Below are 144,179 nucleotides of genomic sequence, written 5' to 3'. Positions count from 1 at the left end.
GCTGGTGGTGAATAAAGCACGAGTTGAGTTTTTTCTTTACATAAAGGGTAACATAAAGTAAACCCAGACATACCCAGTAAAATCTTCTAGAAGATATTGTTCTAGGGATTAGCTACGTGGAATTTCACAACAGGAAGGGTTTTGGAGGGAAATGGCAAATCATGATTTATTGACATACCCTAACTTTTCAGTGTGTCATAAAGGGAAACTTGACAAGAGGGAACCTCTGAAGTGTCTTAGATGACATTTGCTTGAAATTGGCTTGTGTTATGTTCATATCTCCTTTGCAGACCTAGCTCTGGATGACTATGTGAGTAATATTTTCCTTTTGAAAGCTTTTCATTCTTTATATCATTTTCTTAGTTCTTGGCAAGATTGCTTAGGGGGCTATATTCATTTCTAATCTGCAGAAAAGAAAGCATATCTCTCCCTGAGACTCCAACCACAGCAAAGTATGTAAGATAATGATAGTGTTAAGCAGTTATACAGACTTAAAATAGCTATCTATATAAATATAAAAATGCAAAGCACATGAATAAAAGCTCCTTGAATATTCCAGGAGGGAAGGTAAGCCTTGGTGAACTTTTGCAAGTACTCAAAAGATATAACCGGAATAAATGAATTATTGTAAAGCAGTATGGTGAGAGTGAAAGTGAAACTGAAGTTGCTCAGTCGTGTCCGACTCTTTGTGACCCCATGGACTGACTGTAGCCCACCAGGCTCCTCTGTCCATGGGATTTTTCAGGCAAGAATACTGGAATGGGTTGCCATGTCCTTCTCCAGGGGATCTTCCCAACCCAGGGATTGAACCCTGGTCTCCCGCATTGTAGGCAGACACTTTACCATCTGAGCCACCAGGTGAGAGCACTAGTCCCTAAATTAGTTTTCCTTCTTCTTCCCCTCACAGACTACATTTCCCAGCCTCACTTGCAGTACCTGCTGCCATGTGACTGAATTGTAATCAGTGAGATGTAAACAGAAATTTGTGCTCTACTTCCTATGAAAACCTCACACCCACAATCCTTCTTGTTCTTTCCCCACCCTGACCATTTTGGAAGCCAGTTTGATTTTGAAGCTGGAGATAGAAAGGTTCTGGGTCCTTGAGTTACTGTTTGCCAGAGCTGCCCTACCATTCAGGAACACTGCCCTGAAATATTAGATAAGTGAGAAACTGCTATGTTTTGAGTTATTATACTCTTAGGGGATTCTTTACCGTGTTGGCTGGAAGTCTGGACAGGGAGTTTGCACTGGGTGTGTGTTTATAATGCTTGCAGAGAAAGAATATTATGTGCTTGAAAGACCATGAGCTGCAGTGTGAGACATACATGAGTTAAACTCTCGCCTCTGCCATTCACTGCACTCCTAATCTTGGGCAGTTGACTTAATCTCCCTTAGCTTTAGTGTTTTTCCTTTAGAAAATGGAAATAACACCCTGCAGGCTTGTTTTGGAAGTTAAAGAAGACATATTTAACATATCTGGCACAATGATGGATGTATAGTAGATGCTCACTAAATGGTAGCTATTGTTATTGACTTTTCCAATCATTTTTTAAAGGATTCTGTTCATCTGTTTGGGTTCTGCAGGTTATAACAATGACCCCTTCCGTGTATTTCCATTCTCAAATTAACTTAAGAAAAATGCCAGAAAACTGAGAGAGGAAACATTTGCCCCTGTCTTCTTTTTAGTGGTAGCTCAGCTGGTAAAGAATCTGCCTGCAAAGTGGGAGACCCTGGTTTGATTTCTGGCTCCAGAAGATCCCCTGGAGACAGGATAGACCACCCACCCCAGTATTCTTGAGCTTCCCTGGTAGCTCAGACATAACGAATCTCCTGCAATGCGGGAGACCTAGGTTCTATCCCTGGGTTGGGAAGATCCCTTGGAGGAGGGCATGGCAACCCACTCCAGTATTCTTGCCTGGAAAATCCCCATGGACAGAGGAGCCTGGTGGGCTACAGTCCATGGAGTCACAAACAGTCAGACATGACTGATCGACTAAGCACAGCAGAGCATGATTAAATAATTATTTGAATAGTTTAATCTCTCTGTCCCTTTGCTCTTTGAGGGTAGGCAGTATGTCTGTTTTATTCTCATGGGTGTGCCCAGCCTAACAGATAGAGGCATGCAAAGTAGAGGCTCCATAAATACTTTTCAAATGCGTGAATTGACAAGGATGTGAATCTCTCACTTGTAAATCTAAGCAGGGCTACACAAACTGAACAAACAGGTCCACAGAGGAGAGACACTGCAAGGCCAGCCATCTCAGATGTCTTTATCACTGGCCTTCCAGTGTCACCATCAGAGGCCCTCCTTAGGTCTTAAAAGTGGTTATAAGCTGGTAGTCCACCATTAGTGTATTTGTTTATTCAATACTGTGTTTTCAAAGCTTAAGTTTATTGCTAACATTTAACCCTTAGAAGATTTCACATAAAAGTCACATTTTCTGCTTCTGTTGAAAAACTAGAAGGTCTGGCAATGATGGGCTTGATTCTGGCCTGGCAAGAGTTGGTTGGAGTTGAGTAGCAGTGCCCTCATTAAGGACAAGTGGCCTCAAGTTCATGCCATCAGGCCCCTCTTGCCCTTGTTTATATTACCAGCCTGGCCCTTCAGTTTTCCACCTCCTATTATTTTTCCTTCATCCATTCATGTAATCATTCATTCAGTTAACAGATATTTGCATGTGGTGACAATGAGAATCCAAGACAAGATTACCCATTCTTCCTGATCTCTGGGAGTTTACAGGGAGGTTGAATAATAAGAGATAGAAACATATAGTCAAACTTCTAAAAATATTGATTAATTGGAGCATAGTGTAATTATTGTGGATTAATATTTCCCCAAGTTTATATCTACTAGTCACCTCAAAATGTGGCTGTATTTAGAAATAGGGTCTTTGTAGGTGTAAATAGTAATTTTCACATTCTTTATCTCAGAGATTCATAGTATCTTTGTGAATGGGTAGGCTCAGCCTCATTTTACTAAGAAGGAAACTTCTGTTCTGAGGGGTTGACCCATCTGTCCAAAGTTGATATTTGGCCTCTAAATCCGTTCTTTCCAGTGTATGTCACTGATTAGATCTGTTTGGTTCATTGCTGTATATTCAACTGTCATGCCTGGCACAGAGTAGGTGCACAATTAATAGTCTCACCCAGTTTGAAACAAATGACCAGAAGGCAAGATCTTGACAGGATGGGGCAGAAGATGGAGAAAGTCTTCCCTGATAGAGGAGTTTGGGAATTAGACCCAGCATAGTGCCTTGAACATGGTTCAGTTCAGTTCAGTTCAGTTCAGTTCAGTTGCTCAGTCGTGTCCGACTCTTTGCGACCCCATGAATCGCAGCACGCCAGGCTTCCCTGTCCATCACCATCTCCCGGAGTTCACTCAGACGCACGTCCATCGAGTCCATGATGCCATCCAGCCATCTCATCCTCGGGATCTCCTTCTCCTCCTGCCCCCAATCCCTACCAGCATCAGAGTCTTTTCCAATGAGTCAACTCTTCGCATGAGGTGGCCAAAGTACTGGAGTTTCAGCTTTAGCATCATTCCTTCCAAACAAATCCCAGGGTTGATCTCAGAACGGACTGGTTGGATCTCCTCGCAGTCCAAGGGACTCTCAAGAGTCTTCTCCAACACCACAGTTCAAAACCATCAATTCTTCGGTGTTCAGCCTTCTTCACAGTCCAACTCTCACATCCATACGTGACTACAGGAAAAACCATCGCCTTGACTAGACAGACCTTTGTTGGCAAAGTAATGTCTCTGCTTTTGAATATACTATCTAGGTTGGTCATAACTTTTCTTCCAAGGAGTAAGCATCTTTTAATTTCATGGCTGCAGTCCCCATCTGCAGTGATTTTGGAGCTCCAAAAAATAAAGTCTGACACTGTTTCTACTGTTTCCCCATCTATTTCCCATGAAGTGGTGGGACCAGATGCCATGATCTTCGTTTTCTGAATGTTGAGCTTTAAGCCAACTTTTTCACTCTTCTCTTTCACTTTCATCAAGAAGCTTTTTAGCCCCTCTTCACTTTCTGCCATAAGGGTGGTGTCATCTGCATATCTGAGGTTATTGATATTTCTCCCGGCAGTCTTGATTCTAGCTTGTGTTTCTTCCAGTCCAGCGTTTCTCATGATGTACTCTGCATATAAGTTAAATAAGCAAGGTGACAATATACAGCCTTGACGTACTCCTTTTCCTATTTGGAACCAGTCTGTTTTTCCATGTCCAGTTCTAACTGTTGCTTCCTGACCTGCATACAGATTTCTCAAGAAGCAGGTCAGGTGGTCTGGTATTCCCATCTCTTACAGAATTTTCCACAGTTTATTGTGATCCACACAGTCAAAGGCTTTGGCATAGTCAATAAAGCAGAAATAGATGTCTTTCTGGAACTCTCTTGCTTTTTCCATGATCCAGCGGATGTTGGGAATTTGGTCTCTGGTTCCTCTGCCTTTTCTAAAAGCAGCTTGAAGATCAAGGAGTTCACGGTTCACGTATTGCTGAAGCCTGGCTTGGAGAATTTTGAGCATTACTTTACTAGCATGTGAGATGAGTGCAATCGTGCGGTAGTTTGAACATTATTTTGCAAGGCCTTTCTTTGGAATTGGAATGAAAACTGACCTTTTCTAGTCCTGTGGCCACTGCTGTGTTTTCCAAATTTGCTGGCATATTGAGTGCAGCACTTTCACAGCATCATCTTTCAGGATTTGAAACAGCTCCACTGGAATTCCGTCACCTCCACTAGCTTTGTTCGTAGTGATGCTTTCTAAGGCCCACTTGACTTCACACTCCAAGATATCTGGCTCTAGATGAGTGATCACATCATCATGATTATCTGGGTCGTGAAGATCTTTTTTGTACAGTTCTTCCATGTATTCTTGCCACCTCTTCTTAATATCTTCTGCTTCTGTTAGGTGCAGACCATTTCTGTCCTTTATCGAGCCCATCTTTGCATGAAATGTTCCCTTGGTATCTCTAATTTTCTTGAAGAGATCTCTAGTCTTTCCCATTCTGTTCTTTTCCTCTATTTCTTTACATTGATCGCTGAAGAAGGCTTTCTTATCTCTTCCGGCTCTTCTTTGGAACTCTGCATTCAGATGCTTATATCTTTCCTTTTCTCCTTTGCTTTTCGCCTCTCTTCTTTTCACAGCTATTTGTAAGGCCTCCCCAGACAGCCATTTTTCTTTTTTGCATTTCTTTTCCATGGGGATGGTCTTGATCCCTGTCTCCTGTACAATGTCACAAACCTCATTCCATAGGTCATCAGGCACTCTATCTATCAGATCTACGCCCTTAAGTCTATTTCTCACTTCCACTGTATAATCATAAGGGATTTGATTTAGGTCATACCTGAATGGTCTAGTGGTTTTCCCTACCTTCTTCAATTTGAGTCTGAATTTGGTACGAAGGAGTTCATGATCTGAGCCACAGTCATCTCCTGGTCTTGTTTTTGTTGACTGTATAGAGCTTCTCCATCTTTGGCTGCAAAGAATATGATCAATCTGATTTCGGTGTTGACCATCTGGTGATGTCCATGTGTAGAGTCTTCTCTTGTGTTGTTGGAAGAGGGTGTTTGCTATGGCCAGTGCATTTTCTTGGCAAAACTCTATTAGTCTTTGCCCTGCTTCATTCCACATTCCAAGGCCAAATTTGCCTGTTACTCCAAGTGTTTCTTGACTTCCTACTTTTGCATTCCAGTCCCTTATAATGAAAAGGACATCTTTTTTGGGTGTTAGTTCTAAAAGGTCTTGTTGGTCTTCATAAAACCATTCAACTTCAGCTTCTTCAGCGTTACTGGTTGGGGCATAGACTTGGATTACCGTGATGTTCAATGGTTTGCCTTGGAAATGAACGAGATCATTCTGTCGTTTTTGAGATTGCATCCAAGTACTGCATTTCGGACTCTTTTGTTGACCATGATGGCTACTCCATTTCTTCTGAGGGATTCCTGCCCACGGTAGTAGATATAATGGTCATCTGAGTTAAATTCACCCATTCCAGTCCATTTTAGTTCGCTGATTCCTAGAATGTCGACGTTCACCCTTGCCCTCTCTTGTTTGACCACTTCCAATTTGCCTTGATTCATGGACCTGACATTCCAGGTTCCTATGCAATATTGCTCTTTATAGCATCGGATCTTGCTTCTATCACCAGTCACGTGCACAACTGGGTATTGTTTTAGCTTTGGCTCCATCTCTTCATTCTTTCTGGAGTTATTTGTCCACTGATCTCCAGTAGCATATTGGGCACCTCATGACCTGGGAGTTCCTCTTTTGGTATCCTATCATTTTGCCTTTTCATACTGTTCATGGGGTTCTCAAGGCAAGAATACTGAAGTGGCTTGCCATTTTCTTCTCCAGTGGACCACATTCTGTCAGACCTCTCCACCATGACCCGCCCGTCTTGGGTTGCCCTGCAGGCATGGCTTGGTTTCATTGAGTTAGACAAGGCTGTGGTCCTAGTGTGATTAGATTGACTAGTTTTCTGTGAGTATGGTTTCAGTGTGTCTGCCCTCTGATGCCCTCTTGCAACACCTACCATCTTACTTGGGTTTCTCTTACCTTGGATGTGGGGTATCTCTTCATGGCTGCTCCAGCAAAGCACAGCCACTGCTCCTTACCTTGGACAAGGGGTATCTCCTTACTACCACTGTTCTCAGTAACTTCCTGTTAAACAGTGAATGAATAAGTCAGACTTGAGAGGTGGGCCCTCCTGGGGCACCACAGTGTGACCTGCAAGCTTTGGATGTTTGCTGTGGGAAGTCCTAGGAAATAAACTGCCAGACATGTACTCTGTCTGCTTTCCAGTTGGTCCAGACCACACCCTGCCTTTTCTCCTCCACTTCTCCTCAGATTAGGAAACCTGGCCAAATCAAATTGTGCTAACTTCATTTCTGCCTGGCTTTCTGCCCACTCCCTGACATCTGTGCCGTGTTAAAAATTGATCGTGGTTTGCGAATGTTAAACAGCTGGGTCTGTGTGAGGCCAGGAGATGGTGGCTAACAGGGCTGAGGTCTGCAGCATTTGAACTGCCCTCTGGGATCTGAATCCCTGTAAGGGAATCTCCACGTGTTCTGGTTTGTGAAGTTCAGAGTCAGGCAGTGCTCCATTAGCTGTGATTTCCCCAGAAACGTGGAAGAGTGATGGAGGAATAGACGTGGAATTCATCTCATTATTTATTTTTGCCATGAAATGGGCCTTCCCGAGGTAGCATACATCAGGGTACCTGCTCACAGTGCTGCTTGGGTGACACTTCATATTTTGTTGGGCAGGTCCTCCCCTGGTGCCAGCAGCCACTTTGCCTGATTAATGACATCCCTTCAGTCTGACTGTGCCTCTCCTGTCTCCCTGGATCCCCTGCTGAACCGGCTGGCTGGCTTCTCACTGTGATGACAACTGACACAGTAAATTCATTGCCAATTTGAAGGTCACTCCCATTTTGTTATACCCACCCCCACATATACATACACTATGGAGACTGGTTCATTTGAAGCACCCTCAAGGTATGGGCTGCTGGCTAAAAAACTCAAAGATCCCTCCAGAGAAAGCCCACACAGCAGCTTCTAAAGATACCCATGTCCTCCGAGAGAACTGGCACTGGCTCTAAGAGCATGGGCAGGGGAAGCTTGGATTGGATTCCCAGGCAGTGGAGTGAGCAGTTCAGAGTATGAAGTCACACCCGCTGGGTTTGCTCTTTTTTAAAGGCATCCCTTGGTCTCAGTGAGCCTCCGGCTCCTCATCTTCAAAGTAGGGACAATAGTGTCCAGTCACAAAGTTATACTGGAAGGTAAATGAGATGAAGCACATGAGATGTACTTTGCATATAGTAACTGCTCAGTAAATATTAGCTCTATTATTATTACTCATAAGATAACACTGAAGCCATTTCCTCAAACATTAGAGCAGAGAAAGTGAAAGTATTAGTTGCTCAGTCGTGTCCGACTATTTGTGACTCCACGGACTGTAGCCCACCAGGCTCCTCTGTCCATGGGATTCTCCAGGAAGAATGCTGGAGTGGGTTGCCATGCCCTTCTCCAGGGGAATCCTCTGACCCAGGGACTGAACCCAGCTCTCCCATGCTGCAGGCAGATTCTCTACTGTTTGAGCTACCTGGGAGACCTTAGACCAGAGAAGCAATTTCTAACTACAGTCTGAGTGGAAGTTGAGAGTTCAAATCAGGAAAACAGAAACATTCAGTGGTCTCAATGCAAAAAGAATTAAACGCAGGGAACTTAGAGACTGGCAACAGCCAAAGCTGCTCTATTCCTAGGCCAGAGGAACAGAGAGAAGAGGTGGTATGACCAGGAGTTGGGATCATCCTTTGGAAGCTGAAACCATGGAGAGTCTTCTAACAGGAGCTGGGCTTACAGGTGACCTGGTTGCTATAAGAGATGAAGCCTGAGGCAGAGAAGACAGGAAAGACAGACTGACTTCTCTCCTACTGTTAGCCACCACTCTCCCACCCGTGCTTCCCCTAGGCCAAACCCAGAAGCCAGCTAGCAAAGGTTTCTGGGAAATGAAGTCACAGAGGTCAGACCCCTGTGACAGAGGTGAGCAGAAGGCAGAGGATGGAACTGAGGGTACCTAGGTCAAAGTTTGAAGAAGCTGAATTATGGTTGTTGGATTAAATACTGAATTCCAAGTTAAATGTGAATTTCAGATAAACAATGATTTTTTTTTTTTTTTGGCTGTGCTTGATCTTAGTTGCGGCATGTGGGATCTTTAGTTGCGCATGTGAACTGTTAGTGGCAGTGTGTAGAATCTAGTTCTCTGACCAGGAATTGAACCCAGGCTCCCTGCATTGGGAGTATGGAGTCTTAGCCACTGGACCACCAGGGAAGTCCCCAACAATGATTTTTTTAAAGTATATCAAAGTGAAATTATTCCAAAATTATTATTCACTTTGAAATACTAAAAATTTCACTGCTCATTTGAAATTCACATTTAACTGGGTATCTTGTGTTTTCTTTGCTACATTTAGCCACTCATGTAGACAGTTTGAACCCTTGTAAGGTCCCAATTCTCAGACCAGTTTGGGTGGGTGACACTTTAGGGAGCGGAAGGAGAGAAGAATAGAGATATCAAATAGAACTGAGGTTCACCAAGTGAATTAATGCTGTCTCTGTTTGTCTTATGAATTCATTCATTCAGTTGTCCACCTATCCATCCACCCTACATCTATTCTTCTACTCCCTCATTCATTTCCTAATTATTGAACACCTGCTGTGTGCTGGCACTATGTTGAACATTGGGAGTATATCAGCAAGGAAAAAGACAGCTTCTTCCCTTGGGCAGCTTACATACCAGGCAAGAATACAGATATTAAACCATAAAGCACATGAAACATTTTAACATTTCTGGTTGTACAGAAATCTTGGACAATCAGGGAAAGCTTTCTGGAGGAAGTGTCATTCAAACGGAGATGTTGAAGGTTAATAGGAGTTATTTAAGTGAAAAGAGAATTAAGAGTGTGTCTAAAAAGACAGAATGGCATAGACAAAGTTGGAAAGGAGCTTGATGTGTTTGGGAGACTAAGACTAGGTCCAAGTGGGTCCACGATGGAGAACAAGAAGGAAGGTAGTGCAAATGAAGCTGAGAAGTTAGCAGGGGCAAGGCTGCTGTATATGGTCTGAAGGTGGTATAGGGGACAGCTCACAGCATAATAAAGTTATAGTCTAGAACATGGGGTGTCCTAGAGTTGTTCAGGATATACCAGTCTGGACATATGGGATATTTCTAAGCCAGAAAATGCTAGAACTTATGAAGCATGATAAGGGGTTTGGATATTATTTGTTAGAGCCATGGGGTGGCACGACTACATTTACAATTTAGGAAGATTCCTTGCTTGTTTGGTGGAAGATGGACAGTAGTGGGTCTAGAAAATATAAGAATAAGTTTGTAAGAATATGAAGAGGGTGTTTGCTATGGCCAGTGCATTCTCTTGGCAAAAGTCTATTAGCCTTTGCCCTGCTTCATTCCATACTCCATGGCCAAATTTGCCTGTTACTCCAGGTGTTTCTTGACTTCCTACTTTTGCATTCCAGTCCCCTATAATGAAAAGGACATCTTTTTTGGGTGTTAGTTCTAAAAGGTCTTGTAGGTCTTCATAGAACCGTTCAACTTCAGAGTTTTCAGTGTTACTGGTTGGGGCATAGACTTGGATTACCGTGATATTGAATGGTTTGCCTTGGAAATGAACAGAGATCATTCTATCGTTTTTGAGATTGCATCCAAGTACTGCATTTAGGACTCTTTTGTTGACCATGATGGCTACTCCATTTCTTCTGAGGGATTCCTGCCCGCAGTAGTAGATGTAATGGTCATCTGAGTTAAATTCACCCATTCCAGTCCATTTTAGTTCACTGATTCCTAGAATGTTGACGTTCACCCTTGCCCTCTCCTGTTTGACCACTTCCAATTTGCCTTGATTCATGGACCTAACATTCCAAGTCCCTATGCAATATTGCTCTTTACAGCATTGGACCTTGCTTCTATCACCAGTCACATCCACAACTGGGTATTGTTTTTGCTTTGGCTCCATCCCTTCATTCTTTCTGGAGTTATTTGTCCACTGATCTCCAGTAGCATATTGGGCACCTGCTGACCTGGGGAGTTCCTCTTTTGGTATCCTATCATTTTGCCTTTCATACTGTTCATGGGGTTCTCAAGGCAAGAATACTGAAGTGGCTTGCCATTCCCTTCTCCAGTGGACCACATTCTGTCAGACCTCTCCACCATGACTCGCCCATCTTGGGTGGCCCCACAGGGCATGGCTTAGTTTCATTGAGTTTGGCAAGGCTGTGGTCCTAGTGTGATTAGATTGACTAGTTTTCTGTGAGTATGGTTTCAGTGTGTCTGCCCTCTGATGCCCTCTTGCAACACCTACCATCTTACTTGGGTTTCTCTTACCTTGGATGTGGGGCATCTCTTCACGGCTGCTCCAGCAAAGCACAGCTGCTGCTCCTTACCTTGGATGAAGGGTATCTCCTCACCACCGCCCCTCCTGACCTTGAACGTGGAGTAGCTCCTCTAGGCTCTCCTGTGCCCCTGCAGCCACCACTCCTTGGACCTGGGGTTGCTCCTCCTGGCCGCCGCCCCTGGCCTCAGATGTGGGGTAGCTCCTCTTGGCCACCACCCCGACCTCGGACGTGGGGTAGCTCCTCTCGGCCATTCCTGCACCGTCGCAGTGTGGCATCCTCGGCTGCTGCCCTTGGCCTTGGACATGGGGTAGCTCCTCTTGGCCTCTGCCCCTCGGGCATGGGGTCCTCCCGGCTTCTGCCCCTGACCTCGGACGTGGGGTAGCTCCTCTCGCCCGCGCTTGTGTGCTGTCACAGCCGCCCGCCCTTTTCTTTCTTAGGGCTACATGTAATAGTGGTGAATCAAGGATGAATATCACAAATATAATGTTGAATGATAGAAATCGTAAACAAAAGAATATATAATATATGATGCTACTTACAGAAAATTCAAAAACCCAGGCAAAACCAAGGTATAGTGTTACATGTCAAGGCAGGTATTATCTTCTGAGAGGGTAGAGGGAGCATGATGGAATGGGACACTTCTGAAAGCCTGGCATCATTCTATTTCTTGACCAGGCTGGCAGTCACACAGATGTTTGCTTTGTGATTATTCATTGATCTATACATTTATGTTTCACACATTTCTCTGTGTGCTTTAGCTTCAGTACAATTTTAAAAATAGTGTCTTTCAATTAGTAGCTTTTTAGATTGATGAAATGCAGAAATGTTTCTGTGTGCATATGGGGGAGTGTTTTCTTTTCCTAGCAGGTATGCTTCCCTAATAAGTAAGAGGGACCTACGTGGCTTTCATGGTGGCTTAGACAGTAAAGAATCTGCCTACAATGCGGGAGACCTGGGTTCGATCTCTGGGTTGGGAAGATCCCCTGGAGGAGGGCATGGCAACCCACTCCAGTATTCTTGCCTGAAGTAGTTCATGGACAGAGGAGCCTGACGGGCCACAGCCCATGGGGTTGCAAAGAGTCAGACATGACAAAACAATTAAGCACACAAACACACATACACAATCTTCCTTGAGGAGCGCTAGGGTATATGTAGCAGGGACATGGTAACAAATTTTTAGTTTACAAAACAGGCTCTTCATAATCCAAAGGGAAGGGCTTGAGAGGAGCAGGGGATAGAGTTTATACATAACAGCTTGTGTGTCATAGAATGAAAAAAGAGCCGCAGACGATGCATATGGTCCACCAGGGGTGAGAGTCACTGTGGTTGGAGGAAAGTGGAGGTGGCAGTGGGCACTGAGGAGAGGAGCACAGCTGGCAGAAGCCATGTGGATCAGAGTTGAACTAACATGCAGATATAGCCAAGCACTCTCTGAGGTAAGTGCTAGGATTGATATATGAAAGTCTGAAAGGAATGACAGTGTTTATTTCTAGGTATTAGTACAATATGTATTTGAAAAAATGATTTGTGCTGCTTTGTATTTTCTAAATCTTCCACAATTAACAAATACTGTGTGCTTGCATGCTCAGTTGCTTCAGTCGTGTCCAATTCTTTACAAACCAAGGGACTGTAGCCCACCCAGCTCCTCAGTCCATGGGATTCTCCAGGCAAGAACACTGGACTGAGTTGTCATTTCCTCCTCTAGGGGATCTTCCCGACCCAGGGATCAAACCCAGGTCTCCTGCATTGCAGATTCTTTCCTTCTGAGTCACTGGGGAAGCTCCAACATATATTATGCTTGTATTAAGAAAAAACTATTTTTAATTAAAAATATTAGCTGGAAGTCCATCCCATGTTAGGCTGTGATTGGTACTGGTGCCTAGTGGTACCTGTGGATGCTCTTATAGTCTGGAGAGTGTGTTTATGGCATCCTAAATCTTCCATCCTGCCTGTGCTATTCTGAACAACAGAGTCAGGGTGGGCACCCAAGGCTTCCAGTTGAGAGAGCTATTATGTAGACCGATCCTTCTGAATGGTCCACGCTTTCAGTTGCCCAAACTCCCACTTGGTGCCTTTTGTCTTCTGTAGCATAAGTACAACCATACAGAACATTGGACAGATGCGATCTGTTGGAGACAAGCATGAATTTGTTTTAAAATGCTCCTTTTTCACCAGTGGCAGCAGCTTTTCTTTCAGCCACTACTCAACAGAGCACATCACCATATGGCACCCACCTCCACCCCTTTGTGAATGCCTCGAGGACACTTAGATGTATAGAAAAATAAAACATAGTCCATGCCCTTAGGGAGCCACAGTCTCCTAGCAGAAACAGATTATAAACAACAAATCAAAATCTAGTGTGATTATTATTATGATAGAAGAGTAGAAAGACATATTTTTCTCCCTCTACTCCCATGTTCTTATGGCATATACCAAGGCTAGTATAACAGTAGGAGACAGATATTCTTTTAAATAATAATGCATAGACAATGAGGTAGTGGGGGGTTAATCTTGGCAGTGTGACTTATCTGATTGCTCTTTTGATAATCAACCATGAGGGAGGCCAGGGTGGGTACCTCTCATCTCCTCCTCTAAGGATCTGCACCCCTTCCCTTCATCATGCCCTAACTTCTAATCCGACAGTGAACGAAGGAAGATCTACATGGCTGAAAGACTGTCCCGGAAATGAACCCAAGAAGAGGGAGTATTGGCTTTGATAAGCTAAGAGTCCACAGAGGAGAGGAAATAGAGAATGAGGGTCCAAATGGAAGAGGCTTCCACATTGGTGATGCCTCACAGCTCTACTTCTTTTGCATCTTCACCTTGGCTAGAGGGTCATTTCCATAGTGGAGAATAGAGAGACATAAAATGAGAAACTGACAGCAATGAAATGCTGCAAGATTTAAAGAAAGGGTGCTACAGCATTTAGTTATTTATCCTACCACTCTTTCAACAAATATTTGATGAAGATTTGTTACCCATATGTCACTGTGCTGAGATCTGGAGTTATATTGGTAAAGGAATGGACAGAATTCCTGTCCTCATGAAGTTTATAGTCTACTGGGAAAGAAAAGTATCCATTGTCAGAAAAAATGGCGGTGCCAGAGCTAAACTATTGTTTTCTGTTTTCCATTCCAACTCTGGCCTACAAACAGATTCATTTCAGACCCTGTCCAGTTTCTTGCGGGCTACAGTCTGCTGTGAAAATGTTAGCTTCTCAGTTATATCTGACTCTCTGCAACCCCACAGACTGTAGCCTGCCAGGCTCCTCTGTCCATGGGATTTTCCAGGCAAGAATACTGGAGTGGGTTGCCATTCCCTTCTCCAGGGGATCTTCCCAACCCAGGGATCGAACCCAGGTCTCCCAAATTACAGGCTGATTCTTTACTGTCTGAGCCACCAGGGCTGGGTCCCAGCTAATTCAACTGGGTCCCCTGGGGAGTATTGATTGCTTCAACATCAGGATGCATTTAGATTTTAAAACTCCACCGTCACTCCTGGAGGTCAATTAGTGTTTGGACTGAATCTCTGCAGCTTGGGAGTGATTCCAGATTTCTGATTTATCATCTCTGTTTCTCTTGCTGAAGGCAGCTGTAAAAGATGAGGTCTGTACCTTAGCTGCCGTGGAGTCCTCATTAAATCCACACTTTTCCCTGTTGATTGAACAAACTATTTTCTTTATTAGGAACTCCAATCCCTCTACACAACTCACTCCCAAGACTGGGAGTTGTAAAAGTCTTTTTTTTTTTTTTTTAACTTGAATCATTGAGTCCTTCCTCTTAAGATGCCAAATGTCAATTTTCTCACAATACCCAGGCATGAAAAATAGTGATTCCATTGAAATAAAGGTAAACTAGACAGCAAAGATTTTCTTTGTGGTCCACGGTGAAGAAGTTGCTGTATTGCTCCAGAGTGATTGTGGAACTGGAACCGGACCAAACTGGAAGGGGTTTAGGGCACTGTTTAATGTGGGTGTGGGGTGAACTTTGCTCTACATTTATTTTACCACAACTTAACCGAGTAACTACCTTGTGTCAGACATTTGTGCTAGGAACCAGCAATATACTGGTGAGCAAGTCATGTTCCCTGCCCTTGCAGAGCTCAGTATAGTGAGGGAGACAGATACATCAACCAAAAAACGAGGAGGAGAGCTCCTGGTAGATTAAAGGTTTTTTTTTTCAGATTTTATTTTATTTTACTTTACAATACTGTATTGATTTTGCCATACATCAACATGAATCCACCACGGGTGTACACGTGTTCCCAATCCTGAACCCCCCTCCCCACTCCCTCCCCATACCATCTCTCTGGGTCATCCCAGTGCAGCAGCCCCAAGCATCCTGTATCCTGCATCAAACCTAAGACTGGCGATTCATTTCTTATATGATATTATACATGTTTAATAGGTGGGTTTTTTTTTTTTTTTTTTTTTGGCCACGTTCCATGTAGGATCTTAGTTCCTGACCAGGGCTTGAACCCACAACTCCTGCAGTGAAATTGCAGACTCTTAACCACTGGACCACCAGAGAAGTCTGTGTAATAGTTCATTGGCTAAAGTATATTAGATTAGTAATAAAGTCATTTATTAGATTAGTAAAAGTCATTTATATAAGATTAGTAATAAAGTCATTTATGGAAAGGCAGAAAGGCAAAAAGATATGACACTGAAAGATGAACTCCTCAGGAAAGTAAGGTGCCCAATATGCTACTGGAGAAGAGTGGAGAAATAACTCCAGAAAGAATGAAGAGACAGACCCAAAGCAAATATAACATCCAGTTGTGGATGTTACCGGTGATGGGAGTAAAGTCCGATGCTGCAAAGAACAGTATTGCATAGGGACCTGGAATGTTAGGTCCATGAATCAAGGTAAATTGGAAGTGGTCAAACAGGAGATGGCAAGAGTGAACATCGACACTAAACATCGAACTAAAATCTACTGGAATGGGCGTATTTAACTCAGCTGACTGTTATATCTACTACTGTGAGGAAGAATCCCTCAGAAGAAATGGATTAGCCCTTATAGTCAACAAAAGAGTAAAAAATGCAGTACTTGGGTGCAATCTCAAAAATGACAGAATGATCTCTGTTCGTTTCCAAGGCAAACCATTCAATATCACAGTAATCCAAGTCTATCACCAGCCAGTAATACTGGAGAAGCTGAAGTTGAACGGTTCTGTGAAGACTTAAAAGGCAGTCTAGAACTAGCACACTAAAAGTCCTTTTCATCCTAGGGGACTGGAACGCAAAAGTAGGAGGTCAAGAGATACCATGAGTGACAGGCAAATTTGTCCTTGGAGTACAAAATGAAACAGGGCAAAGGCTAATAGAGTTTTGCCAAGAGAACGCACTGGCCATAGCAAACACCTTCTTCCAACAACACAAGAGAAGACTCTACACATGGACATCACCAGTTGGTCAATACTGAAATCAGATTGATTATATTCTTTGCAGCCAAAGATGGAGAAATTCTATACAGTCAGCAAAAACAAGACTGGGAGCTAACTGTGGCTCAGATCATGAACTCCTTATTGCCAAATTCAGACTTAAATTGAAGAAAGTAGGGAAAACCACTAGACCATTCAGGTATGACCTAAATCAAATCCTTTATGATTATACAGTGGAAGTGACAAATAGATTCAAGGGATTAGATCTGATAGACAGAGTGCCTGAAGAACTATGGACGGAGGTTCATGACATCGTACAGGAGGCAGTGATCAAGACCATCCCCAAGAAAAAGAAATGCAAAAAAGGCAAAATGGTTGTCTGAGGAGACCTTACAAATAGCTGAGAAAAGAAGAGAAGATAAAGGCAAAGAAGAAAAGGAAAGATATAAGCATCTGAATGCAGAGTTCCAAAGAATAGCAAGGAGAGATAAGAAAGCCTTCCTCAATGATCAATGCAAAGAAATAGAGGAAAAGAACAGAATGGGAAAGACTAGAGACCTCTTCAAGAAAATTAGAGATACCAAAGGGAACATTTCATGCAAAGATGGACACAATAAAGGACAGAAATGGTATGGACCTAACACAAGCAGAAGATACTAAAAAGAGGTGGCAAGAATACACAGAAGAACTGTACAGAAAAGATCTTAATGACCCAGATAACCACAATGGTGTGAACACTCACCTAGAGCCAGACATCCTGGAATGGAAAGTAGAGTGGGCCTTAGGAAGTATCACTACGAACAAAACTAGTGGATGTGATGGAATTCCAGTTGAACTATTTCAAGTCCTAAAAGATGATGCTGTTAAAGTGCTGCACTCAATATGCCAGCAAATTTGGAAAACTCAGCAGTGGTCACAGGACTGGAAAAGGTCAGTTTTCATTTCAATCCCAAAGAAAGGCAATGCCAAAGAATGTTCAAAGTACTGCACAATTGCACTCATCTCACATGCTAGTAAAGCAGTACTCAAAATCCTCCAAGCCAGGCTTTAACAGTACATGAACCATGAACTTCCAGATGTTCAAACCAGATTTAGAAAAGGCAGAGGAACCAGAGATCAATTTGCCCACATTCACTGGATCATCAAAAAAGCAAGAGAGTTCCAGAAAAGCATCTACTTCTGGTTTATTGACTACACCAAAGCCTTTGACTGTGTGGATCACAACAAATTGTGAAAAATTCTTCAAGAGATGGGAATACCAGATCACCTGACCTGCCTCCTGAGAAATCTGTATGCAGTCAAGAAGCAACAGTCAGAACTGGACATGAAACAACAGACTGGTTCCAAACTGGGAGAGGAGTACATCAAGGTTGTATATTGTCACCCTGCTTCTTTAACTTATATGCAGAGTACATCATGCAAAATGCCGCGCTGCATGAAGCACAAGCTGGAATCAAGATTACCAGGAGAAATGTCAATAACCTCAGGTATGCAGATGACACCATCCTTATGGCAGAAAGCAAAGAAGAACTTAATAGCTTCTTGATGAAAGTGAAAGAGGAGAGTGAAAAAGCTGGCTTAAACCTCTTCATTCAGAAAACTAAGATCATGGCATCCGGTCCCATTCAGTTCAGTTCAGTTCAGTCGCTCAGTCGTGTCCAATTCTTTGCGACCCCATGAATCGCAGCATGCCAGGCTTCCCTGTCCATCACCATCTCCCAGAGTTCACTCAGACTCACGTCCATCGAGTCTGTGATGCCATCCAGCCATCTCATCCTTGGGGTCCCCTTCTCCTCCTGCCCCCAATCCCTCCCAGCATCAGAGTCTTTTCCAATGAGTCAACTCTTCGCATGAGGTGGCCAAAGTACTGGAGTTTCAGCTTTAGCATCATTCCTTCCAAAGAAATCCCAGGGTTGATCTCCTTCAGAGTGGACTGGGTGGATCTCCTTGCAGTCCAAGGGACTCTCAAGAGTCTTCTCCAGCACCACACTTCAAAAGCATCAATTCTTTGGCGCTCAGCTTTCTTCACAGTCCAACTCTCACATCCATACATGACCACAGGAAAAACCATCGCCTTGACTAGATGGACCTTAGTCAGCAAAGTAATGTCTCTGGTTTTGAATATGCTATCTAGGTTGGTCATAACTTTTCTTCCAAGGAGTAAGCATCTTTTAATTTCATGGCTGCAGTCACCATCTGCAGTGATTTTGGAGCCCCCCAAGATAAAGTCTGACACTGTTTCTACTGTTTCCCCATTTATTTCCCCTGAAGTGATGGGACTGGATGCCATGATCCTGGCTTTCTGAATGTTGAGCTTTAAGCCAACTTTTTCACTCTTCTCTTTCACTTTCATCAAGAGGCTTTTTAGCTCCTCTTCACTTTCTGCCATAAGGGTGGTGTCATCTGCATATCTGAGGTTATTGATATTTCTCCCGGCAGTCTTGATTCTAGCTTGTGTTTCTTCCAGTCCAGCGTTTCTCATGATGTACTCTGCATATAAGTTAAATAAGCAAGGTGACAATATACAGCCTTGACGTACTCCTTTTCCTATTTGGAACCAGTCCATTGTTCCATGTCCAGTTCTAACTGTTGCTTCCTGACCTGCATACACATTTCTCAAGAGGCAGGTTAGGTGGTCTGGTATTCCCATCTCTTTCAGAATTTTCCAGTTTATTGTGATCCACAGTCAAAGGCTTTGGCATAGTCAATAAAGCAGAAATAGATGTCTTTCTGGAACTCTCTTGCTTTTTCCATGATCCAGCGGATGTTGGGAATTTGGTCTCTGGTTCCTCTGCCTTTTCTAAAAGCAGCTTGAAGATCAGGGAGTTCATGGTTCATGTATTGCTGAAGCCTGGCTTGGAGAATTTTGAGCATTACTTTACTAGCATGTGAGATGAGTGCAATCGTGCTGTACTTTGAGCATTATTTTGCATTGCCTTTCTTTGGAATTGGAATGAAAACTGACCTTTGCCAGTCCTGTGGCCACTGCTGAGTTTTCCAAATTTGCTGGCATATTGAGTGCAGCACTTTCACAGCATCATCTTTCAGGATTTGAAACAGCTCCACTGGAATCCCATCACCTCCACTAGCTTTGTTCGTAGTGATGCTTTCTAAGCCCCACTTGACTTCACACTCCAAGATATCTGGCTCTAGATTAGTGATGACATCATCATGATTATCTGGGTCGTGAATATCTTTTTTGTACAGTTCTTCCGTGTATTCTTGCCACTTCTTAATATCATCTGCTTCTGTTAGGTCCAGACCATTTCTGTCCTTTATTGAGCCCATCTTTGCATGAAATGTTCCCTTGGTATCTCTAATTTTCTTGAAGAGATCTCTAGTCTTTCCCATTTTGTTCTTTTCCTCTATTTCTTTGCATTGATCGCTGAAGAAGGCTTTCTTACTCTTCTTTCTATTCTTTGGAACTCTGCATTCAGATGCTTATATCTTTCCTTTTCTCCTTTGCTTTTTGCCTCTCTTCTTTTCACAGCTATTTGTAAGGCCTCCCCAGACAGCCATTTTGCTTTTTTGCATTTCTTTTCCATGGGGTTGGTCTTGATCCCTGTCTCCTGTACAGTGTCACGAACCTCATTCCATAGTTTATCAGGCACTCTATCTATCAGATCTACGCCCTTAAGTCTATTTCTCACTTCCACTGTATATTCATAAGGGATTTGATTTAGGTCATACCTGAATGGTCTAGCGGTTTTCCCTACTTTCTTCAGTTTGAGTCTGAATTTGGTACTAAGGAGTTCATGATCTGAGCCACAGTCACCTCCTGGTCTTGTTTTTGTTGACTGTATAGAGCTTCTCCATCTTTGGCTGCAAAGAATATAATCAATCTGATTTCGGTGTTGACCATCTGGTGATGTCCATCATTACTTCATGGGAAATAGATGGGGAAACAGTGTCAGACTTTATACTTTTGGGCTCCAAAATCACTGCAGATGGTGACTGCAGTCATGAAAATTAAATGACACTTACTCCTTGGAAGAAAATCTACCACCAACCTAGGCAGCATATTAAAAAGCAGAGACATTACTTTGCCGACAAAGGTCTGTCTAGTCAAGGCTATGGTTTTTCCTGTGGTCATGTATGGATGTGAGAGTTGGACTCTAAAGAAGGCTGAGCACCGAAGAACTGATGCTTTTGAAGTGTGATGTTGGAGAAGACTTGAGAGTCCCTTGGACTGGAAGCAGATCCAACCAGTCCATTCTAAAGGAGATCAGTCCTGAATATTCATTGGAAGGACTGATGCTGAAGCTGAAACTACAATACTTTGGCCACCTCATGTGAAGAACTGACTCATTTGAAAAGACCCTGATGCTGGGAAAGATTGAATGTGTAGGAGAAGGGGACGAAAGAGGATGAGGTGGTTGGGTGCCATCACCAAGTCGATGGACTTGAGTTTTAGCAGGCTTTGGGAGTTGGTGATAGACAGGGAAGCCTGGTGTGCTGCAGTTCTAGGGTTGCAAAGAGTCAGACACAACTGAGCGACTGAACTGAACTGAATAAAGTCATTATAAGTAATATTGATGCTGTGGCTTGTGTTACAAAAGAGTTCGTGGATGCTTCTATAGCTCGTGTGTTGAATTTTTTTATTATTAATAGAAAGAGAATAACAGCTACTATGTTTATTTCAAATCCAGCTCAGGTAAATAAACAGTGTGAGCTTGTTATTATACTTATGGTTCCTGAAATGATGGTCTGTAGAATGATAGAAAAGATGTGCTATGCTAAGTTGCTCAGTTGTGTCAGACTCTTTGAGAAGCCATGGACTGTAGCCCTCCAAGCTCCCAGTCCATGGGGATTCTCCAGGTGTGAGAATGAGTTGCCATGCCCTTCTCCAAGGGATAGTGAAGATAATAGGGTTTATTAGTACAGGAACATTTTGGGGATATAGGCTGGATAATTTATGTAGCTGACCTTTACTACAGAGTGTGGTGTAATGTGGTAGCACAAAGGACTTTGAATTCTTACGGCTAGGTTCAATTCCTATAATTCTAGAAGTAGAAGTTTTTTTTTTTTTTTTTAGGGGCGGGGGGGATCCCCTGTGGCTTGTGGAGTCTTAGTTCCCTGACCAGGGATTGAATTCTGGCCCTGGCAGTGAAAACACTGAGTCCTAGCCAGTGGACTGCCAGGGAATTCCCCAGAAGTAAGAGGATTTAAAGTTATTTACTCTTTCAAAATAACTCTTTTGTCAGGCAAATTTCTTATGTTTCTTGTGGGATGCCTTATATGATGACTGGCAGTGAGACATGTCAGAGAAGGCAATGGCACCCCACTCCAGTACTCTTGCCTGGAAAACCCCGTGGACGGAGGAGCCTGGTAGGATTCAGTCCATGGGGTTGCTAAGAGTCGGACACGACTGAGAGACTTCCCTTTCACTTTTCACTTTCATGCATTGAAGAAGGAAATGGCAACCCACTGCAGTGTTCTTGCCTGGAGAATCTCAGGGACGGGGGATCCTGATGGACTGCCGTCTATGGGATCGCACAGAGTCGGACACGACTGAAGCAGCTTAGCAGCAGCAGCAGCAGTGAGACATGTTGTGTACATAGGGCTAATGTTAATGGCAGAAAGTATTTTCATTAGATGTTTGAGTTGATCATATTGGAATCATGGATAGTATGTTTGAATTCATAGAAAGGCAATTGTTAGGAGCATTTTAATGATGAAATCAGCAGTATACAGTTATGGTAAGTCAGTTTAGGGGTTATGAAATACTCCTAGAAATAGGATTGTTATAAAAATATTTATTATGTTAATATTGGGGCTTCCCTGGTGGCTCCGATGGTAAAGAATCTGCCTGCAATACAGGAGACCCTGGTTCAGTCCCTTGTTTGGGAAGATCCCCTGGACAAGGAAATGGCAACCCATTCCAGTGTTCTTGCCTGGAGACTCCATGGACAGAGGAGCCTGGCTGGCTAAAGTCCATAGGGTCGCAAGGAGTCAGACACGAGTGAGCAACTAACACAGTACGATGACATTAGCATATTCTTTTGTTCTGTTTTTCTGGCTGTGAAGCATGTGGGATCTTAGTTCCTCGAACAGGGATCAAACCTGCTCCCCCAGCACTGGAAGTGTGAAGTCTTAACAACTGGACTGCCAGGGAAGTCCTGATATTGGCATATTCTGTTAGGAAGAATGGGCTTCCCAGGGGACACTAGTGATAAAGAACTTGCTTGCCTATGTAGGAGATGTAAGAGACCTGGATTAGATTCCTGGGTTGAGAGGATCCCCTGGAGAAGGGCTTGGCAACCCACTCCAGTATCCTGCCTGGTGAATCCCATGGACAGAGGAGACTGGCAGGCTATGGTCCATAGGGTTGCAAAGAGTCGGGCACAACTGAAGCAACTTAGCACGCATGCATGCGTGCTGGGAAGAACAGGATAAATCGGGCTGCTGCACGTTCTACACAGAAGCTGAATCCAAGTTCTGATTCTCCTGTTGAATCGAATGGGGCTCGGCTGTTTTCTGCTAGAGTTGAAATAACTCATATTATGCCTCAGGGTCAGGATAGGAAAATTAGTCATATGTGTTGTATGATAATTAGTGTTGAAAGTGTAAATGATCTGTTTATCAATAGGACTGATGAGAATAATTGCTACTGTTACTTCATATGAGACTGTCTATTGCTTGTGGGGCTCCAGTTAGTGTGTATTTTGAGTGTGAAGTCCATCTGAATCAGAGGACACAGCTAGTATAAATAGTACGTGTAGGCTTCTGTTACTCAGCGGGTAGGGTAAGGGAAGAGGAACTCATTGTGAGAGCTAGGGTTAAGGCCAGAATTAATGCAAAGATAAATATAGAAATTGATCCTGTTGGTGGTCATAGTGGATCTTTAATAATCTGACTGCATCAGCAAAATTATAATAATCCATAGGGGTTGACAATGTTTGACCCTTTCTTCAGAGTTACCTATAGCCTAGAACTTTTGGTTCAGTTGGACTTCCCTGGTAGCTCATATGGTAAAGAATCTGCCTGCAATGAGGGAGACCTGGGTTTAGTCCCTGGGTTGAGAAGATCCCCTGGAGGAGAGCATGGCAACCCACTCCAGTATTCTTGCCTGGAGAGTCCCCATGGACAGAGGAGCCTGGAGGGCTTCAGTCCCTGGGGTCGCTAAGAGTGGGACACAGCTGAGCACATTTGGTCCAGTTAATATGAAGAACAATACAGCCAGTAGGAGGGGTAATGAGTGAAAGAATATGTGTGTGTGTGTGTTTTTTAAATAAACCTTTTATTTTGGAATAATTTTAGACTCATGGAAAAGCTACAAAAATAATGTAGAGATTTCCTATACCCTTCACAATTTCTCCTATTGTTAACATCTTACATACCACTGTGTATTCAGCACAATGAAGACAGTAATGATGATAGATTACCATTAACTTAACTACAAAGTTCATCTGGAGTTTACCGGTCTTTCTACTAATATCCCTTTTCTCTTCCAAGATCCAACTCAGGATAGCGCAATGTCTTTTGGCCTACCCTCTTTTAAATAGTCTTTCTGTTTTTTAGGAAATACATGGGTCAGATAGAAGCCGCTTGAATGAATGTTAATTATGAACATTTTGTTAGGAAGAAGAACTGAACCTCTGGCAATAAAGGTTTAAATTTTACATAGTTAGTGGGTTCTACCTCCCTAACACATCTTGTTCTTAGGAAAAAGTGTAAAAGTGTTAGTTGCTCAGTCATGTCTGACTCTGCGAACCCATGAACTATAGCTTGCCAGACTCCTCTGTCCATGGACTTCTCCAGGCAAGAATACTGGAGTGGGTAACCATTTCCTTCTCCAGGGGATCTTCCTGACCCAGGGATTGAACCTGAGTCTCCCACATTTCAGGCAGATTCTTTACTTTCTGAGCCACTGGGGCTTGGGCAGGGTAAGAGTAAATTAATTGAATTTAGATGATGTTATTAATGAATTTGAAGGTGCTTTTGTAAAGTAGGTCTTATTTCCTTTGTCCTTTTGTGCTAGGAGAAATGTATAATAGATAGAAACCTATCTGGATTACTTGAATCTCAACTCAGATCACTTAAGACTAATTGTTGAACTAACGAACCATTAAAAGCAGTTACATCATTGGCTTGTCCTGATTCAACATTGAGGTCCTAAACCCTGTTGTCGATATGAACTCTAGAGTAGGATCCTTCTGCTATCCCTAGAGTAACTTGTTCTCTTGATCAGTATTTTGGATCAATAAGTGATTAGACATTTTGACTAGGTGGTCTAAATTTTAATCACTCAGAAGTTATTTTATTTTCTGAGATCACCCCATCAAAAATTCTGAATCCATTAAAATCTTTGTTATCCCCTCTAAGGTTTGGTTATTGTTTATTATATTTATTTTTTTGGATTAGTTAATTAAAGCTCCATAGGGTCTTCTTGCCTTATTCTACTGTTCCCACATCTTCACAGGAGGATCAGTTTCACTGATCAAAAGTAAGAGATAGTAAAAGCCTCATGTGACCAGTCATACAAGCCCTTACTTATAGAAGAAATGATTTTCCTGCCTTTGCATGGTCAGGATACCATGACCATTAAACACGTCACTGGGCAGGCAATGCCTCTCACACTAGTGATGGCAGAGGTGATGATTTTGGTAAATAATTTTAGAGGCAGGGTTTGTGTTTGCCAAGTTCCTTTTAGCTTTTGTAATCTTTCCTTAAATGCATGCCTGTGTTAGGTTAACCATTGTTTGAATAAATAATTAAGTGTTGGATTAGGTTTAAATTTTGTTGTTAACTATTAGGGGGCTATCTACTCTGCTATAGACTTATGCCGGGATAATTTTTTTCTTACTCAGGTTAATAGTATTGCTTCTGTTAATAGTATTGCAACAGAGTTGGTTTGTTTATTGTTGGTGTTAAGATGAATGTGTTTTGAGCTTGAATGCTTTCTTTTATGTGTGTGTGTGTATATATATATATAATTTATTTTTTCAGTGCACTGGGTCTCTATTGCTCCATGCCAGCTTTCTCTAGTTTAGGCCACCGTGGGCTGCTCTTCACCGTGGTCCGCAGGCTTCTCACTGTGGGGGCCTCTCTTGTTGTGGAGCACAGGCTCTAGGTGCAGGGCCTTCAGTTGCTGCAACATGTGGGCTCAGTAGTTGCGGCTCTCAGGCTCTAGAGTGAGCATGCTTCAGTAGTTGTGCTAAATGAAATGGGCTTACTTGCTCCCAGATGTGGAATGCTCCAGGACTAGGGATCAAACCCGTGTCCTCTTCTTTGGCAGGCAGATTCTTATCCACTGTACCACCAGGCAAATCCTTGAATGCTTTCTCAATTGGTTGCTGCTTTTAAGCCAACTGTGAAATTGTTTATGCTTTCTAAGAAAAGCTGTATTTTGTGTTTAAAAAGTTGTATCTTTTTAGAGTAATATTTAAAATTACTTTAAAAGTTATGATTTTTAAAGTAATATTTAAAGTTGAACTAACAATCTTTTCTGGACAGCCAGCTTATCATCAGTCTCGTCAGGCTTGTCACCTCTGCTTGTAAATCTTCTCACTGTTTTGCCACATAGATGAATTTGTTTCTGTAAACTGTTCATAAGTAGCTCATCTGGTTTGGGGGTATTTCACTTAAGTGCTCTCTGTTACAGTTTTCTACTTATATCATTCTGCAAAAGGTAAAAGGATAAGTAAGCCTTACTTTTTGGCAGTTTAGTGCTTCTTTCGTCATCCCTTTGTGGTACTTTCTCTATAAAGTCAAGTTTAAATTTTTATCTCCTACACTTTAGATGTTGATTGAATGCTTTATTTAATTTTCTCATGTTAGTTGAGTTGGGTGGGTAGTTTGGGCTAGTTTTAGTTCAAAGCATTCATGCGGTATGAAATCTCCTGGGTATAAACTAGAAGCTACATTTTGATTTGTCCAAGCACACTTTCCAGTAGGCTTACGATTTGTCTCCTCCTGTATGTTTGGTACTTGTCAACAGCTTGTGAAAAGTTATCCATATTTGTGAAGGGTGATGGTTGGTGTGTGTGTACTTCATAGCCCTATTCCATTAAGCCCACCATTTTTTAAAAAAGATTTTTTTATGTGGAACATTAAAAAAAAATTTATATTGAATTTGTTGCAATATTGCTTCTGTTTGTTTCTTTGGCCATGAGGCATGTGGAGTCTTAGCTCCTTGACCAGGGATCGAACTTGCACCCCCAGCATTGGAAGGCGAAGTCTTAACCACTGAATCACCAGGGAAGTTCCTAACGTGCCATTCTTAATTTACTAATAAATCTGTCTTTGGTTTTTAATTTCATAAGAAACTTTTGTGTTATATTCCTGAGGTAGAAAATGTAACCTGTTTCTTCATATGCCATAGGCTACATCCTGACCTAACATTTTTATTTCTGATAATTATACTTACTATTGTTCCTTTTAGGGTTTGCTGAAGGTGACAGTATATAGACTGTGTTAGCAAGGGTTGGTGAGTTATTGATTACAGAACAGACTCCCCTAAAGGGGCTTGAAGCACCATCAAGTCCTTCGAGTTTTAGGCTTTTGCTGGTAGTATTCTAGCAAATAATTTTGTTTAATTATTTGAGTTTAGGGCTAAACATGGAGAAGGCAATGGCAGCCCACTCCAGTACTCTTGCCTGGAAAGTCCCGTGGATGGAGGAGCCTGGTGGGTGGCAGTCCATGGGGTCTCGAAGAGTCAGACATGACTGAGCGACTTCACTTTCACTTTTCAATTTCATGCATTGGAGAAGGAAATGGCAACCCACTCCAGTGTTCTTGCCAGGAGAATCCCAGGGACGGGGGAGCCTGGTGGGCTGCCGTCCATGGGGTCTCACAGAGTCGGACACGACTGAAGCGACTTAGCAGCAGCAGCAGGGCTAAACATACTGAGATGGGCTTCCCCAGTGGCTCAGTGGTAAAGAATCCATCTGAGGAGCCAGAGAGACGTGTTTGATCCCTGGATATGGAAGATCCCATGGAGGAGGGCATGGCTACCAACTCCAATTTTCTTGCCTGGAGAATTCCATGGACAGAGAAGTCTGGTGGGGTATAGTCCATAGGATCTCAAAGAGTTGGACACAACTAAAGCGACTTAGCACATATGCATGCATAGTGGGTTATCTAATCCCATTTTGGATCTTAGCTGTCATGAGTCAAAATGTTAAAGTCACTTTTGTAGCTAGTTCTTAATTGAGCTAGGACTTTTTACAGCATAGCAAGGACTTTACTTTGGGGTGCTCTTTATGCCAGATTTCTATTAATTAGGGTTAATTGTATGACCATAGTATTTGGCACAAAATGTACCAACCCTGATTGGTAATATAACTTAGTCAAACTTTCATTTATGGCTTAATGTTGATGACTGCTGTTTCCAGTGGGGGGTGTGGTTAAGCAAGGTGTTGTGAGCTGCTTTTTGCTATGCTTGATGCTTGCTCCTTTCCATCTTTGATGATTTCGAGGGCATTCTCGCTGGGATAGAGATGCTTACATGTGTAATTTTATTAAAAATTAATAGGAAGGCTGTGACCAAACCCATGTATTTATGGAATAGGTAACCTCATCTAGGCATTTTCAGTGTCTTGCTTTAATTATTAAGCTATATTAACAGGTTGAATATGATTTTGTTAGTACAAGATTTGTGTATTTAGGTGATATATTGGTATTCAGTGTAGTAGTTTGGATTGTGTTGAAATTAGTAACTAAGTGTTTAATTTTTTCTTTTGTGTATTTTTAAGATGTATTTTAATTTTGATTTTGTTGGAAGTAAGTGGCAGATCTAGGAGGGTGTCTGTGTAAGCTGTGAAAGTAAAAATCCAACTCTTAGCGATCCCATGGACTGTTGTAGCCCACCAGCCTCCTCTGTCCATGGGATTCTCCAGGTAGGAATACTGGAGTGGGTTACCATTCCCTTCTCCAGGAGATCTTCCCCACCCAGGGATTGAACCTGGGTCTCCTGCATTCCAGGCATATCTAAATAATTCACTGGTATATTTCAGAGACTACTTTGTAGTTATACTAGCTTTGGGTTGATTAAAAAAAAAAAGGTTAATCTGTTGTTTGAGGGATTTGGCAGGATGATGATGAATATAATAAGGGGAGTCTGATTAAACAGGCTATTTACCCAATACGTTTGTGTGTGTATGCATGTGTGTATATATTTGTGTAATTGCTTCATGTCCCATAACCATTGGCTGACAATGTTGGGAAATAATATTTAATTTAGGCTCATCTACAAGTTGCTGGAATGTGTCAAGGCCATTGACAGTCATAGCAGAGGCATAGTATTCCCCCAAATTAAAAAAAAATAAAAGTAAACACATGAAACCAAAATTACATGTGAGGATGGGCAGATTAGTCATTAGTCTATCAAGATTTCTTATTTAAGGGGAAAGAGTGGGCAGTTTTAGGTGAGATGAGATGGCCCTGAAGTAAGAACCATATACCAAGTATATAGCTCATTCATAGAAACTCTCATGATTTATGGGCTTGGATCAATAAGAGAAATATGTTTGTGGGCAGGTTGATGGTTTCTTACAGATTGCTGGTTAAGCTCTGGTTATTGGTTATGGTGGGCTTCCCAAGTGGCGCAGTTGTAAAGAATCCACCTGCCAATGCAGGAGACGCAAAGAAACATGGGTTCGATCCTTGGGTTGGGAAGATCCCCTGGAGTAGGAAATGGCAACCCCTCCAGTATTCTTGCCTGGAAAATTCCATCTGCAGAGTAACCTGGATGAGCTACAGTCCATGGGGTCACAAAGAGCTGGACATAATGAGTGACTAAGCACACAGGCACATTGGTTATGGTAATGATTTGACTCAATGCAGTATGTATGATTAATAAATGTATATGTTCTATGTAATATCAAGTTGTTCCGTTACTTGATAGATATTTGTAGAGACAAGGGTTGAATGTGAGTTGACCAGTATAATATATTATGTAAAGTCAATAAGATAATGTACATGTTTATAACCATGGGTATATGAGTATACATTTATTATGTATAATAGGTATATGTTGTGCTTATGTATATGGCAAGGCAACCCACTCCAGTATTCTTGCTTGGAGAATCCCATGGACAGAGGAGCCTGGTGGGCTGCAGTACATAGGGTTGCAAAGAGTCAGACATTACTGAAGCAACTTAGCACAGCTCAGCACATATGGAAGGGCACATATTGCACAAAATACATAGTAGTGTTGATTTTAACAGTGCCGTTATTAATACTCATACAGTACTTAAAGGTAGTGTAAGTGTCCCATAACAAATTTTCAGGGAATACTTAAGTAGAATTTCAATTTTGAGTTCTGATGGTAGGACTGGAGCTTCTTCCTTGAGTCTTAGGGAGATGTGTTATTTTCCTTTTCTAGTTTATAAGATCAAGGAAATAAATATACTACAAAGACTCTTCATTTTAGGAGGTTGTTTTCAACGATGCGTGTTAGTGGTATATAGACGAGGAGTTGGGCCTCCCTGGTAGCTCAGCTGGTAAAGAGTCCACCTGCAATGCAGGAGACCCAGTTTGATTCCTGGGTTGGGAAGATCCCCTGGAGAAGGGTTAGGCTACCCACTACAGTATTCTTGGACTTCCCTGGTGGCTCAGACGGTAAAGAATCTGCCTGTAATGCAGGAGACCTGGCTTCAATCCCTGGGTTGGGAAGATCCCCTGGAGGAGGGCATGGCAACCTACTCCAGGATTCTTGCCTGGAGAATCCCCAGGGGAGCCTGGCAGGCTACAGTCCATGGGGTCACAAAGAGTTGGACACGACTGAGCAACTAAGCACAGCACAGCACATAAGATAGATGCTAGTTGCCCAGTGATAATAAATGGGTGTTCAGCAAGTTCCGATTCATGTTAGCAGACCTACTGTGAGTACTCAGAATAGACATTGGCTAAGGGATTGAGTACTGTATTTCACTGTTTTGATATATGAAGTATTGGGATAACTGGTAAAATTAAGATTGAGAAGGTTAAGGCTAGTACACCTTCTAGTTTGTTGGAAATTGATTGTGGGATTGCATATGGATATAAGAAGTATCCATCTGGTTTGATGTGGTAGCGGGGAGTGTTGAGGGGGGTTAGCTGGGATATAGTTGTCTGGGTCTCTAGAAGGTCAGGTAGGAATAGTACTAGTACTATTACTAGTACTGGTAGGATCAGAAACTGGAACAAGGCACCAAGATATCTTTGTGCAGTATGGATGAAATGGGATTTTGTTCATGTCGGATGAAATTCTTGTTGGATTATTAGAGTGTGTATCATGAAGGAATAACAAGTGGATGCTAAAGCTGCAATAATAAATGGAAGGGTAAAGTGGAAGAAGAATTGTGTAAGAGTGGCTTTGTCAACTGAGAATTCTCCTGAGATTCATTCTACCAGGCTGGTTCCAATGTAAGGAATTTGTAGGAAATTTGTAATGACAGTTGCTCCTTAGAAGCATGTTTGGCCTCATGGTAACACGTAACCTATAAATGCTATAGCTATTACTGTAAATAGTAGGGATGATTCTGATGTCTCATATTTCTGGGAAAGTGTAAGATCCATAATACAGTACTTGCCCTACATGGATAAAAAAATACAGAAGCTGTAGATACTGGATAGTTCATCTGTAATTTATATCTCGGCAGATATAGGTTACAAATTAAAAGACAGTTACTGTATCTAATGTACAGTGTGTTGTTAGGAATAACCCTGTTAACATTTGTAGAATTAAAGAAATACCTGGTTGTTGTTCGGTCACTAAGTCATGTCCGACTCTTTGCGACCCTATGAGCTGTAACCTGCCTGGCCCCTCTGTCCATGTGATTCTCCAGGCAAGAATACTGGAGTGAGTTGCCACACCCTTCTCTAGGAGATCTTCTTGACCCAGGGATTGAACCTGCGTCCCTTATATCTTCTGCTTTGGCAGGCAGGTTCTTTACCACTAGTGCCAGCTGGGAAGTCCCATCTAGGCGTATGTTAGTAGTTTTTGGTTATATAAGAGCTGTGACCACTGAGCTTGCAGTGGTTCTTTACATTTTCAAGGACGGCGAAGTAGAGATTGTGTGTAATTTTAATGGCATGGAAGACTGAGTGATTTATGATACTGGAGATTCTGGGTTTTCTACTGAGGAAGCTATACGAATTGCTGCATTATTGTACTTGGCTGGTGTCTGTTACTGGTTGGTCATTGTTTATTGGCATTGTGATAATTATGGAAGTAACTCATGGAAATTAAATAGAACTATTCTTAAGGCAAGTGTAATGAGGAAGGAGAGGAAATAAACTTTCATTAGGCCCTTTTGGTCTAGGGCTAGTATAGAAATTTTTATTTGGAAAAATAAGGTAGATTTTGGTAACACGTTTTCTAATCAAATCAGGTCTAACAGTAGTGATGCTCATTTCTGACTCCTTGATGGATTTAGATATGGTGAGAGACTGTGTATGATAGCTGGAAAGTATCTGAGAAGATTAGAGAATCTGAATAGATTTGAAGGATAATTGAATTTAGATTTTTGTGTAGTAAAGTTGATTTCAAGTGCCAGAATAAATCCTGAAATAGTCACAGCAAGGGCTGTTAACTTCAAATAGTAAGGCGTAGTTATTTGTGGAATTGTTGTTGGAGAGATGATGCTGGAGATAAAGAATCCAGCAAAAACACTTCCAATTAAAAGGTGTTTGATAGAATTAATTAGGAGTGGATTATATTCATTAATTCAAGTTAGAGTAGAGAAGCGAGGTTGTCCTAAGAGCAAGAGCAAAGAATTTGAGTGCTATAGACAGTTGTTAGGGATGTGACAATAGGTATAATTAGGAGGGCTCAAGCATTGGTACAGGATGTGTTGACTGTTTCAATGAGCAGCTCTTTGGAACAAAAACCTCTGAGGAAAGGCATTCCTGTTAACATGAGTCTTCCGATGATGACGGAGGTTGTGGTGAAAGGTATTGCTCTAAACAGACTTCCTATTTCCTGAATATCTTGTTCATAATTTAGATTGTGAACAATGGATCTGGAGCACATAAATAGCATTGCTTTGAAAAGTGCTTGTGTGCAGATATGGGGGAAGGTTAGGTAGGGATGGTTAATGCCAGTGTTTACCATTTTAAGGCCTTGTTAGCTCAAGATAGAAAAGGTGACCTTTTTTTTTTTAATGTTGTTTTGGGTGAGAACACAGATTGCTATAAATAGTATGATGATGGCTCCTAGGCATAATGTCATTGTTTGGATTGTTTTATTGTTTTCTCTTAGTGGATGATAAAGGATATTAGAAAACACCTGCCTCAACTGTTGTTTGAGTGGCATGGGGTTGAGACTGGAATGTGTCCCTCTATTCCTGAGGGGAGTCATGGGTGAAGGCCAAATTGGGCAGATTTTCCAGCTACAGCTAGGAGAAACCAGACCAGGGATAAACTAATGTGATGTAAGTCTGAAAATTTGTTGTGAAGTCTCATGCATTTGAGTGATAACCATGCTGTTGATAATGGATCCAACTGGAGACCAATGAGGTTAGGTAAAATGATTTGAAGATCAGTAGTGGTTTTGTCTGTTTGGTCCTGCTACTCATCCCATGTGCAAAAAGGGTACAATACCAACTAAACTGTTGGAGAAGATTGTTGGCAGTAACTAAAACTTAGTATAGTGATGAGAAATACAAGTAGATATTTGAAGAAACCATTAATGTTAGAGTCTGAGTGTGTATAGAATATTGGGAATTCTATGACTGACCATGTGATGAATTTGCTGCTGTTATGAATGTCATTGAGAAGTAATGTATAAGTGACAGTTTTAGGGTTGCATAGTAAGTAATTCCAGAGAAGATGATGGCACCCCACTCCAGTACTCTTGCCTGGAAAATCCCATGGACAGAGGAGCCTGTTAGGCTGCAGTCCATGGTGTCTCGAAGAGTTGGACACGACTGAGCGACTTCACTTTCACTTTTTACTTTCATGCATTGGCATGAAAGTAGCATGAAGGAAGTGGCAACCCACTCCAGTGTTCTTGCCTGGAGAATCCCAGGGATAGGGGAGCCTGGTGAGCTGCTGTTTATGGGATCACACAGAGTCGGACACTACTGAAGCGACTTAGCAGAGAGAGTAAGTAATTCAATGTCAGTTTGAAATGGTTATTCCCTGGCCCGAGTAAGTGAATACTGTTGTGGAAATTAAGCTTGTAATAAAGACATGTGAGACATAAAATGAACATAGGTTGCTCCTGTGGACATTGGAGATTGTTATTTTAATTGGTAGAGTTAATGTAACTGGTGTGACTAAATTAGAAGAGGGGAATAAACTTATTACTTTTATTTGGAGTTGTACCAGTTTTTTGGTTCCTAAGACAGATGGATTACTCCTTTTTCTTTTAGAAGTTTGGTTAATTATGAAGACATGAATTAGCAGTGCTTGTATACCTTTTTGGTAAATAAAAATATTTGAATTTCTGTTGCTAGATTCATAATGTAATGTTTTTGTCAAACTGTATTTGACAGCACATGGAGCTCAAAATAATTTGGGGTTGAGTGATAGTGGAGGGGTAATAGGTGCAGAGTTACAAGGGCGTTTTCTTGGGTAAGAGCTTCCCCAGTGGCTCAGATGATAAAGAATTGGCCTGCAGTGAGGGGGACCCAGGTTCAATCCCTGGGTTGGGAAGATCCCCTGGAGGAGGAAATGGCAATGCACTCCAGTGTTCTTGCCTGGAGAATCCCATGGACAGTCCATGGGGTTGCCAAGAGTCAGACATGACTGAGTGACTAACTCTTTTACTTTCACACTTTTCACTTTTCTCATGTAAATATTGTGTTATGATTAGTATACAGAGAGAGTCTATAGCAGTATTGACTGCATTAATCCCTATTAGGATGATGGTGATGTTGGAACATGAAAAAGATGACTACCAATAGTTCTCCAATGAAGTTGATTGTTGGGGGGTAATGCTAGATTTGTAAGACTTGCTAGTAGTCATCATGTTGCCATTAGTGGAAGAGATCTGTAGGCCACAGGCTAAAATTATGGTTTGGCTCTGAATACATTTGTAATTTGAATTTTCCAGGCAGTATAATATAGATGACTTGAGGCCATGACTGATTATCAGGGCAGTGGCCCCTAAATAACTTCAATGTGTTTGGATGAGGATAGCTGTGATGGCAAGTGCTATGTGGTAAATGAATCATGGTGAGTGATTTTAAGTCTGTTTGGTGCAAGCAGATTGAGCTAGTTATGATTATTCCTAATATGAGGTGTGGATATGCTATATGGTTTGTTAAGGGGTATAGGATCACTGTGATTCATAGCATACCAGGGCCCCCAAGTTTGAGTACTGTGGCTGCAATAATTATAGAATAGGGGCTTTGACATGCAATTTTAGCAGTTGGAGGGGTATTTTTTAAAATTATAAAACCTATTTTGCATCCTAGCAAAATGTTGGATCAAGAGTTAGATTTTGTTGGGTTCAGTGTTGGATCATTAAAAAGTTTCATGAACCTATAGTATTTTGGATATATATGAGAAACTAGGAGTGGAGAAGATGCTACTAGTGTGTAAAACAAAAAGTAAAGTCCTGCATTAAGTTGTTCTCTTTGGTTTCCTCAGTGAGTAATAACAATGTTGGGATTAGAGTTGCTTCCAATAAGATACAGAATGGAATCAATCCTGTGGCTGTGAATGTTCTAATTAGGAACATATATAGCATGATTCATTTCAGTTCAGTTCAGTCACTCAGTTGTGTCCAACTCTTTACAACCCCATGAATCGCAGCACGCCAGGCCTCCCTGTCCATCACCAACTCCCAGAGTTCACTCAAACTCACGTCCATTGAGTCGGTGATGCCATCCAGCCATCTCATCCTCTGTCATCCCCTTCACCTCCTGCCCCCAATCCCTCCCAGCATCAGGGTCTTTTCCAATGAGTCAACTCTTCGCATGAGGTGGCCAAAGTACTGGAGTTTCAGCTTTAGCATCATTCCTTCAAAAGAACACCCAAGGCTGATCTCCTTCGGTTGGATCTCCTTGTAGTCCAAGGGACTCTCAAGAGTCTTCTCCAACACCACAGTTCAAAAGCATCAATTCTTCGGCGCTCAGCTTTCTTCACAGTCCAACTCTCACATCCATACATGACTACTGAAAAAAACCATAGCCTTGACTAGATGGACTTTTGTTGGCAAAGTAATGTCTCTGCTTTTGAATATGCTATCTAGGTTGGTCATAAGTTTCCTTCCAAGGAGTAAGCGTCTTTTAATTTCATGGCTGCAATCACTATCTGCAGTGATTTTGGAGCCCCCCAAAATAAAGTCTGACACTGTTTCCACTGTTTCCCCATTTATCTGCCATGAAGTGATGGGACCAGATATCAAGATCTTAGTTTTCTGAATGTTGAGCTTTAAGCCAGCTTTTTCACTCTCCTCTTTCACTTTCATCAAGAGGCTTTTTAGTTCCTCTTCACTTTCTGCCATAAGGGTGGTGTCATCTGCATATCTGAGGTGATTGATATTTCTCCCAGCAATCTTGATTCCAGCTTCTGCTTCCTCCAGCCCAGCGTTTCTCATGATGTACTCTGCATATAAGTTAAATAAGCAGGGTGACAATATACAGCCTTGATGTACTCCTTTTCCTATTTGGAACCAGTCTGTTGTTCCATGTCCAGTTCTAACTATTGCTTCCTGACCTGCATATAGGTTTCTCAAGAGGCAGGTCAGGTGGTCGGGTGTTCCCATCTCTTTCAGAACTTTCCACAGTTTATTGTGATCCACACAGTCAAAGGCTTTGGCATAGTCAAGAAAGCAGAAATAGATGTTTTTCTGGAACTCTCTTTTTTTTTTGATGATCCAGCGGATGTTGGCAATTTGATCTCTGATTCTTCTGTCTTTTCTAAAACCAGCTTGAACATCTGGAAGTCCCCCCGTCCCAACCTATAGCTTACTGATTAGTTTTATCAGCCTATTTCTTCTTAACCAATTTAATGGCAACAGCCTTAATTTTTCCTTTTTCCAAGTTGGTAATTCTTTTTTTCTTAATATTTATTTATTGAGCTGCACTGGATCTTAGTTGCAGCACACGGGCTCTTCACTGCCATGTGTAGATTTCTCTGGCTGTGGTCTGCGAGCTCTAGAGTGCTCAGGTTCAGTAGTTGCAGCACATGGGCTAAATTGTCCTGGGGCGTGTGGGATCTTAGTTCCCTGACCACGGATGGAATTGAGTCCCCTCCGTTGGAAGATGGATTCTTAACCACTGGACCACCAGGGAAGTCCCTGGTGATTCTTTCAATAGGTGACACTGATTGGCAATGAATATTAGTGGTAAGAGTCATGTTTTTAAAATTCATAAAGGTGCCGATAGGAGTTGGAGAAGATTAATGAAAAGTTAAGGCTGTTGTCATTAAATTGATTAAGAAAAAACAGGCTGATAAAACTAATCAGTAAGCTATAGGTTGGGACGGAGGAGCCTGGTGGGCTGCCATCTATAGGGTCGCACAGAGTCGGACACGACTGAAGTGACTTAGCAGCAGCAGCAGCAGCATAGGTTGTGGTAGTGATTCAAATCATGTTATTTTTCATAATCATGTTAATTGTATTAATATAATAGTTGGGATAATAATTTTAACATTGGAGAAGTTTAAGAATTTGTAGGTGATCAATGCTATAGGTATTCAATACTGTTACTAATAGGGATAATCCAAGAGCAGCTTTGTAGGCTGTGAATACTGGTAAGAGGAGCCTTCTAGTAAGCTCTCTTTCTTCCTTGTAGAGCCTTCCCTCTCTATGAGGGGCACAGCTGGATAGCTGACTGGCTCACTAGCTCTCCTCCTAGTAGAGATGGGAAGTCCCAAAAGCAGATTCTGAGAAGGAGTTAGCACCAGGATGTTTATTAAAGAATGCCTTTGGAATCAACATGTATATATAAGGGAAGAGTGGGAAAGCAGGCAGTAAAGAATCTGCCTGCAATGCAGGAGCCTCAGGAGATGTGGGTTCAGCCTCTGGGTTAGGAAGATCCCCTGGAGGAGGGCATGGCTACCCACTCCAGTATTCTTGCTTGGAGAATCCCATGGACAGAGGAGCCTAGAGGGTTACAGTCCATAGAGTGGCAAAGAGAGTAAATTAGCACACACGCACTCAGGAAGCAGGGATGGCTGGGGGAAGTGAGACACAGTGAGGCTCAGCAACAACCGGAGCCAACTCTGCAGGTAGCTCTCAAGCTAGAATGACCCTCCAAGTCGTCCTAAACTTGGGTAGGATGGCTCTGAGCCTTCATAACCCTGTATCAGTCAGTCATTGGATGTAGGCTTCCCCAGCAAGGTGTGTCCTTGAGCAAGGGAGCTCTCTGTAGCCGAGGCATTTCCTAAAGGGACTGACAACTGAAGGTCATCTGCTAACAGCACTCCCAGCAGCTAGGGCAGCAAGTCCTTCAGTGAAGAGACATATGGATAGTGATTCACAGTGTCCAACACTGTAGGAGGCAGGGCAAATGAAACAATGAAAGGAAATAAGCCAATAAAGAGTGTGTTATTAAGCAGGTTACCACTATGGGCAATCAGATTATCCCACCTGGGATAGCATGGGAGCTGGAGTATTTATCCATCAACTAGCATCAGTCAGTGGTTGATCACTAATCTCCAGAGCGTTCATTCTCTGGCATTTCCCCGGCACAGGCTCACTGAGCCCCAGTTACCAGAGAAAGCCATTCAGCAGAGACACAGTGCAGCTCTTGGGAGTCTTGGGCTGAACTTAATAGATAATTGCATTGAAACAGGTAACAGTAGGCTTCATTCGCAATTAACATGCATCAGGAACATTTGGATTTAGCCTTGTGTGGAGAGTAGGAGGAAATTCCCAGGGCTTCATCAGAGAAGCAACCTGTAATTTCTCCTTGGCTCTCCAAGACTATAGCATTCAGATGTAATTCTATTTCTAAAATGTTTTCCCTGCCAGGAGAAAGAATTTAGGACAGACACTGAGCATCATTTGTGACTGAAAAGGTTGAGAGTCCCTAGAACAGGTTACCAAAAGAAATGTGAGTTTCTATGAAGTTTCAAAACTACCCCCTCCTGGATATTTTATTCATTCAACAAATTGGGTGCCTACTGTATGCTAGGGGATTCTCTGGTGGCTCAGTGGTTAAGAATATGCCTGTCATGCAGGAGATGTTGGCTGGGAAGATCCCACGGAGAAGGAAATGGCAACTCACTCCAGTATTCTTGCCTGGAAAATTCCATGGGCAGAGGAGCCTGGTGGGTTACAGTCCATGGAGTCTCAAAAAAGTCAGACATGACTTAGTGACTAAACAACAACTGTGTGCTAAACATTATAGAAATTTCTGGAAACACAGTGGCAAGAAAACCAAATGCTATTCCTGCTCTCCTGAAACTTAAATTCTAGTGAGGAGGTCAGACACTAAAATGATGCCCCCCGAATTTACATCTGAGAAATAGACTAATATGGAACCATTTAACAAAAAGACCTGACTCATAGCAGATGTGGCGGTAAAAAAGTTGGGAAGGCTTCCCTGAATGAGGAACACTAAACTGAGATATGAAGGGTGAGTAAGTGTTAACTTGTGGGAAAAGCATTGCCTCCAGAAGGAATAGTATGTGCAAAACCTTTGAAGTTCTGAAGGAGCTTGGGTAAACAGAAGTCTGAAAAAAAATGCAGTAGATTTGGAATATAGAAAATAAAGGAAAAAGAGTAGCTTAAGATATATTTTAGTTTCAAAGTTTATATAGTCTCCCCCCTCATTTTAAAATTAATACTCAGAAAAATAAAAGCCAGAAAAGTGGGAGAAAAAGTAAACACGATCACAGAAAATTCAACTGCGTAAATATGTCAGGAATTTTAGAATCATAGACCTTTTAGAGGTCAACTGGGCCAGGAAACTGAAGCTCAGAGACGGCAAGTGACCTGCTATAGTCACACAGCTAATTAGTGGTAGGTGTCTTACCAGGAGTGTTTTCTATTTGAATAGTTAATATTTAATTAAATGTATCAGAAAAAAATATAACTGGTATATCAAACTTCTGATCTCATGGATGGCAATGCTTTGAATAAGGTTATGTGGGGGAAAAGTGAGGTGGATTAAAGTAAACAAAAGCTTAATAAGTAATTGTACAGTTGATACACAAATATGAAAACCCACCAATGTGTTAAGCAAATGGTTGACAGACAGGAATGTGTGATCCGCACTATGCTGACTGGCATTCCTTATGCCCATAGTAGTTTAGGGTGAATTACTAGGGACAAGAGATTTTCTCGCTAATCTCAAAAAGTCCCTTTTGGACTTTGATTTCAAAGTTGTCAGGGCCCTTTTCAGCTTGTTTCTTTCTCTGTTTTTCCTCTCCATGAAAACATCCCTTTGGTTCATCTCTCTTCAAACTATGGGGGTGGAGTTGGGGAGGGAGAAAGTAAAAGGTTACTGACTTCATGTAATCCTAAAAGTAACAACCATGAATATAACTTGGCAAATGAGAGATTTGTGAAGGGGGCTATCAGCACTATTCAGAGATTGGACAGTTAATGAATGTGAACTCTGAAAGCAGATTAAGGCACTTTGGCAGATAAACCCCTTAGCAGGAAGATTGTACTTATTAAGAAGCCCATAATTCACTTGGCTCCCTTTTCTCCAGGTTGGTTCTGTAGCAAAGCTGGCTGCCCCGCCTCATGAGCTCTTGGGACAAGCTAGAGGATGGTGTGCAAGGCAGGCACAGGGAGAGTACTTGCTGGTCGGTAGGCACAAGTTTCTCCTGGAAAGATTTCCTTCTGCAAGCTGGTGTAGTCAGGGCTAATTTATCCATTGCCACAGTAGATGAAGTGCCTAGAGTCCACAAAAATGTTTCAATTTCTTCTAAAATCAGAAGAAAAATATGAATATAATTCAGCCTGGATTATATTTGTCTTTATGACAACACAGTCATAAAATACAATTTTAAATATATATGTCTTTATGGTGGAAGGAAGTGGAAGTGCCATAAAAGTTGTAATGTGGCCCTGGGTATGGTGGAAATCTTTGTTTTTCTCTGTCCATCCTTTACTGCCTCTCCTGGTTATGGAAACTCAGTTTTACTTTGGGGAACCACCCTTCCTATACCCTCAGTCCTGTGAGATTTAGATGGGTTGTTTTGTTTTTTTGTCACTTCTGGCTTCAGAAATGGCCACATGACTGAGGCCCAGTCAATCAGAGGTCCATATCTCTTGTCCTCTCTGATTGGTTCAGGATGAGTCAGTGACCCAAGTGGTGCCAATTAGGGCCTACCAAAATCAGTTCTGAAACTTTTCATGAAATTGTGGGAAGTGAGAAATAGGATGTAAGTAGGCGATGCATGCCACCATCTTTACCACTAGATGGGAAGCATTTGAGAAATAGGCGCTAAGCAGAATAGTTTGAGTTTCCATCAGTAAGAGTTTGGAGACTTTAACTTCAGAGCTGGATCACCTCCCTCTGCCGAGCTGTCTCTGGGGAGCATCTGATTGGTCCATCCTCAGTCAGGTGCCCACCTCTCATCCAATTAGCTGTAGCTAAGGGGTGAGTGACAGAGTAAAGATACACAAAGATGATTGTCAAGACTCAGAACTGGACTTCCCTGGTGGTCCAGTGGTTAAGAATCCACCTACCAATGCAGAAGATTCAGGCTGGATCCCGGGTCGGAGAACTCGGACCCTACGTGTCCAGGGCAACTAAGCGGCAACTAAGACTTGATGCAGCCAAGTACATAGTTTTTTTTTAGTTAAAAAAAAAAAAAAGACTCTGCATGGGAGTCTTGGGCTGGGCAGAATATGTCACATCTAGATTATTTGCTAGGTTTTTTTCAGTTTGGGAAGCTGTGGAGTGTTAGGTGACATGGCTTGGCTTCTGATTTTGAGTGGGAGATGTCAAGAAGCTTTGATCTAATTCAGAATTTCTCAAACTGTGTTCTGGGATACTAGTGTCGGTGGGGATATTTGAATGGATTTTGTGTCAAGTATATTTGGGAAATGGCAGCCTAAATAGCATCACACAGATTTCTTTCCTGCACAACTTCTTGGATCTTTAATATGTTCAAGTACATTATGAATCTCCATTATGAGGAAGCAATAGAAGGCCTAGTATTTCTCAAACTTGTATGACCACCAAACTAGGGATTTTAAGGAATTCCCTGCTTTGGAAGAAACCACCATTAATACATCTACATCAAGGAATACAGTTTAAGAAATGCCGGTCAAGCTAATTTACCTTGAAAGCATTATATGCTATCAAAGAAAAACATTTAAAATTCCAAAACCTTTAAAAATGTCCTTTTTCCTAAGGATGCACCCAGAATTTGACAATTCAGTTTTTCCTTCTGAGATGTAAAACCTTGTACCAGCTCCATCAATATTAATAATAAAATGCAACATTTATCTAATGCTTATTCTAAGTCCTAGGAAACCGTGCTGAGGAGTTTTAAGCTCTTTTAATCCTTCTAGAAATAAGCAGGTAGATATTATGATTAGCCCCAGTTTATAGATGAGAAAAGTGAGGCACAGAAAAAGAAAGTAAATTGAATGTGATGGAGGTAAAATCTGAATCTAGGTAGTCCAACTCCAGAGTCCTGCACCCAACTCCATTCTGATGCTAAAATAATTTTCCTATTACATTAAGTGAGTCTCTTATTGTATCTCAGTTTCTTAATCTGTAAATTGAGGGGATCAGACTAGAAGCTTTTAAAGCAATCTGGCTTTATCTAGAATTTCCATGATTTCATGACTCGATATCTAATCCCACCTTAAGGAAAGTGGCCCTTGATAAAATGTTTTCCTTGCTGTAAAATGAAGTGATTAAAGACCTGGAAAAGAGTGGAGGTGGAAATGGGAAACTTCAGACAACTACTTAGAAACGAGCGGCCGCCCTGATTGAAGTTCTCACCACTGCAAAATGACATGCTGGTGAGCTAAGGGAACCTGTGAAATGAGGTCTCTGGAGGAGTCTATTGATTGCCAGTCTGAATTTAGCTGAGATATCAGATGCCCAGACAGATATCAATGGCTGCTCCAGAAGCACCGGCTTCTTTGCTGGCATGTGGCAGAAGGGTGTTTGGGCTATTCTCAGCAGTTTACTGGTTTCTCATCCATCAACCCAAGGCAGGCAGACAGGCAGGCCTTGGGTCATCTCACATTCTTCTGGTCCTGCATTGCTCTCATGGGACTGGTGTCAAGTGCCAGAACTGACGCTTCCATAAAAAGCAAGACCAGGGTGGAAGAGGCATGTTAAGGAATCACTTGATGGTACTGTGTGTCTCTGGAACTCTTTATACCTTCCATCCGATGAAGTCCTTCAAATGACCTTGAGAGACGGGTATTATATATGGAGCACATATTATATTCCAGGCATGTAGATGAATTCTTTAAATACATTATTTCATTCAATTGTTTCATTGAGGTCCATATACCTAGAGTGACCTTATATTCTAGTTTATGTTGGATAGTCCTGATTCACACCTGCTATTCTGGCCTTATCTTTAATAACAGTCATTTCACCCTGAAAAGAATGCTATTTTGCACAGTAAAGTATACAGTCACCTTAGGTATGGTCAGACAGTCTGGGTTAAATTCTAATACTATTCTTAAGAGCTATGTACTCTGCGTCTCAACTTCTTCACATAAAGTGAGGTTGATAGCAGAAGTATCTCTCACTATCTAAACTATTTTCATACAAATTGAAGAACTAAATAGATAAATATAGCAAAAGATATAATTCATAGGATTGTGTGTGAATATACACAGATACACACACACATCCCCTCCCAAGCTCTCTCTGAGGTAGACTGTCATATTTCAGATTAAAAAAGATGGCCATCTCCCTCCACTCAGTGGTTAAATTTTTTTTCCTGGTTAATAATGTAAAAAAGAGGCCATTTCATTCCCTGGATTGTGGAAGAGGTCCTAGAGAAATTGCCCTTGCATTGACCTGAAAGGAGGTACCGGGAGGGTGTTTTCTGGGGTCCTGAAGCACTGTCTCATTTTGTAACCAGAAGGATACATTTTGAGCTACTCGGGTGCATTTTGTGGTAGACAGATAGTTTGTGTTCAATGAGTATCATGGCCCTGCAAATGAAAAATGAGCTGAAATATTAATAGGTCTTAACTGCTCTGTGTGACTTGGAGTTGAAAAGTCATAGAAAGTCTTTGAGATAGTATTGTTCTGTGCTAGAACAGAAATGAGAGGAAAGAAAGAAGCCGTGGTCTAGGGAGAGTGTCTGTTCTAATAGAGCAAGGTTTTATATGAGGGCAAGGAGTACATGTTCCCTGTACTTTGTGCCCTTTAGTATTAACAATAAGCCACTTGGATCCATGATAGAGGAAATGATGAAGTGGGAATGGTTTAGTATTAGCACCTTCTTCACAACTTTCATATCATACCCACAACTTGAGTTTAAGAGCATATCCTCATGTCTTAGAAACTACTGTCTGGACCTGCCTTCTATAGCTCTGTATTCTGTGAGAGAGCCTGAATATTTAGGAATACTTTCAGCTTCAAGTAAGAATCATCTGTAATCGCTTATAACAAGAAGGCAGGAGGTCCGTGGATACTGGTGTTGGTTCATTGAGTGGCTTGGGAATGTCAGGGCTAGTGTGTCTGTTCTTTCATCAGGCTTCCTTTCATGCTTGTTATCTTAAGATCATGTGATAGCTGCTTCAGTTTCAGACATCTTATGGATGTTCAGGATAGAAAGAGGACAGCCAGGGAAAAAGACAAAGGCACCAAACCAGTTGCTTTGTCTCCTCTTACCAGAAAAGAAAATGCTTTTTCAGGACTGCCTCCTCAGTAGATTTTGCTTATGTTTGGTGGCTGTACCTGGGCCACATGACCACCTTAGCTGCAAGAGAGGCTGGGAAGAGCACTCAAAATCCATTTCTTGGAATTAGCACTTTACTTATCCAAATAAAATTTGATTTTGTTATCAAGAGAGAAGGGATATATTAATAGATATTGCCAAGGCAGTTAGCAGTGTCTTCCACTATGTTTTTTCTTTACAATCTGATAGTATTCTGGAGAAATAGATTTCTATTATTGTTTTTAATATCTTAAGAGCCTTGAACTATGTTTATAGGTTCTTAGAATATGTTTCAATGACAGAAAGAGGCTCACAAACTTAGATAACAAACTTAGGGTTGCAAGGGGGAAGGATGGGCAAAGTGATAGTTAGGGAGTTTGGGATGGACATGTACACACTGCTGTATTCAAAATAGATAACCAAAAAGGACCTACTGTATAGTACATGGAACTCTGCTCAGTGTTATGTGGCAGCCTGGATGGGAGGGGAGCTTGAGAGAGAATGGATACATGTATGACTGAGTCCCTTCACTGTTCATCTGGAACTGTCACAACATTGTTAATCAACTCTACTCCAATACAAAATAAAAAGATTTTTTTTTTTAAAGAAAATGTTTAAATGAATAAGTGACTGAGTGTATTTCTTCTGAATTATAAAATAGGCCAACCAGTCTCATTTTCTGTTAATATATTTTGCTTTGAGGCTAGTATTTTTCTAAAAACACACCTTAATTTGAAGATGTGGTTCTAATAATGAGTATTTCAGCTAACAGCAGGTCATCGAGGGCAGATCTCATTTTCACTGGAATATGCATTATCCCTAGGTTGAACCTTTGGTTACGTTTCGGTTTTGAGAGGAGAGTCCTAACCTATCAGCCCTGCAATGAGTTTTTGATAGTGATAATCAATAAGTAGAAGTTTTAAACACTTGCTGCCTGCTAGGTTCTCTATTAGGACTTTAAACTATCAATTCATTTGACCCTTATGATGAATCTATAAGGAAGATACTATTATCATTCCTATTTTATAGAGATGGAAATTAAGATCCAGAGGGACTTAGCAGCCCACCTAAGTTCACACATATTGTAAGCAGAGGAGCTTGCATTCAATCCTAGATGGCCTGGTTCCAGATCACATGTTCACATCCCTCTGACAAATAATGGCTACCCTTGATTGAGAGTCTACAGAACTGGCACTCATCATGTAACACAGATTTACATAAGCATGTTACGTACATTTTTTTATTTGATTTTCACAACAACCCTATCAGATAATTACAAAAGCAAAGAAGCAAAAACACAGAGAGGTTAAGTGATTCGACCCTGGATTACAGAGTTTATGTAGGGTGAATTCTGGCTTATCTGGGCTCTAACCTGAGGATCTTTCCTTGTGTTATTCTGTATCTCTTGAGATCTGTTCTTTTAAAACCCCTCATTTAGAGATAAGTTAAAAGACATGGGATGAAGAGATGCTCATTGAGGATGATTAGTCATTAGGAGATCTGTGAGGTAAGGGTTATTATCTTGGTTTTATGTATATTGGTTATGATACATGCAAAACCACTGTAACTCCCACCTACAGTAACTTAAACTAGAAGCTTATTTATCTCATAAAACTGGCAGAGTTTGCTGATTTGAAACTCGCTTGCATTTATGAATTCAAGGCAGGTGTTCTACTTCTTGGGATTTCTTAGCCAGCAGAAAGAAAGAAAGGAATGTGGAGGTAAAACAGCTTGCTTTTAGGTGAACAATATAGCAGTTAAATATACTAGGCAGTTTCTCTTACTTACATTTCATTGGTCAGAATATGGTCATGTGGCACCTAGCTGCAAGGCAGGCTCAGAAATGTCTACAAAGGTGGTCACATGCTCTGGGGAAGGAAGGAGGAATAATGGATATTGGGAGCTGATCAGCAGTCTGTGCCATAATCACATTGGGGAAATGGAGGCTCAGAAGAGTAAATACATGCCCAATGCCGCGATATATTTAGTTCCAAAGCTGGAGCATGCACATTTTGAGGAGGACCAGATGTGGGAGAAGCATCAGGATGTGGGGAAATAGCTTGGCAGGCCAGAGAGTGGTACAGAGAAAACACACTGCAAAGCCCCGAGTGACAGAAACAGGTCACAGGGCAAGAGTCAGGTACCTGCAAGAGGCAATCTCAGAGGTCAGTAGAGCAGATAGCTAGGTGCTCATGAGTGCATGCATATGAGTAGATGTTGTGATTTGAAGCAATGACAACACAGGGCTTAAGGATTGCATAACCTAGGGAATACCATTTCTAAACAGAACAGGGGAAGTGCAGCACCTGGAGTAACAAAGCGTGCTGGATTTACCAAAGAGGGCTTTCTCTCATTGCCCTGTCCCAGACTGGGTTCCTTGGGGAGACTGACTTTGAGATGGGAATTGGGATGCAGGACACTTATTAGGAAGAAACTTTAGGATAAATACTTATGGGAAGAAGGGAAGGATGCGGGATTGAAGAGGGGAAATTGAGCTGTAATGTAGTCTTAGCGGAAACCTCATTCAGCCTTAGGGGGAGTTCTGAACATGGGTTGATCTTCCAAACTTGTGTCCGAAGTTGTCTCAACAAGAAGGCTGAGCCGGCATATCTCCTGTTCATTAGTAACTGGGTGCAGGCTGCCCAGGGAAGGGGGAATGAATGGATGAAGTAGTCCCCTTCAGCTGAGGCAGTCCCTGCAAGGGCTAACTGCAAAGGGTCTTTAAAAAGTACTTCAGTAGTTGAGATAATGCATCTTTCATTTCTGAAGAGGGATCTTGGCAGCACCTCACAGCATCCACCACTCCCCTCAGTAAACACACTGCTTACTATTCATCTGGGATTCCCTGGTGGCTCAGATGGTAAAGAATCTGCCTGCAATGCATTAACAGGTTCAGTCCCTGGGTCGGGAAGATCCCCTAGAGAAGGGCATGGCAACCTACTCCAGTATTCTTGCTTGGAGAATCCCATGGGCAGAGGAGCCTGGTGGGCTACAGTCCACGGGGTTGCAAAGAGTCAGACACAACTGAGTGACTGACACTATTCCTCTACCATAGATTTTGTGTCTTGAAGACTTTGGGCTCTCCAAGAGCTCCCTTTTTCAAATCTCAAATATCCTTGGATTGATGGGGCATCTTGAGCTTAGATTTCATTATCAGTTAATTAACAGTTGGTTGAAATATCAATTAGCCCTTCCTGAGAGTCTCTTGCTGACATCACAGAACACTAATGGGACGTATGATGTCAAGACTGAATGGGACAAGTGACAGGAGATCTGCCACAAAGGAGAAGGCGATGCCAAGAGAGAGGCAAAGTCCAATTCTGCTTTTCTTTACCTTGCTCAAGGGAGTTTCTTCTTGGGGGAGGTGGGGAATGGGGCACTGGAAGATCCTGCAGTCACATTTTGCCAACCTCAGAATTCTACCTGGGGCCAGTGCTGCCTCAGACATTCCCTCTTCCTTTTGTTTGAATTTCTAATTTTCTGTTTACCAAGAGGGCTGCCTGTTCAGATGAATGAAAGATCACAGTTTGATCCAATGCAGATTTGATTTTTTTTTCTTCCTCCCTCAGCATAACAGCTCACACATCTGGGGTCTGCAGCTAAAAATCGATTTTTGAAGACTTCTCTATAGCAAAGAAATCAACTGAAAGAAATTTCCATCCTTCCCCCTTCCCCCGCCCCCCACCTCTCTATTCTGCTTTTTTTTTCTTTCCTCCCAATCCCCTGCTAGGAAAGTTTTGTGTGAGGCCATCTAACACACTTTGTCAGAAAGCTGCCTTGTTAAGGATGGGGGTCCTGCTGCGTGAACTGAGGAGGTAGTGAGATTTCCCTATGGTCTTGGCAATTAACTCAGCTTGAGGAAGAGGTAGAATCAAATAATTCCATCAGGAAGATGGAATCCTAAGGCAAAGTCACCTATCAAGGACAGGGTTATTGCTAAAATATCTTAATAGCAGCCACCAAGGAAAGGTCTCTGGAATGGGTAGCGTTAATTAGAGGGACAGGTCAGAGAGGGCCTGCAATGCAGGCCCTAAAAGATGTGTAAGAGAGGGTGCAGACTGCACTCTGTCACTCAATTGCTGTGCTATCTTGGGTAAGTTGGTTAGCCTCTCTGAGTCTCAGTTTACTTATCTGTGAAATGGGTGAAAAATCTCTACATTTTAGTGAGCTAAGGCAGTGGAGTAATTGGTAAAGAATACAGGTCAATGTAAATAAAAAGGACTTTTTAGAAAAAAACTGTGGTAAGAACTCTTAACACAAGAACTACTCTCCTAAATTTTTAAGTCTATACTGTGGTATTGTTAATTATAGGTGCAATCAGTTTGTACAGCAGATTTCTAGTACTTACTCATCGTGTGAAACTGAAACTTTATCCCTCACCTTCCCCTCCCCCAGCCACTGGCAGTCACTCTTCAACTCTCTGTTTCTATAAGTTTGACTATTTTTCAATACTTCATGTAAGTGAAAGCATGAAATAGTTCTGTGGCTTATTTCACCTAACCATTGTCCCCCAAATTCTTCCAAGTTCTTGACGGAATTTCCTTTTTCTAAAAGGCTGAATAATACTTCATTGTATGTATATAGCACATTTTCTTTATCCATAGCAAAATCAAACAAGCAAACAATTAACAAAACCAAAACCCAAACAAAAAAAAAAACACAAAAACCAAAAAATGCCGGGGGCCAGCGTGAGGAACTTCGCCCGTGGCAAAGGTCATGAGGAAGGAGGCTTGGCATAGGCAAAGGCGTGATCAAGCCTCAGAAACCCCCTGTTCCCGAGCATCTACCCCAAAACCAGAGTCTGTTTTATGCTCTCCCCCATAACCGTTTTTCTTGGAGAAGGAGTAAACGTGCAGCTCCAGGGCAATAAAAATTCTTGGGCGTGACAAGAGTGTTTCAGCTTACGGACTGCTCTGAAGGTTATCTAGCCCTCCTGTATAGGTTTGTCCGGCCACATGTGATTGTTTACAGCCTCCCAATCTGAGAGGCACGAGATGTTTTAGACTTACTAAAGGCAAATTCTTTGGGGGAATTGGAAATTATTAGTATAGTGGGTTGGTTAGCAATTATATTGGTGAAGGGCTTTTCATTTGTTGTGCCAATAATTGCTGCTAATTCCCTACCCTGGGTGTGACAAGGGTGTCTTAGGTCAAACCTCTCTGCTGACAGACTAGCTTGTGTGACAGGATTATCCATACAGGATTGTTTACTACCTGTCAACCATAAACAGCACAGAGAGTTTTGGAGTATTTTTAAAGTCTTAATTAGCATAGGGCTTTTCTCATTGTTGAGTCAATGATTGCCGCCAGGCCTCCATATCCTTAGGCACCTGGGAATATATTAATCAATGTATTTGGAATATAGAAAAGGAAATATAGTAGTTTTTAAGGTTAGCAATACTAGACTTTTTGAGTTAATGAATTTTCTCTTTTGTAATAGATCACTGTGCTTTGTTATAAATCACTGTGTCCTTGCTATGTAAAAATGTAACTTTACCACTATCTTAAGACTAAATAGATCTTAAGGGGAACATTGGTGAAAGGATTTTCATTTGTTGGGCTGATGTTTGCTGCTAAATCTCCATATTCCCTGCCCTTATAATGAATATAACTAACATATAGAAGAAATAAGTATTAACCTTTAAGCATATAGGAGAAATAAGTATTAACCTTTAAGATTAATCATGTTAACCTTGGGTTAAATAAATTCCTTTCTTGATTGTAACTCACTACACCCTCACCCTATAGGAATGCAACTTTATTTGGAGGGTGGTGCCTGGTTTAAGAAAAAACACTCTTGGAAAAAAATAAGTTTTTGGTTATCAGAAAGAAAGGATCATTAAATCCCTAAGACCTTTTTATGTGAAGCACCTGATTTTGATAAAAGTCAGGACTGCTGACCCCTGCGTGACTCTGTATTCATCCCTATGTGTAACAAAAGGTATATAAGCAAACTCAAAAATAAAGAAATCGGAGCAGTCTCTGGAAAGACTGATTCCCCCATGTTGTTTCTTTCTTGCTCCCTGTTTTTCTGGCTGAATTCCCATCTGGAGCATGGATGCTATTCTACGTAGCCCAAGTTATTCAGCCTCTTTTTCTCCACTAATCTTCCTACTACACTATCCGTTTCTAATCTCTCTATATATCTGTAATTAAATATGTATTTTTCCAAGGGCGCCGACTCCGTCCCCACCTTCGAATCACCCTGGATCCACTGGGGCTGGACCCCGGCAAAAAAAAATTACAAAAAAACAAACCCAACCCCTAAAACAACCTGATTGAAAAGATGGGCAATGAACCTGAGTAGACATCGCTCCAAAGAAGATATACAAATGGCCAACTAGTATATTAAAAGATTCTCAAATTCACTACTCATCAGGGGAATGCAAACCAAAACCACAGTGAGATATCACCTCATACCTGTCAGGATGGCCGTTATAATAAAGACCAAAAGAATAACACGTGTTGATGAGGATGTGCAGAAAAGGGGAACTCTTGTGCACTATTGCTGGTAGTGTACAATGGTGCAGCTGCTATGGAAAAACAGTATGATGGTTCCTCAAAAACTTAAAAACTGAACTACCAAATGATCCAGGAGTCCTAATTCTGGGGATAAGATGGGCTTAATGATAAAGTTCCTGAAACTGGAATGGAAAGTTCTCAGAATCTGAAATGGTTCTAATAACTGTTTTCTCCCTCCCTTTTTAACTCTTTGCCTCTATATTTTGGGACTGCTCTACTCTTCTTGCTATGGACTACCTCGTCTGTAACTCATAGTTTCTGTTCATCAAAATATCAGCTTGCAGAAGACTCTGAAGGCAGTTTCACCACTACCGTGCTTAATGAACTTTCAGCAGCCTTTCCCATGAACTGGTGCTGCCTTCTATTTCTTAGTTCAGGTTCCAGAGAGAGAGAATCTGATTGGTTTAGCTCACCTTTATGCACCAGCCCTCTGGATTGGCTGCCTTTAAGTCACATGATTAAACCTAAGGCAGTCAGCTGTCCCTGGAAGGGTAGACACACATCCTATCATGTAGAAGGTTAATTGTCTAAGACTCCCCAGGCACAAGGGACTAGAGCAGGGCACAGTTGCCTTCATAGGAATAGAGGTGCATATTTGTCCTTTGTTGTAAATAAATACTTTATGAAAAATCATAAATGGAATTGTTGGCTTAATTTCTCTTTCTGGTAATTTGTTGTTAGTGTATAGAAGTACAACAGATTTCATGTAAACCCATGGCTGATTCATGTCAATGTATGGCAAAAACCACTACAATATTGTAAAGTAATTAGCCTCTAATTAAAATAAATAAATTTTAAAAAAAGAAAAATCCTTAGGGACCAGGGCAGTGGAGTAGTGTGGAAAGAATTCTGATCTTGGAATTAGGAGATGGTTACAAGTCCTGGCTCCAGCCTATTTGATCTTAATCATGAATTCACTTTCCTAAGCCTTTATCTTTACATTCCTGTGAGGAGTTAAACTTGACCATAGTATCTGTGATATTCTCATTTGTGTTGCCCTTCTCCAGCCCCTACTTCTCAGAACCGCATGCTGCAAGTGACCAGATGGAGAAAATTTAGTCAAAAATAAGGAAAATGTAGCCAAACCAGCAGATTCACACAGCTAATCCAAACAATTAGGAAGTATGCCTGAAGCTAATTCAGTGTCTTATGAGGCTCTCAGGTTGGCTTTCTTTAGCTCTAACCTGATAAGATTGTTTGGAAGAAATAACTCATTTAGGTGGAATGCTTTCCTTGGAGGATAGAGGTTGGGGGGAAAGAAAGCGGTCAGTTATGGCAGATTGTATTTTCTAAGGATGACCACCACTGTATCACCAATCCTACATGTTTTACTAGCTGTCAAGAATCTATGTCATATGCATTGCAGGTGGATTCTTTACCGTCTGAGCTACCAGGGAAGCTCCATATATACACTACCATGTGTAAAACAGATAGCTAATGGGAAGCTGCTGGTTAACACAGGGAACTCAGCCTGGTGCTCTGTGATGACCTAGAGGAGTGGGATGGGGGTGGGGTGGGAGGGAGGCTCAAGAGGGAGAGGATATATGTATACTTATAGCTGATCCCTGTTGTAAACCACAGAAACTAACGCAACATTGTAAAGCAATTATGCCAATTAAAAAATCTATTTCCTCTTGAACTTGGGAGGACATTTGTGACTACATTGAGCAATAGAATATCAGTGGAAGGTGCTATATGACATCCCAGGCTAGTTCATAAAAATACTATGTACTTCCCTCTTGTTCTCTTAGAACATTCACTTTTAAGTCACCGACACCATGCTGTGAGGAAGCCCAGGCAGCCTGTGGAGAGGATCCAACCTCCACACTACGTGGTTTTGGCTGAGTTCCCAGCCTAAAACCAGCACCAATTTTTTGGCCATGTAAATAAGCCATCTCTAAAATGGATCTGCCAGGGACTTCCCTGGTGGTCCAGTGGCTAAGATGCTGCTTGGAGCAGAGAAGAGTCATCTCTGCCAAGCCCTTCCCAAATTGCAGATTTGTGAGAAAATTAAATGATTGTAGCTGTTTTCAGCCATTAAGTTTTGGGGTGTTTTTTTGGGGGGCAGCAATAGATAGGAGATATAGCATTGAATAAACATTCTCACGAAACTTCCTTGTTTTGTGTGTAAATAGGGAGTGAGAAGAGTTAAAGACCAAATAGAGAAGAGTTAAAAATGGACAAGGAGAGTTCATGGACTGCAGAGGGAAGGGTATACCCCAATCCTAAGAATGACCATTTAGTGGACATCTGCTATGTACCGGAATCTGAGCTAAGGGCTTAAAACCAATCACTTATCCCCCCCCCAAGAGGTGGGGGCTATTATTGTTATCATCTGACAGCTGAGGAAACTGATTCCCAGAGACTTAAGTCTCTCACCCAAGGTCACAAAACCAGTATGTTGTCGAGCTTGCACATAAACCCAGGTCTGCCTTTTTGACCACTGCATGATGCCAGCCTAAATTCTTTCTTGACCAGAGGCCTACTCTTAACATATGTATAAGCATTCAATCAGGAAATCTTTGAGTCCTCATTGTGATTCATTATGCATTTAATAGTTACTTCTAATACATATTTAGTGCTTGCCACATGTCAGGCACTATTTCACGTAATCTTCACAATTACCTTTATTTCTCAGACGAAGGACCTGAGGCTCTGAGACGTTAAACCACTAGCTCAAGGTCACATAGGTCGTAAAAGGCAAAGCTGAGTCTGACACCAGTTCCCTACCTGATAGACACTCCTGCATGTCCTAAATTTATGAGTAAAGATGAAAAGTAGAAGGAACAGACAGGGGGAGTGGGGAGGAGGTTAGAAATGGGACGGAAGGGGGAAAAAAACCTAAGGTTTTTTCCCAGAAGAGGGAAAGAGGGAGAGACATGGCAGGTAGATTTTGTTGATGCCAGAATTGGTCACTTCCAAACAAAGACATTTTCACTGGGGGAAGGGTGTACAAACTACCAAGCCCTTGTGATGAGGACACCAAGTCTGGGCCTGGGGGATGGGGCAGTGCTGCCTCCCACAGAGCTCTTCTTCCAGTTGTGTCTTAGAAATATACAGGGTGAAGCAGGGGGACGTATTGGAATGAAATACTGTATAATTCATTTGTCTTCTTTACTGAGGAAATCTCCCTATCATTTATCAGTGGGAAAGGTTTAAGTGAGTTTTGTAGTTCTTTTTATGTGCCCTTAAGAAGCAGGTTCTACTTTGCTACTGGGGGCTTTTTCATCATTCCCTGAACCACAGGTGGGGAGCATGCTTTAGAAAAAGGAGAGAAATTCTAAGAAAAACAAACAAGCAAGATTTTTCACAACCAAAACTTCTTTTCCCAAATGCAAAGAGAATGCAAAAATGTGACCAGAATGTGAATTTCTTTCTCTCTACCCAATATAGTGAGCATGAACACACACGCACACACACATATGGTCTACACATGTGTATAGCCACACACATAATCCTACATACATGACCACACACAAATACACATACATAGTCATGCACACGGACAGACAGACACACAATGAGGATTTGCTAAGCACTAGGTTCTTCAGGTATCTCTACTTCTAAAATTCTATCCAGGCCTTGGCACTGAGGCTAGTCTACTCATAGTCAAATTCTGTTTCTGCCTGTTTGTATTCTTGGTCAAGTCACTTAACCTCTCTGTACTTCAGTTTCCTCATATATAAGATGGCCATAATAATATGTCTATTTCATAGACTGGCTGTGAGGAGTGAGTGAGTTATTGCATATATGGTGCTTAAAAATGTGTCTGGTGCACACTGGCTCTCCATAAATGTTAGTGATGATTGCTGCTGCGAGCTGGGTAATTAGTGCTATGATTGTGATCACATGTCATCATCAAAACCTCCCTTTTGTTGAACCCTGGGTGTGCCAGGTGGAATACTTGAATTATCTCCTTTAATACTCAAAATAGCTGCATGAGGTAGGCACTATTATTTTTCCCCCAGAGGAAACTGAGGTTCAGTAACTTGCCAAAGGTCACCTATCTGGTAAATGGATAAACTGGGACATGAACCTAGGTCTGTTTTGTTTCAAGCCCTAGTTTTTTGCTATATACAACATATGATCTCAGCCATGGGGGTACTTAGTACAGGAAAATTCTCCTCTGTTAGGTTATAAATGCCCGAGGGACTGTGCCTGTCTTATTCATTGCTGTTTCTCAGCACATAGCATGGGACCCAACTCCAGGAAATTGACTTCCCTTTGAAAGAAAAATGAGTTCATTCACCTTACAGCACTGCAGAAATTAAATAGGATAATGTCTCCGAAAGAGCCTGGCACATATCAGGGCCTCAATAAATGGCAACATGAGGATTTTTGTTGGATTAAAGAATAAAAGGATGACTCGGAGCCCCCAATCTTCAGGAACTGGGAGAACAGCAATGCCTTCAGTGGAACAAGGCAGGCATATTAACTTGCTTTAAAGGAACACAACAAAGTTGGTTTGAGGTACATAGAACATGAGGTGCCAGCCACCTCCCGTGTCCATATGGAATGATCTAGCAGGTGGTTGGGAATTGAGATGAAACGGTCATGACAAAAATAGTGACTCTGCTTAGAGTCGATGGGAGAGCCTTGGATGGTATACAGCCCCTAAAATGGCCTCAGTGATATATAGTGTATATATGCCTTTGTGTAATCCCCTCCTTTTGAGTGTTGATGGGACTTTGACTTGATTCTAGTGCACAGAATTAAGAAAAAGTGCTGGGATGTTACTCTGAGATTAGGTTATAAAGAATGTGCCTTCCATCTTGGGTGTGTTTCCTTGGACCACTCTCTCTTGGGAAAGCTGACTGCTATGTTGTGATGCAGCCCCGTGGAGAAGCACATGAGTTAGCCTGGAAGTGGATTCTCTCCTGGTCATGCCTTGAGATGACTGCAGTCCTGGCTGATACCTTGATTGCGGCCTTCTGAGGGATCTTGAGCCAGAAACACCTGCTAGGCCACTCCTGGATTCCTGACTGTGAGATAATAGGTGTTTGTGGTTTTCAGCTGCTAAGTTTTGGGGTCCTTTGTTACGCAGCAGTAGATAATTAATACATTCAGGAGTGGTTGAGAACAGGAGGGAGTAGATGTAGAGAAACGAGAAGCCCCCAGAGCCTGGGGAAATGTGCCTGTTATAGGTGTAAGTAGAGGCAGAGGAATGAATGAGATGAAGAAGAGAGAATGAGAAGGTGAAAGAGAGAGAGAAGACTTACCAGTGGGATGCTGGGGCCCAGAAGAAAGCAGACCACACCATTAAGAGAGGGGAGGAGGAAGTGGACCAGTCATGTTATGCACAGCAGATTTATCTGACTGAGGGATGTAGGTCCATAGAGTAAGCTAATCATTTTGCATCCTTCAGACTGATGTTCTTTAAATATTTGTTTAGTGTTAATTTGGAAGAGCGCTTGAGCATCATATGGGGCAAAGGCCTCTCCTCTATTGACCCAAACAGTTAGCTCTGGCTCCCTGCTTGCTTTCTATATTCAGCAAAACATAAGCCCTGCAATTAGAGACCCACCCTCATAGGTGGGCAGTTGGAAAACTGTTGTTACTCAGGCACGCCTCCTGGGGAGATCTCCCAGCCCTTCCCTGAGTAACTGATCAAGGTTTGCTTGCCAACTGCACACAGTACTAACTCCTGAGAGGAGTTCTAGTAAACACAGTTTTCTTCATTTGTTATATTTCCGGTGATGTTTTGGAGTCCCATATAGACAGGAGCCCTGGGCGGCCGCCTGGCTGCTGTGCCAATTAATCATGTCTAGGAGGAGGGAACGTGGGGAGAAACCATTCGATTGGCTGTTGTCGATAACCTTGGGCAGAGCTGTTTCAGTGGGGAGGCAGGGAAGGATGCTAGATTAAGCAAAGAGTAAATGTGTCCTGAAGCTGTGGAATCAGTGAGTGTGAAGAGGTGTTTTGAGAAGCCTGATAGATTGAGGAGAGAATAGGGTGAAGGAAAATGGCCCTCGTTTCTCTTTAATTATAGGGAAGATCTGAAAATGTTGCTAAACAATGGAAAAGCGTTCATTAAACAGGGAAACTTCAACTGTGTAAAAGAGATGGGGCCACTGAGGGGTAAAGAATGTCAAGAAGAGACAGATGAGAGAAGGACAAAGAGTGGCTGAGAGGTTGAGCTTTGGAGCTGGATGTCCTAAGATCTGAATCCTGGCTCTACCTTTTTCTACCTGTGCATCCTTGGGCAAATTGCTTAACCTTTCTGGGCCACTGCCTGGACTTTAAAATGGGGTTAATAATGCCTGCCTCACAGAGTTGTCCTAAGAGCCAAATAAATAGAATGCTATGGAATGTTCTCTCATGCCTGACTCCTTGTGATCCCATGAACTATAGGCTGCCAGGCTCCTCTGTCCATGGAATTTTTTCAGGTGAGAATACTGGAGTGGCTTGCCATTTCCTACCCCAGGGGATCTCCCCAACTCAGGGATCGAACCCACATTTCTTGTGTCTCCTGCATTGGCATGTGGATTCTTTACTGCGAGTGCCACCTGGGAAGTCCAGAGCTAAATAAGATAATGTTTTTAGAGTGCTTAGCAGAGTGCCTAGCATTTAGTAATATGTGGCAAACGTTGCTAAAACAAGAAACAGAGTCAGAGGTGAAACTAGGGGGAGATCTGTGACATTTAGGAATGGAGCAGAGAGTAAATGCTTAATAAGTTTTATTCCTGGGAAGTTTAAGATGTTTTCTGGCCAATGGAATCTGAGGAAAACTCTGCTGAGGGTGGAAGCTTCTGGGAAAGACTTTTCTCCTTCATTAAAAAGAGAGTCAAGAAGGTAAAGATCTCTTTTGAATATTTTTGGATGCTATTAAGTGAGTTGTGATGCCTAGAGCTGTTGCAGCCATTTTGCTACGTGTGTGTGTGTGTGTGTGTGTGTATGTGTGTGTGTGTGTGCATGAGTGTGTGTGTGTGTTGGGGGAGGGTATCAAGCCTGAGGATGTAGAGGCACTGAACAAACTATTTTAAATTCTGTATTGTTTAAGCTATTTTTTATTTTGGTATTCTGTTAATTGTAGTAAAATATATTGTAATTGAAAAGTGTCCCTGAAAGAGGAGGCTGCAGGGAACATGCTCAGGGAACTATAAATAGTTTGGCTGTGGGACAGGGTGGAAGGTGGGAAGGAGAATTCTGAGAAATACAAAAGAAATACAGTCATGGAAATGGGGACAAGCTCAGTGTAAGTGGAATATTCCCAAATATTTAAAACATTCCTTAATGCTGAAATACAAAGTAAAAGCAGTGAAATAGTGAGTGACAAGGGCAGAGATACTTGCAAGGATCAGATCATGGAGGCTTTGAATACCATGCTGGACAGATATGTTGGTTCAGTGGGAAACCACTGAATAATTTCAAGCATTAGGGACTTTCTAAGTATTCAGATGGGAGAAGATTGGTCTTTTACCACTTATGTATTTCCTATTTCTAGACATGCTTGTATTTCTAATTCTCACTTTGGGATGAAATCCTTAATTATACTAGATGATTAAGCTGCTTTTCCCTCTCACTCTGTCTAGGTCACAGATTTCAGGATAAATGGGGACCCTGGTTTTATGATAAGGACAGACCAGAACATGTGTTAGTCTTCAGCACTGTGATATTTCTCATGTATTTTCATTTAGCAGCCTTGTCTCTTATTAAATCTAATTAGTTTCTCTGCTGCTAAGAGAGCGAGTGAATCCTCAAGATAAAAATATGTAGTTTGAGTCAGATTTAGCAAAGGACCTTGCTCAGGGTTCTCTGTCATGCCTTTCAGAGGTTTTCAGCTTTTAGATTCAAGCTACCCCCTACTCATTGCCGATTGTCTGCAGGATAACAGACTTTTTATAAGTTGAAGGATTTTAGAATATATGCAGTCTAGTCACTTTGCAGTTGAGGAAACAGACCCAGCGAGGAGAAATGACTTATTCAGTGTAACAGAGCAGATCTGTGGAAGTGAAGCACAGCCTTCTGACTCTCAAACTATTGCTCTCATGGCTTTAACAAGGTGAACACCAATGGTAGACTTCTGAATGCCATCAATGCATGAGAATATTTACCAATTAACTTTCCACTTAAAAAATCAATCCCCCTACAGATACTTCTTTTAAGTCTTCACTAGTCTGTCCCTACCTTATAGTCAGTGGCTCAGTCAACCTCTTCCTTAATTATCAGATGTTGTAAACATCTAACAGTGTTCAAGAAATATAATGCGAATTGGTTCATCTGTACCATTTTTTTCTAGATTCCTATTTGCAAAGCAGAAATAGAGACACAGACGTATGGGCACCAAGGGAGAAAGAAAAGGGGTGGGATGAATTGGGAGATGGGAATTGACATATATACACTATTGATATATCTATAAAATAGATAACTAATGAAAACTGACTCTATAGGACAGGCAACTCTACTCAATGTTCTGACCAAAATGAGAAAGAAATACAGAAAGGAAGGGATATATGTATGTTGACTCAGACCAGTAATGAATCTGCCTGCAATGCAGAAGACCCAGGTTTGATCCTTGGGTCAGGAAGATCCCTTGGAGAAGGGAATGGCTGCCCACTCTATTATTTTTGCCTGGAAAATCCCATGGACAGAGGAGCCTGGTGGGCTATAGTCCATGGGGTCAAAAAGTATCAGACGTGACTGAGGAACTATTATTTTTTTTCATGTTTATATATGTATAGCTAGTTCACTTTGCTATACAGAAAATACTACATTTAAAGCAACTATAATCCAATAAAAATTTTTAAAAAAGAAATATAATGCAAACCAACTGAAAAGTGGACCTGCAAATCTTGCATAAGATGTGGGATTTCATGAAGCTGATGACAGTTATACTAGTGAACTGCTCACATCTCATGCACAGCCCTTGACAACTGAACACCTAGCAGAGTTAGGCAATTAAAGAAGAGAAAATTCTAGAAGTATGACCCTACAATGGGAGCTGGCAAGGGGAGGGATGAGGAAAACAGTGGGCTAAGTTACTATCAGGAAAATTGATGAATCTGATTGTAATGAACTTGTTGGAAAAGTCAAGTAGGAAGTGAAGCACCTCTATGATATGTTGGGGTATAATTTGGTTAGAAGAATTGTGCTCTGTATCAAACAAATCAATAATACATTCTTGGTTTTGAGAATTAGAGCATGTAATTATAGAGTAACTTGTTTATAACAAGTTTTTAATTGATGTGTAAATTTGTTTTCACAATTTTTAGTTTGATATTTGAAATAAATTTCCAATCAAAACAAAAGCCTTTCTCCACTATTTTTATCAGGTAGGATTTTTTTCAGCTGCAAGTAGCATAAACCTGACTGTAGTGATTTAAACATTTGTTTATAATAGCATGAAGTTGAGGGAAAGTGGTTTTTGGCTCAGGTGCATTGGCTCAATAATCCCATAATAATGCCTCTGTAATTCTCTTGTATTTTCCCTCAAAGTTGCAAGATGGCTATTGCTGTTCCAGCCTTCACATCTGTACTCAGTTCAAGAAGGGAATGGGGAGAAGGCTCTGCTGATCTTGCCTGATTCTTTATTAAGTCAGAAAATCAAAGCCTTTCCCAGAAGCTTCATTGAAGATGTCTGCTAAAGCCATAACTTCCCTAGCTTTAAAGTCATCTGGAAATTGAGTATTTGGATCTCCAGCCTTCAAACAGTGGGAGATGGCAAGGGATACAGGTATTGTGAATGACCAGTAGGTGAAGGACAGGGAAGCCTAGCATGCTGGAGTTGCAAAGAGTTGGACAGGACTGAGCTACTGAACAACAAAGTACCTACTACAGTATTTCAAACAGTCTTTAAAAAAATTCAGGTATTAGTTTTCTATGATAGGAAGACTCATCTGCACCTGGAACTGTACCTTCAAGGCCCAAGAAGCTCCCAGAGATCAGCGAATCTTGGGGCATCTTTAGCTGGATCTGAGCCTGGAAATTGCTTTGGGCAATGTCACCTTGCGATGATTCTGGCTTTTAGAAAAATACAACTACTATGTGCAAGCAGTTTACTTTTCCTGTGTGGTATTGCATTTGATTCTTGTAACAAGCCCTGTGAGGAACATAAAGGAGATATTGTTACAGTCACATGTCACAAATGAGGAAACTGAAACTCAGAGAGATCAAGCAACTTGTCCAAGGTAACCCAGTTGGAAGGTAGAAAAGTTGAGATTTTGAATCTTGATTTGTCTGACTCCAGATATTTTGCGCTATCCATTGTGCTATAATGCTATGTATCAGCATTTTCCAAAATATGGCCCATAGAAACAGTTGAAAAGTGAAAAAAGTGAAAATGTTATTCGCTCAGTCATGTCCAACTCTGTGAACCCATGGACTGTAGCCCGCCAGGCTTCTCTGTCCATGGAATTCTCCAGGCAAGCATACTTCAGTAAGTAGGGCCATTCCCTTCTCTAGGGTATCTTCCCGACCCAGGGATAGAACCCAGATCTCCCACATTGTAGGCAGATTGTTTACTGTCTGAGCCACCAGGGAAGCTAGAAAAGGTGGAGGATAATGTGTTCAAACAAATTTGAGACCTTCTGTGAGAAAGAGTTGGACAAAGACTTCTCCGATGTTGCATTGTAATTCTGCAAGAGCATTAGGAGACACATGCTTTCCACAACTCTTTAAAACATGCCATAGAACTATCCACTCAGCTGTTCATCTCTCAAGCATTGTTGAGCTACGAGTGTGTGGCAGCCACTTTTCCAGCTCTTGGGAAACGTTAGTGATCAAGATAGACCTGGTCCCTACCAGTCAGCTTACATCTCCAAATACTCTCTGGGAAAAACTGTGATACTTAGTAGGGTTCACCTCTCTCCAGAGAGGAGGTATCCCAAAGGCAATAAATGATTAGATTCTAGTACTGTTCTTGCATACTAGCCTTGACCCAACTCAATTTGTTCCCAAAAGTCAGCCTGTTGGCTTTCCAGATATAAAAGGGAACATTCTCTTCCTTTCCTGGATTTCATGGGAGGAGAGATAGGTGAGCTAACAGAGGCAGAATATTATAGAAAGAAGATAAACATGAGGAGAGAATGGTTGACCAGATGTTTTGGTGATCCTTACGTCTCATAGGCTGGGAGACTATGAGGACCGGTGCCCTAAGATGCTCCACTCTCATTGTGGCATTCGCTGTTCTCCCTTCTCTGCTCATTGCTCTAACCTCTCCCCTGTGACTTCTCTGCTTTTCTCTTGTGCTTTTGAATGACTTGTTTTCCCTGATGACAGCTGACCTCTCTGTTTTCAATCCATTTCTAGAGTGAGAAACTAGTTATAAAATATTAAATCCTTATAAATATTAATGCCTCATTACTGTATCATTAATTCAGCCTTCTGGACTGAGAGGTCAGGATTAGGCTGATGAGTGGGTCTATCGTGTTTACCTGTTACAACCACCGCCGCCGTCACCCTACCACCCCTACTCCTACCATTTCCACAGTGGCTACCACTGGCAACTTTATAAGGTCTTCTAGCAACTGAGAAACTATCCGTTTGGGAGCCTCAGTGATTTTTTTCACTCTACTTTTTCTCTTCACCAATTACTTCCTAGGGCTCAGAAGGTGTATCCAGTAGGGTCATTGAACTTTAAAGAGTTGTTGCTGAAAGGGGCATCCTGAGACCCTAAGGCAAATTCTAATCTGGGTGGTGAAACATGCCATTTCTCTCTACCACATCTTTGTCTTATTTCTCATCATTGTCAATACGGTCCGTATAACTCATAATAATAATGGTATAGGGAACTGGTAAACTTAGAAGTTATTTCCCTCCAACCTGAGAGACATTTCTACATTTCCAGCTGCTTTTATTTCTAAAGGTGGAAACTTTGCTTGAGTGGGTTATGTAGATGCAAAGCAAATATGTACCCATTACTCCAGGGGAGGAACATAGCAGATATGTTTGGAGATAGATAAAAGCTTTTTCTCTCTATATTCCTTGTTGAATGGACCTTGTTGACTTATGGAGGGGGGTGGATTCTAGAGATGGACATGCTAATGAGTCAAAGGGTATATCAGTCAGCATAGGTAAGATAGGCTGCAATAATGAACAACTCTAAAATATTAAAACAACAGAGGCTTATTTCCTATTCATCCTATATATTCAGCTGGGTTATGCTTATGTATTCACTCTCTGGGACCAAGGCTGATAAAAACATCCACCATTTCAATCATTGATAGTCTCTGTGGAAGAAGAAAACAGTTCTTTAGGTGTTACATTCACAATTTAGTGTTCTGGTCTAGAAGTGGTACTCAGCTCTTCTTAACAACTCATTAATCTGAACCATATATAGTAACTAGGTGGATAATAACTAGGAGACCATGAAGTTCAATTCTACTGTGTGTCTGGAAGGTGGAGAGCCAGAAACAGTGTGAATAGCATTAGTGACTCTTTCAAGGCGTATGAACATTTTTAAAGCTTTTAATACATATTGCCAAACTATCCTACAGATTGTACTGGTTAAAATGATGTTAAAATGTGTTAAAATGATATGGACTTGTTTTGATAAGTATACTGTACTCCGTTTCATGGATGTATTTTAAATCATCTCATCAGTTCCTTGACAGTGAATATTTTTATACACATATATATTGGCCCTTTATTTCTTTAGGATAAATTCATAGAAATTGGATTGCTGAATCAAAGTATATGAACTCTAAGTTTTTTGGTGCACACCATCATATATTCCTCTCAAAAATGTACCTTTTTATACCTGTACCTTCAAAATAGAAGAGTGCCTGTTTCATTGATTTGGAAAGACTATTCATAACAATTGTCTTCTAAGTTCCTTGATTCCAATTTCCAAGTCCAGATACCCCTGACATTGACTGGTTAGAGGTTGATTTCAGACGTTTGGATTTGCATCAGGTGAGGAATAAAAGAGATAAGAGAGTTTGCCTGCAAGTGCCATTTACTGGCTGGGCAGGCAGTGAGTGTTCTGACTTGCTTTTGTGTTAACTTAGGGTGTCTGCTTGCTAAATTTACCTTGAAACCCAGTTTCATATCAGCCAAGCTAATGGATGAGGCTCACCAGATGATCAGGAGACCAATGGGGCACTTGTTTGACACACCACCTCAGCAGAGTGCTCAATTTTCTCAATGATAGTGGCCAAGTCATCCCAGCCTGCTGATAACAGTGTAAGTTCAGTTCAGTTCAGTCACACAGACTGCAGCACGCCAGGCTTCCCTGTCCATCACCAACTCTTGGAGCTTGCTCAAACTCATGTCCATCGAGTTCATGATGCCATCCAACCATCTCATCCTCTGTTGTCTCCTTCTCCTCCTGCCTTCAATATTTCACAGCATCAGGGGCTTTTCCAATGAGTCAGTTCTTCATATAAGGTGGCCAAAGTATTGGATCTTCAGCTTCTACATCAGTCCTCCCAGGGAATATTCAGGACTGGTTTCTTTTAGGATGGGCTGGTTTAATCTCCTTGCAGTCCAAGAGACTCTCAAGAGTCTTCTCCAACACCACAGTTAAAAAGCATCAGTTCTTCAGTGCTCAGCTTTCTTTATGGTCCAGCTCTCACATCCATACATGACCACTGGAAAATCCATAGCTTTGACTGGATGGAACTTTGTCAGCAAAGTAATGTCTCTGCTTTTTAATATGCTATCTAGGTTGGTCATAACTTTTCTTCTAAGGAGCAAGCGTCTTAATCTCATGGCTGCAGTCACCATCTGCAGTGATTTTGGAGGCCAAGAAAATAAAGTCTCTCACTGTTTCCACTGTTTCCCCATCTATTTGCATGAAGTGGTCGGAATGGATGTCATGATCTTAGTTTTTTGAATGTTGAGTTTTAAGTCAGCTTTTTCACTCTTCTCTTTCACTTTCATCAAGAAGTTCCTCTTTACTTACATCTTTAGTTCCTCTTCACTTTCTGTGATAAGGGTGGTGTTATCTGCATATCTGAGGTTATTTGATATTTCTCTTGGCAAACATGATTCCAGCTTGTTCTTCATCCAGCCCAGCATTTCGCATGATGTACTCTGCATTTAAGGTAAATAAGCAGGGTGACAATATACAGATGTGATGTACTCCTTTCCCAATTTGGAACCAGTCTGTTGTTCCATGTCCCATTCTAACTGTTGCTTCTTGACCTGCATACAGATTTCTCAGGGGGCAGATAAGGTGGTCTGGTATTCCCATCTCTTTCAGAATTTTCCACAGTTTGTTGTGATCTATACAATGAAAGGCTTTGGCGTAGTCAATAAAGCAGAAATAGCTGTTTTTATGGAACTCTCATGCTTTTTGTATAATCCAGTGGATGTTGGCAATTTGATCTCTGACTCCTCTGCCTTTTCTAAATCCAGCTTGAACATCTGGAACATCTTGAACATCTTGGTTCACATACTGTTAAAGCCTTGCTTGGAGAATTTTGAGCATTAATTTGCTAGCATGTGAGATGAGTGCAATTGTGCGGTAGTTTGAACAATCTTTGGCACTGCCTTTCTTTGGGATTGGAATGAAAACTGACCTTTTCCAGTCCTGTGGCCACTGTTGAGTTTTCCAAATTTTCTGACATATTGAATATGGCACTTTAACAGCATCATCTTTTAGGATTTGAAATAGCTCAGCTGGAATTCCATCAGCTCCACTAGCTTTGTTTGTAGTGATGCTTCATAAGGCCTACTTGACTGCAGACTCAGGATGTGTGGCTCTAGGTAAGTGATCACACCATTGTGGTTATCTGGGTCATGAAGATCTTTTTTATATAGTTTTTTTGTGTGTATTCTTGCTACCTCTTCTTAATATCTTCTGCTTCTGTTAGGTCCATACCATTTCTGTCCTTTATTGAGCCCATCTTTGCATGAAGTGTTCCCTTGGTATTTCTAATGTTCTTGAAGAGATCTCTAGTCTTTCCCATTCTATTGTTTTCCTCTATTTCTTTGCATTGATCACTGAGGAAGGCTTTCTTATCTTTCCTTTCTATTCTTTGGAACTCTGCATTCAGATGCTTATATCTTTCCTTTTCTTCTTTGCCCTTAGCGTCTCTTCTTTTCTCAACTATTTGTAAAGAATCCTCAGACAACCATTTTGTCTTTTTTGCGTTTCTTTTTCTTGGGGATGGTCTTGATCACTGCCTCCTGTACAGTGTCACTCCATCCATAGTTCTTCAGGCGCTCATCTATCAGATCTAATCTCTTAAATCTATTTGTCACTTCCACTGTATAATTGTAAGGGATTTGATTTAGGTCATACCTGGTCTAGTGGTTTTCCCTACTTTCTTCAGTTTAAGTCTGAATTTTGCAGTCAGGAGTTCATGTTCTGAGCCACAGATTGCTCTCGGTCATGTTTTTATTGACTGTATAGATTTTCTCCCTCTTCTGCTGCAAATATGTTCAATCTGATTTCAGAATTGACCATCTGGTGATGTCCATGTGTAGAGTCATCTCTTGTGTTGTTGGAAGAGGATGTTTGCTATGACCAGTGCGTTCTCTTGGCAAAGCTCTTTTAGCCTTTGCCCTGCTTCATTTTGTCCTCCAAGGCCAAACTTGCCTGTGACTCCAGGTATCTCTTGACTTCGTACTTTAGCATTCCAGTCCCCTAGGATGAAAAGGACATCTTTTTGTTAGCTCTAGAAGGTCTTGCAGGTCTTCATAGAATCATTCAACTTCAGCTTCTTTGGCATTAATCGTTAGGTCATAGACTTGGATCACTGTGATACTGAATGGTTTACCTTGGAAACAAACAGAGATCATCTGTCATTTTTGAGACTACACCCAAGTACTGCATTTCAGACATTTTTGTTGACTATGAGGGCTACTCCATTTCTTCTAAGGGATTCTTGCCCACAGTAGTAGATATAATGGTCATCTGAGTTAAAATCGCCCATTCCAGTCCATTTTAGTTCACTGATTCCTAAAATGTCAACATTCACTCTTGCCATCTCCTGTTTGACTGCTTCCAATTTGCCTTGATTCATGGACCTAACATTCCAGGTTCCTATGCAATATTGTTCTTTACAGCATCAGACTTTACTTCCATCACCAGTCACATCTACAGCTGGATGTTGTTTTCACTTTGGGTCTGTCTCTTCATTCTTTCTGGAGTCATTTCTCCACTCTTCTCCAGTAACATATTAGGCACCTACTGACCTGGGGAATTCATTCTTCAGTGTCATATCTTTTTGCCTTTTCATCCTGTTCATGGGGTTTTCAAGGCAAGACTACTGAAGTGGTTTGCCATTCCCTTCTCCAGTGGACCACATTCTGTCAGAACTCTTCACCATGACCCATCCATTTTGGGTGGCCCTACACAGCATGGCTCATAGACAAGGCTGTGGTCCCTGTGATCAGTATGGTTAGTTTTCTGTGATTATGGTTTTCATTTCTGTCTGCCCTCTGATGAATAAGAATAAGAGGCTTATGGAAGCCTCCTGATGGGAGAGACTGACTGAGGGGGAAACTGGGTCTTGTTCTGATGGGCGGGGCCATGCTCAGTAAATCTTTAATCCAATTTTCTGTTGATGGGCAGGGCTGTGTTCCCTCCCAGTTGTTTGGCCTGAGGCCTCCACCAGAGACTGCTGGACACTCACAGGCAAGTCTAACTCGGTCTCTTATGGGGACACTGGTCCTTTCTCCTGGCTCTTGGTGTGCACAAGGTTTTGTTTGTGCCCTCCAAGAGTCTGTTTCCCCAATCCAATGGAAGTTTTGTTATCAAATCCCACTGACCTCCAAAGTCATATTTGCTAGGAGTTCCAATCACTTTGCTGGATCCTCAGGTTGGGAAATCTGTTGTGGGTCCTAGAACTTTCTTAACAGTGAGAGAATTTCTTTGGTATAATTGTTTTGTAGTTTGGGGGTCATCTGCCTGGCAGCTCTATGGTGGAGCTAATGGTGACCTCCTCCATATGCTGTGTGACCCAGATCTGCTACAGCAAGAGCCCCTGTCCCCGTGGCAGGCCATTGCCGACCCATGCCTCCACTGGAGACACTCAAACACTCAAAGGCAGGTCTGAGCCAGTCTATATGGGGGCCTCTGGGTTTGATTCTAAATGTGATTTTGTTCCTCCTACCGTCTTGTTGGGGCTTCTCCTTTGCCCTGGGGTGTAGGGTATCTCTTTTTGTCAGGTTCCAACATTCTCCTGTAGATGGTTGTTCAGCAGCAAGTTGCAATTTTGGAGTTCTCACAGGAGAAGATGAGCACACATCTTTTTACTCTGCCATCTTAATCTTTATCTGTAACAGCATAAGAGGAGAGGGCAACTGGCAAATTGAAGCTTTTAATGGAGTGACTGGGGAAGGACAGATGAAGGAGAGAGTGAGAAGAAGCACCTGTAGATGCATTTTCTAACAATGCAGACATAACTTTGGGGAAGGTTAAAGAGCTACATACATTGAAAAGGACAGGGTTTTGCTACATGAGATGCTAGTATAATAAAACTACAGTGCTTGGCAGGAGGGGAGGCACATAGCTCTGCCTTGAAGATTCATGAGACATTTGGGAAAAGATGGATTCTCAGATTATAATGTCATTATTTGTTTCTCTCTCATGTGTTTTCTGTTTCCACAGTAATGATGTTTACTAAAGAGGAAAGAAGAAAAAGCACAGAAAATTTTAAGTAGAGGTGATGACAAGATATTCATTCTAAGCTTTAGTATTGTCATTCATGTACTTGTGTGTATGCATAAATAGGCACACATATGTATACAGTGGAGAAGGAAATAGCAACCCACTCCAGTGTTCTTGCCTGGAGAATCCCAGGGACAGGGGAGCCTGGTGGGCAGCCGTCTATGGGGTCGCACAGAGTCGGACACGACTGAAGTGACTTAGCAGCAGCAGCAGCAGCAGCATGTATACAGATGTCACTTATAACTCTCTCTAGCCCTGTATTAATTAGAATATTTTGACTGCATAGAATAACTCTAACTCAACGTGACTTAAATAATAAGGACATTTATTATCAGTAGGGAGACCATATCATTTATCATTCAAACCAGTAAACTTTTGTTCAGGACAAATGCTAAATCAGAAAATACACTGGCACAAATGTCAACTGAAACAGCTCCAGGAAAACCAGGATTTTATGGAATGAATGTTTATGTCCCTCAATGTCTAATCCCCAGTGTGATGGTATTTGGAGATGGGGCTTTTTAAATGTCATTAGGTCAGGAGGGTGGTGCCCTCATGAATGGAATTTGTACCCTTACAAGAAGAGGCCAGAGAGCTAGCTAGCCCTCTTTTTCCACCATGTGAGAATACAAGGGAGTTTCTCAAGGTCTTCTGCAATCTGGAAGAGGGCTCTCACCAGAACTTGACCACTCTGATCTCTTACTTCCAGCCTCCAAAATGTAAGAATTAAATGCTTATTGTTTAAACCACTCAGTCTATGACAAGTTGTTATATCAGCCTGTGCTAAGGCAAGGATCACCCTATGTTATCCTACACATAAGGGCATCTCTAGACAGGGCATATCTAGAGTTAACTCTGAGGATCAAAGACTCTGAGGCTCTCAAAGTCTCAATAGCTAGCTTTTGTCCTTATACTTTTCTTTTTGAGTTCAGAGATGTCTGCAACAGCTTGAAGCATCAAGAGAACATCATCATAAAAGACACTGACTTTATTGTTTTTAAAATCTTTAATATTTTAATGATGTTGTGTGGTTTTTCAGTATGCAGGCCTTATACATTTTTCTTAAATATATTTCTAAGTATCTTTTTAGTGATATTTTAAATGAGGCACTGACTTTGTTAGAACAAGAAAATGTATCTCCCAGGGTCCCCAGCAGACTTCCTATTGCTCAGAATTGTATCACATGCCCATGCTTCAACAAATCACTGACAAAGGCAATGAAATTACCATGATTGGTTTTGACCATTTGAGATTTACTCGTCTCTTGGGGTTAAGAGGGAACATAGCCCCAATTCAAGCACTTGGCTGATAGGAAAATAAATAAAATTGGAATTCTCTTGGTAAAAAGGATGCAGTGAATGGTTGTTGGGTAGGCAGTCAACTCACTCACTCTGGCCAGAGCTCCCATGCAGGATTATTTGAGAGACAGACATAGATTTGGCTCATAGTAAAGAATCCACCTGCCAGTACTCTTGCCTGGAAAATCCCATGGATGGAGGAGCCTGGTAGGCTGCAGTCCATGGGGTGCTAAGAGTCGGACATGACTGAGCGACTTCTCTTTCACTTTTCAGTTGCATGAATTGGAGAAGGAAATGGCGGCCCACTCCAGTGTTCTTGCCTGAAGAATCCCAGGGACAGGGGAGCCTGGTGGGCTTCCGTCTGTGGGGTTGCACAGAGTCGGACACGACTGAAGCAACTTAGCAGCAGCAGCAGCAGCAGCCATTGCTGGAGATGCAAAAGACACAGGTAACATCTCTGGGTTGGGAAGGTCCCCTGGAGGAGGAAATGACAACCCACTCCAGTATTCTTGCTGGGGAAAATCCCCTGGGCAGAGGAGTCTGTGGGATCATAAAGAGTCAGACATGGCTGAGCATGCACACAGAACCAACAGACATAGATAATCAGTGGGATGATTACCCAGAATTCAGAGACTGAGAAGTCAATGGCTGTGTCCAGTCGGGAGGAGGGAGGCGGAAACTAGGGCTCAGAGTGGCTAGTTATTTGATGTTAATCCCAGAGACACTAAACATCCAAGAAAGGATTAGAATTCAGTTCTGACTCCATTGTCCTTTATCATGTGGTACTATGCTAATCTCAAAAGTCAAAACTATTTTCTTTGGTTGGGGGTGAAAAGTATAGGAAGTAAAAGACAAACATAATTTATAATTGGGTTGGGAAGATGAGATTCATTGAGTTGTGATCCACGCATGGAACTCTGTCCTTTTGCTTTCCCATGTAAGGCAGGATTTTGGAATACAAGTGCCACAAACTTATATTATTAGAGAGACAACTTGAATTGACTTTAATTTTTTTAAAGAATTGAAAAAAGAAATAAAAGGAAGAGACAAATCATCTTTTGAAAACTATTGTTAGTGTTTTTTTAAACCACAATAGGGTTACTTTTACCACATTTCACTGTCAGTTTCCATGCATTTGAAGTGTATCAACCTACCTTGTTGAATACTGGTGCTCCACAAGTCACCAGTGGGTGGAATAGTGGGAAAGGAGGGGAGAGCAATGGAGAAAACCTCAATCCTTCAGAAATACCCTAGCTTGGATGATAGCATATGTATGGGGGACCCACAGTCAGCTGTCACCCCCCTTCTTCCATGCCCTCCCTTCTCCCTATTCTTCTTCTTCCAATTAAGCCTACTCAGGACCCATTTCTAACAAGGGGCTGTGTGTGAGTGCTTCTTGATGATTTCATTTTCAACAAGTTATAAGTCAGGAAGCAGCTGGGAGCAGAGCAACTCAGATATGAGCAGTCTTGGCTAATTAGATTTCCGGCTGCCTTATTCCTTTACCCAACACCCTACCAGTCTGCCGTCCTGTCATGCCCTCTGTTGAATTTCATTCCACTGGTTGTCTTGGTTAATTTGCAGAAATCAGGCAGAAATACACCATCTTCTACATTTATTAAAGGTTTCTCTGCTGGGGCTGATAATGTCAGAAATCAGTAGCAAATTCTTCATGCCCCAGGGGTATCTCCACAGTGAACAACCTCCTTATGGTCAGAGAGTATGGACACTGCCAAAGAGGCATTTGTCAATTAGTAGAGACATTTTTGGCTGATGGATGACTGGAGGAGGGGCATGAACATCTACCTAAGGGGTTAAAAAAAAAAAAACACTAAACTTCTTGTAAAGTCAGTCCTGCACAGTAAAAAGTTATCCCCAGTATGTTAGTAGACACTGATAAACCCTGCAAAATGCAGAGAGGAGGAGGAATCCTTAGCTTAAACTTCTCCCCTTTAAGAGGCTTAAAACCTCTGATCTAGGTATGGAGGTGGGAGAAAAGGGGTTTGACTCTCTGTCTAAAGGTGTTCTGGGCACTCCTGGCTCATTCTGTTTCTTTTTCACTGCTGGACCTCCAGAATCCCACACAATGCCAGGCTCATAGTAGATGCCCAGTCTCTCAAGATTGACTTAAGTTGTTCATGCTGTCTTCTAACCATAGGATCATGCCTGATTTCAGTGAAATTTTAATTGAATGTCTACTGTATCATCAGTGTCCAGTGAGGAAGACAGAAAACACACTAGGTATTTAAGAAAAAACAAACAAAAAAAAACTTTAGCAGCACCCCAAGGCATGTGAGACCTTAGTTCCCTGACCAGTGATGGAACCCTCACCCCATGCATTGGAAGGGAGAGTCTTAACCTCTAGACTGCCAGGGAAGTCCCACACAAGGTATTTTAATGGGGGGAGTTTAATATAGGGAATTGGGTGGATAGATTGTAGAAATGGCAAAAGTAGGAGAAAGATAGATGTAATAGCCAAGGGAATCTGCTACTGTTCTATAGCTGGGGGATCAAAGGGAAGAACATATGGTTATCAAAGCCTAGAAGCTGAGAAGAGGGGCTCTTGGATCTGAGCTTATACCTCTGATGAGGGGAGACCTCTCGTTTGTGCTAGGACCTGTGAAAGGGTACACATTGCCTGACCCTGGGAGTGCTGAAAACAACTGTAGGCTAGAATCACTTGCCAAAGCAGAGTGGCAGGTGGTGGTGGTGATGGTGCTGAGGCTACAGGGTGATGGGGGTTGGATGCCAACCATAAGAAGGAGCAAGTCCCTAAGTCCCTTCTGCCTCCTTCAGCCTTGACATCTCCCGCTATTGACAATGGATAAAGGGATCTAGCTGGCAAAGGAGAAGTGTAATTTTCAGACCTCACAGCAACAACACAAAGCAGATTAATGAAGGGCAGTTTTAGAGCTGGGAGATGAGAGTTGACTAGGATTTCGTGTTAGGTCTTGGGACTCTAGAGGTGAGCAAGGCAGGTGCAGTCCAGGCTTTCAGAACTTGCAGACCAGGGACATTATGAGAATAATTAAAAACACAATTAATTACTGCTATAATACATATTTTAAAGTACAAGTACAGGGCATGGGGAAAGCACATAATAGGGGACATGAACTTGTTTGGGGCTAAGATTCTTCTCTTAAGAAGGAAGCACTTAAGATACAGCCTGAAGGGTGAAGAGGATGACTTAGCACAGTGAAAAGGAGAGGCAGAGAAACCATGATATGTATTGATGAAGCCAAAAAAAAAAAACCCTCAGCATATTATTTTAGCAAAATAGAAGTTTGATTAAATAAAACAAATGAGCCAACCATATCCTTGTGGCATGTGGGGCCACATTTCCGAGGTTCAACATGGGTCAGGCTTCCACTCTAGTTTTATTCATAAAATTAATTCAGTACCCATAGGAGGTAGGCAATCATCGTCTACAGGAAATTGAACAATAACAGAGCCCTCTTTTATTGATGAGCAATAATTTGCAGGGTTAGCAACAATGCCCACAAATTCCTCTGTTGTAAGATGAATGAGGTATAGGTTAATTGTCTAGGCCAAGGTCTGGCACAGAGTAGATTTTTAGAAAATGTGAGGTTCCTTCTCCCCTGGCAGTGACTCACATCTGGGTTCTAGTCCTAGTCTGAGTACTTCCTCATCTGCTTTGTCCCGTATTTCATCAGTTGTCATTGAAGCCTGTAATGACCACACTTGGATGTCTCTGTATTGCTAGGAATCTGGGGAGCACAGAACTGACCAAATCTTTGAGATACCTGTGAGGTCTTCACCTTGTGTTTCTTTTTTTTAATTAAAAAAAATAATTTAAGATTTTTTTTGATGTAGATCATTTTCTTTAAAGTCTTTATTGATCCTATTATAATATTGCTTCTATTTTTAAAAAATGTTTTGTATTTTGGCTGTGTGGCAGGATCTTGGCTCTCTGACCAGGGATCAGACCTGTATCTCCTGCTTTGGAAAATGAATTCTTAACCACTGGACCACCAGGGATGTCCCTTCACCTTGTATTTCTAAGTTGTATAGTTGATGGAAACTGAAAATCCTTGATCTATTCACTAACAACTGACTCTGTGCCAGGACCCTGCCCTCCAGGGGAACTAATAGTCTTACTGGTCAACCTGAGGCTCTTAAGATCTTGAGGCAAGAGGAGTCTGATTTGCTGTCTGCTGTCTCCCCAATTTCTGAAACAGAGCCTAGCACATAGTGAAAATGAAAGCCCCTCAGTCTTGTCCGATTCTTTGCGACCCCATGGACTGTAGCCCACCAGGCTCATCTGTCCATGGGGATTCCCCAGGCAAGAATACTGGAGTGGGTTGCCATGCCCTCCTCCAGGGTATCTCCCAACCCATGGGTTGAAACCAGGTCTCCCACGTTGCAGGCGGGTTCTTTACCACTTGAGCCATGAGGGAAGATCAAGAATACTGGAGTGGGTAGCCTATCCCTTCACCAGGGGATCTTTCCAACCCAGTAATCGAACCAGGGTCTCCTGCACTGCAAGCAGATTCTTTACCAACTGAGCTACCAGGGAAGTCCAACACACAGTAGGGATTCACAAATATTTTTAATATAAGCAATGGGAGCCAAAGAAGGAAGAAGCAGAAAGGGGGTAAGCCACAAAACATCAGAAGAGTGGATCCCCAGAATACCACTTCAACAGAAGGTTCCTGGCAAGGGTCCATAGCTGAGCATCCTCTGTGACGCACTTCCTCCTGCCTGGCCTGGCTCCCAGAGGACAGCTCTCTACTCAGACCAGTTTCTTCATCATTAGGCCAGGCAGAAAAACCAATCAAGACCAAGTTTCTACTCCCAGGAGAGAGATTAGTGATCCCATAGAAACTCAGACAGACCTGGGTCCAAATTCTCCTTTCCCAACTTGTGAGTTTCACATCTCTGGAGAACCCTTTGATTTTTCCTCAATCTTTGTGCCCCTGTACAAAGGGGAGGACTGCATATTTCTCAAGGGGACTTCTGTGAGGTTGAATGTGATCATGTGACTATGGATGAGGCCTGAGGCTTCCACCTTTGTTGGCTTCTTTGTTCCCTGAAATATTCAAGTTCAGCCTCCACTGCCCTAAGGGCGGGGCGGGGGGGGGCGGGGGGGGGGGGCCCGGGGCGGCCGGGGAAGGATTCCAGTGACATCTGTAGCTTTGGAAGTCCAAAGGCTGAGGTATTTGGGAGAGTTTAGGAAGATTTCCTTTAGAAACCATTTATTTTCTAAACTCCTTTAACTCCAGACTGGAGGAAGCGAGGGGAGTTAAACCCTTGTATGCACAGGGGACTCTGGACAGCACCTCTCTGGGGCAAAGTTCTGGAGAGGTTTTAGGGAGCAGGACCCCACTTTTAGTTTTGGATTCTATGAGTGTCTCATTGCCCTGGGGAGTCTAGCTCTAGTTTCCTCTCTTAACGGCCATGTGACCTTACACAGGAGAGCTAAGCTTTGGACCTCAGTTTCTACATTTAGGATTTGGGGGATTAAAAACAGATCTTACCCCGTAGAGCTGTTAGTGGGAGTAAATGATGCACACCTTGTAATCCTGAGAATGGTGCCTAAGAAGGGCTCAATAAGATGTTTTAGAAAAGAAAGAAGGACTTCCCTGGTGGTCCAGTGGTTAAGAAGCTGCCTTCCAGTGCCTGGAGGACTCAAGTTCGATCCCTAGTTGGGAAACTAAAATCCCACATGCCGTGGGGCAACTAAGCCCCCGAGCTGAAACTACTGAGCCTGTGTACTTTAGAGCCCATGGTCCACAAGAGAAGCCTGAGTGCTGCAACTAGAGAAAGCCCAGGCACTGCAAAAAAAAAAGAGAGAGAGAGAGAGAGAGAGAGAAAGAAAAGAAAGGAGGAAAGCAAGAAAGCTCAGGGAGGTGACAGGCTTCGTGGAGATGTCCGCAGCGCCACTGTGGCATTGTAGTGTACTAGCTGGAGAGACCACACATGGTGGGGGATCTAGCCAGGCATGTGAAGGACAGAGACTGTCTTTCCAGTGTTCCTGGAGTGTCACAATTCCTGGCCCTTAAATGGGACTTGGAGTTCAGGAGTAGGGGAGGGAGAGGATGAGACAGCGGTTCTGCAAGGTTGACTGGCTAGAGTGCCAGCACCATAGTGAAGGACTTGCTGACCACATGAGGCACATCCCGTCCCTGAAGTCAGTCAGCATGGAGGCTGGCAGTGAGCTGGGGGGGTTCCATCTCAGTGGGTGTCAGTAGAGAACATGAACAGATGAAAATAAAGACCTGACCAGGGACTTCCCTGGTGGTTCAGTGGCTAAGACTCTGCACTCCCAATGCAGGGAGCCTGGGTTCAATCCCTGATCCGGGAACAAGATCCCACATGCCACAACTAGGAGTTCACCTACCACAACTAAAAGATCCTTGCATGGTGCAAGAAAGATCAAAGATCCTGCGTGCCATGACTAAGACTGAGCACAACCAAATAAATAAACATTAAGGAAAACACAAAGAGCTGGCCACTCCTGTCCACATGGCACAGGAAGATTTGCACACCCCTGGGGGTCGGCATCTTTTCCACTAAGAGGAAGGGAGGGAGAAAATCCAAAATCTGTCTTGGTTTAAGCTGAAATCAAGGAGAAAAATAAAAATCACTAAAATGATTGCGTTTAGTTATAAGTGACAAGATTAAATGTTCTGCTTCAGAGAGTTTCGGGGGGCTCAAGACAGAAATCAAGTTCAGTGAGAGGACATATAGGCTTCACTCCTGAGAAGGTTCTGGGGAAGTCATAGTCACTAAGTATTCAAAGGGCTTGTAACATGGTAAATGCTCCATAAATGGAAAATAAACACATAAATAATAATTGAAAAGATCTACTGCATCTGCCCGTGGCAGTGGCCAGCCTTTCCAACTGATGGAAGGGATGGGAGCCAAGAATCAGCCCAGGTTCAGTTCTCTCCCTCCTTCCTCCTGACTAGTCCCCTTCCTAGGCAGACATCCTCCTGACCGAGCCTGGCGAGCAGAGCACAGAAAAAGCAGTGGACTCTGAGGACATGCCATCCTATAAATACTTCCAGGGGTAAGAGATTTATGGTGTTATAAATGCCAGTGGCAAGCCCCGTTTGTGTTAATAGCCTTATTAGTGACATTGCTGTAAAATCCAGATCTCCACACTGTTTAACAGCTACAGTTCTGCTCAGCAGCATTAATTCAATAAATCAAGGCCCCTTGACATAAATCTTAAATCCCCTGGACCACAATTAGGAAATCCCTCCTGGTGGGTCAGAGATGGACGGATGCAGTGAGGCCAGCGAGCTTCCAGCAGGAAGTGAATCTCATGACGCAGGCTGTCTCCAGAGGCTGTCAGTGTGGGTCATTTCCCATCTGTAATCCCAGTAGGCTCGATCTTGACCTTGAATGTGGAGGGTCTGACAGGGATTGCTGGTGATTCAGGGGAGGCAAACTCAAAGCCCCCATTAGCCATTATGACACCTTTGTATGACACCATCCTACCCCCTCTATCCCCTGCCAACAGTGGATGCTGCCTCATTGTACGTGACCCAGTGGGAGACTGGCATCTTTGTGCTGATAAGAAGTAGATCAGAGGAGCTGCAGGGTGGATTTCAACCCCCCTACCCCCACTTTGGCGTCCTTGGCTGGGAACCCTTGTGCACCGAAGAGCCCATACAACCAAACGTGGCAGCCTGAGTGAAAAGAGCCTATAACTGAAAGACCTAGAGGTTAGAAAGTTAAAGACAAACAGAGTGAAATAATTTATCATTAGGCATATATATGTGAAAACACTAAAGAAAAAATCAGTGGGATGTTGGATCCAACATTTAGGATCATGGTTACCTTTAAGAGAAACACAGAAGATGGGATGTGTAGATGAAATTATTGCTAACATTTAGGTTCTTGGGACTTCCCTGGTAGTCTAGTGGCTAAGACTCCATCCTCCCAATGCAGCAAGGAAGACTGAACATCCTGTTTGCTGCAACTAAGACCTGGTGCAGCCAAATAAATAATAAAAATAAAATAAATATTAGAAAAACATTTAGGTTCTTAATTTAGGCAATGAGTTCCTGGTAGTCATTGTATTATTTAAAAAACAGTGAATAAAATGGTTATCATTAGCTAGTGGTTAACCTGACTCCATGTACCTGGAAAGGGGAGACAAACACAAGAAAGTAGAGACTAGGTCTGATATCCTGTTTCCTTCTCTCCCTCCCTTATTCCTAATAATGATCCATATATACTAAGCCCGGGGCTAGGCATCTTACATCCATCATCCTTTTCAGTCTTTATAAACACTGTGTGTCCTGGGGTTGAATCCTGACTCAACTACTTAGAAGCTGTGTGATCCTGGACAGGTTATTTAATTATGTTCTGCTTCACTTTCCTCATCTGTGAAGTATATGTGTGTATTTGCACATACTGAAAAACTCAAAACAAAACAAAATTAGTTTTGGTCATAAAAATAGGCAAAAAAGAATAAATGTGAATAGCAAATAGTAGCTACTTAAGGATTAAGTGCGATATTGCATTTGGACTTATGCTTTGCAGATAGTAAGTTATTCACTAAATGTTAGCTATCAGAAAATCATTACGCCTATCTTATAGATAAGGAGAGTAATGATGTTTGAAATGTTAAGTAATTTGCCCAAGACTGCACCATTGGCACTGACAGCCATTCCTTTCCTCCCTTTCTAGCCAGTCCATTTTGCTTCCTCTCTTTCCATCTCTTACACAAATTACTTGATTTTGAATGTGAGCCAAAAAATGTGCTAGGTTTTGAGGGGCAGAAATGAAAGGATAATGTGTGTAATCCTTACACTTAAGGACCCTATGGTTGTGAGTTTACTCTAATTTTTTAAAAAAGAAAGCTGTTGTACATATACACAAGGGACTATTACTCAGCCATTAAAAAGAATACTTTTGAATCAGTTCTAAAGAGGTGGATGAAACTGGAGCCTATTATACAAAGTGAAGTAAGCCAGAAAGAAAAACACCAATACAGTATACTAATGCATATATATGGAATTTAGAAAAATGGTAATGATAACCCTATATGCGAGACAGCAAAAGAGACACAGATGTAAAGAATAGTCTTTTGGATTCTGTGGGAGAAGGCGAGGGTGGGATGATTTGAGAGAATAGCACGAAAACATGTATATTATCATATGTGAAACAGACCGCCAGTGCAAGTTCGATGCATGAGACAGGGTACTCAGTGGGAGCACTGGGATGACCCAGAGGGATGGGATGGGGAGGGAGGTGGGAGAGGGGCTCAGGATGGGGCACACATGTACACCCATGGCAGATTTATGGCAATGTATGGCAAAAACCACCACAATATTGTAAAGTAATTAGCCTCCAATTAAAATAAAGTTAAAAAAAAGATACAGGTACCCATAAGTCCTTTCATAAAAACATCCAAATTCTCCAAAGAGCCAGTGGTTGGGTAAATTTGGGGGCGAGGAGAGGAGAAAGAGTATGGTAATGAGGTCTGGTCATTCTTGCCAAGTGGAAATTCACCCTTGGCAACCTGGAGAGATGGCTTGGTTTTATTGAGGGAAGTGGTACTTAGAGTGTCCTTATCTTGATTGATTGAGTTATTAACATATTTAATGAGCATCTACCACTTGGCAGGTCCTGGAGAGACGGTGTTGAACAAGACATAGTTTAGTGCATTTCCTCAGAGTGCTAATGTGTGTGTGGACAGGACGATTGTTGTTCAGTCACTCAGTCATGTCTGGCTCTTTGTGACCCCATGGACTATAACCAGACGGCTCCTCTGTCCATAGGATTTCCCAGGCAAGAATACTGGAGTGAGTTGCCATTTCCTTCTCCAGGGGTCTTTCCTGACATGGGGATCAAACCCTTCTCTCTTGTGTCTCCTGCTTTGGCAGGCAGATACTTTGCCACTGATACACCATAGAAGCCTGAATGGAGGATAGAAGGGATTAAACAAGTAACCATAGATAATGAAATAGATGCTGTGATAGAAGCCATCAGGAGGTGCTGCAGAAACTAAGGGGAGGGGCATTTTATCAATTATCCATTTCTATATATCAAAGCATTCCAAAATACAATAGCTTAGAGCAAATATTTTATTATTCACAATTCTGTGGGTTAAGGATTTAGCAGGCTGGCTTATTTCTTCCCCACATAGTATTGGCTGGGGCATCTGGGCTGGGACAGGAGTTGAGATGAGTTAGGAGTTGAGATGATGACAGGAGTCACATGTCTGACACCTCATGGGGATGACTTGACTCTCCTGAGGCTTGTCCATATGGCTGGGCTGCTTTCTTCTCATGATGTTGGTTCTCACATAGTTTAGGACCTTACTTCTCCTCCATGAGGTGCTTCTCTCTCCTGGACTTCTTTACTCAGGGGCTATGTTTCTCCTGATTGAAAACAGAAGAGGATTTGTAGTCTCTTAAGGTTTGGGATCTGACATCCCAGAATGTCACTTCTGATACCTTCTATTGATTAAAGCTGGTCAACCTCCAGCCTGATTCAAGGAGTTGGGGAACAGAGTCCACTCTGTGATGAGGAAGGCAGAGTAGGTACAAACAGAGATGGGGAGATTGTTGATGCTATATTTGCCAACAATCTACTACAGTAAACTCATCCATCCTTAAGGTATGGTGGTCAGGGAAAGCTTCCTGGAATAGGCAACATCTAAGTGGACACCTATAGTTTGAGTAGGAATAGGCTAGAGATTATGGAATATCTAATACAGAAGAACAGTGTGTGTGAAGACTCAAAGGCAAAGGGGAAGATGGAACTTTCAGAGACCTCTAGGAAGTTCAGCAACGAGAGGAGTGGGGACTGGTAACAATGAGGTTGAGGAGGTGGGCAGAGGCAATCCATAAGTGTCCTTTAGACAGTGCTTTATCTGAAGGACAGGTGAAGTTGCTCAGTCGTGTCTGACTCTTTGCGACCCCGTGGACTGTAGCCTACCAGGCTCCTCCATCCATGGGATTCTCCAGGCAAGAATACTGGAGTGGGTTGCCATTTCCTTCTCCAGAGGATCTTCCTGACCCAGGGATCGAACCCAGGTCTCCCACATTGGAGGCAGACGCTTTAACCTCTGAGCCACCAAGGGGTGCAATTGGAAGAGTTTGAATCTGGGGGTAACAGGACGTGATTTAACTTTTAAGAAGGTCCCTCTGGTTATAGGGGAATAGGGAATATAGCAGAAGTAGATTGCAGCAAGCCAGAATAAAGATTCTGAAACTGGTTAGAAAGTTGTAGAGCTGCCCAAGCAAGAGATGGTGGTGGTCATAGTAGAGATGGAAATGGGTGGATGGGGAAGATTTTTAGGAGGTTAGTATGGTGGGATAGGGCCAAGGCATCCATTCAGTGCCCCTGAACTTGAACTTAAAGGAGTTACTTTCTCCCTTCCACCCAGTTCCAATCAGTCTCCAGCTGTGCTAAAGCTTCCTCCTTTTATACCTTCCTTCCCTTTCTATGGCAGCCACCCACCCAGCCACCCACCCACCCCACCTCATGGCTGGGTGGTTTCAATAATCAACTAATTAGTCTCCCTGTCTTCTGAGTCTCCCCTTCCAATCCATCTTGCACACTGTCGCTAGAATGAGTATTCTAAAACATAGCTTTACATCATGTCAGCTCTCTTTGGAAAACAACAGAACCAGTCATCACAGGAGAAAATGAAAAATCTCTCATATGGCAGTTTGAATATTCCTTGGAGCGGGCTTCTAAAAGGTAGCCCTTGCTGTTGTCCAATAGGATCCCCCCTGCCAGATATAAAGATATTTCCAGTGGTGGGGGAATTATTGGAGACAGCGGTAACAGCGACAATCATGTAGTGTGGCCATATCTATCAAGATTAATTAAACTTGCCTTTCAAGTTGGGGAGGTAGACCTGGGGATGGACTTCCCAGATCCCCGCTTCAGGGCAGGGTTTCGTGCTCTGCTGTGGGGAACGTGGTCAGCAGGTGGCTTCCAGCCTTCAGCCGCCGAGAGCAACCTCACCCAGCCAAGGCCGTGCCTTCTAGAGCAGTCAACGTCCTGGCTGAACGAGATGGCTGGAAAGGTGTGGCTGTCTTGGCTTTGCTTGCTTGGCTGACTGCCCTGGACCTGCACTACAGTTTAAACTCTGTCTGCCCAATTCTCTTTCCTTCCCCCTCCCTTCCACACACTGGGGACAACTTTGTGTGTGTGTGCTTAGTCACTCAGTCATGTCTGACTCTTTGCAACTCCATTGACTGTAGCCCACGAGGCTCCCCTGTCCCTGGGGATTTTCCAGGCAAGAATAGTGAAGTGGGTTGCCATGTCCTCCTCCAGGTGATCTTCCTAACCCAGGGATCGAATCCAGGTCTCCCACATTGCAAGCAGATTCTTTACCATCTGAGCCACCAGGGAAGCCAGGGGACAACTTTATTGAAATGTTATTCACCCATTTCAAGTGGACAGTTAACTTTCAGAGGTCAAGTTTTGAGTATATTCATAACTGTGAATTTTATCACCCTAAAAAGAAATGCTGTACTCTCTGGCTTTCATTCCTCATTTCCCCCAGAACTTCCAGCCCCAAGCAAGCACTAATACACTTTTCATCTCTAAAGACTCACCTGTTCTGGACATTTCAGATGAATGACATCATCTAATACATGGTCTTTTGGGTCTGGCTCACTTCACTTAGCATGGTGTTTGCATTGTTCATCTGTGCTGCAGCAGGCCTCTGTAGTTCATTCCTTTTTATTGTCAAATACTATTCTACTGTATGGATATGACACATCTTATCCATCCATTCATTAGCTGATGGACATTTGAGTTGTTTCCACTTTTTTGGCTATTATGGATAACGTGGCTATGAACATTTACGTACAAGTTTTCATGTTGACATATGTTTCTGATAAACATTTTTCAACCCAAACTCCATCTCAGCATCTGTTCCAGAGAATATAACCTGTGACATTTGGCAATCTCTCCTTTAGGAATTTATCCTCCAGACAGACTAGTAAAATACAAAATGGCATGCACAGCATGATTTATAACACCATTGTTTGTATTGGCAAAATGTTGGAAACAATAGGTTTAAGAGATTAGCTCACTGTGATCAGAGAGCTCACTGCACAGTGAGCGTTGGACCCAGGATTTGAACTTGGGTCTGTTGAGTCCATAGGAAGTTCTCTTTCTGCTCCCCTCCCTCCCTCCCACTGGATTCTATAGGGCGTTGTAAATACAGCCCACAAGCGGGCTGCCCTCGGTCTAGAAATAGCCCATACATGTGTTTAGTTTGGACTGTAAAAGTGTGCAGTGTTGAAAAATCACTAAGGAAGCCCAAGGGCTTCCCTGGTAGCTCAGCTGGTAAAGAATCTGCCTGTAATGTGGGAGACCCTGGTTTGATTCCTGGGTCGGGAAGACCCCCTGGAGAAGGGATAGGCTACCCACTCCAGCATTCTGGGGCTTTCCTGGTGGCTCGCATGGTAAAGAATCTGCCTGTGATGTGGGAGACCTGGATTTGATCCCCAGGTCGGGAAGATCTCTTGGAGGAGGGCATGCAACCCACTCCAGTATTCTTGCCTGGAGAATCCCCATGGCTAGAGGAGCCTGGCAGGCTCTAGTCCCTGGGGTCGCCAAGAGTCAGATACAACTGAGCGACTAAGCACAGCAAGGAAGCCCCAAATAACATACATTGGGTGGCTTAAACAATAGACATTTATTTTCTCAGAGTTCTTGAGGTGGAAAGTCCAAGATCAAGGTTCTGGCAAGCTTTGGTTCCTGGTGAGGGCACTCTCCTCTGCTTGCAGAGCATTGCCTTCTTGCTGTGTCTCTTCCTGTTTATATAGGGGCATCGGCCCTATTGGATTAAGATTCAATCTTTATGACTTCTTTCAACCTTTATCACTTTCTATTAGGTGCAAATACAGTTACATTGGTGATTAGGGCTTCATTATATGAATAATTCTGTCCATAATAGATGGATTGCTTTTTTCAGTTCCTATAGTAAACCAGTTAATTGTTCAATGTAATAATATGAAGTGAAGTCACTCAGTTGCATCCGACTCTTTGTGACCCCATGGATTGTAGCCCACCAGGCTCCTCGGTCCATGGGATTTTCTCACATGCTAGTAAAGTAATGCTCAAAATTCTCCAAGCCAGGCTTCAGCAATACGTGAACCATGAACTTCCAGATGTTCAAGCTGGCTTTAGAAAGGTAGAGGAACCAGAGATCAAATTGCCAACATCCGCTGGATCATCAAAAAAAAAAAAAGAGAGTTCCAGAAAAACATCTATTTCTGCTTTATTGACTATGCCAAAGCCTTTGACTGTGTGGATCACAATAAACTGTGGAAAATTATGAAAAAGATGAGAATACCAAACCACCTGACCTGCGTGTTGATAAACCTATATGCAGATAAGGAAGCCACAGTTAGAACTGGACATGGAACAACAGACTGGTTCCAAATAGGAAAAGGAGTACGTCAAGGCTGTATATTGTCACCCTGCTTATTTAATTTATATGCAGAGTACATCATGAGAAACGCTGGGCTGGAGGAAGCACAAGCTGGAATCAAGATTGCTGGAGAAATATCAATAACTTCAGATATGCAGATGACACCACCCTTATGGCAGAAAGTGAAGAGGAACTAAAAAGCCTCGTGATGAAAGTGAAAGAGGAGACTGAGAAAGCTGCCTAAAGCTCAACATTCAGAAAACGAAGATCATGGCATCTGGTCCCATCACTTCATGGGAAATAGATGGGGAAACAGTGGAAACAGTGTCAGACTTCATTTTTGGGGGCTCCAAAATCGCTGCAGATGGTGAATGCAGCCATGAAATTAAAAGACACTTACTCCTTGGAAGGAAAGTTATGACCAACCTAGAGAACATATTCAAAAGCAGAGACATTACTTTGCCAACAAAGGTCCATCTAGTCAAGGCTATGGTTTTTTCAGTAGTCATGTATGGATGTGAGAGTTGGACTGTGAAGAAAGCTGAGTGCCGAAGAATTGATGCTTTTTTTTTTTTTTAAGAGAACATTGCCTTTATTTTATAAGTTCCATTTGCCCCCACTCTACTTTACATTGCTCTCTCACTTGAGATAACTACTATATTAATGCTTGTGGTTATCTTTTGAACTGTGGTGTTGGAGAAGACTCTTGAGAGTCCCATGGACTGCAAGGAGATCCAACCAGTCCATCCTAAAGGAAATCAGTGTTCTTTGGAAGGAATGATGCTAAAGCTGAAACTCCAGTACTTTGGCCACCTCATGCAAAGAGTTGACTCATTGGAAAAGACTCTGATGCTGGGAGGGATTGGGGGCAGGAGGAAAAGGGGACGACAGAGGATGAGATGGCTGGATGGCATCACCAACTTAATGGACATGAGTTTGAGTGAACTCCGGGAGTTGGTGATGGACAGGGAGGCCTGGCATGCTGCAATTCATGGGGCCGCAAAGAGTCGGACACGACTGAGCGACTGAACTGAACTGAACTGAACTGATAGTAAACCAATGTCTAGTTCCAGGTGAATCCTGCAGTCCAGCTAATCCCTTGCTTATGGATTCTGTAAGACACTTGATATCCTTCCTTACAACAACCCCCCTTTGTGCTTAAGCTAGCTTCAGTGGGTTCCTATTACTTGTCACCAAGGGTGACAACAAGAACTATGAATGGCAGGTACTAATGCACAGTGGTTTTGAGCCTGGATCTAGGAGTCAGTGGGCTTTCTACCACTCAATTATTCCCTATCAACAGGCAAGTAGCTTAGACTCCAGGAGACTCAGGTGCCTCATTTAAGATGTGGGGATGAAATAATACCTAGCAGGATGGATTATTGTAAGCACTTTAAGACACGATGTATGTAAAGTCTCAGCAGAGTGCCTAGTACACAGTAAGTACTATACTTGATAGATGATAGACTTTATAATCATGATCATTGTTGTTATCATTATTGTTCAGTGGACCAGCTCAGCTAGATAATTTCTAAGATTTCTCCCAGTTCTGGTGTTCTCATTCCTGGGTTTTAACCTAATCTCAAAATGAAGTTTTGAGAGGTGTCTACAACGTTCCTGACGTTGTATTTAACATTTTGTGCAAAGGTGTTTTCTCCCAGATAGAGGAGTCTAGAGCTTTCATCAGGTTCTTAAAAGGGTCTGTGCCACCTCTTCCCTTTGAACAGTTATGAATCATTCCTCTAAGATATAAGGATTCCAAATATTTTAGGGTGACCCTGAAGAAGTAGAAGCTGGTCCTCCTGAGGATTAGGTTAGTGCTAAGACAGATTTCAGTTCAAAACCTTCACATAACTTCCAGAAAAGCTGAGGAATCTAAGGCTCACAATCAACTTTATCAAAGCAATTTAACATGGATGTAGCTATCTCCCAGAAGCATGCAGACCCACAGGGATATAAAAATTTGATGGGAGGAGCAAGGACTCAGGTGTCCTTGGGAAAGGTCAGCTTGATATGTGAAAGAACCCTGTGATGAATGGGTTGGATATGGTCGGATATGGTCCCTGCCCTCCTGGAACTGGAACCCATTACTCCATTATAAGTGGCAGATTTTGTTTTGATAATTTAAAATGTGAAGAGCGTTATGAGGGAACAGTGCCAGTTGAGGGGGGATTTGGGGAGGCTTGTGGTCCCTTGTGCCTAGTAGATGAGACAAGTCTGGTTCTTCCCACTAGCATCCTTCAGACATCCACATTAAGCAGATCAGTCCCGATTTAATGGTGATTTGTCAGCATCAAGCCTTAGGGGCCTTTACTCAGCTCTAAATCAAATTCAGAAGCTGAAGAGCCAGATCTGAGTTTAGTGTGGATTTTACAGGTCAGTGAGGCTGAACAGCAGCTCTCCGGCTGGTGATAAATGTGTTGGGATCTCTCTCTGGCTCTGCCAAGGCCACTGTCCACTCTGCGTCTTCATTTCCTGAGAGTGTTGTGGGAAGGCTGGAAATAGTCATCAGGCTGGAACCCCATACCTCACCAGGGATATTTAGGAGGACTTTCTGGGGGGCTAAGCATCTGCTTCTGGCTCAGGTGCTGGGCAACCTGGGGCATCCCCTGTGCTGGCAAGTGGCTGAGGTAAGAGGAGATGACAGTGAGCTCCTAAGAGTAGAGACCACATATTACCATCCTCCTAAGCCCAAGACAAGAATTGTGCCCAGCACAAATGCATATCTGTCGAATGACCATATTAACAAAGGAAAAGTACCCTTGCATGAAAAGTACCCTTGCATAAAATGCAGAGACCAAATGACTAGCCACAGTGTTTTTCCCATCCTTCATTTATTGGGAATGGTTTCTGGCGTTACCCATTTAGTATCATTTCCTTTCTCCCTGCCTCAGACTCAAATGCAGTATGTGCTAATCCCTGGATAAAGAACCAGAGAAGAGATGGTGGGGTTTTGTCCGAAAAGACCTCGATGGACTTGTCAGAGATGAGAGAGAACAGAGTTCTGTGAGAGAGGGAGGCCTTGTGAGGCATGCATGGTAGTGGAGGTTGGAGGTTTTGAGGGGATAATTGGGAGTGAGAAATGTGCTGAAAAGGAAAGGAGGAGAGTTGACATGTAAGGCAAAGGGGTCATGATACCTCTTTAATGGTGCCCAAAATATTAAACAACAACAACAAGAGACTAACATACTCTTGGTTGCTGGGCTGAGCAACCAAATTCTACAGTGCTCCAGACTTGGCCAAGTGGCAACTTGAGTTTGATTAGGGTTACATGTGGACTCTCAAATCAGTTCTGATTTCTCACTGCTGGCCTTCATTATGCTGAAATCCCCATGCAGTTGTTGGTGGTCTCAGATCTTTGGCATAACAATACCACTAGCTAACCAGTGAAAAGTGAAAGTTGCTCAGTTGTACCTGACTCTTTGCAACCCCATGGACTGTAGTCCACCAGGTTCCAGTGTCCATGGGATTCTCAAAGCAAGAATATTGGAGTGGGTAGCCTTTCCCTTCTGCAGGGGATCTTTCCAGCCCAGGGATTGAACCCAAGTTTCCCAAATTGCAGGAAAATTCTGTCCTGTCTGAGCTCCCAGCTAACCAGTAGCAAGAGCATACCAAGTCCCAGGCACTCTCTAGGCTTAATGTTCATGACCCTGTTTAAAGGTAGATATTTTTATTATGTCCATTTTACAGATGAATAAACTGAGGAACGAGAGGATAAACAGCTTGGCCAAGGTCACAGAGATAGTTGACGGTAGAAGTGGGGTGTGCAGCAAAGTCATGTGATTCTAGAACCAGAGTCCTCAGCCTCTGTCGTAAGCAGCTCTTGATTCTCACGGTGCCACAGAAGCTGAGTATTGTGTTGTGAATTGAGAAGACAAGTTACTGTCTCTTAAGTTGAACTTTCATGTCACTCTGAGAGTCCCCTTTCTCCCAGGGCACACACACTCATACACATACAGCCCATTATCTGGGTTAGGCTATATTCTACCTGTTGCCAGTTCCCTGGCCCCCTGTCTCCCTCTGCTCTGCAGACTTTGCAGTCACGTCTTCACTGTTTTGTCACGTTTTTATTTTTATGGTGACATTTCTCTCAGAACCTGAGCCATCCCTCCCTAAAACCAGGCTCTCATTCTCTACTCCTCCTTATCCATTTCTCTTTCAGATGGTGTTTGAATCCACACTTGGGATTCAAGTTATTTCCCACCCCCCTCAGTTTTGTGTTTCAGTTGGATATAAATAAATACTGGGGGTGGTAGTATTACTCATCTCCACAGGTGGGAGTCTGCACATCCCAGCTCTGACCCTGCTGGGTTTCCCCATGAGATTTTAAATAAGTTATGTGTCACACTGTAAGCAGCCTACAAGTGCAGTTATTAATAATGCATGTAATTTTGTAAACAACAACGAGACTCGGTGGTAGATGTGTGGGGGAGAAATAGAGGCTCCACAGATGGAAGCTGTGGCACACACTTGTGTATCATACCCCATATCTAAACCCCCTTCTTCCTTGATAGCAGAACAACACTTTAAAAAATAGGCACTGGTATACCCAATCCTAGACTATGAGTTAATGGTGAGCTGAAGCCAGTCATGACAATCTTGTTCCTAACTTTGCCAGCTTTCCTTGAAGTTAGAAGTGACATGAATGAGATCCAGGAGACCTAAATACATCTGCTGTTAGTGCTTCTGGGAACAGTGTGTCTCCCAACAAAAAGGAAAACATGCAGCTGGCACCAGCTGTCCTCCCCTTTTCTGTTTGGAAAGTGGATGTGGTGTCTGCGGATGCAGCAGCCACCATGCAAGGAGCATGGGGCTAAATGCAAATGTGCTAGGACGCCCGGCGGCCCTGTATCCCTGATGACCAGGCTAACAGCAGCCACCTACTTCTGGACATCTTGTTAAGAGATAAAAATAAGCCTGTTATTATTTTTTCTTTGTATAAGCCTCTGTTCGTTAGGTTTTCCATTACTCGCAGCCAAATGCATTCTGAGTTGATACAGAAGTGATTTCTGTTTCTTTCTTGTTGTCCCCTAACCAAATGCTCATTTTAGAAAAAATATATTAAAAACAACCAAGCAAGAAAACCCATAAATAATCACTGTTGACTCCTTTGGAAACTTTTTTATGACTAAAAAATATTTGGTTAACATTCATTGAGTGTTTATGATAGGATCAGTTTAAATCTCTTTCTGCATTTTATTCCCACAACAACCTGTGAGGTCCATATCATTACTATTCAGAAAAAATACACACTTAACTCCCTCTAAATTTCCCTTTCCCTATTAAAGTGAGCCATTGTTACTGACTTGTTCTTACGATTCCAGGGTTTTTTCCCCTATGCAATTACATACACATTCAGAAAGTTTTGTATTTTGCATAACAATTAGATCGTCCTAGGCATATAGTACTTCAACTTGCTTTTTGCTTTTAATAATTTATCTCAGAGATTTTCTTTTTCTGTGTCAGCTCAAACAGATCTATCTCAAAATTCTCAACAGCTGTGTAGTAAGTACGGCAGCTCCCTCTAGGAGTCAGAGCTGTTCAAAGGCGTATCGGGTTGCTTAAGGGCTAATGATCTCCCAGTTTTCAAAGGAACCAAGTAGAATAAGGTAACCACTAAGGAAGGAGGTCAGCGTCACATGGTGGGTGGGACTATGGTAGTCTTTAAGGGACATGCTTACCCTGAGATCTTATGATTCTCTGGCTTGACAGGAAGGTTCTAGCAACAATCTGGATTTAGTGGCAAGAAAAGATGGTTTTAATTTTTCTGGATAGTGAAGAATAATGGTTAAAAGCACAGCTTGTTAGGTATGGGACCTTGAATAAGTCACTTCTCTATGAGACTCAGTGCCTAAGCAAAATAGGGTATCAGTTACATCTTGTTCAGTAGTTATTGACCTTTATATAGAATCACCTGGAAGGCTTTTTATCTGCACCCAGTGAATGGACCAGCTGAAAACTTCTGGGATGGAGCCTGGACACCTGTAACGAGAAAAGCAGACCCTCCGGATGATCCTAGTACACAGACCCTGAGAACCATTGACCTGGCCAGGTCGTGGGCATCACCTGGAGGTCACACTTAATTTCACAGAAGACCTGAGGCAAGTAGTGTCCACGTAGCAGATGAGAAAAGGGCTTAGAGAGGTGACTTGGCTCAAGAGGGAAAGTCAGGTTCCCACCCAACTTTGAAGTCTTTAACTCATTGTACTAATTACTGCCAACTATTGGAATTACATGGGGAACTTTCACAAATATTGACATTCAGGTCATATCCTAGAACAATGATGGGAGACCCTGGAATGAATAATTTCTAAAGTGCTCCGGTGAGTTTAACGTGTAGTCAAGATTGACAATCTCTGGTAGAGACCATGAATGAATTCCCTGTCATAGAAGGGGTTCAGTGAATGAATATAACTATAGTGTTAGTTGCTCAGTTGTGTCTGACTCTTTGTGACCCCACAGACTGTAGCCCACCAGGCTCCTCTGTCCATGGGATTCTCCAGGCAAGATTACTGGAGTAGATTGCCATTCCCACTGTAAGTATTGCTAATATTTTTAGAGTAAATATAGAAATTGTAGTTGATCATATGAGCTTTGGAATCAACTAGATCTGGCTGGAGTCATTCTGAGATTACTCTGAGGCTTTTTGGTTGTATGGTCTGTGCAGGTCCTGCTGTCTGAGCCTCAGGTTCACAGTCTAGAAAGCGGGGATAAAAATATATATGCCTCATGAAAAAAAAAATATGCCTCATGGAGTAGGAAATGGCCACCCACTCCAGTATTCTGCTGGGAAAGTCCACGGACGGAAGAGCCTGGTGGACTGCAGTCCTTTTGGCTAAATATAGCCAGACTGTGATCCACAGCAAAATTGAGTGGAAAGGTCAGAGAGTTCCCATACACACCTCCCACCCCCACCCATGGACAACCTTCCCCCTAATCAACATGTCACACCAGAGGGATATGCTTATTACAGTGGATGGATCAACATCATCAAACCAGAGGCCATAGTTTACTTTAGGGTTCACTGTTGGTGTTGTACATTCTATGGTTTTGACAAATGTATAATGACATATGGGCTTCCCTGGTGGCTCAGACAGTAAAGAATTTGCCTGCAGTGCAAGAGACCTGGGTTCAATCCCTGGATTGGGAAGATCCCCTGGAGAAGGGAATGTTTACCCACTCTAGTACTACTGCCTGGAGACTGGGCAGAGGGCAATAGTCCATGGGGTCGCAAAGAGTCGGACGCAACTAAGCGTCTCTCACACACACATACTGACATATGTCTACCATTTTAGTATCATATTGAATAGTTTCCTTGCCTTAAAAACCTGTGTTCTGCCCACTCATCCTTTATTCACCCAAATCCCTGACACCACTCATCTTTTCACTAAATGTTTATACATATTTAAAATTTGTTGCTGTTTCTTTGAAAATCAGAAGCTTGCTTGAAAACACCTAGATGCCCAGTTTCTCTTGAAATATGGAGAGATCAGTCAATAATAGTGCCGAAATCCACAGGGCGTATTTTCTAAAGCTCAGTAGTAGCATTTAGCGGAGGAGGCGATGGCACCCCACTCCAGTACTCTTGCCTGGAAAAATCCCATGGATGGAGGAGCCTGGTGGGCTGCAGTCCACAGGGTCGCCAAGAGTCGGACACGACTGAGCAACTTCACTTTCACTTTTCACTTTCATGCATTGGAGAAGGAACTGGCAACCCACTCCAGTGTTCTTGCCTGGAGAATCCTAGGGACGCGGGAGCCTGGTGGGCTGCCGTCTATGGGGTCGCACAGAGTCGGACACGACTAAAGTGACTTAGCAGCAGTAGCATTTAGATGAATTGATCCTCAGTCACATTCAATGCCCCTTTATATAAAAAGAAAAAAAGAACATTTTATAACCCCCTTTTTACTATCTAGAAATGAAATTCACAGATAATAGAATCTATATATACACATAACTTCAAAAAATCAATATAATGTCCTAACAGCATTATAACAGAGAATAAAGTGAAAGTAGTCTATAATAAGACAGTGTATATTTCAATATGTAAATGCTTGGATATGACTCTACAATAAAACATAATGATATAGCCAGATAATTGCTTCTATATATAATCACTGTGACTGCTGCAACAACAGTGGCAAACTTGTACAGATGTGTTGTGTCACCTACAGAAAAAAAAATGTCATGCACAGCACTGCTGTCCCTGACCTGGTTTTCTGAAATGGCACACAACTTTTGGTAACGTTCTGAACAAAGCAAAGAACAACCTTTGCTTAATTTATCCAGTAGTTATATTCCTTTAAAATTCAATGTATGCCTAAACCATGCAGAAAATATATTTTTTGTTTCTATGTACAAAGGAATTAGAGTCAGGCTCAGTTGGTTCTGATGAATTTACTTTTCATGGATATTAAGTGTCTGGACATTGGTGTGAATGCATTGCACACTCCCAGACCTAGCGATGATCTAACCCCTTACCAACATTTCCAGATTTCCCTCTAGGGGGCAGCACTACCCCCAAGGAGAACCTGTGCTTCAGGGCAAGGGAGCTCTTGGGCCCCAGACCTTACATTTCCAGTTGTCAAGTGCTTGAAGTAGGAGATTTGCTTGTTTGTTTGCTTGCTTGCTTTTATTTTTAATGGCAAAAGCCATTTTTCTGGATGGGAAGAACTTCTCTTGTCTTCATGGAGTCAACTGAGGGAGCAAGGATTTATCATCCCAAGCAAGGAAAGCCACAAAAATAGAAGATCTGTGAAAAAGAGCAGTTGTTTACTTGACAAATGTTGGTTCATGATAGCAGCAATGGTTGTCTTTATTTTTAAATTTTTATTGAGATGTAATTGGCATACACTATCCCTGGTAGCTCAGCTGGTAAAGAATCCACCTGTGATGCAGGAGACCCAGGTTCGATCTCTGGGTGGGGAAGATCCCCTGGAGGAGGAAATGGCAACCCACTCCAGTATTCTTGCCTGGAAAACCCCTTGGACAGAGAGGCCCTGGCAGTCCATGGGGTCACCAAGAGTCAGACATGACTTAGCAACTAAACCACCACATTGTATAAGTTTAAGGTGTCCGATGTGTTGATGTGATACATTTCCTTACTGTTTTTCTCAGAGCATTTCTTGCCTTCTAAACTACTAGATAATACACTTATTTATTAGGATTATTGTGTGTCTTATTCCTAGTGTGTAAGAAGGACAGGATTCTTTCACTGCTTTGTTTATGCCCCTAAGTGGTGGCTCAAATGGTAAAGAATTTGCCTGCCAATGCAGGAGCCGCAGAGAAGCAGGTTCAATCCCTGGGTCACGAAGACCCCCTGGAGGAGGAAATGGCAACCCACTCCAGTATTCTTGCTGGGAAATCCCATGGACAGAGAAGCCTGACAGGCTACAGTCCATGGGGTCACGGAGTCAGACATGACTGAAGCAACTGAGCATGTGCCTAAAATGGTGCCTGGCATGTGGTGGATGCTCCATAAATATTTATGGGATGAATAAGTAAATTTCATATAATTCTTACACTCTCATCCTGGTGAAGCTGTTATTATTCCTGTTGAACAACTGAGAAAACTGAGGTTCAGACATATGAACACATACCCACCTAGAAAATGTCTTCTCAGTCTCCAGGGCTCAACTCAAAAGCCACCTCCTCCTGGAAGCCTTCCCTGTCCTGTGATTGCATTTCTATAAGCAATTCTGTAGTTCTTCCTCTGTACCATCATTATTACAGCGTTCCATCTCATTACATTATATTATAGGTTGTTTTCAGTCAGTGACTCAGTCCTTTCACTTATTCATTTGTCAACTTTATATTGAACAGTTAATGTTTTGTGCCATGCAATGTTCTATGACAGTGTTTCTCAAGACTGTTTTGGGGGAACTACCTGCTTCAGAATCAACAGGAGCCCCTGTTAAAATGCAGCATCCCAGGTCCACATATAAACTTCCAGGTTAGACTGTCTGAGACCAAGGTCCTGGGGATCTCCATAATGAAGGTGAAGACTTGTTCTTGTAAAGGTGCAGAGTCAACCAAGGATGCAGTCTCTCTCCTTAGGACATTCACAGTCTGGTGGACCCTCTGCCTTTCTCATTAACCCAGAACTACTCAAGGTCCATCATTCATTCAGGACCTCAGCCAGGGCCTGTCATAAAGCAGTAAATATTTGTGGGATGAATATATAAATGCACTCATTCAAAAATGTTCACTGAGCATCTTCTGTGTTCTGGGTACCATTCTAGACATGCAGCAGTCTAGATTCAGCAGAAAACCGATAGACAACATCCCTGTCCTCACATGAACGAGCAGATACACCAAGGCATCTCTGATTTGCTGCGTTGCATCAGTCTGAGCCTCTGCTCTGGCCTCAAGTCTTACTTGGCCTGACTTCCAGTGGTGTCCCTAGCTGCCTCCCATAACATGCATCCCTCATTCTCTGCTCCAGCCGTATGAGTTGCCTTTCAGTCCCTCTACTCACATGCTCCCCCTGCCACAGGGCCTTTACATATGCAATCCCTTCTACCTGAAATGACTTTCCCTCACTTTTTCTGTGGCTATTGACTATTATATACTCTAGCTCAGTCATCACCTTCTCCAAGAAGCCTTCTCTGACTGCCTTCTCTGTCATTGCTTTCTATCACAGGCCCTCTGAGCATCAACATCACTGCTTTACATTACATGTTACACATGTTACAGCCACGATAATACATGTGCACAACTAATTTATGTTACTGAACTGAATTTATGTCTGCATCCTCTGAGCTCCATGAGGTCAGAGGTTGAGTCTGTTTTGTCAGTGACTTTATTCGCAGCAACTTCTCAGTGCCTGGCCTAGTAAATATGTGATGAATAAAGACATGAGTGATATAAACCTTGACACTTGGCTTCTTTGTACCTGCAACTCCCATGTATATGTGCATGTGACAAAATTAAACCGTTGGAAGAATGACAGCAAGTCTGTAAAGACAAAAGACTTTGACCTCTTCCTTCTTCCCAAAGCTGAGGACACAATGACAGGGTACCCTATAGTAACATGATAGCATGAATGGTAAAGGGTCCATTGGGATGAGAATGACAGAGATTTCAATATGTTTTCTGTATATTTAAGAGGTGTGTGGTATCAGGCAAGCCATTTCTGCCCATGAGCCTCCATATCCTCATCTGAAAAATGGGTTGATGTACCTACTTCACAGGGTAATTTGGAAGACTAATACATGCTAATGTATATGGAACACTAACCATGTGCTCAATTTACCCTTAAAATGACTCTATGAAGAAGGTGCAATGAATAATATCACCTCCCATTTTATTTATTTATTTTTAATTGAAGTATTAGTTCATTCACTTCAGTCGCTCAGTTGTGTCCGACTCTTTGCGACCCCATGGACTGCAGCACGCCAGGCTTCCTTAACCTTCACCAACTCCTGAAGCTTGCTCAAACTCATGTCCATTGAGTCAGTGATGCCATCCAACCATCTCTTCCTCTGTTATCCCCTTCTCCTTCTACCTTCAATCTTTCCCAGCATCAGGGTCTTTTCAAATGAGTCAGCTCTTCGCATCAGGTGGCCAAAGTATTGGAGTTTCAGCTTCACCATCAGTCCTTCCAATGAATATTCAGGACTGATTTCCCTTAGGATGGACTAATTGGATCTCCTTGCAGTCCAAGGGACTCTCAAGAGTTTTCTCCAACACCATCGTTCAAAAACATCAATTCTTCAGTGCTCAGCTTTCCTTCCTTTTAAAAATTTTTTTAAATTAATTTTTTTATTGAAGGATAATTGCTTTACTGAATTTTGTAGTTTTCTATCAAACCTCAACATGAATCAGCCATAGGTATACATATACCTCTCCTTTTTGAACCTCTCTCCCATCTCAGCTTTCTTTATAGTGTAAATCTCACATCCATACATGACTACTGGAAAAACCATAGCTTTGACTGGATGGACCTTTGTTGGCAAACTAATGTCTCTGCTTTTAAATATGCTGTCTAGGTTGGTCATAGCTTTTCTTTCAAGGAACAAGGATCTTTTAATTTCATAGCTGCAGTCACAATCTGCAGTGATTTTGGAGCCCCAGAAAATAGTCTCTAACTGTTTTCATTGTTTCCCCAGCTATTTGCCATGAAGTGATGGGATCGGATGCCACGATCTTAGTTTCTGAATGTTGAGTTTTAAGCCAACTTTTTCACTCTCCTCTTTCACTTTCATCAAAAGGCTCTTTAATTCTTCTTTGCTTTCTCATAAGGGTGGTGTCGTCTTTGTACCTGAGGTTATTGATATTTCTCTCGGCAATCTTGATTCCAGCTTGTGCTTCTTCCAGCCCGGCATTTCGCATGATGTACTCTGCACATAAGTTAAATAAGCAGGGTGACAATATACAGCCTTGACATACTCCTTTCCCAATTTTGAACAGTCTGTTGTTCCATGTCCAGTTCTAACTGTTGCTTCTTGACCTCCATACAGATTTCTCAGGAAGCAGATCAGGTGATCTGGTATTCCCATCTCTTTAGGAATTTTCCACAGTTTGTTGTGATCCACACAGTCAAAGGCTTTAGTGTAGTCAATAAACCAGAAGTAGATGCTTTTCTGGAACTCTCTTGCATCCTCAATGATCCAACAGATGTTGGCAATTTGATCTCTGATTCCTCTGCCTTTTCTAAATTCAGCTTGAACATCTGGAGGTTCATGGTCCACGTATTATTGAAGCCTGGCTTGGAGAATTGTGAGCATTACTTTGATAGCATGTGAGATGAGTGCATCTGTGAGGTAGTTTGAGCATTCTATGGCATTGCCTTTCTTTGGAATTGGAATGAAAGCTGACCTTTTCCAGTCCTGTGGCCACTGCTGAGTTTTCCAAATTTGCTGACATGTTGAGTGCAACACTTTCACAGCATCATCTTTTAGGATTTAAAATAGCTCAACTGGAATTTCATCACCTCCACTAGTTTTGTTCATAGTGATGCTTCCTAAGGCCTACTTGACTTTGCATTCCAGGATATCTGGCTCTAGGTGGGTGATCACACCATCGTGATTATCTGGGTCATGATGATCTTTTTTGTATAGTTCTTCTATGTATTCTTGCCACCTCTTCTTAATATCTTCTGCTTCTGTTAGGTCCATATCATTTTTGTCCTTTATTGTGCCCATCTTTGCATGAAATGTTCCCTTGGTATCTCTAATTTTCTTGAAGAGATCTCTAGTCTTTTCCCCATTCTATTGTTTTCCTCTATTTCTTTTCATTGATCGCTGAAGAAGGCTTTCTTATCTCTCCTTACTATTCTTTGGAACTCTGCATTCAAATGTATGTGTTTCCTTTTCTCCTTTGCCTTTCACTTCTCTTCCTTTTTCAGCTATTTGTAAAGACTCCTCAGATAACCATATTTCTTTTTTGCTTTTTTTTTTCTTGGGGATGTTCTTGATCACTGCCTTCTGTACAATGTCACGAACCTCTGTCCATAGTTCTTTAGGCACTCTATCAGATCTAAACCTTTGAATCTATTTGCCACTTCCACTGTATAATCATAAGGGACTTGATTTAGGTCATACCTGAATGGTCTAGTGGTTTTTCCCTAACTTTCTTCAATTTAAGTCTGAATTTAGCAATAAGGTGTTCATGATCTGAGCCTCAGTCAGCTCCCAGTCTTGTTTTTGCTGACTGTATAGAGCTTCTCCATATTTGGCTGCAAAGAATATAATCAGTCTGATTTCGGTATTGACCTTCTGGTGATGTCCATGTGTAGAGTCTTCTCTCTTGTTGTTGGAAGAGGGTGTTTGCTGTGACCAGTGTGTTCTCTTGGTAGTCTTTGCCCTGCTTCATTTTGTACTCCAAGGCCAAATTTGCCTATTGCTCCAGGTATCTCTTGATCTCCTACTTTTGCATTCCAGTTCCCTAGGATGAAAAGGACATCTTTTGGGGGTGTTAGTTCTAGAAGTTCTTGTAGGTTTTCATAGAACTGACCAACTTAAGCTTCTTCAGCATTACTGGTCGGAACATAGACTTGGATTCCATGATACTAAATGGTTTGCCTTGGAAACAAACAGAGATCATTCTGTCATTTTTGATATTGCACCCAAGTACTGCATTTCAGACTCTTTTGTTGACTATGAGGGCTACTCCATTTCTTGTAAGGGATTCTTGCCCACAGTAGTAGATATAATGGTCATCTGAGTTAAAATTGCCCATTCCAGTCCATTTTAGTTCACTGATTCCTAAAATGTCGATGTTCACTCTTGCCATCTCCTGTTTGATTGCTTCCAATTTGCCTGATTCATGGACCTAACATTCCAGGTTCCTATGCAATATTGTTCTTTATAGCATCGGACTTTACTCCCATCACCAGTCACATCCACACCTAGGCATTGTTTTTACTTTGGCTCTGTCTCTTCATTCTTTCTGGAGTTATTTCTCCACTCTTCTCCAGTAGCATATTGGGCACCAACCAACCTGGGGGGTTTATCTTTCAGTGTCATATCTTTTTGCCTTTTCATCCTGCTCATGGGATTCTCAAGGCAAGAATACTGAAGTGATTTGCAATTCCCTTCTCCAGTGAATTAAAGTATAGTTGATTTAAAGTATTGTGTTAGATTCATGTGTACAACAAAGTGATTCATGGATATATACGAATATATATGTATACATGCATACCCCATGTAATATATAGTGTCTCTATATTCTTTTTTTCAATTCTTTTCTATTATAGTTTACAAGATATTGAATATAGTTCCCTGTGCTGAAGAGCAAATCTTTATTATTTATCTGTACTATACATAATTATATGCATCTCTAGCTCAGTCGGTAAAGAATTTGTCTGCAGTGCAGGAGACCCTGGTTCGACCCCTGGGTTGGGAAGATCCCCTGGAGAAAGAAATGGCAGCCCATTCCAGTATCCTTGCCTGGAAAATCCAATGGACAGAGGAGCCTGGTGGGCTGCAGTCCATGGGTTCGCAAAGAGTAGGGCATGACTGAGCAACTAACACTTCCTTCCTTCCTTCCTTACTTAATCTCATTCTCCCAATTCGACCCTCGCCTATCCATCCCCTTTGGCAACCATGAGTTTGTTCTCTGTGAGTCTGTTTCTGTTTTGTAAATAAGTTCATTTGTGGTAGTTTTTAGATTCCACATATATGTGATATATATTTGTCTTTGTCTGACTTACTTTATTGAGTATGATAATCTCTAGGTACATCCATGTTGCTACAAATGGCATTATTTCATTCTTTTTTATGGCTGAATAATACTCTATTGTGTACATCTTCTTTATCCATTCATCTGTGGATGAACACTTAAGTTGCCTCCATATCTTGGTATTGTGAATAATGCTGATGTGAACATTAGGGTACATGTATCTTTTTGAATTAGAGCTTTCATCTTTTTTGGATATATGCCCAAGATTGCTAGATCATATAATAGCTCATTTTTAATGAACCTCTATACTGTTTTCCATAGTTCAGTTCAGTTCAGTCACTCAGTCGTGTCCAGCTCTTTGCAACCCAATGAATCACAGCACGATAGTGGCTGTACCAATTTACATTCACACCCATAGTGTAAGAGGGTTCTCTTTTATCTTATCTTATCTTATCACCATACTGTAGTATCAGGTGACCTCGGCAATGTTTGTCCTATTCAGTAAACTACTTAGCACAGCACCTGGTACATACAAGCACTCAGTAAATGGGATCTTGTTTTCTGAATGTCTCCTTGGCTTGAGCTGAGGGTCAGAGGGATTCTCTGGCATTAATTCATGTCCTGACTCAGCCCTGGAAAGTAAAAGTGAAGTCGCTCAGTCGTGTCCAACTCTTTGTGACCCCGTGGACTGTAGCCCTCCAGGCTCCTCCATCCATGGGATTCTCCAGGCAAGAATACTGGAGTGGGTTGCCATTTCCTTCTCCAGGGGATCTTCCCGACCCAGGGATCGAACCCAGGTCTCCCACATTGCAGGCAGACCCTTTAACCTCTGAGCCATCAGGGCTTCCCTCAGCCCTGGAGATAAGATAAAGAACTAAGAAGCGAACCTCAGCCTTTGAGATGCTCGTCACACTCCCATCAGCTTCTCAGCCCCACGTCGAAAGGCATTTTGACAAACGTCCTTATTACCAACTTGAAAAAGACCCTTCTGTGCCTTGAGATTGGTGCTCAGGGCTTGGCTCTCCTTCTGTCTTTGTCAGTGACCTGGAGCAGAGCATTTAACTCTTTCCCTTTCAGCATTTCTATGATCCTTTCCACATTTTTCATCATCTCAGCAGATGTTTATTTGGAAACTATTGCATGCAGAGCACAATGCTGGGCATCACAGGGGATTCAAAAGAAATAGGAAATGCAGCCCCTGCCCTCCGGGACAGTATAGCCATCCAGAGTGGGCCCTGGATTCAGATAGACTTGGTTTGACTCTTAAGTGACTTTAGGGGCTTCCCTGGTGGTGCAGTGGTAAAGAATCAGCCTGCAATGCAGGAGACTCAGGTTTGCCCTTGGACTGGGAAGATCCCCTGGAGAAGGAAGTGGCAACCCACTCCAGTATTCCTGCCTGGAGAATCCCACAGACAGAGGAGCCTGGCGGGCTACAGTCCATGGGGTCGCAAAGAGTTGGACACGACGACTTAGTGACTAAACAACAACAACAACAAAAATGTGACTTCGGATGAGTGACTTCACTTCACGGTACCTCCGTTTCCTCAGCTGTCAAGTAAAGATCATAATAATACCTTCTTCAAAGGCTTGTGGTATGCTAACACGTATACATACCATGTTCAACACAAAGAATGGGGATTAAATAAATGTTGGCCGTTAGCAGGCTGATGATGGTGATGATAGTGATAACGATGGTGGTGGTGATGGTCGTAATAGTGTTAATAGTGATGATGGTGCCAATGATAGTGATGCTGATACTAGTGATAATGATCATGATGGTGTAATGATGACAGTGATCAGAGATGAAGATGATGTGCTAGAAATGGTGATGATGACCGTGACCATGAAGCAGACACTGAATTAAGTCCCAACTTGTTAATACTGAATGTATAAAAAATGCTTACATGGTTCAGACAGATCTGGGTTCAGTTCTGAGCTCCACCATGATTTTGGGCTATGTGATCTTGGGTCAGGCTCTTAACCTGTCAGAGGTTTAAAATTTTGATAAAATAATACATAAAATATTGATGATTATCCCAGCCATATACAGTTGTCTCACATCTGGATGGTAATATGAGAGAACACCAAGAAGAGGGGCTGGTATCCAATAGATGCTCAGTAGATGGTATTTTTTTTTTTTTGTCCTTTTTCTTTCCTTCCTCATAGCATTCCTCATTAAATCCCAGGGAGTAGCATATTCAAAGAAAAGAGTTTGGGACCTGAAGTCTATTTGCCTTTGCCTCAAAGAGAAAGAATAGTTTAAGAAAAAATGGGGTTTGTGAAAGGCCCACAGTGCTGACTCAGGGACCCATGGGGAACAGATGCAGCCTGGCCTTCCTTGGCCCTGGAACCATGAGCCATAAAAGGTCTGGAACTAAAGCAAATTCTTGTTCTCTCTGTGTCTGTCTCTCCCAGAGTAGCCACAGACCTGGAAGAGAACGCTGTTTCTCCAAAGACTCTTTCTGTGCTTCTTTAGTCCCATGTGGAAGACGGCTCGCTCCCAGCTCCTAACTCTACATGTTCTCACTTGAAACAACTAGCAGAGACTAGCTTCTTTAGTTCCATTCCAGGTTTCTGGAGGAGAGTCTGAGTGGTCTGGTCTGGGAGAGGTTTCCTCCACATTCCAATCACCACTGGCTGGGAAGTTTGGACGGTGGTGGGGAGTTGCAGATAGGATAAATATAACCCCTCAGGATTTAACCAGAGTGTGTAATAAGAGGTATCTTTACAGAAGAAGAACAAACATTGGACCCAGCTGCCCACTCTAGCTTGGCTAAGACATCACACACTTCCCATGATCCAGGCACTGGGCTAAGTATTTCACATAGTGTTTTCTTATTCAGTCTTGCCAATAGCTCACTGAATTAGGTCCTGCTTTGATCCTCACTCCATACATGGGGAAGCTGAGGCTCAGATCAGTGTGGCAGTGTGCCCCAAGTTGCATGGGTGGAGCTGGCAGAGCCTTCACCCAGCCTCCGTTCATGCTGCAGTCTCCCCTGGCAGCTCCTTTCAGATCGTTGTGCTCTTGCTCTCTGAATCTTAGAGGACAGGAGGCTCCATCCCTTGGTGAAGCTCTGACTGCCTGATGATGATTGTTATAAAGTTAGAGCACCTGAGTTTTGATCACTCAGTATTAGCTATGCTGGTCATATCCTGTATTCCAGAACTGTGTTGAGAAATACAATTTGTAGCATCCCAGGTGGAAATTTTCTGATTCTCTCTGACAGAGGATGCCAAGGAGAATTGGTTTCTATCCTGGTGGAAACATAAACATCAATTCTGAGAATGAGGGGTTGGGGGGTGGGGAATGAGGTCCCGGAAATTGATGGAAAGCTGGCTGTTTGGCATCTTGAAATTAATCAGGACTCTCCCCGTTGCTGGCTCCTTGAGCTCTGGCTAAGGTTTTCTGAGACACATTTTTAAGCTTCTTGTCATTTCATTTGACCCAGAAAAGAGTATAGATTGCTAGGTGCTCTGGCTGTAGAATTTACACATAGGGAGAATTGACCTGAAGGGGGCTGATGTGGATTTCACTCACTGACCACACAGTTTTATCCACAGATGATGGACATGTCCAGGACACTGAGCAGGCACTCAGTACCTGTCTGTTTTCATCCTTTCTTTTCCCTCAGAGCAAATCTCATGGTTATTTGTTGCTACTGCCAGCTAGCAGAGGGCGCTATCATTACAACTGATGCCAACTGAAGAGAGACCATTCTAGGAAGGAGGAAGTGATACAGTATAGTGGAATGTACTGCATGGGAAACACTCGATATATTGTTAATGTCTCCAGGTATGCATTCTACCAGATATTCAGCAGCCAGGTTTTGAACATCTTCTTGTATCTGACCCTGGTCTAGATGCTAATAAGGATGAAATAAACCAAATTATTCTCTTCCTCCACCAGGCATAGTGAAGCAGAGCCTACAATTTGTAAGATTAAGAGAGACAAGAATAATAAAAGCTGTAGAATGATAGCTATCATTTATTAAGGACTTAGCATGTGCCCAGCATTGTGCTAAATGCTTTTCATGTGTTATCTCACTCCAGAAAGTAGGCATTTTGTAGAAGAGGAAACTGAGGCTTAGAAAAAGAGGCAAAGTAAGTACATTTTGAATGGCAAAATGAGGATTTAGACATAGATAAATGCAACTTCAAAGGCCATGTGTTTAACTTTTTAAAAAAATATTTATTTGGCTGTGCCAGATCTTAGTTGCAGCACACAGGATCTTCAATCTTCCTTGTGGCATCTGGGATCTAGTTTCGTGACCAGGGATTGAACCTAGGCCCCCTGCATTGGAAGCACAGAGTCTTAGCTACTGGACATACCAGGGTATTTCCCATGTGACTGGAAGGTAGTTTAGTCAGTGAAGAGCTGGGCTCTGGGGAATAATGAGAGTGACTGTTCTGTCATCTTGGTATTTCAAATACCCTGTAGGCATTGGGTATTAAGGTTAAACTAACCCACTCCAGTGTTCTTGCCTGGAGAATCCCAGGGACGGGGGGGCCTGGTGGGCTGCCATCTATGGGGTTGCACAGAGTTGGACACGACTGAAGTGACTTAGCAGCAGCAGCAGCATGTGCCTCTTGGCAAGCTGATTGAGGTTGCTATGAGGTGGTCTCAGATCTGTAAGAGCATGTATGAAGCAAGGAAGTGAGGATATATACACAAACATAGTTATACACACACACACACACCCCTTTTCTAGGTCCCTCAGAGTAAGAGGAACAAGGGTGGATGCTTAAAGAGAAAGATGGTCTTATGTACTCCCCTCCCCAATAAACATAACTCTGATGCATCCTACCCCAATATTTGCACATGAATTGAATAGTAAAAAGCCCGAATAATGCTTCACATTCATTGAGTTATTAGTTGTCCACCTCTCTATTTATACCAAGTTTATTCCCCCAGATATTCAAGGTGGCTTACAAAGATGCACAAAATGTAGCAGAATAAAAGAAAAGAAAAGTAAGATAAATAAGACAATGGAGGGAAACAACCCAGAAAGATAATTTGGGTTCTGTAATGAGATTAAAGCATGAATTATAAGGCAAGTAGTGTATAAGCTTCCTGCAGCCAGTGCAAAGAAGGAAACATGTCAGTTACAGAATGCATGTGATTCATAAAGCAAGAAAATCTGGTGGCTCAGGAGAGATACATCCCTTATTCATTCTAAGATCAGAAGCCTTTTTTTTTTTTTTCCTCCTGGAGCCTCATAGAGAAGACTGTGTATAAAGTTATGAACAATATCCTCAATAATATTCTCATGGTAAATGTGATTTTATTTGACTGTTTCATATTATGTCCTACTAAAGTGCAATTCAGAAGAGTAAGAGGATCCTAGAGAGAGGAGGCAATATGATAAAATGGAAGTAGTCTGCTCATGATTACTTAGAATGCTGTTAGGATCATGTTGTTAGGGACATAAAGAAGATAATCATGAGGACTATACAGGTAGTGTGAACATCTAGGTCAGAGTAGGAAAGAAGGTTTAATTGTGCATGGCACTCCCAATCAATTAGTAGTGACTTTCTTCAGTGAGTGGGATGAGAAGCATTTGAATCTATGTTTGGTCTGGGGTGGAGGGCTTCCCTGGTGGCTCAGAGGGTAAAGCATCTGCCTGCAATGCAGGACACCTGGGTTCAATCCCTGGGTCAGGAAGATCCCCTGAAGAAGGAAATGGTAACCCACTCCAGTACTCTTGCCTGGAAAATCCCATGAACGGAGAAGCCTGGTAGGCTACAGTCCATGGGGTTGCAAGGAGTTGGACACGACTGAGTGACTTCACTTTCACTTTCTGGGGTGGAAGTATGCTATAATTGATTAGTAATGTCTGCTGTGAGAGGCATAATTTATGCTAGGCATTTGTTGTTTGTTGTTGGCATTTATGCTAGGACTGTTGTTGATGCTTGTGAAGGATCCTAGCTCTGGAGGAGGTCATAGGTCACTTTAAGCGCCACAGCTCCTTGCTTCTTGAGGGTTTATTTCTGATACTTATGCAGATAGGTATCTCTAAATTTGATATTCTTCTTAAATTAGTCAAATATAGTGTCCCCTGAAGCACTACCACACCCCATTTTGCCTTCAGTCATCTGGGGCTATGAGAGAAGAAATCTCAAGCCTCTGAACTTCATCTTTTTACAACACAGAGCTTGGAGAAGGGTGGTCTGCAGAGTCCTTTGGGAAAGGAAAGTGGCTTGAAGAGAGCTGGCTTTTTTTTGAGTGTTTCTGAAGCTCTGATATCTCCAAACTGGGAGAAGTTCTTCATTTTCCAGAGTTTTCATCCCAGCCACTGGGAATTCTTGTTGTAGGAACTGCTTCTGGAAACCTTCACCATTAGGTTACCAGAATTGTGTAGTTATCATGACTAACAGGAAGGTCCCCTGCCTTTCTTAAATCATTTCCCACAACAACAACCAGGAAAGAAAATCATGCTACTCAACTATCAAAAGCTAGCAGAAAGGAATGCAGAATCATTGGTATACATTTTTTTAATCCCTTTCTATTCCATTCCATCCCACTGTATTCTGTTCATTCTTAATAACTATTTCCTGAGCATCTACCATATGCCCAGATATTAATATTTCTTGAGGATACAAATATAAATATCTTCTCTAACCCCCAAGTACTCAAAGCCTAATGGGTTAGACAGACATGCATATAATTCCAGTGCAGAATGACAGGTGCTATCATAAGGGTATATTCAAAATACAAAGGGAAGAATAATGAAAAATAATAATAATAGTCATTTACTGAAGTCATTACCACTTCTATGAGCCAGACACTGTGGAGTGATTATATGCATTAGCTTATTGAGTGTCTATAACTATCTGTGAGATAGTTACAATTCCACAGATGAAGAAATTGGCTTATGGTTCAGTTCAGTTCAGTTGTTCAGTCGTGTCCGACTCTTTGTGGCCCCATGGACTGCAGCACGCCAGGGTTCCCTGTCCTTCACCAACTCTCAGAGTTTGTTCAAACTCATGTCTATCGAGTCAGTGATGCCATCCAACCATCTCATCCTCTGTCGTCCCCTTCTCCTCCTGCCTTCAATCTTTGCCAGCCTCAGGGTCTTTTGCAATGAGTCAGTTCTTCACATCAGGTGGCCAAAGTATGGTTGGAGGTGCCCAAAATACCAAGCTTAGAGCTAGGATTTGAAGACAGATTATCTTTAGATACTATGGTGGAGCAGGCATAGCATAACCACTGTAGATATTCTTGTTCACAAAGAGGAAGATGTGATGCAATGCTAGAGTCACTGCTTCACAGCAATTCTGAAATCCAGCTGGGCACAGATTGGCAGTTCCTTGATTCAGCCTGGAGGCCTAGGAATAAGTTTCGATGGCTCTTGACTCCAAATTCTAGACTCCTGGTTCTACCCTCTGAGTCATCCTTCTTTTTGTATACAAAGTAGTATGCATATATATAAAATAGTTTTCTCACTCTGCCTTCTGCTTGTAGAAATTTAATGACCTGAATATTTCTTTTCACGTTGTACCTTTTTGTCCCTTTCATTTCAAGGTCATACTTGTTTCTTGAAGTATACAGTTCTCTTAAAACTTTGTGTGTCTCCATTGGATCTCATCTAGTTTAACCTCCTAGCCCATGTGCAAACTACTGTGCTACACTGCAAAGTGAGCAAATTTTCCTGGAAAAGCAAAGGTGTCAGGGAACCTCAGAGAAAGGTGAAAACATTATTCCGTCCCTCTATGATATCCAGAGCATGCCTTGCCTACCTGACCTTCTCTGGCCCAGCTCATTTCTGTTTGCCCTACAAAACTCAGATCTACCCCTCTCCTGACCCTTCATGCTCTTCTTCACTCCCAGGTAGTTGAGGGGCCCTTTGTCTGGGCTCCCAGAGATCCTGTGCTTACTTCTCTTATAATACCTATCACAGTAGCGCCTCGGATCCTTTCTGTAGAAATCCAGGGTTGAAATAAATAACAGTCACTACATGGTATCATAATTGTGAGATTACTTATCTGTATAATCGTATATGATCCATAGACTTGGTTGTGTCTTTTCATCTTTGTTCATGGCACCTGGGGAGAAAGAAAGGGCCTGGGTTTCTGTTGGCTAAACTAACAAGTTTCTGTCTATCTCTGGATACTTGGAAGGAACTGTGTGCGTGCTCAGTCACGTCTGACTCTTGGTGACCCCATGGACTGTAGTCCACCAGGCTCCACTGTCCACGGAATTTCCCAGGTAAGAATACTGGAGTAGATTGCCATTTCCTTCTCCAGGGGAGCTTCCTGACCCAGGGAATCAAACCCGTCTCTCTAGCATCTCCTGCACTGGCAGGCAGATTCTTTACCATTGGCGCCACCTAGGAAGCCTAGACAAACCTAGGTAGTGTATTAAAAAGCAGAGACATCACTTTGCTTCACTTCATCTGGCATGCTGAAGTCCGTGGGGTCACAATGAGTCAGACACAACTTAGTGACTGAACAACAACATCTCTGGACATCTTGTAGTATAAGAATAAACACCTGTTTGTCCTCTTTACTTGCAGGCAGACACATTCTGAGCTGAAACAGAAGTGTGCTGTTTTTCTTTCGTATATGTGATTAGTAAATGTTCACCATAGGGGGAAAAAAACCTCATAGCTGTGGAAAAAAAAAAAAAAGAACACCTAGACAACACTGATTGCTGTTGAGAAAGAGGTCCACCCTCACCAAGTTAGGACCTTAAACATTATTCATGGCAGAAGGAAGATTTGTGGGCCCAGGCTTAGAGATCAAGTGCAGTGGTTAAAATGGAGGACCCTGGAGTCAAAACTAATGGGGTTCAATTCCTGACTCTACCACACACACCTGGGCACATGGCTTAACTCCTCTTAGCTTCCATCTCCTCTTCTAAAATGAGGAGCCCTATAGTATGTACCTCACAGTGTTCAGTGGAATAATTATATAAGATGATATGTATAAAATGCTTGGCCTGTAGTGAGGATACAATACATATTTGCTCTTATTATTAGCAACTGACGTGTGTCTGATAATGAGATAAATTCTGTAGGACAGGCCCTTGAACAGAGGCTTCTGTTGGGAGACACTGCCCACCATAACTTCTTCTTTGATGTCCATAATACTCACTAAAGCGCTCAGAGAACTCCTGGAGTAGACTTGTTATCCTTTCAGATATGTAACACATTAAAAGCTTGAAGAAACAATGTTGGTAAGATGCTCTGCATCCTTGCTACTCAAAGGAGCAATGACATCACTTGGAAGCTTGTTAGAAATGCAGAGTCACTGGCCCTATGCAAGACCTGCAGAATCAATATCTACAGGTTCAAGAGATCTCCAGGGAATTCACGTGCATATTACAGCATGAGAAGCCCTAGATTAAAAACATAACTGTGAGGGATACATGAGGCTACGAGCCAGAATCTGAACCCTCAAGAGGGCTTCAAGATCTCACATTGGCAGGTGGGTTCTTTACCACTAGTGCTACCTGGGAGACTTCTTACCAGAAACCAGTAAGGTGTAAAGTGAGAAAAGCAGCCTAGACAGTTTGCTGCAGATTGTGAATGTCATAGGGATATAGAGAAGGGAAAAGCAGTATGTAGCTTGTAAAAGTCTAGGAGTGCTTCCTGGAGGAGGTGAACCTAAAGCTGTAAATCAGAGGACAGCAATGGTGAGAAGGGGTAGAGAGAGTACACTGTGAATTTGAAGAGAAATTCAAAGGAAGATTCTTCTGGTTCAGTGTAGACTCTCAGCATTGGAGAGATTCACCCTGGCCTCAGGAGAGGTCTTCTTCCCTTTAGGGAAAGCCTCTGTTCTGCCCTCTCAACTAGTCAAGTAATTTACATGCCTGCTAGCCCACCAGGCTCCTCTGTCCATGGGATTTTTCCTGGCAAGAATACTGGAGTAGGTTGCCATTTCCTCCTCCAGGGGATCTTCCCAACCCAGGGATCGAACCCACGTCTCCTGTGTCTTCTGGGTTGCAGGTGTATTCTTTACCACTGAGCCACCCAGCTAACTTAGGACCTTCCTAAACTGACCCTTCGTAGAGGCCCTTAAACCCATGTCCTGGAGCTACCAAACTCAGAGCTCCAGAGCCTCCACTTTGCTTAGAGCACAAAACTCTTTTTGGTGCCTAGACATCCCTGCTTCTGGTCTGATCCTCTTTCTCCAGGTCCCTACTCTCATGGCACCAGTGTGTGCCTTTCATCTTAACAACATTTAGCCTTTACTGAGCATCTGCTATGTGCTGGCACTGCTCATATATTATCTCTGATCTGCACAGTCAACCAGTAGGTCTTATTTATTCATGAGTGCAGCTCAACTTTTAAGTTTCCCAGTCCCTCTGACCAATGCGAGGAAATTGGGACAAAGTCCCTTCCTTTGGGGCATCTCTGTCTATCTCAGCAATGCTGATGTCCTTGTTCTTCTGAGCTCTTCAGGGCACTGTCTTCTAACACTACATCAGGCTCAGCAGTGATGAAACTTGGGACTGACTTGTCCTGGTGCTTCTTATTATCTGTGACCTCATTGATTCTCCATTCTGGGTAAAAGAATAGTGGATTTTTAGAAGCCTCCAAAAGGTCGTTAATTTGCATCAGTTTTAGTAGATACTGGGTACTTAAAATCCCTTTAAAGGATTATTTGCAATAGCTGTTTTCATTAGCGTGCTGGATTTAGGTTTCTGTTAAATAATGCCCTGGATTGTGAGCTGGAGGAAGAGTTTATTGTCTATGGGAAATGCGTTAATCAAGGGTACTGGTGCAGAGAGAGTTGGATTAAGAAGCAGGTAATCAGGGCAGTGGTCCAGTTTCAAGAGGGGCTAAAAAAAATCACTGCAAATAGAATAAGATGGAGAAAATTATGTTGGCCAGAACATCTCTCAAAAAGATTCCAGTGGTTGGAAGGAACATTTGGCTGAGTTGCTTTTATGAGGATCAGAGGCACGCTACCATGACAATAGTAACTCAGTTGTCTTCTAGGTGAGTGGGGTCTCATTACCTGAGGGACTTTGCTCCATGGGCTAAATAAGCTGTGGGCTAGAGCTGGGTTCCCTGAGTGATAGAGGAGAGGCTTCGAGGATGTAGGTAGGGATTTTAATAAACCTATTAGGTTTGTTCATTCATTCATGTATTTGTTGCATTAATCAGTCATTCAATCTTATGCTCAGTAAGTATTTATCCAGCTCCTACTTTGTGTCATGTACCTTTCTAGATGCTGGGGATGAAACAAAGGCCACACCAGACAAGATTCCCATTCCTCAGGAACATCCTAGTTGGGATATGGGCAGATGATAAACAAATAAATGAACAGGGTAATTTCAGCTTGCACTAAGGGGTAGGCTGACCAATCACCTTTGAGGTAGCAGTTCATAGACTAGCTATTCAGAGATGAAGGTGAGTCCCTGGGCCAGTCAGGTCCTCTATCCTGGGAAACTGAACTAGTGACATAGGCAATGTTGGTCAGTTAGTAGCTTCAAGAAAAAAGTTTCATCCCTCCCCTGCCTAGTCTGCCATTTGTTGTTTAGTTGCTAAGTCATGCCCAATACTTTTGTGACCCGTGGACTGTAGCCCCTGACGCTTCTCTGTCCATGGGATTTTCCAGGCAAGAATACTGGAGTGCGTTGCCATTTCCTTCTCGAGGGAATCTTCCTGACTTGGGATCAAACCCACGTCTCTTGCTTAACAGGGATTCTTTACCACTGAACCACCTAGCAAGCTTCACAATTTAAGTGCAGTTTATTCTATTCCAAGTATAAACCAATAAAGCTGTTAAGAGACAAAATGGTTCTACATTAAAAACCTGGATCTCCCATTTCTTCAGGAAAGTCAACCAACCCTATATCAACACAACTATCTCCTACTTTCCATGTCCTGGTAGGGTCAAACCTGCTACAGTAGCAGCAAAAACTGGAGAACAATTAAGACCAGCCCACCTAGACACTGGCTGGGGTCACGAGACCCATCTAAGACTATAGAAAATCTCTCTTCGTTGCCCCAGGCTTCCTGCCTGTTCAGTGATGGCCATAAAGTCAACAGCTTAGGGAGGTACAGGAATCCAGGAAACCTTTAGATTATCTGTTTTGACGTTGACCTTGGTCACAGGAGACAAAGAGTGTTGTAAATCCTGAGAGTTTCTGTATACCACTGTCAAATGGAATTTGTGTATGCCCTTCAGAATAGACACGCAAGCTCATTTACCACAATCTGCAACACTCTCTACTATCTGGTGTTTCTGTACACAGTATTTCTACATTGTGTTGTTTTAAATCTATGTACTTTATTATTTTTTTAAGTTTTTTTCCTCCTCTAAATAAGATACAGTCAAACCTGCTTTAGGATTTATAAGTAAAACAGTGTTTACCAGAGTTAGTCTGCCATAGTCCATTAAAATAACATTTTCTACCCTTTTGAAAGTATCAGAGAGGGTATCACTCCATCCCTCCTCCTCCCCCTCCTCTTCTCCCTCTACCAGTGGTGGTGAAGAGATGATCTGTTGGTGAGGCTGGGAACAGGTTTGAGAGTGACCAGATCAATCTCTTTTAAGAACTGGTTTCACAGTCGCCCTGCTGTTAGGAACATCTGTTTTTGGCTCCTGCTCCTGGGTAGTGAGATGACCTGTGTTCCCTCCCCTGTCTGGTCTTCTCTTGCTCAGTGGATGCGGGGGCAGATCGGCTAGAAAGCAGGGAAGAATCAAGGTCTAGACCGGGAGGTGAGGGAAGGAGTGGAATCCTTGCCTCTTGTCACAAGTCTATACCGTGTTTCTCAGCATAGCTTTATCACACCAGAGCTGATGTCTTCATCCCAGTTTGACTCCTATGACTATTTTTCACCTGGATCAGAACTCACAGGGGAAAGAGATGTGATTGGAAACTCAGAGACCTCCGTGGAACCAGACAGTTGTACAAAGAGAAGCAAGACAGAGGGAGCAGATGAGCCATCTGAGTGATAGGTCTCTGGAGGGAAGATACAAAAACATTCTGCCACTCGAGGAGGGTGACAAGATAACCTATTCATTAGTGCTGTTCCTATAGCTCAAACAGTTAAGAATCTGCATGCAATGCAGGAGACCAGGGTTCAATCCCTGGGTCAGGACGATTCTCTGGAGAAGGGAATGGCAAGCCACTCCAGTATTCTTGCCTGGAGAATCCTATGGATAGAGGAGCCTGTTGGGCTATAGTTTGTGGGTTTGCAAAGAGTCGGACATGACTGAGTGACTACCACACAGCGCTGTTCAGGGAATCTGAGCCACCATCGTGTTCCCCAGTTATGCTCCTGGTGTGGTCTGCCTGGCTGGTGGTTCCGCAGTTTCCTAGAGATGCCTGTCTCTGTTTCTGCAGGTGCATCCTTCAAACAGGCTGCCTTGCGTGTGTTAGCTTGACTGAGTTCTTGGCAACCGGAAGACCCTGACTAACGTGGAGTGAAAAGGCGTAATATACAGCTTTCCTCCATCCTGAGAGACTCAATGTGCTTTAACCAGCAAACATTTTCTGAAGACTTAGCATATGCCAGGTCCTTTGCTAGACCTTGAGAATAATAATACCTAATATTTATAGTGATTTCTATTTTCAGGCATTTTTCCAAGCTCAGTTTAGCTCATCTCATCCTCATAATATAATTCCATAAGTAAAATTATTCTCACTTACAGACAAGAAGGCTGAGGCACAGAGAATTTAAGTAATGTGCTCAAGATCTCACAACTAGTGGAGATATGTGTCAATTTGGATTCTCCCAGAAGCAGCCCCTAAGACAAGAATTTGAGTGCAAGGAGAGGAGTGAGGTGAGGGAGTGGAGGAGTGAGACGAGAAAGGGAAGGCAGCTAACTTAAAGGTACATCATCAGTTGTTAATTTCAAGTGTCAGCTTGGCTGCTAAAGCATTAATTCTGCATGTGTCTGCGAGGGTGTTTCTGGAAGAGATTAGCATTGCAATTCATAGACTGAGTGAAGATGTGCCCACCACATGGGTGGGCATCATCCTATGTATTGAGAGCTTGAATATGACAGAAAGATGGAAAAAGAGTGAATTTGCTCTCTCTCTGTTTGAAGTGGGCCGTTGACTTCCCCTGTCCTTGGACATTGATGTGTCTGGTTCTCGGGCCTTTGGAATTTGACTGAATTACACCACTGGCTCTCTTGGGCCTTCAGCTTGTAGAGGGCAGATCATAATCACATAAGCCTATCCCTATAATAAGTATCTTCATACAGATATATATATAGATAGATAGACATACATCTATAGTCTATATATAGATAAACTAGCTATCTGTCCATCTATCTAGCTATATATGTGCTGTGCTCAGTTGTGTCTGACTCTTTGTGACCTCATGGACTGTAGCCTGTCAGGATCCTGTGTCCATGGGATTCTCCAGGCAACAATACTGGAGTGGGTTGCCATGCCCTCCTCCAGGAGATCTTCCCAACCCAGGGATCAAACCCAGGTCTCCCTCATTGTGGGAGGATTCTTTACCAGCTAAGCCACCAGGGAAGCCCAAGAATACTGGAGTGGGGAGCCTATCCTTTCTCCAGGGATCTTCCTGACCCTGGAATCGGACCAGGGTCTCCTGCATTGCAGGCTAATGCTTTACCAGTTGAGCTGCCAGGGAAGTTGTATATATAAATGTATATCTATTTGTCCTGTTGGTTTTGTTTCTCTGGAGGACCCTGACTAATCCATCAAGCCAGCTACCACTCCACTGTATGATAAGGTTCTGCACTTCCTCACGAAGCTCACTGTAGGGGAGCTAGGTAGGAACTTGACTTCCTTCTCACCAGGTAACTGTGTTCAGAGTTTGATGGAGTGGGAAGGAGTGCTGAGCAGGGAGAGGTAGATTCTGCTGGGGTGGGCAAAAACTCCAGTTCAGTTCAGTCGCTCAGTCGTGTCCAACTCTTTGCAACCCCATGGACTGTAGCACACCAGGCTTCCCTGTCCATCACCAACTCCCAGAGCTTGCTTAAACTCGTGTCCATCGAGTTGGTGATGGCATCCAACCATCTCAGCCTCTATCGTCCCCTTCTCCTTGTGCCTTCAATCTTTCTCAGCATCAGTGTCTTTTCCAATGAGTCAGTTCTTCCCATCAGGTGATCAAAGTATTGGAGTTTCAGCCTCAGCATCAGTCCTTCCAATGAATATTCAGGACTGATTTCCCTTAGGATTGACTGGTTTGATCTCCTTGCAGTCCAAGGGACTCTCAAGAGAGGCCCCAGAAGGCTTCACAAAGGAGACGACCATGGGGGTGAGCCCTGAAGGATGACTAGGGCGTGCTGGGAAGTGGGAAAGGTATAGAGGAAAATATCCCAGCTAAGGTGGAGAGGTAAGGAGGAGCACGGTGGTGGTTGGGGAAGAGAGCATGGCCGGTGAGATTGAAATGCAGGTTTGTGTGGAGCGGACAGAATCACAGCAGCAGCACTGAGTATCTTAAGGAAGGATGGACCCTCTGCCAGGATGGCCGATGGAAAATCTGCCTTCATCCCTCCTGGCCATCAGCAGTGGCGACCGTCCTCTGATTCCCATTTGGCAGGTGTGGGTGAGGCTCAGTGGGAGACAGATATCTGAGGTCATGAGGCTAACAAGTAGTACTGCCACTATTTGACACATAGGCTGACCTCTGAGTTCCCTTTCTTTCTCTTAGCCCCATGATGCTCTCTTGAATGGCCTTACAGTTCATGAAAGAGATCTGAGCATGTCTTTCTCAAACTGGGGACTGATCCAAGAGACTTTTCAAGATGTGTTGGGGCCAACAAGATGTGGTGACCAAGTGAATGTTTTGAGGATAGGTGATCCCAAGGTTTATAGGTGTTTTCAGCACAGAGGGAGGAAGGAAAAGTGTGTGGGATTTAGAATTAGACTCAGCTCTAACATGTATGATATATACATATATATACACACATTATATATTTAATATTAATATATATATATGTGTGTGTGTGTGTGTGTATAGTGTTAGTTGCTAAGTTGTGTCCAGCTCTTTGCGACCACATGGACTGGACCCTACCAGGCTCCTCTGTCCATGGGATTCTCCAGGCAAGAATACTGGAGTGGGTAGCCATTTCCTTCTCCAGGGGAATCTTCCCTACCCAGGGATTGAACCCTGTCTTGACTCAGATTTGAGGCCCTTTTTGAAGGCTGCTCAGTTCATCTTCTTGAGCAGCTGATTATAGGGCTCTCACACTCTGGGGCCATGGTGCGTGTGTCCCAGTCATGCCAGAGCCAGCACTAGATGATCCACAGGGAACCTCAGAGACCCGGACAGCCCTGCTGTGCTTGCCTTACCTCAGATGTCCCTCCGGCAACTCCAACTTGCTGCTGGAGTTGCTCCGAGGGTGCAACCCCTGGGTGGCCCTGCACGGTGGCTCTCTCGTTTGGAGCTGTCGGTGACAAAGGCTGCAGTTCTTACATCTGAGCATCGATGTGCTGCGTCCTGCCATTCAAAGAGTGTTCAGATCGTGTACAGCATCCCCTGGGCCTGGGTTCCTGGTTCTGCCACTTAGTCACTGAGTGAACCTGGCAGAGTTGCTTCACCAATCCAAGTCTGTGTTTTCCTCTGTGAAGCAGGATCACTAGCCGTGCCCTGAGTGGGCTCAGGAGAGGAGTAAATGCAATAACCTAGAGTCTCTGGCATGCCTTAACCACTCTGGTTTTCACAAAGGGCCATTTTATGTATTTACTTATTTTTGGCTGTGCTGGGTCTTCGTTGTGGCGAGTGTGGGCCACTGTTTGTTGTGGTGCACAGGCTTCTCATTGCAGTGGCTTCTCTTGTTGCGGAGCAAAGGCTCTAGGCTTGCTGGCCTCAGTAGTTGCAGCACTCAGGCTTGGTAGTTACGATGCATGGGTTTAGCGGCTCCGTGGCATGTGGGGTTTTCCCCACCCAGGGATTGAACCCATGTTCCCTGAATTGGTAGGTGGATCCCTATCCACTGCACCATCAGGGAAGACTACAAAGAGACATTTTAACCATTAGAAAGCAAGGGGCAGAGGTGAGGGGAAGTGTGTTGGGCTGGGAGTTTGAGAGGGGATAAGGAGACTTCCTAGTGACCTGGAAGTCCCCGAATACAAATATCATCCGTTTCATCCATTGGGAAGACCATGCTCAAGTCCTGCTTTGTAAATTCCTGCAAATAATGTTCTCCAGGTGGGTAGGAGGAATCTTGGGAGGCTCAGGGGAGACCCTTAGATAACCAAGTAATTTATGCTGTGCGTATGTTGCTTTTTTGGCACCTTTGCACCTATTTCCTCTCAGCCCACGGATTCCTGAATACAGCTAAGCATGCGCGATCAACTTCAGAGATGTTTATGCTACAGGGCAGGAAGCCTGACACCTCCAAACGGCTGCTGAGGGGGAGGAGAAAGGCAGCAGAAAACAGCATGGGGCCCCTTCCACCCTCTCATCTCACTACCTCCTTCCCCCACACAAGCTGTAGAGGGAGGGCCCTGTGAGACCATCAAGATGAAAAACTCCAGGCTGTTCTCCACGCATGGGGGGACGGCGATGCGTCCGGATCCGCTATCCTGCAAAACTGTTTGTCCAGGATCTTATATCTAAATTATGTTCCTCAAAATTTAATAAATGAGGTTTAATAGAATGCACTCAGGCAGCACTGATGAAATCTGTCATGGAAAATATTACGATTTCATTGTTTTTATATAACCTCCCTGGAACCTGCTTCTTCTTATTTCTGCGCTCCCCCAACCCCCACCCTTTTCCCTCCTATTTGCAGGTTTTTAAGTTTTGAGCTTAGCTGTGGAGTCCGGCAAAGCACCCTGGAGAGTGATTCCCTTCTCTCCTCTATTACCCGCGACATGGAGGCGCTGGATGCCTTGGTCTAACCCTTGCTGAGAGTAAACAAAGTTGTAAACAGTTGTTTTTTTAAAAATAGTTTCAGTTGAAAAATCCTATATTCAATTTGTCATCTGTATGTGGAAAACCACAGGAGTGCTTCTCCCCAGGGAAGGATGTCAGATATTTCACTGCTGTACAATCAGACACCAAGGTCATGGAGAGCTTGTGCTAGAAGGGAGAGGGGCAGTGATCTCAGTCACAGAGAAGCGCCTGCTCCGCACTGGGCTCCCTGTTCACAGCTTTGCCCTGTGCTGTACTGAGTCACTCAGTTGTGTCCCACTCTTTGCGACCCCATGGACTGTATAGCCTAGCAGGCTCCTCTGTCCACGGGATTCTCCAGACAAGAATACTGGAGTGGGTTGCCATGCCCTCCTCCAGGGGAATCTTCCTAACCCAGGGATTGAACCCAGGTCTCCCGCATTGCAGGTGAGCCACCAGGGAATCTTTACCTGACCTCTAATCTTTATGACAACCCAATGAGGCAGGTTCCCTAATGGTCCCCAGCTTTTGAAGAAGAATCTGGCGCTCAGAGAGGTTTAGTTACTTCCTCAAGTCACACAGCACCAAGTGGTAAAAGCAGGATTTGAGCTGAAGTTTCTCCGAAATTATTCAAATTCTTTACCTTTATCAAAGTCTTATCTCCTTTACAACACTGCCTCCTGCTGTCTCATTTTGCAGATAGGGAAACTGAGGCTCGGGAAAGGGAAGCAAGGGTCATGGTCAACAGCCCAGATTCTAGAGGTCAGATTCATGCTGTTTCACCTTGAGCAAATTACTTACCCTGCCTGAGCCTCAAAATTTACCTTTATGAAATGAGTTATTGTGAGAAATTGGAGAGAATAGGTGTGATGTGCTTGGTACATGCCTGTCACAAAGTAAATGCTCAATCAATACTACTTTTAAAAAGCGTTAATGAACTGGCTCAAGCTCAGTAAGAATTGAACACAGCTACAAGTATCTGAGGGGCTTCCCAGGTGACTCAGTGATAAAAGAACCTGCCTGCCAATGCAGCAGATGTAGGAGAAGCACGACAGACCTGCCGCCACCAGGCTGAAAGTCAGCACCAGAGCCAGGCACCTGCCTTCCAGTCCAGCCTTTCCACTGTGCTGAGTGACCTTGCCGATGAGGGCTTTCTCTTTATGTAAATTGAAAGCCTCTGGTTTTAAACCCCAGACCTTATCTTCAAGACATAGGCCAGAGGTTGTGACAGAGGCTGGAGGACAAAGGACAAATAACCCCTCTCTAGCTTCCTGTGTTTCATACCCAGAGCCTTTTGGTGCCTCCTTTTTTTTAAAAAAAAGAAAAAAATTATTTAAATATTTGTTTATTTGGCTGCTCACAGGTCTTAGTTTTGGCATGTGGGATCTAGTTCCCCAACCAGGGATTGAACCTGGGCCCCCTTCATTGGGAGTGTGAAATCTCAGCCACTGGGCCACCAGAGAAGTCCCTGGTGCTCCCTGAATGCCTTGGATCATCCTCACTCTGGAGTCCCATGACCAGATCAGGTGCTACCCATTTCTATCCGCCCATTTCCTGTGTCCTTATCTTGGGGCACTCTGCCTGCTGCTCTCTAAGGGGACACTCTTGTCACAAGGTATCCCCAATCCTGAGTTCCTGTAGGCATCAATGATGTTGGATGAATCAGTGAGCTCATTTGATAAGTGAATTTTGCAACTCCACACGAGGGACTTTCTCTTGAAGGAGCATTGTTAATAGCATTTTATCCATCCAAGCTGTGATTCCACTAGGGAATATTTTGATTCAGTAACAGGTGCCTGGTGGGGGATAGTTTGGGAAGCTTCTCAGGAGTCTCAACTCTCCTGGTTGATTGTCAGTTGGTCCAATTCTGGCTGGGAGCTTGGGACAGGATGTGTAGGGCCTGGCCCCAAGAAGCACCCCACCTGAAAAGGAGGAGGTTGGGGATAGGATTGGGCTAGAGATATTGCCCAAATGGTCTCCAGGGCTATTGTGTGGGTGAGAAGCTGGGAGACTGGGGGCTTGAGGACTAGAGGTATGGACTGACAAGATTATCTCCCAGGATGGCAGTGCAGCTTGCTTTACATGGACCTGCTCCTAGCACACAGGAGGGTGGGTGCTTCCCCCTACCCCTTCCCTTCACCCAGAACTGGCTCAGATCCTTCTAGTAGCAGTCCTGTTAGGAGGATCTGGGACATTTCGTAGAGCAGGGTGTTCAAAGAAGACAGCTTTTACTGTGTATTCCTTCGAGTAGCAGTCACCAGCAAGGGCTTTAGAATCTCTTGCCTTGTCTCAGATACAATTTATACCATTGATACTGTGTGGCCTGGGGACAATTATAAAAATAATCTCATGTGATTTTTGTGGGTTTTAAATGAGATAATGTACATCTTTTAGCTCTTGATGCATCCTAGGTGTTTACATTATATTTGTCAGTGTTCTCTAGGTAGATAGATAGATGTATGCTTAGTCATTCAGTCTTATCTGACTCTTTGTGACCCCATGGACTGTAGCCTGCCAGGCTCCTCTGTCCATAGGGTTTCCCAGACAAGAATACAAGATTGTCATTTCCTTCTCCAGGGGATTTTCCAGATCCAGGGATTGAGCCCTCATCTCCTGCATTGGCAGGTGGGTTATTTACCATTGAGCCACCTGAGAATCCAGATAGCTTGATAGGATTGGCCAAAAAGTTCATTCAAGTTTCCCTGTTACATCATATGGAAAAACCAATATGAACTTTTTGCCCAATCCAATATAAAATATATACAAGATCTTTGGGAATCCACATGTGTCTGGATTCCTGGCTGAGCCAAAGTAGAAAGTGAGTAGATGGCAGAGACTGGCTAGATGCCCCAACAATCCCATTGCCACTTTTGAGGCACACATCAAATTTCCCAGCTCTCTTTGCAATTATGTTGGACCCCCACTGACTGTGATTTAGCCCCTTGGCTAAAATGTGAGCATGTCTTTGATAGTTCCTCTTCCCTCACTTCTACAGTGACTGTGGAGGTCAGATATTCAAGATCACAGCAGCTCCTGATGAAAGGAACCTGGATCCCTGAGTCATCACCTGGAGGAGAGCCACCAGAAAAGCCTGTCCATCTGCATCAGACTATGAGGTCAGCAGGAAGTAAACCCTAATTGTTTTAGGCCACCGAGACATGGAGCTGGTTTGTAAGAGCAGGTAGCCGCACCCTCTTATATCACATGGGGTGTGTGGTGCCAGAAACGGCTCTTCCCTATATCTCTCTGAATTGACTGAGTTGCACTGAAGGATTCTGGGAAAAAAATTCTGGAGTGGTGTTTAGACACAGCAGACATGCACACACAAGAGTGTGGCACCGCAGGGGAGGCTCAGCAAGAAGAGACTACACTGTGAGGCGACAGAGGGGTCTGTTCCAGTGAACCTGCTGATGAGAACAACATTCCATGGGCTTAGGGACTTGGTCCCAGCAAGAAGATTGGGGGTTGGAAGAAAAGAGGCGATCTGATAAAAACAACCAACAAACAGAAAACCTAAATGAGGCTTTGGCTTTCTTCCTAGCGGACTTGGCACTGGTGAGAGCAAAGGGCCGTATGTGTAAAATGCAAAGCGTATGACCCTGTGGCCCAGCGCCAGTGCTGGGGGCTCCTCCCGTGGGACGGGCTGAGGGGTGAATGATGCTCAGCTTCGGGGAGGTCAATGCCAGTCGAGGGAGCACTGAGTCCCACATCTGGGGAGCAGTGCTGTGCAGGTAGGACTGGAGGGTAGGGAAGCAGCAGCTGCCTGAAATGCTGGGTGTGAATGCATCATCAGCCCCAGGGATCCCCCAACTTCCAGACTGGGACAGGAGACTTGAAGGAGGCCCAGGGTTCCACCTGCAGGAGAAGGGGCTGGGGAGCTGTAGAAACTTGGATCCATCCTCCCCTGTGACCATGCTGAGTATTGCTGGAGGCTCAACTGACTGTCCATACAAGGCAGCATAGCATTAAATGCAAAGTTAACACAAAGCATCCTGAGTAGAGCACTACTGGGGGGATTTACGGTAACAGAATCACAGTGATACTGGCAGGCTAAGCCTTGCTGCCCGAGGACACCGGGAGATGGATTGCGACTCTGAAACGTTGCAACAACGCCCAGCTGCTGGGCGCCTCTTGCTCCTCTTTCTTCCTTGCTCCAAACTGTTTGCCTTTGCAGACCTAGCTGTCGACTCCGCTCCCCTGCCATCTCTCTGTAGGAAATTGCAACGCTCATCCAACATGAGTGTTCTGTCTCTCTCTGATTTTTAGGTGCTTAGAATGTGAACATAAAGGGAAAATACAATTTCAAAAAAAAAAAAAAGTGCCTGTAACTGATTTATTAATAGTCCATAATGCTGGTAATAGGCAATCTATAAGTCTGTTCTTAAGAATTTATAGGGCAAATATTCCAGCACCATATTAAAAACACCACTCATAAATGCCTGCAAGCCTCAATCTATTAACTTAGGTGGTGGGAGAATATCATTATCTGTAGGAAAACAAACAGAGATCCAAGCTTTGATTTCTTTAGATGCTCCACAAAGCACACAGTAAGTAAGCAAATTGTATGACATGCCGTAGGCAAAAGTGTCCCATGCATAGAAATAAGAGGGTGGCTTTCATAATGTGTGTGTGTGCTTTTAGAAAGAGCCTGAGCTTGGGAGAGCACTGGAGGGGCTCAGGAAGCCTTCTTTGGTGCAGGCAGGGGACTGGAGAGAGGCAGGGGCTAGGAATCAGGCGGGCCATTAGATCCTTTTCCTTTTTGAAAAAATTCATTAATACTTAAAATAACTTTGTATATAAAACATGCTCACTATTGAATATTTGACATTGGCAAGTGTTTAAAAAAAAAGAAAAAAAATGTACCCACAGTTCAAACACGGATGCCTTCCTTCTTTTAAGTTTCTTACAGAACAGTAGTTTGGTCATTTGTACCAGAAGCTGGGAGAATGAAGGGTGGGACCTCATTGAAAATGAAGGTTTCCAGGCCCACCTAAATCTACCGAGTCAAAGTATCTGGAAGTAGGGCGCTGGCATGTGTGTTTTCAGGGAGCACCGTGGGTGATTCTGACCTTAGGCACACTGAGTCTGAGAACTTTGGTTTTCTTAAGTGCAGTTCCCAAATGACAACTCTCAAGTCGATGAACTCAAAATCACTTGGAGGACAGCTCTGTTCATAGTCACTGAAAGATGATAGCCTGAATTGTCCATCAGTGGACCAATGGACAAACAAAATGTGATCCATCCATACAACAGAATAGTATTCAGGCATAAAAAGAAATTAAATTCTGACATTTGCTACAATATAGATGAAGCTTGTCAGAATTTCATCTCATTGTGACATTTGCTACAACATAGATGAACCCTAGGCTTCCCTGGTGGTTAAGCTGGTAAAAAATCTGCCTGTAATGTGGGAGACCTGGGTTGGATCCCTGGGTTGGGCAGATCCCCTGGAGAAGGGGAAGGCTACCCACTCCAGTATTCTTGGGCTTCCCTGGTGGCTCAGCTGGTGAAGAATCCGCCTGCAATGCGGGAGACCTGGGTTGGATCCCTGGGTTGGGAAGATTCCCTGGAGAAGGGAAAGGCTACCCACTCCAGTATTCTGGCCTGGAGAATTCCATGGATTTTCACACACACACAGATGAACCCTGAAAACACGATGCGCAGTGAAGGAAGAGACGAAGGGACTCGCATTATATGGCTCCCCTTATATGAAATAACGAGAGCAGGCGAACTCTTGTGGGCAGAAAGCCAGTTAGTGGTTGCCGGCGGCCGGAGGAAAGGGCTGTGGGATATGAGGGTTTCCTTTTCATGGATGAGGAGTTTCCTTTCAGGATGATGAATGTGTTTTGAAACTAGACAGAGGTGGTGGTTGCATATCACTGTGAATGTACCAAGTGCCCCTATGTCATACATTTGAAAATGGTTAATTTTATATTACATAAATTTTATCTCAATTAAGAACAATCACTTGAGGAAATGAAAAAAATCCAAATTTCCTAGCCGTGTCCCAGGAGATTCTGCTTTAGTATATCATGGGCAGAGCCAGGATTCTGAATTATAGAAGGAAACCTCAGCAGTTATTTTTTTTTTCCACTACTATTTTTAGACCTTGGCTTTGAACAAGGTCTGTTTTAATTTTTAATTGCAGGATAATTGCTTTACAATGTTGTGTTGTTTCCTGCCATACAACAAAGTGAATCAGCCATTATACGTATATCCCCTTTATATACATACGTATACTGGCTGATATACATAGATAGCAGCCCTCCCGTTGAGTCTCTGTCCCACCCACCCACCCCGACCCCTCTAGTTGTTGCAGAGCACTGAGTGGAGCTCCCTGTGTGATCCAGCAATTTCCCACTAGCTGTCTATTTCATGTAAGATAATGTATGTGCTCCAATGCTCCCCCCTCAGTTCGTCCCACCCTCGCCTACCCCCGTTGAGCCTACCAGCCTGTTCTCTATGTCTTCATCTCTATTCCTGCACTCAGCAACTGCTTTGGCTGTAAGACCAGGTTTGAGTGCCCCTATCTGAACTAGAATAAAGATATAGAGAGGAGACAGGATTTGCCAAAAATGTGAGCCAGCTGCAGAATCACCATCTCCCTTTTAGCTCCCTCTGCCCACAACCTAGGTCTCTGTTACGGACTGAATATTTGTGTCCCTTTGCCATCCAAATTCATATGTTGAATCTGTAGTTCCCATTGTGATGGTACTTGGAAGCAGGTTTAGATGAGGTGATGAGGGTGGGGCCCCCTAGTGCGATCTGTACCTTTATAAGAGCAAGAGGCAGGAGTTCATTCTTTCTCCACCATATGAGGACACAGTGAGAAGATGGTGTCTGTAAGTCAGGAAGAGAGTCCTCACACGGAACTGAATCTATTAATAGCTTGATCTTAGACTTTACTGCTTTCAGAACTGTAAGTAGTGAGTATCTATCATTGGAGGCATCAGTTCAGTTCAGTTCAGTTCAGTTCAGTCGCTCAGTCGTGTCCGACTCTTTGCGACCCCATGAATCACAGTATGCCAGGCCTCCCTGTCCATCACCATCTCCCGGAGTTCACTCAGACTCACGTCCATCGAGTCCGTGATGCCATCCAACCATCTCATCCTTGGTCGTCCCCATCTTCTCCTGCCCTCAATCCCTCCCAGCATCAGAGTCTTTTCCAATGAGTCAACTCTTCGCATGAGGTGGCCAAAGTACTGGAGTTTCAGCTTTAGTATCATTCCTTCCAAAGAAATCCCAGGGTTGATCTCCTTCAGAGTGGACTGGTTGGATCTCCTTGCAGTCCATGGGACTCTCAAGAGTCTTCTCCAACACCACACTTCAAAAGCATCAATTCTTCGGCACTCAGCCTTCTTCACAGTCCAACTCTCACATCCATACATGACCACTGGAAAAACCATAGCCTTGACTAGACGGGCCTTAGTCGGCAAAGTAATGTCTCTGCTTTTGAATATGCTATCTAGGTTGGTCATAACTTTTCTTCCAAGGAGTAAGCGTCTTTTCATTTCATGGCTGCAGTCACCATCTGCAGTGATTTTGGAGCCCCCCAAAATAAAGTCTGACACTGTTTCCACTGTTTCCCCATCTATTTCCCATGAAGTGATGGGACCAGATGCCATGATCTTAGTTTTCTGAATGTTGAGCTTTAAGCCAACTTTTTCACTCTCCTCTTTCACTTTCATCAAGAGGCTTTGTAGGTCCTCTTCACTTTCTGCCATAAGGGTGGTGTCATCTGCATATCTGAGGTTATTGATATTTCTCCCGGCAATCTTGATTCTAGCTTGTGTTTCTTCCAGTCCAGCGTTTCTCATGATGTACTCTGCACATAAGTTAAATAAGCAGGGTGACAATATACAGCCTTGACGTACTCCTTTTCCTATTTGGAACCAGTCTGTTGTTCCATGTCCAGTTCTAACTGTTGCTTCCTGACCTGCATACAGATTTCTCAAGAGGCAGGTCAGGTGGTCTGGTATTCCCACCTCTTTCAGAATTTTCCACAGTTTATTGTGACCCACACAGTCAAAGGCTTTAGCATAGTCAGTAAAGCAGAAATAGATGTTTTTCTGGAACTCTCTTGCTTTTCCCATGATCCAGCAGATGTTGGCAATTTGGTCTCTGAGCCATCAGCCTATGGCATTTGTTAGAGCAGCCCGAGCTAAGACAGCCTCCTAAGGCCTGACACTCTAGTTCCCTTCCATGACCCTTGCCTGGAGTGCCCTCCTTCTTGCCTCTTAACTCAAACCTCAACTCAAGTTCCAGCCTCAAGTGGCTTCTGGAGCAGTCTCCTCCCTTCCCCAGGACTTGGGTGTTCATCACTACCCCCAGAATTTAGTGAGCTGAGTAAGTCAGTCCTTGACTACTTTCAATTCTGTTTCTTCCTGCATCTGCCTCTACTGGCTGCATATGTTTTTCATCATATGTTAGTTTCATTTTTGTCCATTTTTAAAAAATATGACTTTTATACTCTATCTCAGGTGAGAATTCATCTGTTTCCCTCACTCTGCTCTGAGCCTCTTTGGGGCAGGGTCATCTTGGGGCCTCCCACAGGGCCCACACATATCACAGTGATTTCTTCTCCATAAGGCTCTACATTTCAATTAGCAGATCTCTCCCTCCTCTCCCCCTCATCTCCTGCTGTAATCACAACAGTGATAAAAATAAGAGAGTATTAGGAGTGTGGTTTATTGAGTACTTATTATGTCCCAGTGTGCGTGCGTGCTAAGTCACTTCAGTTGTGTCTGACTCTGTGACCCAATGGACTGTAGCCCTCCAGGCTCCTCTGTCCATGAGATTCTCCAGGCAAGAATACTGGAGTGGGTTGCCATGCCCTCCTCCAGGGGATCTTCCCAACCCAGGGATTGAACCCACGTCTCTTATGTCTCCTGCATTGGCAGGTGAGTTCTTCACCACTAGTGCTGCCTAGGGACCCCTTTATGTCCCAGGCATTATATCAGTTCTTTACATGAACCTTCCTGGATCCTTACAACAGGCTTACAAAGATACCTTTACAGATAAGGAAACTGAAGCCTAGAAAGCAATTTGCTCAAAGTCAAAGAAAGCAAAGTAAAAAATGAGGCAGAGCTAGAACTTGAACTCAGCTCTGTCTGACTCCCAAGTCCATATTTCTAACCATTAACCCCCTTGGTCCCCAAAGGGGACCCTTAGCTCCGCTTGCCTTGTAGGCTGTGGTTTCCCCATCATATATTCATTCAAACTAGTGGAGATACTGAGTAAAGTGCTAGAGACTCGGAGAGGGGTAAATAAGATGAAATTCCTGCTTGTATTTGAGACAGATTTCAGTTGTTCACTCACTGACCTGCACCCACTCATATTTCACAGATCAGTTCTTTTATGGGGTAACCTCTCCCCAGAGATAGGCTAACCTCTCCCCATAGAGGGGCTGTAATTGGAGGCTCTGCTCTACCCTGGCCTGTGCCCTTAGCAAGGCCTGTCTACCTTTCTCTATGGAATTTGATTCTGAGCAGAGGGACAAGGCACTTGAAAGGATCAAGGTTCTATTTCCAGCCCAGCAGTGACCTCATGCCCAGAATCTACTTTCTGGCTCCCTGGAGCATCCTTAGTTCATTCTCAAGGCCCATTCTCCAACCTCACATTGATTTCTTGAGCTCTTGAGTTCCAATAAACTCCCTTGCTACTTAAGTTTGCCAGAGGCTGTCTCTGTCACTCACAACCAAGGCACCCTGACCTGCACAGATAAGTGTGTGCAAACCAGGAGCACAGGGCAAGGGCACCCAACTCAGCCTGAAGGGGTCAGGGAGGCTTTTTGGAAGAAGTGACACTGAACACCTGAACTTGGAGGACAAATAAGAATTGGTGAGATTGGGAAAGGGATAGGGGAAGGGTGCATAGGCAGAGGCAACGGTATGCTCATAAAGGACAGCAGTCAGTAGCTCTAATTGGGTGCTTTCTCTCTTAGCTCCACAGTAACCCCGCGAGGCTGGTGCTGTCACTGCTCCCATTCATAGTCAAGGCTCAGCAGGGTTGTGTGATTTGGTCCAGGCTACCCAGCTAGTGAATGATGGAGATGGGATTTGAACCCAGTTTTTTCTACAGATCTGATTTCATGTTAGGAGATTAACGGTCAGTCCTCAGAGAGCCAGGCAAGGGGCCACCCTGGTTAGCCGACCTCGTCTCTCCTGGGGCAGTGTTGCCATCTTGTCATGTGATTCCCACCCCTGGCAATTTCTGGATATTCTTGGGGGAGTCCTGCTCTGCACACTTGTGGGCCTAATGGTTGAGTTGTTTTTACTTTCCTCAGAAAAAGCTGTCATTCCTTTCTTTTCAGGAGTGTGGGCAATTAGAAGAGCCAGGCAGCAGGCCCTTGCTAATTGCCTTTGTTCGAAGATCTAAAGGCAGCCTCTGCTGTGGCCTGGGCAGCAGCGGGCTGCCGGCACTGGCCTCAGGGAAGAGGTGAGGGGGCTGGAAAAAGCAGAGAGAGTCTGAAATGCTGCCAAGAAAGGGAAGGAGGGCTTCCCAATGTTAGTGTGTGTGCGTGAGTGTGTGTGTGTGTGTGTGTGTGTGTGTGAAAGAGATGGAGGTTGGAGGTGAGGGCATGAACTAGATTTCACAGCCTGAATTAACCTGTCTTCTGCCTAGCTCTTTCCTTTCTTCTGTCCCACTCCTTCATCCAATTTATTCATTTATTTCTCTCCTTTCTTACGCAGAAGTTATAAGCGCTTTAGGACATATTCAGTTAGAAGAACAGAAAATAAAGAGGGGAGCAAATTCACTACCCTGTCAAATTCACAGCCAACCACTGTTAACAATTTGCGATTGCTCAGTTTTATACTCTTTTGTAATCAGCCTTTTTTTTTAAGTTTCATTTTTAAATTAAATTTAGTTTTATTTATTTTTTATTTATTTGACTGCATTGGGTCTTGGTTGCTTCTTGCAGAATCTTCGTTATGTTTGTGGGGATTTTTCATTATGGCACATGAGCTCTCTAAGTTGTGTCATGCAGGCTCTGGATTTTGAGGACTCAGTGGTACACTGTTCAGGCTTAGTTGGCCCATGGCACATGGGATCTTAGTTGCCAGACCAGGGATCGAACTCACTTCCCCTGCATTACTGCTGCTGCTGCTGCTAAGTCACTTCAGTCGTGGCCAACTCTGTGTGACCCCATAGATGGCAGCCCACCAGGCTCCCCCCTCCCTGGGATTCTCCAGGCAAGAACGCTGGAGTGGGTTGCCATTTCCTTCTCTAATGCATGAAAGTGAAAAGTGAAAGGGAAGTTGCTCGTGTCCGACTCTTCGCGACCCCATGGACTGCAGCCTACCAGGCTCTTCCGTCCATGGGATTTTCCAGGCAAGAGTACTGGAGTGGGGTGCCATTGCCTTCTCTGCCTGCATTGCTAGGTGGAATCTTAACCACTGAACCACCAGGGAAATCCTCCTATAATCAACTTTTAAAAACACTGAACACATAAAAGCACTGAAACAATATATTTTAAATATCTTCCTGTTGCAGGAATTTTTGTTGGCTGCATAGTTATTTTTGCAACTATTTATTGAGTGTCTACTATGTGCCAGGCAGGCTTCCCACCCTGATGGCTCAGATGGTGAAGAATCTGCCTGCAATGCAGGAGACATGGGTTTGATCCCTGCATTGGGAAGATCCCCTGGAGGAGGGCATGGCAACCCACTCCAGTATTCTTGCCTGGAGAATCCCCATGGACATAGGAGGCTGGTAGGCTGCAGTCCATGGGGTCGCAAAGAGTCGGACATGACTGAGCAACTAAGCACAGCACAGCACCTGTGCCAGGCAGTGCTCTTGAGGCTACTTCAGTGAACAAATAGGCAAAAATCTCTGCCTTTCCATTAAAAGCCACACTGCTCACCATGACCTACAAGATCTCATACAGCCTGCCCGTTGTGTTCAGCTAGTAGCTGACTTTCTTGACTCTGCCTGACAGCAGCTAGTGGAAGAATGAGATTATCTGTTTGGAATGGCCAGGAAGCCAGGGCTCAGGGCACTTTGAATCTTCCTGTTTCCTTTTTTTTGTAGTTGTTCAGTTGCTCAGTTATGTCTGCCTCTTTTCAACCCAATGGACTGCAGCACGCTAGGCTTCCCTGTCCTTCACTATCTCCCAGAGTTTGCTCAAACTCCTGTCCATTAAGTCAATGATACCATCCAACCATCTCATCCCCTGCCACCTTCTTCTTCTCCTGCCCTCAATCTCTCCCAGCATCAGGGTCTTTTCCAATGTGTTGGCTCTTCATTTCCTTTCTACTCTAGCTCACATCTGACTCGAAACTAGGGATACAACACAGGGATTGCAAAATTGGACATGGTTCTTGTCCTGGGGGAGCTCACAGACACCTGGATGGCTTGAAACTTTTCCTGTTACAAATGTGCTACAGTGAACACAAGAGGATCACATTGGTGGACTATGGGAAGAGACGCTGCCGTTGGTTTGGGGAGACCTGGGAAGACGGACGGCAGGTCATTCTGGGCTCAGGGAACAGCAGCGTATATTCCAAGAGTAAAGGAAGCTGGGCTCTGCTGCTTATTCGGCTCTTAACCCTGAAGTCCTGGGAGGGTCTTGGGCCAAGTGTTATGCAGTGCCTTTCTGATAGAACTCCCTCTGTAAAATGGGAATGGTGATATGAGGTATTCTTATCTCCAAGAGGGATTTTCTTCAGTTTTCTTCTCTGGATGACTGCTTGCCATTTGTAAGAATTTCATGACTTACCCCATCATATAGTTTGTATAGGTTTCCATTTATTGATCCCCTCCTATGCTCCAGGCACGGTCCAAGACACTTTACATAATCTATCTCATTCGGTCCCATGAGGTAGGAATGCTTAAATGGCTTCCTTTAAAGATATGGAATCCAAACCTCACAGAGTTTGAACGACTCACCCAAGGTCACACAGCCAAGAAGGGGCAAAGTGAAAATACCTACACAGGTCTGCCGAGTACAGAGCAGGTGTGCTTTCTATTTTACTAGATGTACTAAAATAACCACTTCCTTTTATTGGGCAATTCTCTCAGGATGAAGCACAAAACTCTTCAGAAAGAGCTTAGCATTGCAAAACCAAGCATCCTGGAATGAAACGGTGAAAAACACATTTCAAAAGAACATAACAAGGTTTGTAAAAAATGTGTCTCCTTTCATTGTTTTTCTTTTTTCCTCATTATGAAAGCAATTCATGTTCACTGTGGAAATTTGGAAAATACAGCAAAGTATAAAAAAGAAAATAAAAATCACCCTAATCTTATTATAGAAAGAAAATTGCTGTTAACATTTGTTTTATATCCTCCCAGCATTTTTCATATGCCTAAATGTACATATATATTTTTTTAACTTAATTGGGATCGTCCTGCCAAATTGCTTTCTAGAAAGGTTGAACTAATTTACAATTCCACTAGCAGAGTTTGAGAGTGCTTCCTTTACTCAGGCCAGTATAGAGGTTTTCTTTTTGTCTTTGCTAATTTAATAGATTTAAAGCCAGTGGCTTGTTTCTATTTGCATTTCTTTGATTATTGAAAAGGCTGAGTTAAAAAAAAAATCATAAGCTTATTAGACATGTGTATTTATTCTACTGAGAATCATTTTTCATGTCTTTTGTTCATTTTCTTTTGTTAGAGTTTTATTTTTTTTGTATATTTCTTATTGATTTTCAGGGGCTCTTTATATATGACAGAACTTTAAAGTTGGTCTGGGAGTAACTCAAGGGATGTATACTTTCCCATTGGTCTTCCATATCTATTTCAGTTTCTTTTTAAGAAGTTATCTGTTTGACGTACTAATTTGTCCACTAGTTTTGGGAAGAGCAAAAAAGATTTTTTAAAAATTGTGGTCAAGAACTTCCCTAGCAGTTTAGTGGTTAAGACTCCACATTTCCAGTGCAGAGGATATGGGTTTGATCCCTGGTCAGGGAACTAAGATCTCGTAACCCATGTGGTATGCCCCCCTGCCCAAAACACTGTGGTCAAATATATCATTATTTTCCTTATGGTGGAGTTTAATAAATTTAAGACTTTACAAATACATCATTATTTTCCTTATGGTGGAGTTTAAAAATATAAATTTAAGACTTTACCCTGTTACTGTATATTATTCGCTACCCCTAGTTTTTCTAGGTTAGTGGTCCTCAAGTATAACTGCAAATTAATATGGTGATGGTGGCGATTGAGTTGCTAAGTCATGTCCAACTCTAGCCTGGGTTAAAAAAAATTCCCAATGCCTAGGCCACACCCCAAATGAATTAAATCAGAATCTCAGTGGAGGATAATAGTGAAGGGGTAAGGAGATGGGGTTGAACTTGGCCATCAATATTTTAAAATCTCCTTTGATGAGTTCAGTGGGCAGCCACAGCTAAGGACTACTTCATTAGCTCCTGTCTTCCCTCAGTGGGAAGGGTCATGGTTGGAATGATGTCACCAGTACAAATTAGCAAAACTGCAGTCTAATCACTGTATTTGTCTACTGTACACACAATACCAAAATGGACCTCTCTCTTTTTGGAGCAGAAAATAGGGTGTGGTGAAGCCAAGCAAATCTCAGGTGATGAGATGGGGCCTGTATGCTCTGGGAGGAAGTGGATGTGCTGTTTATAAAGGTAGAGGAGAGGGGCTTTCACCTAAATCATTTAGAGAGAGAGAGAGAGAAAAAAAAAAAGGAAATGCAGAAGGAAGAACAAACAGTGCAGAAACCTGGTTTTATTATTTCCATTTTACTTATGAAGAAACTGAGGACCAGAGAGGTTAAGCCAGTTGCCCAAGGTCACTCAGCAATTTGACAGCTTAGTCACATGTTCTAATTTTTGAGGAATGGGGAGGAACATTCATTAGGTATTGTGCCATCCATGCCCCTTTGGGAGAAGTACTTAAAGAGAGTCCTTCCTTCTAGAGTCTTGCCTGCGTTTAGAACAACTGAGAATGCTGGGTGAGCTGAATCCCTTTCTCATTCATCACCTATGGTAAGGAAGTTCACAAAAATAGCTAAAACCAAATATGCCATTTTTGGTTGTTTTTGTCTAGGATTGCCCAAGCCAGCATTCCTTTCTGGTGACACAAGTAGCTGGAAGCTGGTTATAGACTCTCATTTTTAAAGGATGTGCGTCTATGTTGGCAGAGACGAGGGTGGCCTTCCTGATGTCTTGCAGAATCCCAAGCATGATGTCTTGTCAGTTGGAGGCTGAACTGGAGTGTGTGTGGATGCCTGGGCTGTAATAAGATTTTATTCAATATTCACAACAGCTCTAAGAAGCAGGTACCAGCTTTATCCCCATTTTACAGATAAGAAAACTGAGGCACACAGTTTAAGCCACCATAGCTCAAGGTCACACAGGCTGATGAATGGTGGAGTGCAAATGCTGACAAAAGAGGGAATAACCTGCCTGCCTCCCCCCTAGTCCAACTAGCCTCTACCCCTCAATTGCATATCTATTACCACCTCCCTCCCCTTCTCATCAGCTTACTCTTTCACTCTCCATCTGGGAGATCTGCCTCTCCAAACCTTTTCCTCATCAAAGGGTGACAGTGTTTCCTCTCCAGAGTGACTCTTGGCATGTAATTACTAATCAGATGTAGGCAATCAAGCCACATTTCCATCCCCCCATTTTCCTCCCCTCCTCCCCTCAAGGGACACCTTTCTAGGGGGAAGGTGACTCCTTCAGGAATTCAGATTAACATCAACTACAGAGGTGGGGAGTGGGGAGAGGATGAAGAAAGGCATCAAACCCATTTGCAAATTGCTAATGACAAGGCATCTTCAGCGCTGGTTTGCTCTCTGCTATTTTAAGGGGCCTCATTTAGCATAATATTTGCATCGTTTGTGCCTTACTCAATAATTAGGAGTAGAGACAAATTCTTCTTTTTCCCAGACTAAGGGCACTGAGGTGGAGAATAAAGGAAGCTCTGGAGACAACGCTCAGGCAGTAAAGCCTTTAAAAGTTATTCCCTCCAGCCCTTACTGTCTTGCTAAAATTCCCTGAACACCAGTCATTCTGAACTGGGGTCACTGCTCGTTGTTTGGCTTCAGGGAGCCTATGAGAGCCTATGACCCCTCTGAAATGCTAAGCAGAAATCTGTGTTTGTGGAATTGTTTGCAGTTTTATGCTCCCCTGGGGAGAAGGTCATAGCTCTTTTTACTTTCAGAAGTCTGCAACTTTTAAATTAAGAATGACTCTCAGTGGGCTTCTGCTTTGCTTCTTCAATATCCATGCACCCTTCTTCAAGTCCCAGCATCTTGATTTTCCTCTGGGAAAGTAACTGTCTTCCAGCCCCATTTCATTTTAGGACTGTCCAATAGAACTTTTTGTGATGATGGAAATGTTCCATGCAGTCTTGTTCTTCACCAAAGAGGGCTCAGGAGCTACCTGCATTGGCTGTAGCGATCATGAAGGTCCTAGGTGGTTTACATCTTAGCCTGGTTTCTCCCTAAGCCTGATAAACTCTTCCTCCCCTTTGATTTACTTGTCTTTATGGTGGCTACTGCAGTAATGAGTCAGTGGCAGAGTATATTTAAATGCAAAATACTGTTACCCTTCATTAAAAGGCCTGTCACCACTGGCCTTCATCAGAGAGAGTGATTATGCTATAAATAGCCCCTTGACACATGGCTCAGGATTGACCAGCTTCATTCCAGGGTTCCTGCTTCCCTCCCCAGGAGAACCATCTACCGACTCAGCTGCTTATGCTGACACAGGCAAGGCAAAAGCTGTGTGGAGCCAAACTTGTAATTGGGGGAGGATGCCAAGGGCTTGGGACTCTGCTGCCTCATCTTCACCAGCCTGCCAGGTACCTGAGTACAATATTGTTGCCTTCCAGAGGAGATTCATTTCCTACTTTTTTCACCATTGGATCTTCAAGTCTGACTTAAAATCCTTGTTCTCCTTCAACAATATCCTTTTAGAAAACATGACTCCCTTTAAATTGTCCACCATTCAACTTTTTGAGGTCTAATTGGTGCCCAGGGTGGGATTTGGCAGTAGTTAAGAGCACAGGGTTGGGGTACTCTTTCTGCCCCCTTCTGATGCCTATGTCAGAAGCTTTCTCTATCTCCTTTATACTTTAATAAAACTTTATTACACACACACACACAAAAAGAGCACAGGGTTTGGAGCTGGGCATAAGGATGGTTATGCTTCCGCCACTTATTCACCATGTGACCCTGAACAAGTTACTAAACCCCTCTTAACCTCAGTCTTCTGGGAAATAAAGAAATGGGAATAAAGACTAGGACAGACTATTGGTTCTCTAGCCAAAGCACATGTCAGTTTTTTTGGTCTTGTTTACCTCCCATTATAGCAGTTGATCAAGGCAAGTACTTTTCCAGCCTTTCTTGCAGCCAGAGGTGACCATGTGAACAGAGTCTTGGCCAGTGAGTTAAAAGGGAAGATGGCATAGTGCATTCTGGGAGTGACTTTTCTTCAGTAAAAAAGAGAGCAGTACATACTTGAGGATAAATCTCTCTTTCCCTCTCCTCCTTTCTGCTTTGAGTGTTGTTGTGTGGGGTTGTCATGTCTGGAATATGATGTCTGGAACCATGGTAGCCATCCTGTGATCATGAGGCAACATATCTGTGAATGAAAAACCAGCACTCTAAGAATGACAGAAGAATATAGGAACCAAGATGCTTAAGGATGTCACTGAGATGCTGAACCAGCAGTGGGACAACTAATTTCCGTGTTAAGAATGTCCGTATGGCTTAAGGTTTCCTGCTTCTGGCAGCTGAAAGCGTTTATAAATGACACACCAAGCCCAGACTCACAGGTTGTTGTGAGGAATAAGCAAGATAATAAACATAGCGTTCCCTGCATAATCCCAAGAAAACGTGTGCCTGCGCAGTCACTCAGTCGTGTCTGACTCGTTGTGACTGCCAGGCTCCTCTGTCCATGGGATTCTCCCAGTGAGAATACTGGAGTGGGCTGTCATTTCCTCCTCCAGGGGATCTTCCCGACCCAGGGACTGAACCTGCATTTCCGGCGTCTCCTGCGTTGGCAGGTGGATTCCTTACCACTGCGCCACGTGGGAGGCAAGAACATGATGAGCACACAAGAAAACAATGGCTCCTACTGGTAGGAATAATTGTACTCAGAGATTCACAGATGAGATTTGAGGAATCATGGGGAAATTTGTGATGTATAGAATCTGGTCCTCTTCTGCTGTTCCTTCCTATTTGGATAGATACTGGAGTCCTAAAATGTTAGCACCAGAAGGGACTCTGATCTTAAATTTAGTTTGACCCTTTTCATTTTAAAGACAAGGAAACTGGTCCATCCCCAGTTCATATAACCTGTTAGTGGCAGATGGTGACAAAACCAGAACTGGGGCTTGATGTTTTTGGAACTTAGGAGCTAAATTTCTTTCATTCACACTCAGTTGTCCCCATTCCCACTCCAATAAGCTCAAAGGCTATTGTGGATGGGGTGGGTATAAAATGAGATGTCACATAGGAATCTAGAAAAATTTGGAAAGCACTCCACATGAATAGAGGCATGAGTCTTAGTAAAGATGGTTCAGCACTTTGCTCTTTTGTCAAATCAAATAGGCAGGAGACCAGGGAGTGAGTGGAGTCTTAGCCAGAGGCTCTGTACCCAGCTAGGTGATCCACCTGTATGCATCAGTTCATTGATCCATTCACTGATTGATTCATTTATTCAAGAAATATTTACTGAGAGCCTGATATGAGCCAAAAACAGGGTAGATGTTTAATTTGTGGGAATGAGTTGAAGCAAAACTTCTACCTGTATCCCTAGGAAGAAGCCCTATTTGTTGAGTTAAATTGTCGCCTGTGAGGACAGGTTTAGGACCCACTTGTCACAGTGGATTCTCTTCTGTTTGGATCCTCAGATGTGCCAGAAAACCTGATGACATTCCCTATTGCTAGGATTGCTTTTGGGGGTACAGGTCTTGAGAAGATCTTAGTTACTTAGGGACTTAATTTAGGGGACATTCATATTGATTTAGTAGCCTCTTCCTGCAGTGAAAGACACTCCGGGTTGGGGCTTGAGACATGGAAATTTCAATAAGGGAAGCTGGGGAAAAGGAGGTGAGAATGGAGACAGATGGCTTTAGAGGAGATAGCAGTGGGTGGAGTGTGGATAGAGGTATAGGAACCTAGGCTTTCAGGCCAGAGATGCTTGGTTTCAAATCACGGGCTCCTCATTCCTAGCTGTGTAAACTTTGGCAAGTCAGTCACCTTCTCTGTGCCTCAGGTGTCTATAAAACGAAATATTACTTGTTGTAGAGATTGAGATGATATGTTTAGAACTCTTTGCACAGTGGCTAGCACATAGTATCTATCCCAAAGCAAGGGTTTGAGTTCAGGTAGTTTATTTGGGAAATGAACACAAGAATTATTGCTAAGGTAGTAGGAAAATGATATAGGGAAGGGGAGGAAAAATCAACAAAGGGTTGTTATTGAGCAAATTAGCACTGTGGACCACAGGAATTCAGTCTCACTGGGAACTTCTGGAGGTGTTGTAGAACACACCTCAGTTATCCCATGAAGAGGTAAGGAAGCTGGGGTGTTTATCTTTCAGCTCCCAGCCATCATCGGTAAACTGCTGCCATTGGACATTAACCCAGAGAACTCCCAGAACGTCCTGAGTGGGTAGGGCAGAGGCCCTCAGGTGGAGACTTGCTGTCAAACACTCTCAGCATATGTTAGAACAATGAATGCCAAAGGTTTGAAGACAGGTTGATCTGAGCTCAGAGTCATTGTTCAACCACTTGTGATTAGCCATGTTTTTCTTGAGCAAATCATCCAGTCGTTTGGCTGTTCATAGAGTAGTCCACGGAAGCAGGGTATCCCCTGGGAGCTGTCAGAAGTGCAGATTTTCAGGTCTCTTTCCAAATGTATTAGTTATCTATCGTGCATAACAAATAACTCTGAAACTTAACAGCTTTGACAATGAATATTCACTATCTTTGCTAGAATTGCTTGCTTTCATTGACATGCATAGGAACCATTGCTTTGTAGTTAAGAAGAAAGGAGATTTGGGGCCAGGGAGGGCTGGAGGTGAGGGGCAGAGGAGAGGGAAATAAGAGTAGCCAAGTGTCTGTCCCTCCCCTTACCTACAGCCGCACCACACCTAGCTAGTGGCCTAATATTGATCTCCAGTGAAGTTAGGGGGCTCCCCTGGTGGCTCAGTGGTGAAGAATCTGCCTGCAACGCAGGAGCCACAGGAGCCATGGGTTCGACCCCTGGGTCGGGAAGCTCCCCTGGAGAAGGGCATGGCAACCCACTCCAGTATTCTTGCCTGAAGGATCCCATGGACAGAGGAAATTAGCAGGCTAGAGTCTGTAGGGCTGCAAAGAGTCAGACATGACTGAAGCGACTTAGCGCTCACATCCACACAAAATTAGCAGTTAAGGTGAACAGCCAGAGCTGTCGGGTGCAAGAAATATGTGATTCTGGACCCAAGCAGGGCTTCGTAGGGAAAGAAATAGGAGCCTGCTTTAAGGAAAATTCATCTCTACAACTCTGCCTGAGCTCCTCGGTGGGGCCCTGGCCTCTAGGGGATATAGCCAGGGGGCAGGAGCCATAGAGAGAGCTTTGAGCAACCCTGAGACCCTGTTTTCTGTTCTCTGTCCCTCTTCAGGAGCTATGTCAGCACAGGAGGGCTCCAAGTCGTAACTGCTCACTAAGCTTATAGCACTATTTTAAGCCCTTTAGATACATTATGTCGTTTAATTCTCCCAACAATCTCATGAGATGGGTTTCTATTGTTATCCCCTTATTATATATGAGAAGATCAAAGGTCAGAGTGGTTAAGTAACTTTCCCATGGTTACACAGTCTGGGAATGACAGAGCAAGGATGTTAACATGACCTCAGGTGTACTTGTAAGATGTAGGACTGATACAGTTGGGTTGCACACCTGTAGACTTGATGATTATACTTCAAGCACTTACACATCAAGCACTTGATGATTACACTTCAGGGAATGTTATTTTATGACGGTTTTCATGTTTTTGCCACAGTTGTCTTTGTTCCTTCTAGCCATCTTGAGTAATGTTAATTTTTTAATTCCTATTGATTTTTTATCCATTTATTCAGTGAATGTTTGTTGAATGCTTATTAGTGCCAGGCACTATTTAATAGGCTGGGGAAGTAGCAGGGAATGAAATAGACAAAAATCTATCTTTGTGGTGTTCAAGTGCTAGTTGTCCAATAATGGACAAATGGGTTATCTAGTATAATAGAAGGTGGTGTCTTCTATAGGAAAAATATAAATCAGGGTAAGGGTGATTGTTAGTTGATAGCATATGTTGCAATCTTAAACAAGGTAGTCAAGAGATGAGGGAATGAGCCCAATTGCTACCTGGGGGAAGGTCATAACAGTCAAGAGGGAGTAGCCAGTTTAAAGCTGGGTGTTCTAGGAGCAATGAGGAGATCAATATGGCTGGAACCAAGTAGAAGAGAGGAGTAGGAGATGTGATCATAGAGGCTGTATGTGTGTGCTCAGTCATGTCTGACCCTTTGCAACCCCACAGACTGTAGCCTTCCAGGCTCCTCTGTTCATGGGATTTTCCTGGCAAGAACACTGGAGTGGGTTGCCATTTCCTTCTCCAAAGGACCTTCCTGACCCAGGGATCAATGTCTTCTGAGTCTCCTGCATTGGCAGGCAGATCCTTTACCACTGAACCACTTGGGAGTCCAATCATAGAAGTAGCTGTGACCAAACAGAGTCTTTGAGACTTTGCCTGTTACTTTGAGTGACCTGGGGGACCATTGGTGGATTTTGAAAAGAGGAATGGCATGAGTCAATTTGTTTCAAAAGGAGCACAACAGTATGGCAATGTTGTTACATTGAGAATGGGCTATAGAAGGGTAATTGTGAAATCCAGGAGACCAGTGAAGAGGCTACTGCAATAACCCAGGTAAGACATGAAGTGGGGCATGGACCAGGTGGAGGTGGTGAGGAGTAGCCAGATTCTGGATACAGAGACAGTTTTTCACAAACATGAGGTTCAGGATTTATCTACTCTATCTTCCATTGCTGTCCATGTCTTGGGAGCTTGCATAACTGGGATCCTTTAATTCTAAAGTTAACTACCAGAACCCTAGCCTCCATGGGGCTACACATATCAGACATGTCGGCACCAGAAGTTATTGCTGGCAACATCTTTTGTCTCTTCAGCAGGGAGATCAGTGGAAGCTTTTATCTTAATTAGATTACATGAGGTACCATCATCCATCTGCCTTCCCTGATTAACTTGGTTGAGAATACGAGGGTGATGGTGGAAGGGAAGACAGCCCCAAGCTGATAAATATGAATCAGAACGGACTGGTGGGAGTCTCTGAGGACTCATCAGAAAGGAAGAGCAAGAGGAATAGGATTTGTCAAAGATGTTTTTTGTGGAGAAGAGAGTACAGAAGGCTGTCTTGAAGTGGGGAATTGATTTAGGAATTGCCCCAGTGGGCTAAGCCTGCCTTAATAGGAGAACTCCACCAGTATCCCTCAGACTTGGGACATTGTTTGTGTCACCAGCCTGGTCAGAATATTGACAGCTTACGGTGAAAGGTGTCAGATTCATGATCTCTGAAGACAAATATTTAACTTTGGGACCAGGGGCCAGGCTTGATCTCTCAAGAGCTTTTGTGTAGCAGAGTTTCATTAAAACGCAAAGGGGCAGAGAAAGTTTCTGACATAGATGTCAGAAGGGGGATGGAGAATGCCCTGTTTGTTAGTTTTAGGAAGCTGTTTTATGTCTGTTAGGAAGCTATTAATTAGATAAGAGAGACACTTCAAGGCTGACAGAGTTTCACCAGGCCCCTCTCCCACAATATGCATTTTCGAGGTAGGATGGCATGAGATGTGTCATCCCCCAGCCATAAAACAATTGATATGAACACTGGTTTGTTGAGCTATTATCAGCCCAAAGTTTGAGAAAAGAAAAAAAGTTAGTCTTCAGTTCAGTACAGTTCAGTCGCTCAGTCGTGTCCAACTGTTTGTGACCCCATGGACTGCAGCATGCCAGGCCTCCCTGTCCATCACCAACTCCTAGAGTTTACTCAAATTCATGTCCATTGAGTTGGTGATGGCATCCAACCATCTCATTCTTTGTCATCCCCTTAATTTTAGGTGGAACCATTTTGAAGAAAGGCAAATTCCAAAGCAAATAACATTGCATTAACAAAGCTTAAGAAAAACATTTCCATAAGAAAAACACATTGGTTAGCTCAAGGTTTGAGAAAAGTTAAGTTCTGGTGGAACCTGGTGTCGTCATGGAAACACAGAATTTTAAGAGATACTTGCAGCCTATTTCCTCTGTTTGGAGCCCCTGGCCTTCCTGCCTGTTACCCTCTCAATATCAGTATCTTGGAAACTCTACTGATGTCTGCAGTAGGAGTGGCTTGTGTAGGCTGCCACAGCATGATATGACTGGTGTCTTTCTTATCCACGATGTACATTAGATTCATCAATGTAGCGTTAGAAAGGAGGAAGGAGGGGAGGGAGAATTTAGGCCCTATCCTAGATCTACCAAATTGCGATCTGCTAGGCAGCCAAGGATAAAACTCCCTGAAGCAAGAACAGTGGGTCTCTGTCCGAGGTGCTGAAACCCCCAAGCACTCTTCCTCTGATGCTCCTCCTTGTTCCCTCTATTGAAAATTTTAAAAATTTGAAGCAATCACCTATTACATCCCAGATCCTGTTATAGACCTCCAGAATTCAACAATAAATAAAACTGACAAAAATCTCTGCCCACTTGGAACTTTTGTTCTAGTGGATGGAGTCAGACAAGAAGTTTAAAAAATAAAAGCAAATTATATATTAGAAAGGTAAAAGTATTTGGGGGAAAAAATAAAGCAGAGTAATGAAATATGCTGGGCAGAATTTTCATTGCAGCTGTAAATGGGGTGGTCAGCTAAGGCTTTATGGAAATGATGACATTTGAGTAAACATTTGAAAGAGATGGGGGAGTGAGCTATTCAGATTTGCCTATAGTTTCACACTATCGTTTCACACACTAATCAGGGCTTCCCTGGTAGCTCAGACGGTAAAGCGTCTGCCTACAATTCGGGAGACCTGGGTTCTATCCTGGGTCAGGAAGATCCCCTGGAGAAAGAAATGGCAATCCACTCCAGTATTCACGCCTGGAAAATCCCATGGACCAAGGAGCCTGCTGGGCTACAGTCCATCGGGTCACAAAGAGTCGGACACGACTGAGCGACTTCACTTCACTTCACACTAATCAAGTGGTATTGCTCACATTTCCCATCAAATACCTGTTCTTTGGCATCAGTACTTATGCTTATGATATTCCCTTTTCCTGAAATTTTCTTCCCTCACTACTGTGTTCAAATCCTGCCATTTAAAAAAAGACCCTATATAAATATCACCCTCCTTAGGAAGCCTACCAAGGTCGTCCTTTAGTAGGAAGTGATCTATCTTCCCTACTAACCTTCAAAACTTTTAGAACTATAGAACTCCTTTGTTCTTTTTTTAAAAAAATTATTATTATTGTGTTATTTTGTGTGTTTAGGTCATTAGCTTGGGCTATTCTACTAGTCTGGGAGTTCCCCAGGGATAGAAAATGTGCACCCATGATTAAGGTCATAGTGTCTGGAATCAGAGAGACCTGCATTCAAATGTTGCATTCAAATTCTTCTACCTGTTATCTGTGAGGCTTTGGACAACTGAGGTTTTGAACAAGTTACTTTACCTCCGAACTTTAGTTAGTTTCCTTATCTGTAACATGGAGGTAATAATATAAACCTGATTTGGGGGGCAGTGTTGTGATAATTAACCATTAGTGAATGTAAGACATTTAGCAAGGTGCCTGAAATATAGTTAACATCCAGGTAACATCTAGCATTATAATTACTTCTCCTCAACTCCTATATGCCTATCCCAGGTACTGGCATATTGTTTTTACACCATAAAGTTTGCAAATGAATGAATCTCTTTACCAGTCTTCCTCAAAGAGTGGTCTATCTACTACCTGTACAAGAATCAAACAGGGGAACTTAGTAAAAAAAAAAAAAAAGAAGATTCCTGAGCTCTCTAGCTGTCCTGAGCTCAGAGGGCATGAGTCCAGGAATATTATTTTTTAAACAATGTCAATGAGCACACTAAAATTTGAGAATCACTGGTTATAGTACTAGTAGTTATGGCATGGAGATTTTTTGGATTATCTATTTTAAGGATTAAATCAATATATGAAATGTAAGTAAAATAAAATGTATATATAGCTTAGAAAAGTGCCTGGCACACAGTGTATCTCAGCTGTTATTTTCTGTTTATAAGCAACCTCTGTGAATAATCAGTTACATGAATTTGGCTGGGGGCTCCTGATCTTGCTTCAGAGATTTCCTTGCCTCACAGCCTTGCTCTGTGTGTACAGCTGTTCTAAAGACATGAACCTCAGACAAGAGAGAGAATGAACCCACAATGAGCCTCAAGCATTTGGCCTGCTGCTGCTACTGCTGGTAGAAAAATAGCGTCATCTCTGCTCTTTAAAGAATTCCTCCGGCAGATGTGCGCACAGCTGTTCCACCTCCTTCCTACAGGCAGGGAGCAGGCAGATAGTGCCAAGAGTTCAGGAAACCATGCTATCACCAGCTCATGCAAATAAGCCCCATAATGGCTCTCCCCCCTTCTCATTAGTCTCTCCTTCTCCTTTATTTGTCTCCAAGGAGGCCATGGGTGGGAGACAATCTCTTAGTTCTAGCTGCTTCTAGAGGAGGAACTTGAGGGAAAGAAGCCACTAGAGGGGAGAACTGCCAGGAAGGGAGGAGGAGATAGAGAGGAAGAAGTCTGGATGGCTGACAGTTTGCAGCATGGTGTGGTGGTTGAGTTTAATTCCACCAACATTGTCTTGCAGTGCGACCATGGGTAAGTCACTTCCCCTCTCAGATTCATATCCCAAGCCAAACAGTATGCTATAGCAGAGTGATCAAAAGCTTCAGAGCCCAATCTATGTAAGTTGAAACCTAGGATCCACCCATGCCAGTTGTGTGACTTTGGGCAAATCTCTACTTCTCTGCATCCTTAGTTTTCTCTGAAGGAAGATAGGATAGGGAATATTTGTCCTGTGTTCCCAGCAGGTTTACTGTAAGGATGAAATGACCCCCAGTGAATGTCAAAACACATCCCAAGATATGAAATGCTGCAGATGTATGCGGCATCATTCATTCCATCCATGGAAACCTGACTCTCTCATCCCCCAAGTCAGGGCACTGTTGTGTAGGACCAGAAAACTTAAGACAGGTCACAAGGAGAAGGATTGCCTTGCTGTGTGCTGCCTGCAGACTGCAGTTCACTATTCTTGCTAACAGCTCCAGGCATTGGCATAGGGAAAGAATGTGCCTTTCATCCATCATGTCAATGCTCTCTTTTCCGAACATTTGGCTGCGAGGCAGTTCAGTGCAGTGGTTAAGCACCAGAGGCATAAGAAGTATCTGGTTTCAAATCTTAGGTCTGTTGCTTACCAGATGTGTGACTTTGGGCAAATCACTTAAACTCTCTGTGCCTCAGCTTCCTAGTATTGTTGAGAGGTAAAAAAGACAGAGTGTATATAAAATATTTTTCCCAATGCCTGGTATATAATAGGTACTCAATGGACAAATGCCACCTAGCTCTTTTTCCATTTATTTATTTTTTTGATCTAAGGGATGGACTATCTTCTTAGTTTTGCCAAGCGATCCTTTAACCACTGAGGCAGAGAGTACATCAGCTAGAAGTGTGAGGTGTGTTGGAAAGACTTGGGGTCACTATGGCTGGGGCTTTGAGAGCTGTTGGGGCTATGTGACTTTAGATGTGTCCCTTCCTTTCTCTTGGTTTTAAGTTTCTCATCAGTAAAGTGGGGAAACTGGCCTTTAACTGTCTGCCTCACCGGATAATTGTGAGGTTCAGTTAAGTGAATTCATGAAAAAATATCTTGTCAGTTTAAAACCGCCAGGTAGCTATTGTGCATAAGAGCTGGGTGCCATCTCATTCTCAAAGGCTGTCTCCTCTTTACCATTCTGAGTTTCACTAGGAGCAAGGCAGACTAGGCCAGGTGGAATCTGGCTTGTCCAAACTTGCATCCTTCAGAAATGGAGAACTCCCCTAGCCACTGAGTTCCATCTTCTTCCAAGGGCATTGACAGGATCTCACCAAATGCTGACAGTTCCATTAACCCCTCCCACTGGCAACTTACTGAATGGCAGAGCCAAGAAGTTTCAGCTCCTTGAGAATATATTACAATCTGGCCTCCTCTCCCAACACATGCATCCCAACAGTCAGGACTCCATGAGGAAATAGAAAGCTGGGAGTTTGAGGAACAGCTGATGAAAAGACTGCTCGCAGAGGATTGGACAAGGTTAGGGGCATTGATGAGAGATGTTGAGACACCCAGACACTAGTAGTAACTGGGGGGCAGATACCACCCTAGTCTTGAATATAAAGGAGAGGTGTGAGGTTATCAGAATCTGGTGAGAGGAGGGGCCAGGGCCAGGAGGCCAGAGGAACTGGAGTCATGGAAGGACTTAGCCACAGCCAGAACCACGGGGCTGACTTAGGGACGAGGAGAGGGATGGGAGAAAT

At 43.0% G+C, this 144,179-nt stretch overlaps 2 long non-coding RNA genes across 2 annotated transcripts; one reads left to right on the top strand and one right to left on the bottom strand.

Moving 5' to 3' along the window:
• Positions 1–29,660: 29,660 nt before the first annotated feature.
• On the top strand, positions 29,661–137,825 carry LOC120871117. The gene is made up of 5 exons (XR_005722959.1): positions 29,661–29,717; positions 33,753–33,757; positions 52,062–52,070; positions 63,393–63,400; positions 137,806–137,825. It is a non-coding gene; the product is annotated as an uncharacterized LOC120871117 (long non-coding RNA).
• On the bottom strand, positions 87,242–91,986 carry LOC120871118. The gene is made up of 3 exons (XR_005722960.1): positions 91,977–91,986; positions 89,279–89,283; positions 87,242–87,355 (listed from the first exon to the last, which is right to left on the bottom strand). It is a non-coding gene; the product is annotated as an uncharacterized LOC120871118 (long non-coding RNA).
• Positions 137,826–144,179: the final 6,354 nt, after the last annotated feature.

This window comes from Oryx dammah, unplaced genomic scaffold (genome assembly GCF_014754425.2).
Source record: "Oryx dammah isolate SB20612 unplaced genomic scaffold, SCBI_Odam_1.1 HiC_scaffold_12, whole genome shotgun sequence".
In the NCBI taxonomy this organism is placed as follows: domain Eukaryota; kingdom Metazoa; phylum Chordata; class Mammalia; order Artiodactyla; family Bovidae; genus Oryx; species Oryx dammah.
The sequence above is the reverse complement of the archived record's forward strand: the minus strand, read 5'-3'. Positions and strand labels throughout refer to the sequence as shown.